We start from the raw sequence: 139,704 nt of genomic DNA, 5'->3' as shown, positions 1-139,704 counted from the left end.
GGCAGATCGGCTGAGGACCTCAGGGCCCATGGAACAGCACGTGGTGAATTCCCTGGGTTATGTCTTTGCCTCATAGATCCCAGATGTGGAGATGAAGAAGCTAGCAAGTCTGAAACACCGATGGGCACAGACAAAAAAAAAAAACCCAGCAAAAGCCTGCTCTCTCCAGCTGACAAAACCAGGAAAGGAACACTTAAGACAATAACTTCTCTACTCTGGCCAACCCCAGCAGAAACAAATCTGTGGCCCACCCTCACTTATGCTAGCAAAGGCTGAGTGGGGAATCTAGACTTCCCACCAGGTTGTAACAAGGTACCCAATATCCCCCAAGACCCCTGGCTAGGCTGGTGTCAGAGAAGGTCAAAGATGTAGCCGGGACTTTCATCCCTAGCAGGTGGTAGTGAGGTGCCCACCCCTGCTGTGTCAGTGGAGATCATGTGCCTGGGCTTCCACCCCCACCTGGAAGTAAGGAGGCACCCCTCTCCCTTGGGCTGATGTCAACGGAGGCCTAGTGGAGAGTCGGGACTTTCAATACCACCCAGTGGTAATGAGGCTGCACTTCCTGTGGTGTTCATGTGAGTCAGGTAGGGAGCGGTAGCAAGGAACTCCTAACCCTCCTGGCCAGGGCGGTATCAGCAGAGGCCTAGTGGAACCAGAACTCCCATTCCACCCAGCAGTAAGAAGGAACCTCCTTTACCCTCAAGCGTCAATGGAGATCAAGTGGGGAACCTGGACTTCTACACTCTATGGTAGTAATGAGGTGGTACCATGCCCCCTTCCCTGGCCGGAGTGATGTCAGAAAATGTCACCTAGAAGAGGTTTAAACAAGATCCAGAGTTCTATGGCATAATACCCCAAATGTTCAGGTTTCAACTGAAAATCACTTGTCATACCAAGAATCAGGAAAATCTCAATGTGACTAAGAAAACTCAATAGATACCCAAGAGGGAAGAGATATGGGAACATACGCATATGTATAACTGTTCACTTTGTTATAAAGCAGAAACCAACACACCATTGTAAAGCAATTATACTCCAATCAAAATGTTAAAAAAAATCAATAGATACCAATGCCAAAATGGCACATGTGTTAGAATGATCTGACCAATATTTTAAAGCAGCCATCATAAAAATGTTTCAATGAGTAATTAAGAACACATTTGAAGAATATGTGAAGAACACTGGAAGGAAGCAAGGGTGTCCGCTCTTACAACTCTTATTCAACATAGCACTAGAAGTTCTAACCAGTGCAATAAGTCAATAAAAGGGACATAGATCAGAAAGGAAGAAAGAAAACTGTCCCTTTTTGCAGATGACTGTGTAAAAATTCCCACGGAATCTAAAAAACAATTCATGAACTAATAGGTAAGTACAGTGAGATCACAGGATATAAGATGAACATACAAATCAGTTATATTTCTATATACTATCAACGAACACATGAACTCTGAAATTAAAAATACAATTTACAACTATTACTTTTAAAAAAAGGAATATTTAGGTGCAAATCTAACAAAACATGTGCAGGACTTAGGTACTAAAAACTACAAAATGCTGATGCAAAAATTCAGAGAAGGTCTAGATAAATTGAGAACCCTACCATGTTCATGGATTGGAAGACTCAGCAGTGTAGAGATGTCGATTCTTCCCAAACTGGTGTGCAGACTTAATGCGATTCCTGGGATCAAAATCCCAGTAAGATTTTTTTGTAGATATAGATAATTCTAAAATGTATGTGGAAAGGCAAAGATATTAGAACTAGAATATCTAAAACAATTTTGAAAAGAAGAATAAAGTGGGGTAAATCAGTCTAACCAATTTCAAAACATTATGTAGCTACAATAATCAAGACTGTGTGGTATTCACAGAGAAAGAGATACAAAGACCAAGAGAACAACCAACCAACCAACAACAAACAAACAACCAAGAGATGGACCCGCACAAATATGCCCAACTGGATTTTTAAAAATTATTTATTTGGCTGTGTGCGGGCCCTTGGTTGCAGCATGCGGGATCTAGTTCCCTGACCAGGGATCAAACCTGGGTCCCCTGCACTGGGAGCGTGGAGTCTTAACCGCTGGACCACCAGGGAAGTCCCTGCCCAACTGAATTTTGACAAATGAACAAAAGCAATTCAATGGAGGAAGAATAGCCTTTTCAATAAATGGTGCTGGAGAATTGGATATGCACATGCAAAAAATGACCCTAGGCTTAAACCTCATACTTTATATAAAGTATAAAGTACTTTATACTTTAACTCAAAATGGATCACAAACTTAAGTGTAAAATGTAAAATTATAAAACATAGAGGAAAATCTTTGGGATCTAAGAGCTAGGCAAAGGATTTTGAGACTTGACACTACGAGCATGGTCCATAAAAGGGAAAACTGATAAATTGGACACCTTCAAAATTAACGATTTCTGCTCTTTAAAGGACTCTGTTAAGTCAATGAAAAGGCAAGGTACAGCCTAGGAGAAAATATTTACAACCACATATTTGACGAAGGACTACTATCTAGAATACATAAAGAATTCTCAAAACTCAACATTAAAAAGAAAACCCAATTAGAAAATGGGCAAAAGACATGAACAGATATTTCACCAAAGAGGATATACAGATGACAAGTGAGCACATGGAAAGATGCTCAACATCGTTTACCATTAGGGAAGTACAAATTAAAACCACAATGATATAGCAATACACAAGTATCAGAATGGCTAAAATAAAAAACTCTGACAACATCAGCTGCTGGAAAGGACACAGAGAAACTGAATCACTCATGCGTTGCTGATGGGAATATAAAGTGGTTCAGCCACCTTGGAAAATAATTTGGCGGTTTCTTCAAAAACTAAGCATGCAACTACCGTATAAGCCAGCAATTGTACTCCTGGGCATTTACCCCAGGGAAATGAAAACTAACACACAAACCTGTACTTGAATGTTCATAACAGCTTTACTCATCATAGCCCCAGACTGGAAGAAAACCCAGATGTCTTTCAATAGGTAAGTGGTTAAACGCATGGTGGTATATCCGTTCCCTGGAATACTAGTCAGCAATAAAAAGGAATGAACTGTTAATCCACTCAACAACCTGAATATATCTCTGGCAAAGTTGCTGAGTGAAAAAGGCCAGTCCCAAAAGGTTAGTATATAATGTGTGATTCCATTATAAAAACTCTTTGGGGCTTCCCTGATGGCGCAGTGGTTGAGAGTCCGCCTGCCGATGCAGGGGACACGGGTTCGTGCCCCGGTCCGGGAAGATCCCACATGCCGCGGGGTGGCTGGGCCCGTGAGCCATGGCTGCTGAGCCTGCACGTCCGAAGCCTGGGCTCCGCAACGGGAGAGGCCACAACAGAGAGAGGCCCGCATACCACAAAAAAACAAACAAACAAACAAACAAAATCTCTTTGAAAGGACAAAATTATTGAAAAGAGAACAGAACAACAGTTGCTGGGGGTTAAAGATAGGGTACGTTGGGATGGGGAGGAAGAGGGGGAGGGAGGGGAAGTGGATGTGGTTATAAAAGGCACTATGAGGGATCCTTGTGGTGATGGAAATATTCCCTATCTCGACTGTATCAATGTCAATATCCTAGTTGGATGCTGTGCTATAGTTTTACTCTGTTACCACTGGGGGGAACTGGGTAAAGGGCACATAAGATCTCTCTGTATTATTTCTTACAACTGCATATGAATCCACAATTAAAATATTCAATTTTAAAAATTAACAGTTTTTTTTTTTTTTTGGCTGCATAACTTGCAGGATCTTATTTCCCTGAGCAGGCATTGAACCAGGCCCTTGGCAGTGAAAGTGCGGAGTCCTAACTGGACTGCCAGGGAATTCCCAACACATCTTTAGATGTCTGGATAATGGCTACCTTTATCGAGCAATGATTAGAAGAGGGCATGCTGGTGATGTTCTGTTTCCTGATGTGAGTATATTAAGTTTATGAAAATTCACTGAGCTGTAAAATTATGATATACTCAACTTTCTGTATATATAACAGAACTCTATAACAAAATATACCACAAATAAAGTTAAAGGACTACCTATAGATTAAGAAAAAATATTTGCGGTGCTTATAATCCATAAGAGATTTGGACCAAGTACATAAAGAACGACTACAAATCATTAAGAAAAAGACAAACTCGATAGAAAAATGTCTAGAAGCTATGAACAGGCAATTAATAGCATAGGAAATTTAAATGACCAACAAGCAAGTTAAAAGATACTCAACCTTACCAATAATTAAGAAATGCAAATTAAAATACCAAGAAGAGGACTTCCGCTTTGGGTTATGATGTAAAAGAATGTAAAAGACTTTCAATCCTATAGTAACAATGAGAAAAAAATGTACAAAATAAATATACTTGTCCATGGGGCTAGTGGAGAGCAATAGACAAAAGAAAACTTGATGAACTGATTCCAGAGAGAAACAAGGCCTTCATGGGGGGGAGCAGAGAGATGCAGCCGTTTCCAGATCTGGGCTGGCTGCCTGGCCTGGAGTGGGCAAGTGGAGGAACAAGCCAGCCGTGGAAGAGAGAGTCTGTGGCACCGGGAGAAATCAGCTGAGCTTATACGATACGTAGGATGGCAAAACACATCAAAATCTGGAAGGGCCCATTCCAAAACCAGACCAAACAAAACCGGATTCTGGCAAATTTGCTTAAGAATGGAACAGTAGAGAAAACAGTACAGCTGAGAGAAAACCCAGACTCCTGCATGTTTACATGGTCTTTGCATTCCGGCAGCCCTGCCAGAGTTGAATTCAAAAATGAACAACAATGGGCTTCCCTGGTGGCGCAGTGGTTGAGAGTCCACCTGCCGACCCAGGGGACACGGGTTCGTGCCCCGGTCCGCGAAGATCCCACATGCCGCGGAGCGGCTGGGCCCGTGAGCCATGGCCGCTGAGCCTGCGCGTCCGGAGCCTCTACTCCGCAATGGGAGAGACCACGGCAGTGAGAGGCCCGCGTACCGCAAAAAAACAAAAACAAAAACAACAACAACAAAAATGAACAACAACAAAAATCAAACAAACAAACAAAAAAACTGAACTGCAGTCCAATCTCCTCCCAGGTCAAATACTAACAAGCTCAAAATGGTAGTACAGGAGGCTGGGCTTGGGGTGAACTCAGTGTAATTAAAGCTTTGGTCCAACCCATGTTCCCAGTGCATATAAAAGTTATGTTTACACTATACTGTAGTCTATTAAGTGTGCAATAGCATCGTGTCTTTTTAAAAATGTACATATCTTAATTAAAAAATACTTCATTGCTAAAAAAAGCTAACCATCATCTGAGCCTTCAGTGAGTTGTAGTAGTAACATCAAAGATTGCTGATCACAGATCATCATAACAAATATAATAATCATGAAACAGTTTGAAATATTGTGAGAATTACCAAAGCATGACACAGACACGAAGGGAGCAAATTCTGTTGCAAAAATGGCACCAATAGGCTTTGTTGATGCAGGGTTGCCACAAACCTTCAATTTGTAAAAGACATAATATCTGTAAACTGCAATAACGCAAAACACAATAAAATGATGTATGCCTGTATACACACGCACACATACACATATGTGGGTGTGGGTGTGGGTGTGTGTAATTTTTTGGTCTTCACTGCTTTTTATACACAATGACCAGAATGGAATATAAAAAATAGAAGACATGCAATAATAAAGCAGAAAAATTTTAATGCGTGATCAAGAGGAAAAACTCTATATTTTGTTATAGAGTTCTGTTATATATACATAACTCATAAATGACCCAATTATTGGAATTATTAAAGACTTTAAACAGATATTATAAATGTGTTAAAGAATTTACATGCAAAGTGAGAGAGTGGCATGGACATATATCCACTACCAAACGCAAAATAGATAGCTAGTGGGAAGCAGGCGCATAGCACAGGGAGAACAGCTCCGTGCTTTGTGACCACCTAGAGGGGTGGGATAGGGAGGGTGGGAGGGAGGGATACACAAGAGGGAAGAGATATGGGAACATATGTATATGTATAACTGATTCACTTTGTTATAATGCAGAAACTAACACACCATTGTAAAGCAATTATACTCCAATAAAGATGAAAAAAAAAAGAATTTACATGAAAAGGTGGATATAATGAGTAAATATATTTAATTATTTAAATATATTTAATCAGTATAATGAGTTATTGCAGAAAAGACACTGAAAGTCTAAAACAGAACCAAAATAGAAAAATGTAGAGCTGAAAATTATAGTATCTGAAATTAAAAATTCATAGGATGAGCTCAACAGGGGATTGGACATTGTAGAAATAAGGATAGTAATGTTAGTCAAAGGGTACAAATTTCCAGTTATAAGAGGAATGAGTTTTGAGGATCTAATGTACACCAGGGTGACTATACTGTATGATAGGCTTGAAAGTTGCTCAGAGTAGACCTTAAGTGTTCTCAAGTAGATCTTAAGTGTTCTCACCATAACAACAACAAAATGGTAGTTATGTGAGGTGAAGGATGTGTTAGCTAACCTTATTGTGGTAAACATTTTACAATATATATATGTGTATCAAATCATCACATTGTCCACCTTAAATCATACAATGTTTTATGCCAATTATATCTCAATAAAGCTGGAAAAAAATTTAAGATAATAAATTTGAAGACAGGTCAGTAGAAATTATTCAATCTGAATTAGAGAAGAAAAAATTTAGAAGAACAGAATCTCAGTGCCCTATGGGATAATATCAAGCAACCTAACGTACATGTAACTGGAATCCCAGAAGGAGACGGGAGCCATTAGGACAGAAAATAGTTTTCAAAAAAATGATGGCTGAAAAATTTCCAAATTTGACTAAATTATCAAGTCACAGATCCAAGAAGCTCAATTAATTCCAAGCAGAATAAATACAAAACACACACACACACACACACACACACACACACACACACACACACACACAAAGGCAAACAAACTATAGTCAAATTTCTGAAAACCAGAGGAGTCTTAAAAACAGACAAGGGAGGGACTTCCCTGGTGGCGCAGTGGATAAGACTCCGTGCTCCCAATGCAGGGAGCCTGGGTTCGATCCCTGGTCAGGGAACTAGATCCCGCATGCATGCCGCAACTAAGAGTTCACATGCCACAACTGAGGAGCCCGCACACCACAACTAAGGAGCCCTGGTGCCGCAACTAAGGAGCTCGGCTGCTGCAACTAAGATCCGGTGCAACCAAATAAATAAATAAATATTTAAAAAAAAAAAAACAGACAAGGGAAAAAGACACATACAGGTGTGTGCGTGTATGTGTATGTGTAACTGCCGGGGTGGTGGTGGGGAGACAGTGTAAAGGACAGCTGACTTCTCATCAGAGACAATGCAAGCCTAAAGACAAAGGGACATCATCTTTTAAGAATTTTAAAGGAAAGTTCTTCAGGTAGAAGGAAACTTATACCAGAAGGAGATTCAGACCTATAAGAAGGGATAAAGAGTGGAGTAAATTTGAAATACTTTCTTCCATATCTTAATTTTAAAAAACAAACAGTTAACTATGTAAAGTGAACATAATGGGAATGTATTGTAGGGCTGGGACTTCCCTGGCGGTCCAGTGGCTAAGACTCCACGCTTCCACTGCAGGGGGTGAGGGTTCGATCACTAGTCAGGGAGCTAAGATCCCATGTGCCAGGTGGTGTGGCCAAAAAGTAAAAAAACAAAAACAACAACAAAAAAAACCTACATTGTAAAAAAAATAACCGAACGTATTGTAGGGTTTATAATATATTTACAAGTAAAATATACGACAAAAATAGCAGCACGAAAGATGGGAGGGGAGTAAACAGAGCATGCTGTTCTAGGGCTCTTATGTTGTACACAAAGTGGTATAATATTGAGTCAAGGTAGATGGTGATAAGTTAAGGATGCATATTGTAATTCCCTAGAGCAGTGGTTCTTTTTTTTTTTTTTTAATAAATTTATTTATTTATTTTTTGGCTGCGTTGGGTCTTCGTTGCTTTCCCTAGTTGTGGCGAGCCGGGGCTACACTTTGATGGCATGCGCAGGCTTCTCTTGTTGTGGAGCACCTGCTCTAGGCATGGGCTTCAGTATTTGTGGCACGTGGGCTCAGTAGTTGTGGCTCACGGGGTCTAGAGCGCAGGCTCAGTAGTTGTGGCACTCGGGCTTAGTTGCTCCAAAGCATGTGGAATCTTCCTGGACCAGAGATGGAAACCGTGTCCCCTGCATTGGCAGGCAGATTTTTAACCACTGCACCACCAGGGAAGTCCCAAAGCAGTGGTTCTTGATGTGTGGTCCAAGTATTCCTCAAGGTCCCCAACTCTCAGGGGTACACAAAGTCCTCCCCTTTCAACAACATATCTTTGTGAGGCTAGATTTTCTTCCTACTCTGCAGGCAAAACAACGTATCACAACAGATTGAATACAGAAAATTTGAGAAGCTGAATGTTTTCTATTAAGCCAGACATTGAAGAGCCTCACAAAAAATGTAAAACAACCACCACTCATCTCAGTAAATTTGGGGGAGGAAGAAAATAGTTATAGTTCATAAAAATATGTTATTTATGCTTCCATGTAATGAGTACGTGATTGCTTTTTAAATGAATTAATAAATAAGTATTTTTTAAATTTATCATTTAAAATTTCTAATGTGGTAAATATTGATAAGCCGCATAAACAAAAGTTATTACAGTCCACAATGATTTTTAAGTTGTAAAGGGATCCTGAGGTCAAATTTTGAAAACTACTGTTCTAAAGTAGTGAAATATTTAAAGCTAATCCAAAACAATAAAGAAATACAAGTTCAAATCCATCAGATTGGAGAAAATATTTTAAATCAGGCAAATACCAAGTGTTTGCGAGAATGTGGAGAAATGATAGTGGTGCTGATGGGAGTGTAAATTGGATAAACTTTTGGAGAGAAATTTGGCATATTAAAACCATCGATTACTGTTTCATACACATTAGACTGGCAAAAATCTAAAAGTCCAAGTTTTAGCAACAATGTGCTAAAATGGAAACTCCTCCTCTGCCAGTAGAAGGCACTTTGAAGAACCACCTGGCAGTATTTAGTAAGTTGAATGTGCATATACTCTACACCCAGCAATTCTATCCTAGATCTACACCCTAGGTAGATACCCTACATATGTACTCGGCAATATACATACAAGGATGTTCATCTGTAACTGTTAATATTTTTATGGAAGTAATCCGCAGCACACACTGTTGGTGGTCCATCCTTATCCCTTGGGCATTTGCCACTCCTGTGCGTGCAAATCACAGGGCTTTCCTCTGCCAGCACCTGCAGTTCTTTACCTGAAGTCTTCTTCTAGCCCTTGGTGTGCTCAGCCAGTGCTTGGAGTAGATCTGAAGTACCAGGGAGTTAACTGCCCTCCCCCCAACAGCATAAAACCAATGATGACTGAAGTTTATGGATAAATCCTCCAGCTCTTTCATCACTCAGTTGGAGTAAGTCTGCGGTATGTTCTACACTGTCTCATAGGAATCCCCGGTGGGATGGAGCCCCACCTGCTCACAGCAATAACCTGTCAATAATGCACTTTTTATTGGTTTCTCTCCCTTAGCTGTCTCACTTCCCCACTTCCCGGCCGATGCTTACTGGAATCACCTTCCAGATAAACGATCTGCTCTCACATCCTTATCTCAGGGTCTGCTTCTGGAGGAAACCAATATAAGACACAACCTAAGTGCCTTTCACAAGGCAGATAGATAAATAACTTGTGGTATATAATGGAACTCATACAGTAGTTAAAATGTATCCAGAGCTACATGCACCAACATGGATAAATACTGAAAGTATAATTTTGTGAGATAAAAGCAGGGTGCAGAATATAACAGTATAATGCCACTTATGTAACTTTTATTCCTAGCCACTCGGGCAGCTAGGGGTGTCCATGTGACACAATTTGGGTCGATAAGATAAAAGCATAAAACCGCTAAGGAGGGTAGGTTCCTGGGAAGTGTTTATTCTTTTGATTTGAGAGAGAGATGGCTTGAGTCTGCCCTCCCCCCTGTTTCCCATCTTGATCATGACATGAAGGCTGAAGATGTAGCAGCCACTTGGTGTCCATCAGGAGAATGTGAAGGCAATCACAGAGACACTAGCTCTGACATTGTTGAACCGCTGCACCAGCCCCACAGAAGCTTTGTTACATGAGGAAAAGAAATACAATTTTTTAAAGGTACTATTAGTTGGGTTTCCTGTTACTTGTAGCTAAATGCATTTCTAATCAATATCTGCCTTGATAAAACAGATGGATGGGTCCTGTTAACTGAAGTGCTCTTTGTTTTGTTGAGGTGGGAGTGGGTATGTAAGTTTATGGCCAGGAGCTGGAACACAGTGGAACACTGTGCATGCAAGAGTGAAAGGTTTGAAATTGGTGGAAAGGAGTCAGTACAGAGACAAAGAAGGCAAAGAAGATGGGTGCTGCATGAGAGGAAGGTCAGAGGCCATGCATGCCTGCCCCAGAGGTGGTGTAGCCAGGAAGGGCATTAGAAGGAACAGAAATATATAATGAAATAGGGAATAGAAAATTCTAAAATATTTGCCATGGCGTGTGCAATGTAAGCTACCTCCCCTAATTCCCACAAAAAGCTTCGGTAAAGTCTGCATTGCTCACTCCTGCTTTGTGCAAGTGGAAATCCAAAGAGGTGCTGAGTTCTATAACCAGGTTATTGGTGCAGAGCGATGCAGAAGTTCAGAGTGCAGTTGACATTTGCATTATCAAGTCAACTTCACGTGGTTGTTGAAGGAGGCAAGGAAACACAGTTAGACACAACATGGGCCATGGAGTCCAACAAGCTCTGCCCCTAACAGATGCTATGGTCTTGAGCAAGTAACAGCCTCCCTGAGCTTCAGTTTCCCCATCGGTAAAGTGGACATAAGAGTAGTATCTATTTCAAAGAATTGTGGTAAGGATTCGATGAGATATACAAGTAAAGTAACAAGCCCAGGGCCTGGCACATGGTAAGTGCTCACTGATTGTTTATTATCATTATCATTATTTAAGTAAAGGAGTGGGGAGGGAGGGATGGACAAAGGGAAGGAAGGAAGGCAGCAAGCAAGCAGGAAGTTAGTTCTGGGTTTATTGGATTGGGTGGGACCACTCACCGCTCTCTTCCCTTTGGCAGTCCATGCCCCTTGTAATTTTGATTCTGCAATGAGAAAAGGAAAGTGATGTAATTTTATGCATATCTACCTGCTTCCCAAATCAACTTAATGTAGATATTAAAATGCTCAAACTCTCAGACTCAATACTGCCCAGATGCTATGACATGAAGGTTCAGCCTGGCCAATTTCTTATTAGTCAACATGTGCCTAGTAACTTGGTCCTTGAAATGAACCTCCAAGAATCCAAGGGTCCACCTCACTGTAGGCTTACTCCACAGGCATGACCAGTATAGTGAACGTCCGGTTTTCAATGCTCTAAAAGTCCAACCATGAACCCCAGTTTGAGGGCTGAACTCAGCAGGCTCTGTGAGAAGGATGTGGACCTACTCTAACCTTGAATGTTTGATTAGACCCATGATCCAGGAGGAGCTGGGTCAAAGACTCAGAGCAATGTTAATTCCTTCTACCCAAAATGGACCTTCCAAATCCTCAAAGGGTGGTAGGTATTATTCTCCTCCAACTATGTCCAAAACAGTTTCGACCTCAGTCCTGATAAGACTAATCCCTAAGGCAGATATGAAAAAAGAACTAGAAATTGGTCCGATGCAGGATGACCTTTGCACCTTGGACAGACGTGCCATCTGTATTAGTTTTCTACTGCTGCACTGCATAACAAATTACCACAAACTTAGTGGCTTAAAACAGTGCAAATCTATATCTCACAGTTTCCTTGGACCAGGGATCTGGGCACATCTTAGCTGGATCCTCTGCTCAGGTCTTGCAGGCTGCAATCAAGGTGATGGCTGGAGTTGTGTTTCTCCTCTGGGGCTTGGGGTTCTCTTCCAAGATCATCCAGATTGTTGGCAGAATTGTTACTTGGGGTTGTAGGACTGAGGTCCCTGTTTACTTGCTACTCATTGGCTGGGACTGCTCTCAGCTCCTAGAGGCCACTTGCAGTTCCTTTTGAAGTGGCCCCCATAGGCAGTTCACAACATAGATGTTGCTTTTCTTCCAGGCCAACAGGAGCATGTCCTTCTGATTTCCAACCCTCCCCCCACTCCAAGTCAGCTATGGCAGAGTCTTATATAATGTATTGTAATCATGGTAATAACTATCCCATCAAATTCAGAGGCCCCACTGACACTCAAGGGAGGGCATTATACAAGGTGTGTACACTGAGGATGGGAATCTTGGGGGCCACCTTAGAATTCTGCCTACCACACAATCCTACCCCTCAAAACGCCAGTGGAAGGGGATAGAGCCCCTCTAATTCCTCCAGAACTAGTCAAGTGTCCTAATCTTTTTTCATAATATCTTTTCTATTCTCATATGTTTATGTATGTTTATTCAGTTGCTCCAGAGTCTTTGCTTGAAAAACCTTCCCTTTCCTCACTGAATTGCCTTGCCTCTTCTGTCAAAATTCAATTAACTATGTATATGTAGGTCTGTCTCTAGACTTTATTTTGTTCTGTTGACTTATTTGTTTACCCTTATGTCACTACCACACTGTCTTAATTACCATAGCTTTCTAGTAAATCTTTGAAATCAGGGAGCATAAGTCAAACTTATTTTTTTTCAAGATCGTCTTCGCAATTTGAGGTCCTTTGGACTTCAGTATAAATGTTAGGATCAGACTTCCCTGGTGGTGCAGTGGTTAAGAATCTGCCTGCCAATGCAGGGGGCATGGGTTCAAGCCCTGGTCCAGGAAGATCCCACATGCCGCGGAGCGGCTGGGCCCAAGTGCCACAACTACTGAAACCCGTGCGCCTAGAGCCCATGCTCTGCAACAAGAGAAGCCACCGCAGTGAGAAGCCCTCACACCACAATGAAGAGTAGCCCCCGCTCGCTACAAACTAGAGAAAGCCCCCGTGCAGCAATGAAGACCCAACGCAGCCCAAAATTAATTAATTAATTTTTAAAAATGTTAGGATCAGTTGGCTATTCTATCAAAAAAAGTATGTTGGGTTTTTTATTGGGATTGTATTGAATGTACAGATCATTTTGGGAAGAAGTGACACCATAAACTATTGAGTTCATCATTCCATGAATATGGTCTATCTCTATTAATTTAAGTCTTCAATTTCTTTCCACAATGTCTTCTAGTTTTCAGTATAGAAGTCTTGAACGTTTTTAATTAGATTTATTCATAGGTATTTGATTTTGTGATGCTATTGTAAATTTTTAATTTTCCAATTATTTGATAATAGTATATTGTGGTAAACAAAACGATGCTCCCTCAAAATGTGTCCATGTCCTCAGGCTTCCCTGGTGGCGCAGTGGTTAAGAATTCGCCTGCCAATGCAGGGGACACAGGTTCCAAGCCCTGGTCCAGGAAGATCCCACGTGCCGCAGAGCAGAGCAACTAAGCCCGTGCGCCACTACTACTGAAGCCGACACGCCTAGAGCCCATGCTCTGCAACAAGAAAAGCCACGGCAATGAGAAACCCGCGCACCGCAACGAAGAGTAGACCCCGCTTGCAAAAGCTCGCGCGCAGCAACGAAGATCCAGCGCAGCCAAGAATAAATAAATTAATTAATTTAATTTAAAAAAAAATTTTTTTTAATGTGTCCATGTTCTAATCCCTAGAACCTGTGAATGTGTTACATTACATGGCAAAGGGAAATTAAGGTTGTAGATGGAATTAAGGTTTGGAATCAACTGACTTTAAAACAAAGAGATTATCCTGAAGTACACAGGTGGGCCCAATGTAATCACTCATTTTAATGCTCTGGGAGGGAAATAAAGAAATTTATTTCTTTAGGTACCATTCATCAGAGGTGCAACACGGGATAAGAAGCAGGTTGGGGTGGGAGAGCTGGATTCTAGAGTAATTCATTCCTCTCTCTGGGTCTATTCCTCTCTCTGGGTCTAATCTTTCCCACTTCTGAAATGGGGGAGTTGGCCTGTGCACTCCTAGAGGGCAGGGGCTTGTCAGATTCACCTCTGTGCCCCCATTGGCCAGCACTGGGGTCGCCTGGGAAAAAAACACATTAGCGTTTCGGGGGTGGATGGATGGAGGGATGGATGAGCGAGTCACAAGAGGGCGCGGGGTGAAAAGATCTCTAAGAGCTTTTCCAGGTCAGGAAATCCGAAATTCTGAGCTTTCCCGGGGGTCACAGAAATCGCTGAGTACAGTTTAGAATCCTAGAGTTTCATAAATTTCCCGCCAGCAAACTGGGTTTCTTGGACTCTCGCAGGAACTCCGGCGTTGCGCGGCATGCCGGGACTTGTAGTTTTTTCTCTGAACTCGTCATTTTCTTCCCATTCTAACCGGAATCCCTCCACGAGGACCCCACAACTTCTGAATCCCTCCGCGATTTCCCTCCCTCTCTGGGATGATGGAACATCTGGATCAAGGGGCACCCCTACCTTCTGTCGCGACATGATACGATTCCCCAGGGCCCGACCCAAACCGTCACCAAGTCGCGCTCGAGCGTTTGCGTCCCGTTGCCAAGGCGACGGAGGGAAGGATCTGCAGCTCTGATTGGTTGAGGCAAGGACACGCCGTTTGGCGCAGCTCGCAGTCTCGAGCTGATTGAAGCCCTTGCGTGTCATTGCGGCCCGGACCCCTCTACTCCCCTCTACTTTCTCTCCCAGCCCCACGCCTCCGCGACCCTGGGGCACACCGGGCCAGAGACCGGCTGCTAGCCGCGGGCACTCACTGCCTAGCGTCTCCTCCGGCTGCACTTCGGCTGAACTAAATAGCGCTGCGTCTGAAAAGTTGTCAGTTTTTGGTCAATGCGATGGTTCTAAGTTTCCTTACTCGGTCCCTCACTGAGTTACCTGGTCAGTTGGTCACCTGGCCAATCGGTCACTTCTGATCTCTCCCAGTCACTCTAATTCTTAGGCACCAACTATGCTAGGACTCGCCTCAATGCCTGCAGTAGCCTCCTGTCTAGTTGTGCCCACTTTGCCCTATCCATTCCAATTCATTCTCTGCACTGCAGGGCAAAGAGCCCTTTAAAACACAAATCTGATCTTGTCTCTCCCCTGCGTATAACCTGAAGTGGCAATTTATTCGTCATTGCACCCTGTATTGGCTCCCTGTCCTTCCACTGCCCTGGAATCTCTATACCTATATCTATATAGCTGACTAGAAACTATTAAAAAAATTTTGTTGTTGTTGTTGTTTTATACCAACAAAACGTAAGTTATGTAGGAATGTATTTAACAAAACATATGCAAGACATTCATTAAACAACAAATTATTATTAAGCATCTACTCTATGTCTTGCCCCATTCTTGACTCTGAGGATACAGCAGTGAACAAAACTAGTAAGGATTGTGGAGTTAATATTCTCATAGAGAAAATTACAAAACATTATTGAAGGACATTAAAGAAGGCCTGAATAAGTGGAGGGATATACCATGCACGTGGATGGGAAGACTCAATATCATAAAGACATGTATTTTCCCAAATCCAATCAGGATTTTTGAGAGCAAAAACAACCAAAACAACAAAGTGTATTTGTTGGGGAAAGGAGATATTTCTCTGCCTATTAAGTCACATTATGGTGCAGGGAGAGGTAAATATTAATGGAGATCCTAGAAACAGACACAGGTGTGTGTGTGTGTGTGTGTGTGTGTGTGTATGTGTGTGTGTGTGTGAACTTGATGTACCATAGAGGTGGCATCATAAATCAGAAGGGAAAGGATGGAGAACTCAGTAAATGGCACTGAGAAACTGGCATTCCATAGGAATAAAAAATAAGATACCTAATTCAAATGGATTAAAGAATAAATATGGCAAACAAATATTTCGGACTACAGCTGACCCTTGAACAATGCGGAAGTTAGGGGTGCCAACCCCAAGAAGTTGAAAAACCACCTATAGCTTTACAGCTGGCCTTCCCTATAGACGGTTCCGCATCCTTGGGTTCAACCAACCTCCGATTGTATAGTACTGTAGTACATATTTATTGAAAAAAATCTGCATATACGTGGACCTGCTTAGTTCAAAATCATGTTGTTCAAGGGTCAACTGTATATACATACGTACATATATACATAATTTTATGACTTAATGGTGAAGAAGGATTTCTTAATAAAGCATAACTCATAAGGGAAAAGTTGATCTGTGACTCTCTCAAAACTTAAACTGCCATGTAACAGAAGATATTGCAAATTGGATTAAAAGACAAGCAATAGACTAGGAGTAAAATTCTGCAACCTATAAAACAAAGGGCAAGCATTCAAAGAACTCCTGAAAACCATTAAGAAAGACTCTCCCCCACAATCTGCAAAAGAAAAGTGAACAAAATATATAAATAGGGAATTTTCAGCGGAAAAAAACTTGAATTGCCAATAGGCAACTGAGATACATAAATCAAAATAATTATAAGAGATGATTTTAAATACATCAACTAGACAAAATTAAAACACATATGCATGCCAAGTGTCTGTGAGCATGTTGGGGAACAGGAATCTTTATATGATTACATTCACACTTTGGAAGGCAATTTGGCAATGTCTCATAAAGTTGAAAAGGCACACACCTTACAACTCGTCGATTCAACTACTGGATATACAGCCCATAGGCTCTCTGAATACAGCTGCACAACCCATGGACTACCTTTTGTTTTACAGCTAATGTGCAAGATGACAACCTTCCCTAAAGAAATTTGAACACTTGTGCATAGGTTGTATGTATAAGGATGTTCTTTGCGTATAATATAAAGCATTCTTTATATTAGTGGAAAATATTAGAAATGATTTAAATGTCCATTGGTAGGGTGATGGATGAATAAAAGGGGATATACCCTAATAAAAAAATACTATACAGTGATTAAAATGAATGATCCAGCTCTATATCAACATGGAGATATCCCCCAAACCTATTGTTGGATCAATAAAAGAAAGTTGTAGAATGATAAATATTTTTAAAGGTTACATTTGTGTTAATTATAAACACACATACAAAAGCATATTCTATATATTTATGGGCATATAGGTATTACAAGTTTAAAAACACAGACTGGAAAGATGCACACCCAATTCATGATAGCGTTGCCGGTGGGGAGAGAATTAAGGAGGAGGAGAGAGGAGAGGAAACTTCAACTATGTCAAGTTTATTTGAAATGGTTTTTTTTTAAAGAACCCAGTTGAAGCAAATAGGTCAAAATATTCTTATCTGGATTTGTTTTTCTTTTTTTTCTAAATGAAAAACAAGCCATAGTAATAAAAGAAAATCACTACTATGATAGAGGAAGTTTAGGATGTTTTGGGAATGCATAACAGTGAGGTCTAACCAATTCTAATTGGGGTCAGCAGAGACTTCCAGGAGGAAATAGGAGTTCATCTGGTAAAGGGGATGGGAAGGGCATGCCAGGCAGAGGGAACAGCATGTACAAAATTGGAAGACAGAGTGAAGCATGTTTGAGGAAGTGAATGCAGATCAGTGACCAGGAAAGAGTGAAGAGAGGAAAGATGAGACGGCCAAACCTGTATGTTTTTGTTTGTTTCCTTTTTTACAGATGCAGAAACAGAGTCCTAGCGAGGGGAGTAGAACCCAGGCCTCCTAACTCCCTGTCAATTGCTCCGTGATAATAATAATGACAACAAAAATGATGATGATGATGATGTGCTGTGTGCAGTCTCTCTAGTAGGTACTTTAAATATGTCCTTGCATTTAATCTCACTACAGACCTAGAGGGGTTTTTTTCCTCCCCATTTTACAGATGGTAAAACTGAGGCCCATAGAAGTTAAGAAATTTGCTCAGAGTCACAGTGGCAGAAGCCCAGTCCCACAAGGCTTTGTGTGCCGTACTTAGCAGGCTGGACTTTTCCCCAAGGGCACTGGTGAGTGTATTAGGTTCCTATTGCTGCTGTAATTACTGTAAACTGAATGACTTAAAACAGTACAAATGTATTAGCATATAGTTCCTGATGTCAGGAGTCTGAATCGGGTCTCACTAAGCTAAAATGAAAGTGTTGGCAGGGCCGAGTTCCTTCTGGAAGCTCTATGAGAGAGTCTGTTTCTTTGTTTTGCCTTCCTCATGGCCTCCTTCCATCCTCGAAGCCAGAAATCATAGCACTGTGACCTCTGCTGCTGTCATCACATCCCCTCTGACTCTTATACTCCTGCTTTCTCTTTCACTTATAAGGATTCTTGTGATTACACTGGACCTTCCCAAACAATCCAGGATAATCTCCCCAACTCACGGTCAGCTGATTAGCAACTTCAATTCCATCTGCGGCCTTAATTTCCTCTTGCCATGTAACATAACACGATCCCAATTTCCAAGAATTAGAGAATGGACATCTTCGGGGAGACCATTAATTTGCCTACTATGGTGAACCACTGAATGGTTTTAAGCAAGGAAACCCAAGGTGAGAACTGCATCTTAGCATCTTCATATTACTGGTTTTAAAAAACTGTCACTTCCCGTGACTCATTTAAGGCTTGGGCTTTGTAACAACTAACACGTTCAAAGGCTGAACAGTATATAGATATTAAATGTGTTAAATCTAATAACTACATTTTTTTCCAGGGTTTTTAACCTGATAGAGTTCTTTCCTACCTGTGCTTTGATTATTCCCCCAAAAATCAAGTAGAGGTACATAGGGCTATGTGGTAATTGCCCCTAGATGGATGAGGAAACAGACCCGGGGCATTTGGTCACCTGCCCAGGTTCACGGAGCTGCAAAGGCCAGGGTCATGATGAGGAACTGGTCTTCAGGCCGCCTTCTCGGCATTTCTTTATGCCATCCATAGGGTGGGGCCTTCTGGAAAACTCAAGTCAGACAGTACATCTTTGGTGCAATATTTCATGTATAACCTGGGGCCCAATAATTATTTGTTGAATGGATTACTAACCCTGATTTTATTTCTGAGGCACAGATAGCGATTTTCAAGGCAGGAAAACTGGGAGTCATCCTAGAATTCCTTCCTTTTCCCCACATATAATCTATCTACAAGTCGGTTATGCTGCCAAAATACTAATATATGCTGCATCTCTCCCCTTCTTTCCAGCCTCTCCACTCCCTCTTTGTCCCAGGGCGCCTCATCTCTTGCCATCTCTCACCATCTCTCCTCAAAGCCTCCCTTCTTTGCCTCTCTAATCTATACTCCAGTTAGGGGCCAATATGATCCATGTAAATCAGATGACATGGCCACTCTGTTTAAATTTTCCTACTGGCTTTCCATCATACTGAGAAGGAAACTCTAAACCCCCAATCATGGCCATACATGGTCCTTCATGCTTGGCCTCTTCTCCTCTTTAGCCTCAATCTTACCACCTCCCCTTGGCCTCCTCCCCTCCACTCCTACTGGCTCTTCCCAAAGACCAAGCTTTCCCACCGCAGGGCCTTTGCTCGTGCTGTTCCTTCTGCTGGAAATCTCTCCACTCTTTAAACAGCTGTGTCCTTCTTACATGTCAGGTCTTATCCAAATGTCTCCTATTTACAGAGGTTCTTCCTGTCCCCCAGTTTGTTTCCTCCATAGAAAATTGTGACTGTTTGTAAATGCTTTGTCTATTTTGTTTGCCTTCCCTCCTAGCCCTGATGTCCAGTATGGAGCTACCAGCCACATATGGCGATTAAGCATTTGACATGTGGCTAAACTGAATTGAGATGTGCTCTAAGTATAAAATACACACTGGATTTTAAAGACTTAATACAATTAAAAGAATGTAAAATGTGTCATTAATAATGTTTAAATATTGACTACACATTGAAATGATAATATTTTGGCTATACTGGGTCAAATAAAACCATTAATAACAACCTGCTTCTTTCTACTTTTTTAATGTGTCTACTAGAGAATTGATGATTACCCATGTGGCTCACATTGTATTCCTACTGGGCAATGCTGGTCTAGACCGTTAGCCAACAAAGGTAGGAACCACTGCCACCTTATCTGTTAGGGACACCCCTAATGCCTACTATATAGTGGGTACTCAGTAAGTATTTGTTGAATAATTTGGTTTATATGAGAACCTTGGACACAGAGCTGAGACAGGCAGCCCCATGTACACTGTGAATTTGAGGAAGAAAGACATACCAAAGAAACAGTTTTATTTTCCTGCAGTCACTGCATTTCAAACAGGTTCCTCCGACCCTGTCCTTCTCTGTACCCACATTCCTCCCACAGTCACTTACCACTACAGATGGAGGGGGGCAGGTGACGGCTAGAGGAGTAAAGCTGGTTCAGCTGCTTCTATTTCAGTCCCACAGGAGGTGTGTGCTCTCAGTTATTTCACATTCTCCATCTTCGGTCCTAGTAGCAGCACACTAGACATACCGTTTGGGTAGCTGGGAGCCCAAATGGATTTGCCCAAGGTCACTGAGCAGGTCAGAGGTGAATGAATAGGGCCTGGAACCCTGGTCTCCAGACTCACCTTCTGAGACTCTTGCCTCTAACTACATCCTGTCGTAGTCTCCTTTACTCCAAGGAACCCAGGTGACTGTAACCCTCACTCATCTCCCTCTCCTCACATGCACCTCTGATTTACTGGGGCCCCTAAGCAGAGTTATGCCTGGTCCCAGCAGAGCTGACCCAGATGGCACTACCCTCAGAGGCCAAAGTATATGTGGGAGGAAGAGATGGGAGGATGGCTGGATGAGTGACCAGACAGACGGAACAGTGAATGGATGGAGTGGAGGATGGGAGGACAGACTGGCTGCAAGAGTGGGGGAGGAGGATGGCTGGCTGGTAAGATGCCTGCATGGGGGGCGGAGCAGGGAGATGTACAAAGGGAAGGAATTACCCACTTTTCTCGTCTCAAACAGAATCTGAAGATCCAAGTCCAGCCCCCATCACGTTTCCGCTAGAAAACCGAGGCCGAAGGAGCTAGGCGTTTCGCCCCAGGGCCCGCAGGGAGGGCCGGGCAGAGCTGGAGCTGGGATCCGGAGTCTCTGAGCCCGCGGCTGGGGGCTCTCTCCGCCCCCGCCCCGCCCGCGCCTGACGGTGCCAGGGTGGGGGGAGCGCCCCGCCCCCACCTCCGGAGGTGGACGCCCCTCGCGGCCCCAACAAGCTGCCGTTGTCCCGCGGGCCCCGGGCCCGGCACACTGGGGCTTTGTCCAGCCCCCCGCCGCGACCCACGGGTGGGGGGGCGGCCCACATGACCAAGGGGGTAGGAGGAGCCTGCAGCGGCGGTGGCGGCGGCGGCGGCAGCGGCGGCTCCAGCATTTCCCTCCCTGGCCGGGGGTCGGCGGGCGGTGGCGGCGGCAGCGGCGGCGGCGGCAGCTGGGCAGGGCTGGACCGAGCTGCGCACGCCAGGCCCCCCGATCCCCGCCAGGCTGCGGACACCAGGCCCCCCGATCCCCGCCAGGCTGCAGGCGCCGGGCCCGGGCCGTCAGGGCAGCTGTGACCCTTGCGCTCAGCGGGTGGCGAGCTGGGGGTGCGCCCGGATCCCCGCCCCCGGTATCATGGGGAATGGCATGACCAAGGTAGGGGGCCGGGATGGCGCGGCCCGCACCTGGCCGGCCCCAGCGCCGGCCGGGCGCCCGCCTCTGACCTTCTGGCTCTGGCGGTCTGTGTGTCTATTTCTCTGTCTCCCTGGGACCCTGAGATCGTACGTCTCTGTCTGTCTCTCTGGGGCGGTATCTCTCTCTGACTCTGCCTCTCTGTGTCTCTGTCTCTGACAGCTTCCGTGACTCTGTATTTCTTGCTGTGTCTTTCTGTGGCACTCTTGTCACCCCCAGACTATTTCTTCCTGAGTCTCTTTCTCTGTCTCCATGTGTCTCTGTCTCCCTGGACTCTCTCTAATGCTGTTTCTCTATCCTTCCCCATCCCCCACCCCAAGGCACGACCCCCATCTGTCCCTGCCTTCCCACCCCTTCTCAGAATTCCCCATCACCCACCTTAGCAAGTCCACCTCTCCCTTTGCCACCCCCCCTGTGCTCCTCCCACCCTCTTTCCCTAGGTCTTTGTGCCCCTCTTTCCTCTTTCCTCTCCCCCTACCCAGGCTGGCCTCCCTTGATGCCCCCCTGCTGCCCTCCCCAGACATCATTCATAGAGCATCCAGGCCCACAAGACGGGGGTGATCGCTCCCTGAGTCCTGAGGGCCAGACGCCCTTCATAGGACTGAGAGGGGCTGCATGCACCCCTACCTGGCTGACCCCAGCCTGTCTCTCCTGTAGGTACTTCCTGGACTCTACCTCGGAAACTTCATTGGTGAGTACCGCCCACTCTGTCCCAAGGCCATGGCACACTCCCTGTCCCAGGCCTGTGTCCACCATTCATGCTCTGGCCCACACACCCTGGACACGCTCAGGAATGGGGCCGGGGGCAGGGAAGCGATGCCAGGCTGGGAGGAGGAAAGAACTCATGAAGACTAAGGGGGACGTGGGTGGAGGAGCGTCCCCAGTACAGAGGGCTCAGAACACTGGACACTGGGCAAGGCTGTACCTGCTCTGAGCCTCAGCCTCTCGCACAGCACAAGGCCCACCCCCGCCTCTAAGGATTTTGCCAGCCCTGAGGTTCTGGGTTGAGGTCTGTTTGGAGGTGTTGCTTCTAGCTGGGAAGCTGGGAAGGCTTCCTGGCACAACCTCCTCCTCAGAGGAGAGGTCTCTAGAGACTGGACTCTACATCAGAAACTTCACCGGTGAGCACTGCCCGCTCCGTCCCAAGGCCACAGCACTCCGCCTGTCCCAGGCCTGGGCTAAGAGAAAGGCCGGTCCGGAGCTTGGGAGACCCAAGGCAGGAAAAGTCACTTCCATCTGTGGAGTCAGAGAAAGCTTTAGGGAGGGAGGGGCATCGGCACTGGGGCAGAGCTTTCCCCATCCACTCCTGTCTCACTCTGGGCTTAGGGGCCCCACTTTCCTAAACCCTGGTGCCTTCCTCCCCGGGAGCTCCCTCAGCAGCTCACACCACACCGACTTCTGAATATTTGGTAAGTAAGGTCTGAATCCCCTTTAAGTGTGTAGGCCCATGAGGGCAGGAGCCATGAACTTGATCCCACAATGCCATGCCCAGCCAAGGCTGCACATGGTAAACACTCAGTAAATGTGGTGAACGAGGAAGTGGGCATGTGGAGATCGAGTGTTATTTACTTCGATTATAAAAGGTCTGCATGCACTGGAAATCCAGCCCCTAGAGATGACTACTGATAGCTGTGGGAGGTATATCCCTGGGTTGTTTTCATGTATCTTTGTACATATAGATATAATATTTAAAACAAAAATGGGGGCCTATTCTGCATGCTGTTCTGTAACCTGTGTTTCCCATTTAATAATATATTGTGGGCTTCCTTGCATATCAGCACACAGAGATCTTGTTAGTGGCTGCACAGTATTCAAGTATGAATATACCATTATTTATCCAGTCCCCTTGTGGTTTGTTCCTTTTTTTTTTTTTTTTGGCTGCATTGGGTCTTCATTGCTACATGCAGGCTTTTCTCTAGTTGCGGCGAGCGGGAGCCACTCTTCATTGTGGTGCGCAGGCTTCTCATGGCCGTGGCTCCTCTTGTTGTGGAGCACGGGCTCTAGGCGCACGGGCTTCAGTAGTTGTAGCACGCGAGCTCAGTAGTTGTGGCTCGCAGGCTCTAGAGCGCAGCCTCAGTAGTTGTGGCACACGGGCTTAGTTGCTCCATGGCATGCAGAATCTTCCCGGACTAGGGCTCGAACCCGTGTCCCCTGCATTGGCAGGCGGATCCTTAACCACTGCACCACCAGGGAAGCCCAGTTCCCATTTTTAACTGTTTCTGATGTGTTGACAGTCATAAGCAGCAGTGCAGAGAACCATCTTCTACACACAGCTTTCTGTGTGAGTTAACCCTTCTGTAGTCAAGATTCCTAGAAGAATTGCCTGGTGAAGGATATGCCACAGAAGGGTGTTTGCAATGGAAAGAACAGCAGGGGCAAGGCTGGGGAGGTGCTGGGCTGTTACCTGTGGGTGCCCCAGTGGAGAGACTGAAGCTTAGGGGTGTGACAGGACCTGTCATGCTGGGAGCAAGAGGTGGTGAAGGAGCAGGGAGCCGGCAGAGGGTGGGCCAAGGTGGAGAGGGCGGGCTGAGTAGGAGAGTGGGGCAGTGAGCTCCCGCCTCACTTGGCCATCGGAATATATAGGTCACACCTGCCATATTGGCTCAAGCATCCTTGTTTCTTTCAGACGCCAAAGACACGGATCAGCTAGGCCGGAATAAGATCACACACATCATCTCCATCCACGAGTCACCCCAGCCTCTGCTGCAGGTAAGCCTTACCCGCATCCCAGAGCTGCACATGGGTGGGAAGGGGGGTTTCAGACCCCCACAGCACCCATTTATCAAGTACCTACAACGTGCCAGATCCTCTACTGGCACACAGGCCTTCCTGACCCATATGCTAACTCATTTGCTTAAAAACTGGCCTGTTTTACATTAGCATCCCTATTTGCTCCCTCTTTGGCAACTGAGGACCAGAGAGGTAAAGTAACCTGCCTGAGGTCACACATCCAGGAAGCTAAGGAGCTGGAATTTGAACACAGGCCATCCCGCTCCAGAGGCCTCACACTAAACCTTAAAAAGTCTCCCACAGGGGCTTCCCGTTGTCCAACTGAATAGATGACTCCACATAGATGTTTCTGGGCTCTGTGTCTCGCTTGTGACCTGGGGCTATGATTTCACCTGTCTGGGCCTCTGATCCCTCAGCCCTATCTGCCCCCAGGGGACTGTGATATGGTAAAGATGCTTTGCACACTGTACAGCTGGCCCCCACGGGGAGGGTTGGAGCTGGTATTATCGAATCCTGGAAAAGACGGGGTGAGGCTGTTATGACCTAGAGTAGGGAAGTAGGAAATCCAGACCACATGTGCTGGAGTCAGGAGCTCTGAGTTCACATCTTCACCACATTCTGTCTGTAACCTTGGGCACAGGACTTCACTTCTCTAGACCTCAGTTGCCTGATCCGTAAAAGGGGAATTTTATAACAGTACCTACCTCACTGGGTTGTTGAGAGCCACAAAATAGGCGCTCAACAAATTATAGCTGACATAATAACAAAGTTAATCATATTCTCAATCGATAAACAGAGCCCCTTCCTCTTTATCTGTTAGAGTCTGGCTCACCCATCGACGGGAGAGAACTGTGGGTGGGAAGGGACTCTGGAGATCTGAGATCCAGACCGGGTTCTGTCACAGCTTTGCTGTGTGCCCTTGGGCAGGGTCCTCGCCCTCTCTGGGCCTTAGTTTCCCCTTGTGTCGGATTTGATGGTCTCTAAGAGCTACCTCCAATAATCTGTGGTTCTCAGTGTCACAGAGACACTAGAAGAAATTTCCAGGTCAATGGAGTCTGATTTTGCTTTATAGAGCAGGCTTGTTTTGGAGTATTTGGAGTATGCAAGTCACTAGAGTGCCTGGGGAAGGTTGTCTAGGCATGACTATATTTACTAATGAAATGACTACTGGCAAAATGAGTCCCTGCTCCGGCAGCCCTGCCCTCTTCTGCCTCCCCATCCATCAGTGAATTTACCAGTCAGGGTTTGATAATGCCCTGCAAATCCAAGGCCAAATGTGTTGCAAAGCGAATTTGCGAACCTTGCAAAAGATGCAGGCTTGCAAAAGATGCAGGCTCATGTGACCTTGGGGAGAGTGAGTTACAGAGAAGGGCTGGAATCTCACACAAAGCCACTAACAGATGAGGACCTAGCCAGGCGGTCACTTAGTCACTGGCTGGAGGTGCGCCAGTCCCTTGAAAAGAGCCATTTGAATATCAAAGGACTGAGAGAGGTCCCTGAGAAAAGTGATTCTTGGAATGTGGGCAGGACTCATCTTTAAGATCTTGTGTGAAGGTTAGGCATGGAGTGAAAGCTGTGGTAGCAAGTTTGTTGGAGAAATTCCTGACAATTCATTCCTTGATTATTTTAATAATTAGCACAGAGTTTTATAACCACAATTCATGAACTAAAACTAATCTTCATATTTCTTGTTTCTTTTCAAGAGAATAAAATCTGCTTTACCCTTCTTACTGTGTAATTTTGTAATCCTTTTATGGAGGGGAGTCAAGTTAAGTGGCCCTTTCCCAGCTCTTAAATAAAAGGTCCCTGAATCCTTTTTGGCAAGTCTTTGTGCCCAAGTCAGCTATGGGGTTAGGATACCATCTTCTCAGAAGGTTCTGGAACCACAGATAGTCAGACCTGGGAGGCCCTCAGAGGAGGTGTCTACCCTCTTTGGACAGAGACAATAACAGTGGCCCAGAGAGGGGCAGGAACTGGCCTAAGGTTGCGAGGTGCTTGGGAGGCCCAGGCTGGGGTTGGGGTGCAGGCTGCCCATGTGTGTTTTGTACTTGCAGGACATAACCTACCTTCGCATCTCAGTGGCCGACGCCCCTGAGGTACCCATGTAAGTTCCTCTGGATGGGCTGACAGATGGACAGACAGCTGCTTCATGTGGTGGGAAGAGGGAGGGTGGGAGGTGGTCTGAGGGAGGACAGAGAGGACTCAGGCCACAAAGCTGTCCTGGAGACCCCAGCACAGGTGTTCTCCCAGACCACCTGGACTCTGTCTCAGCCACACCCTTGCCTATGCCGCTGGCCAAGCCCTAACCTCCCAGAGCTCAGTCTCTTTGGCTATGAAATGGAGAAAACACCCTGTCCCTCAGGCTCAGACGCCCCAGTGGATTTGAAAGGGTCAGGCTCAGCCTGTTCCTGGCCTTGGAGTTAAGGCATCTGGGTTCAGGCCAGGCTCTGCCATTTACTTGCTGTTTGACCTTGGACAAATCACTTCCCCTCTCTGAGAGAGAAAATGGGTGTGTGAGGGGTTGGGGCCATCAGCACCAAGGAGGCTGTCAAAGATCAGATAGCACAGGTTGAGGATCTAGGACAGGGCCTGGCGTGTAATGAGGGCTCAGAAAGCAGGATTTTGGTTTATGTTATTAGCAGTAGCACACCCCAGCCTGGGAGGGACCCAGCCAGACACTCCTGCCCCTTGGGACTCTTGCTCCCAACCCTGTTGTTGACCATTATTGTCCCCAGGTGCTCTGTTTGCAGACCCCAGAGGGGTGGGACTCCTCACACCCATTTCCTTGAAAGGTCAAGATAAACCCTCCATGAAAATAGGATCCACAGGACCCATTGAAGAGGTGCTCCTGCCTCTGTGGTGGGATTTGCCATCATTGGCCTCTCTCACCTCCTGAAACGCCACCATTATTGCTTCACACACACCTCCACCAGTACTACAGTATCAGCCCCTAGTCACTGCACGTGCTGGCTGACCTGAGGATCCAGGGCTCTGTTTCTTGCCATCCCAGAAGTGGGGAGGGGGACAACTCCTAGAAGACCTGTCCCCCCCGCCAGTGCTCTGTACCTTATTGCTTTCTTCTCTAGCAAAAAGCACTTCAAAGAATGTATCAACTTCATCCACTGTTGCCGCCTCAATGGGGGAAACTGCCTTGTGCACTGGTGAGTTAAGAGGGGAGTGGGGGGAGGGGAAGTGAGTGGCCTTCCTCCATCCTGAACATGCCCTCATCCTGTGGGGAATGCAGAGCCTGCGATGGATCTTCTCCAGCCTGTCACAATGCCTGACAGTCCACCATTCGTCTGACAGGCTGATGGAGGACTCAGATCAAGGCTCTGTCTATTACCAGCTGTATGGCCATGGCCAGATAGCTATTTCTCCCTGAGACTCAATTTTCTCATCTGTAAAATGGGAAAAAAGAATGTTGACCTGGCGAGCTATTGGGAGGAATAGGTGAGGTCAGGCAGGTAGCCCAGCATCCTTCAGTAGTTCCAGCTCCTTCTCCTCCCCTCTAGCCTTTGAGGCAGTAGTACAGGGCAGTGAGGAGCCCCAGGCGGGGAGATGGGACCCCTGAGTTTTCCCAGGGGCCCCTGGTCCTGTTGATTTCATTCATTCCATAACTTCTCACTACGCCTGGCTCAGGGTAGCTCTGCCTGAGCCCCAGCCATAGGGACGGCTCCTCCAGCCTGCCTCTCCCCTTCTCTTCCTCCTTTCCTTGCTCCAGCTGTGCTGGCCATCTCCTCATTCTTCAAGTCCACCAGGATCCCACCCACATGGTCTTTGTACACTGCCCAGAACATTCTTGACAATCCTTACCCGTCTTTCAGGATTCAGCTTGACGTCACTTCCTTGCGAACCCCTTCCCTAATCCTCCGCGTCCCTTCCACTAGGTTAATACCTCTTCTTATACAATCTCCTAGCCACTGGGCTCATCTTCGAAGCAGTTACCACCACCTGAAATTGTTTCCCTTGTTAGTGTCTGTCTCTCCCAACCACATTGTAAGCCCCAGGACGGCAGAGACCACGTCTGTTTTATTCGCCACTATATCCCCAGTACCTGAAAAATCACAGATGATCAGGAAACGTGTACTGAATGATTGAGTGAAGTGATGTTTCACTCAGGCCTTTGATATGGGTGAATGCCAGGCAGAGGGAACAGCATAGACAAAGGCCTGATGTGGGAAGACAGGTCCTGGCAGTTTCCTTGTGGTTGGAGCTCAGGAGGCAAGGGTGGGAGAGCTGAAGTGGGGATGGGGTGCCTGGAGGACACGGAGGAGATTGGGCCTTACCTGAAGCCTTGGGGTGGGATGTCCCAGCTTTGCAGGCGTCTCCCGAAGCACCACCATCGTGACGGCATATGTGATGACTGTGACAGGACTGAGCTGGCGGGACGTGCTTGAAGCCATCAAGGCCACGCGGCCCATCGCCAACCCCAACCCAGGCTTTAGGCAGCAGCTTGAAGAGTTTGGCTGGGGCAGTTCCCTGAAGGTAGGGGCAGGGGCAGGGGTGGGAAACTCTTCTTACTTGAGCTGAGCACTGATTGGATAGAATTTAGCCTGTGCTTCAGACCTGGCAGAAGATTTTTCTGGGGTCTTGAACTCGTGGCTCTTGAGCTAACCTAGCCCCTAGGTTGGACGGCCAGGTGTTTTCTTTTCCTTTTTAACTTAGGATTTGAATGCCCGTGGGCCTGATTATGGACCCTTCAATCTGGCTAGGTTCCAGCATTGCCTGCTCTGCCTACCTGGAGCCTGAAGGCATTTGAACATTTGGCTCCCCTGGGGAGACATGTCCAGTCCTTATTCCACCCCTGGGTCCTTGATGAGGCCAAAGCAGTTCCTTCTCTTATGCCCACTGGGCAGATGGCACATGGAGATGTCGGGGACTGAGCCGCACCCTCCCCCACCCGCAAACAAGAGATGAGAGAGAGAAGCAGTCAGTGCAGGAAGGCAGGCTGCTGCCCAGAGACTTGTCTGCAAGGCTGCATTAGGAAAGAGGCAGGCAGGCAAGAGGGCCTGCTTGAGTAGAGTTGTTGGGCAGTGTGGGGAGGGGTTAATGTGGTCCCCACTGTGCAGGTGGGGGGCTCACTTTAGTAGGTCTGGAAGATGGAGTGTCAAAGGGGAAGGGGATTCAGGGAGAGGGGAGGGATTCGGAGGGAGAGGGGCTCAGTTAGGGGGATGGGGACGCAAAAGGGACGCTAAGAGGATGGCCAGGACGGGAGGGGCTTAGCGAGGTGTGGGAAGCTCGAAGAAGAGCGGAAGCTCTGAGGATCGGGGAGGGGACCGAGCCGGCGGCCCGGCACCGACCCCGACTCCACCCCACCCCAGCTTCGCCGGCAGCTGGAGGAGCGCTTCGGGGAGAGCCCTTTCCGCGACGAGGAGGAGGTGCGCGCGCTGCTGCCGATGTGCGCGCGCTGCCGGCAGGGCTCTGCGAGCGCGGCCTCTTCCCCCGCGCCCAGTTCCTCGGCCTCGGAGGGGACCTTGCAGCGCCTGGTGCCGCGGTCGCCCCGGGAAGCCCACCGGCCGCTGCCGCTGCTGGCGCGCGTCAAGCAGACTTTCTCTTGCCTCCCGCGGTGTCTGTCCCGCAAAGGCAGCAAGTGAGGATCCTGCCCCGCCGTGGCGCCCCTCGGCCTCTCGACCGGTCCCGTTCGGGGATTGTCTGCGCCTCCCACGGCCTTCAGGACGGGCCCAGAGCCTGTGGGAGCCCCGCGGCGGCCTGATCCCCGCCCCTGCCCCTCTTCGCGCCTTGCTTGTCTGCGTCCGCGGTCAGTGTGTCCTCCATCTGTGTGTGTGGCTCTGTGTCTGGGCCGGCCTGCTGCAGCTACCTGGTGCCTTAGTTCTTGGGCTGGGGGAGGGTGCCCCCGGCCCCCCGCTCCCATTAAAGGCGGTGGGAGTGGGAGTGGGTGGGTGGGGTAGTTGGATGGGCCCGGAGGATATTAAAGAGCCACAGAAGCTGCCTGTCTGATCGCCTCCCAGTCGTTCCTTCATTGAGAAAAGGCAGGGCTGCAGGACTCTGCCAGGGGCTGGAGCCTGCCGGAAAAAAGAATGGGAGGGGGTTTGCATCCCCTAGAGCCTGAGGAGCCTGCCACCCTCCATGAACTGCAGTCTGCAGGGCTGAGTTCCACTTCCCTGACCCTCACCCCTATCTCTCCCTGGAACCCTGGTCTCCTGAAAAGGCCGCCAGCTCCTCCTCTCTGAACCTCTTTCCCCCTGGCTGAGCTCCTGTCCTCCCTGAGCACTGCCCGCCCCCACCCCCGCCTCCTCCCCAGCTCCTTTCCTTTCCCTATCCACAAATCTTAGCTAGTAAATGTATAGTAGTAGTACCTGCATCATGCCTGACTTTTGACTTGAATGAGTTCACTTACTCCTCGGGGAGGAAAGTGAGGCTCAGAGTGGTCATGCAGCTTGCCCAAGGACACACAGCTAGAGTAGGAGAGGCTGGGTTTGAAGCTAGACACTCCGTGTCCCATGATGGTTGTTAAGAAGCAGCTCCTTCTGGTCTTGAAGGTTATTGGCAAGGAGGATCCACCCCCAGCTAGTGGGAATGGCCCTCCCCACCTAGAGTTTAAAGGCCAGGGGAGCCACTGTGGAGGGAGGGTCTCAGGGCAGCCCATAAAGCAGCAAACTGACCCTGAGGATGAACAGGGGTCACTCGAGCTGATTTTTCCTAAACTAAAATTAACTTAGAGTTAAGAGAGATCCGAAATCTCTGTAATCTAATAAACACCTGTATGGGGGTTCTTATTATGCACCAAGCACTGTGTCCAGGGCTGTGGGGGAGGCCCAGATTCCAGTATTCGGGGTGGGAGGGTGGATGAAATAACCTTCACCTGCTACCCAACCTCCTCCTCTGCATTCATGCAACATGAGTTCATTGAGTACCTACTGTGGGAAAGTAGGTAGATTCTGGTGGGAAAGACACTAGATAAACAGATAAACAAAAGAAAAAATATGTCCGGGGGACTTCCCTGGTGGCGCAGTAGTTAAGACTCTGCGCTCCCAATGCAAGGGGCCCGGGTTCCATCCCTGGTCGGGGAACTAGATCCCACATGCATGCCGCAACTAAGAGTTCTAATGCCTCAACTAAGGAGCCAGCCTGCCGCAACTAAGACCCAGTGAAACCAAATAAATAAATATTTTTTTAAAAAATGGGGGGCTTCCCTGGTGGCACAGTGGTTAAGAATCCACCTGCCAGTGGACACGGGTTTGATCCCTGGTCTGGGAAGATCCCACATGCCACGGAGCAGCTAAGCCGCACGCCAAAACTACTGAAGCCCCCGCGCGTACAGTCCGTGCTCTGCAACAAGAGAATCCACCTCAGTGAGAAGCCCGCACACCGTAACGAAGAGTAGCCCCCGCTCGCAGCAACTAGAGAAAGCCCATGTGCGGCAACGAAGACCCAACTCAGCCAAAAAAAAAACCACTCCATTCCTATCATCTCTAGGACAAACAAAACCCCTTGATCTGATGTTCCAGGTCCTTCATATGCTCCCCGCCCCCTTCCATTGCTGCTTTTACCACACTCTGGCTCAACAACAGCAATAATACCACTCATTTACTGAGCACTCACTATGGGCCAGGCAATGTGCCAAACACTTTACCTGCATCTCATTGAATCCCCAAGCAGCCCTGTGAAGTGGCTGGTCAGCTAGCAAGTGGTGGGGCTGGGATTTGAATCCAGGCAGTCTGGCTGTGGACCCCATCCTTGTCATTACTATGACTCTGCCCACCCCCCCCCAGAAAAAAATGAAGAGATTGCCTGACACAATCAATACTCCTGCTTAGATGTAATTATTACTCTTGCATTTATTTTTTAATTTTATTTTTAAATTTTTTATTTTATTTTTGGTTGCGCTCGATCTTCGCTGCTACACTCAGGGTTTCTCTAGTTGTGGCAAGCGGAGGCTACTCTTCGTTGTGGTGTGCGGGTTTCTCATTGCAGTGGCTTCTCTTGTTGCGGAGCACAGGCTCTAAGCGCATGGGCTTCAGTAGTTGTGGCATGTGGGCTCAGTAGTTGTGGCACATGGGCTTAGTTGCTCCGTGACATGTGGGATCTTCCTGGACCAGGGATCGAACCCGTGTCCCCTACATTGGCAGGTGGATCCTTAACCATTGCACCACCAGGGAAGTCCCATACTCGTGTATTTAATCATATGAAATTTTTTGTGCTCCGTCAGAGTCCTACAGCTCTGATTTTGAATCCTGGCTGTGCCTGTAGAAATGTCAGAACTGGGTGGCTGCTGCCATATGAGGACAGAAGGTGGGGATCATGGAGCAAGGCCCCTGACAGGTACACATGAGGGACAGTGCTCCCAGCCTCTGGGCAACACTGGCTGGCCATCCAGCTCGGTGCTCCCTGCAGTGAGGGGTGGTTTCTCCCTCTCAGAGCCTCAGTTTCCCCAGGTACACAGCCAGGGTGGAGCAGTCTGAGCTACTTGACCACTTTCACATCACAACCCCCCTTTGACAATTTAATGAAAGATACAAACCCTAGAAGAATGCGTAGAGATGAAAAACTTGCATAAACTTTGGGCGGGTCACGGACCCCACCCAGAATCCATAAACTCCAGGTGCAGCTGTCGGGAGGCAGTGTGGGGCACTGTTCAGGCCCCTGGGCTCTGGGGGCAGAGAGTCCTGGGTTCAGATTCTGGCTCCCCCAGGCACTAGCTCTGTGACCTCAGTCCTCTTAACAAAGTAGGTAATTACACTCATCTCACGTGCTGTTGTGAGAACCAACTGAGACACTGCAGAAAAGGCTTCAGCCAGGCCCAGCACCATGGTGAGCAATCAGAAAGGGACTCCCAATATTTAAGGAAATATTTCTCCAAGGGTGACCCATGGACCACCCGGATCAGAATCCCATGGCGGGACTTGTTTAAAATGCACGTTCCTGGACTTCTTGCCCAGAAAATCTGATTCTTCAGGTCTGGGATGGCGGCTAGGAGTATGCATTTTAAACCAGTCTCTGCCTCCCAATTCTACTGGGAGTTAGTCTGAGAAGCACCATGCTTTTCCCACCTCTACAGTCCAGGTCCTGGAAAGAGACTAAGTTTCCGGTAGGCTGGGAAGAGCAGAAAACAGGTGCAGGGATGGTGCAAGGGACGCCTCTGAGCCCCCTCGGGGGCCCCCCTCCAGGGATGAGCAGAACGCGGGCTACCCCACCCCGTACCCTTCAGTGGGTCTTGGTGGTGCCTCTAGCTGCCCCCGACGTGAGGACCGACGCCCTCCAGGCCAGGCGACACGGGGAGGGGCGACAGGGCCTCTGGGGAGCAGAAAGGAAAGTGAAACCTCCTGCCCAGCCTTTCGCTTTCGCCGCCTCCACTCGCCGTCCAGGTGGCCCCCGCGATCCCCTGTCGCGCTGGGGTCTGGCCGCCGCGCTCCCCAGACCCGGTCCCCGGAGCACTGTGTCCCCGATGGCCGGCGACCAATGGCGGAGGGACGAAGGGAGGGTCCCCGACAGCAGGCGACTCATGGCGGGGGCCGGGGGTCCCCTGCGTCTCCGCGACTGGCTGGTGGCGCAGATCGAGAGCGGGCGCTACGCTGGGCTGCGCTGGGAGGACGCGGGCAAGACCCTCTTCCGCATCCCCTGGAAGCACGCAGCCAAGCAGGGCTACCAGGCGCAGCAGGACGCGGCGCTCTTCAGGGTAAGGATGCGCCGGCCGGGGGTCGCCAGCCCGGCCCGGGAGGGCTCTGCGCTCACACGTTCGCAGAGTCCGGAACCGACCCGACACGCTGTCACCTCGGGCCACAGGTTCACCCCTTAACCTCAGTTGTCTCTAGGTTGAGGGTAGTGTTCTCTGTACGTGGGAAACCCTCCCACACCCTCTTAAAAGAGAATCAGACAAGGGCTGCATAACCTGCACCATCCCCACGCCTCAGGGGACCTCTCCTCCCTCTCCTTGAGGAAATTAGATGCCACCGCCACCATGGAAATTCCCTCCGCTTCCCACCCGTAAACTGTTAACCCCAGCAGCTTCGGGGACATTTTCTGTGCTTTCCAACACCAGCCCTTCTCAGGGACCTCCTCCAGGGATGCCCTCCCTTTCCTTAGACACCATTAACTTCCTCCAAACTGGCTCTTTCCCACCAAGACTGAAACTGGAATCTCTCCCGTGAGCAAAAAGCAACCAACTGCATCCCAGGCCACCGCCACCATCCCAAACACCACGTCTCCAGCTCCTGCTTCTCTGGCCTCCCCTCTCCTTTCACAGGGTGAAGCACCTAGAAAGGGTCTTCTGGACATCAACGCCCTCACTCATAACCCCCCTCCCCAACCCCCACCCACAGTGTGGTTCCTCTCCCTCCTGCTAACGTCTCTAATTTTGCCAAATCCAAGGATGCCATTACTATCATCTTCTTGGAGCCCTGGGTGGGTTTGTGTCTAGTGGACCCTCCCTTCTTGAAACAGTCTCACTTGGTTTCCAGGATCTGTGTCCCCTCCCCACTCCAACCCTGACCTGTTTTCCTCCTACCTTCCTGGACCCCGCTTCTCAGCCTCCATCCCTTCTTCTCTTTTGGGGCTCTCAGCACTCTCTCCTGGACCTCCCTCCTCACGTCCCACTCTCCCCTTCCACAGCCTCAGTGTGGAGCCCAGCGTTTCCCAGCCTCCCAGCCAAGCCCCAAGCCTGCTGGTCTGACAGCCCAGACCTCTCAGACTCAGCACCTCCTTAATAGCACGGTCATCAGCTCCCTCCTACAAACGTCTGTGTTTCCCAAAATGGAAGATGGCACCGATCACCACCTAGACCCGGGAGCTGGGCACCTGAACCCTGGCCGCTCCCCTCTCCTGCAATCTCATTCTAATCCATTTCCAAGGCCTTCGGCTCTCACTGCAGAGCTGCTCTTTCATCCGTCTACATGGACCCGTTCCCACCATCTCTCACCAGGATAACTGAATGCCCTGCTTTCCCATCCCTCAGCTCTCCCCTCAGTCCTCCAGAGGGATATTTCTAAATGTAAATCTTGCCTTGGCACTCCCCTACTTAGAGTCCTTCCATGGCTCCCCATTGCTCTTGTGATAAAGTCCCAACTCCTTACCAAGACCTCAAAGCCCTGCATGAACTGCTCCTCCCTGGCCTCTGTCCGTCTCTCTCCACTCCTTCCCCAACTTTAGACCCAGCCAGACAGTTCTTTCAGTCTCCAAATGCTTCCTGTCTCTCTCACCGTGAGAACTTTGTACATTCTGTTCCCCCTGCCTGGAACACCCTTTCTTCTTCACCTTCACTGGCCAACTCCCATCATGCTCGGCTTAAACATCTCTTACTAAAGACAAGCCTTCCCTGATGCATTCATTTGCTTAATGCATTTATGAAGCTCTCAGTGCTTCTCCCAAGTCGTCCCTGATTCCTTCTGCTTCCTCCATGGAACAGCTTTCCCTATGAATTATAAGTGCCTTGTATGGGTCTGCCTCCTCCAGCTGCCCGTGGGTGGTGACCTTGAGCACAGTGCCTGGCCCACAGAGGACTGGTTCAGTAAGTGTTGAACAGGTGGTTACCTGGCCTGCCCCTTAAGGCTATGTGCCGTTCAGAAGTGGGAGATTCTGGGGACTGGCCCTCCCTGTCCCTCTTTGGCACTGCTTTAACCCACCCCTCAACCCACCACTGATACACACATGTGACTCCCTGGCTTCAGGCCCTCCTGGTGCCTCAAAGTCCACGGGATAAAGCTTGGCCTTCGAGGACATTCATGATCCAGCTTCAACCTGTCTTCTTCCTTAATTCCTCTTCCCCTTCCCCCCACCACATACAGTTGATCCTCATTATTCACAGATTCCATATTTACAAATTCTCTTACTCGCTAAAATTATATGTAATCTCAAAATTGATATTCAAGGCACTTTTGCAGCCATTCACAGACATGCACAGGATGGCAAAAAAAAATTGTCACCAACATGCATGTTCCCAGCTGAGGTCGAGCAAGGTGACAACTCTAGTTTCAGCTCTTCTACTGTAAACAGGCGTCCTTTCGCAGACAATATTTAGTCCACGTTTTTAATATTTTTGTGCTTTTTGTTGGTGATTTCCCTGTTTAAAATGACCCCCAAGCTTACACAGTGTTGAAGCGCTGTCAGTATTCCTGAGCACAGGAAGGCTGTGACGTCTGTAAGCTTCTTTCAGACGTGAGTTACAGTGTTGTTGGCCGTGAGTTTACTGTTAATGAATGAACAGCTTCTATTAAATAAGGTGTCCTTCAACAGAAACACTCACAGAACAAGGTTATGTATTGACCGGTTGATGAAAATGGGGTGACCAGAGGCGCGCAGGAACCTAGCCTTGTGTTTCCCTTAGGAGTGATGGTTCAGTGTTTGCTAACTCAGTGGTTGTGTAAATTTTATAGAACACAACTACCATGAATAACAAGAATCAACAGTACACGTACCCTCAGACACGCACATCAGCTCCAGTCACACCAGGCTGCCCACTGTCCCCTGCGGGCATCACGCGCTTCCATGCCTTTGCGCGAGCTGTTCCCCCTGCCGGAACGTCACTCCACCTGGCAACTTCCTATTGATCCTTCGAGGCCCAATTTGATTCATTCAACAAATATTTATTGAGCATCTCCTGTGTGCCAGGCACCACTTTAAATGCTTAGGGGCACGGCAGTGTCCCCAGAGATCCCCCTCTCATCATGGTGATAACTCCCTGTGCCTTGAGCCCAGGTTACCTGTGAGTTAGAGCATCCTTAACATAATGAATAAGTACTGCGATAAATAAGCAGCGTGTGCCAGGTGCTGCGCTAAGCACATTACATAGACCGCTCATCTTACACGTGCCACAACCAGGTGAGGTGAGGTATAACTGGCACAGTTTACAGACAGCAGAATCAAGCCTTAAAGGTCTCACCACTGGCAAGAGACACCAACAAAGGAACTGTGGCTTTTCAGTCTGGTGTCCCACTAAGCCTGGGATCTCCGAGAGCAATGACTGAGTGTGATTTATCAGTTAAATCCCCCGCCCCCCATCCCTGAAAGTGAGCAATGCGAACAAGACATCTCCTACTGTCCTCCCCTTTGACTACTGTGCTCCAGCCTCACTGGCCTTCCTTGAATCTCTCCTACCCCAGGACCTCTGCACTCGCTGTTCCTTCTACCTAGTACAGCCTTCCCCCAGATCTTTGTCCGACTCCATCCTTCTTTTCAATCAGGCTTCAGCCCAAATACTGCTTCCTCCGCGAGGCCTTTTCTGATCACCCTCTCTAAAGCAGTCCCTCATATTTATTTAGTCCCTCTACCACAACAGTCATTCTAATGTGTTTAATGAGTATCTTTGGTTTGTGTGTTTTCTTGCAAAGTGGGCATTGCTGTTTCGTGTGTATTCTTACCTTATATACATCATAATTGTGTCATAGATCTAATTCTGTGTCTTACTTTTATTTCACTCAAGGTCACGCTCTGAAGATCTATTCTTGTTCTCTGTCCATCTAATTTGTTTCTAGATGCCGCATAGAACTCTACAGTGGGCATCTATTACACGCACTCCCCCACCTACTTTCCCAGGGATGGACACAAGGTTGCTTTCCAGACCACAAATAACGCTGCAGTGGATCTGCTTGCCCTGGTCCCCTCTTGAGCCTATGTGAGAATTCCTTTGGAATTGGAATTTCTGCTCACAGGGTATGCTTATACTTAATTGGACTAGGCATGCCTGATTGCCCTCCAGAGACTCTGCTCCCATTCCATGCCCACCAACTGTGTCCACATCCCAACCAACTACTGGCTTATCCAACTGGCTAAATTCTGTAAGCTTACAGGTGATATCTCATACTTTTATTTGCATTTCTCTGGCACTAATGAGTTTCAGTACCTTCTCCTATGCTCATGGGATTCTGGTTTCCTCTTCTGTAAACCACCCATCCTTGTCCTTTGATAAGAATGCTTCTTTAGGGGATGCTTTCTGTTTCTTACTGATTTGCAGAAGTTCCTGTATGTTCTAGATCTTAGCCCCCTGCTGATTTCAGACATCGCAATGTTTTTGCCTTATGGTTCATGCCTTTACAATTTTGGTTAAGAAGGATTCTCTGCCCCAGAAGATTTTCTTCTACATTCTTTCCTATTAAGTTTATAGTCTTACCTCTTACTTTTGGTTTTTTAATCATCTGAAGTCCACTTTGTTTGTGGCAATAGGTAAGGATTCAGTTTTATGGCTCTCCAGACAGCAAGTCACTGCCAGCATTTTATATCCCATCGTATTATTTTTTTTATTTATCACAATCCATAATTTGGAATATAGTTATTTCCTTTCAGCTGTTTGCGGCTGCTTCTCCCATTAGACTTGAGTTCCTTAAGAACAGGGACCATGTATGTCTTGTTGTTCCCCATTTAGTCCTTAACTTGGGCCTGGCACACAGCAGGAGCTCAAGGAATATATGTTGGATGGAGGGGGGGAGGAAGAGGAGGAAGGAGGGAGGGGCCGAGGGACAGAGGGAGAGAGAGAAAAGGGTGGGAGGCAAGGCAGCCCTCATCCCTTTGCATGGCACCAACCCCATCTCCCACGCTATTCCTCCCCCAATGCCCCTGCTCACCCCCAGGCCTGGGCCATATACAAGGGCAAGCACCTAGAGGGCGTTGACAAGGAGGACCCCTCCACCTGGAAGACGCGGCTCCGCTGTGCCCTCAACAAGAGCACTGACTTCTGTGAGGTGCGCTCGCTCAACCAGCTGGACATCTCCAACCCCTATAAAGTCTACCGGCTCCTGTCTGACGGTGCCCACAACCCAGGTACCATCCTGTCCCTGGAGGTGGCAGCTGAGGATGGCTCTCTGGGCAATAAGGACCTCACATTGCCCATCTGTAAAATGGGAAATGGTGGGCTTATTGAGCTTAAATAAGCTCATGGGCTGGTAAACCTAGAAGGACCTTACAGTTTATCTCCCCATTCGAAAAGGAGGAAACTGAGCCCAGAGAGGGGTGGGCCTTGCCTGAGACCATGCAGTGAGCTGGGTTACTCTGGTCTGGGCTCACCTCAGACAAGGTTGGGGGGTTCCCCTTGGGGCCCAGGAAACCACAGACTATTTCTTCCTTCATCCAGTTACCAGGGCTTGTGCCCCCTGTAAAGAGGAGGGCATTCTTCATAGCCAGCAGGTGCCCCCTGGAGAAGTGACAGAGCCGGCCTGCAAGACAGAAGAGCAGGTCAGTGAGTCCTTCCCGCCCCTATAGCCTTGCTAGCCCGGGCACCTCGCACCCATACCACCCCCTATATAATCTCCAGCGCATTCATCTCATCCTCTCCATCAGCTCCTGCCCATCTCTGTTCCCATCCATCAGCTCTACTTCCTGCCTCTACTCCATCTCTGCCATCATTTTCATCTCCTTCATTCTATTCTCCTTGACTCCATCATTTCTGTCCCATCGTCTCCACCATCTTCACCTCCATCGCTCTGTCTGCACCAGCCCTATTTTCTCCCATTTCAGCCCCTCTTCCCTGTCATCATGGGATCAATCACTCTGTCCCCACTCATCCCATCAGATCCAGCTCCATCACTGTATTCCCTTCACCTGCATCACCTCTAGCTCTCATTGTTGCCATCACCCCTGTCATCTCTATCTCCATCACTGTCTGTATCACTCTTACTCCACCCCATCACCTCTCCCCCGTCATCTGCGGTTCGTTCCTCTGTTCCCATCTCCCCATTGTCCCAAGTGCCCCCACTCCATTGCTCTATCACCCCATTTCTATCACCCCATCTCCTCATTCACTGCTAGCACTTTTCTCTCCCTATCACAATGAGCTTCACCTCCAAAAACCCCATCAACTCTCTCTTTAACTCTACGGGGTAAACTTCCAAGTCCCTATCAAGCCCGGCTGGCTTTCAGTCTGTCCAGACCTCCCCCTGCCCCAGTTTAGACTGTCTGGGAGCTCCTGTGGCCCACAGGTCTCCTCTTCCACCCTCACGACCCTTTCTCCCAATGCTCAGGTTGGCTCCAGATTAGCCACAGAGGATAAAGACAAGAAGCGGCCCCCCAGGCTGGCCTCCCTGCCCCCCGGCCCTTTGGCTGGCCACAGTAAGGACTGGGTCTCCTCACCCACCCCTGCCTCCTCCCCGGCCTCTTCCAGGACCTTGATCTAGGGGTCGAGGGACCTAGGGTGAGGCGATGCCTTACTGCTTCCCCTCCTTCTCCAGGGTACCAGGCTCAGGATCCTGCGCGCCCCTGGGGCCCCTCGCCTTCTGAGGACTTCGGCAACCGCGGTAAGGAATCCGAAGGCCCTCTCCCCTGACCGCTGTGCAGAACTGGGGGGGACCTAGGGTTGGTGCCGAATAGCCTCTGTCTCCCACCCAAAGCACCCAGCCCAGACTCCAGATAACAACAGCTAACATTTGTTGAGGGCTTAGCTTATACCAGGCATCCTTCTAAGTCTCCCCACAGTCCTGTGAGATAGATACTGCCATTCTCCCCATTTTACAGATGCAGAAACCAGACACAGAGGTTAAGAACCCTGCCCAAGGTCACACAGTTAGTAACCCTGGGAAAGTTACTATCAGATCACAGCTCCTAAGGGGCAGTGAGAGATTAGAACCCAAGGGCCTGGCTGCAGAGCCCACGGCCCTAACCACTGAGCATACCGCTAGCTCTTCATATGGGAGGCTGCTGTTTTGTTGTTGTTGTTGCTATTATTATTATGATTATGATTTCTACCGGCATTAAAAATATTTGCCGGGAAGAAACTCCTAGAATCCCAGAAATTCGGGCTGGGAGGGCGTCAGTGTCATGCCCCCATTGTACTGATGGCCCCAGACCCTATGCTTTTGAAGCTCAACTACCAGTTTGTTTATACTGGAAGCTGCTATTATTTACTACCACCACTACTACTAGAATCACTATTATTACTTATCGGGAGGGAGTGTCAAAAATTCCCGAGGTGGCGGCCGGGTGACCTCTGGGTTCCCTGCCCTGTTGTGAGGGGAGGGGGAGCCGGCGCCGCCAACGCCGGGCGCGCGTCCCCTCCCTTTCCCGCAGAGTTTTGGCTGCACGTGCGACTCTTCTATGGCGCGGAGCTGGTGCGCGAAGCCACAGCGCGCGCGGCCGAGGGCTGCAGCCTGAGTCCGCGCGCAGACGCCGCTGCCGCCGAGCTCCTGCTGGGGTCGCCGCCGCGCGTCGCGCAGGTTCGTTTCCCGGAGCCGCCGCCCGGCGCCCGCGTCCTGCGGCGCCTGCTGCCCCACCTGGAGCGCGGAGTGCTGCTCTGGGTGGCGCCCGAGGGCGTCTTCGCCAAGCGCCTGTGCCAGGGCCGTGTGTACTGGCGCGGCCCGCTCGCCCCGCACCGCGCGCGGCCCAACAAACTGGAGCGAGAGCGCACCTGCCAGCTCCTCGACACGCGCAGCTTCCTCGCGGGTAAGAGCGCGACAGCGGGGCCGCTGGCGGCGCGGGGCGGAGTGGCCGGGCACTGGGGTCGGCAAAGGAACTCGGACAGAGGAGAGTGGGCACACGAGATGTGGGCGCGGGGCGATGGACTTGACGATGCTGGGCTAGAGTGGGAATGGAAACAAAGGACATGACGCAGAAGCACCGGGGGTGGGAACGAATATGGGCATCGGGAGGGCTGGGCACAGATTAGACATAGGCGTATGGGAGGTGTAGGCACGAGGCAGGCTGGGGCACTGGGTGTGGGACATAAGCATAGGACTTGGGCACGTGTTGTCATAGGGCGTTATGCACAGGGTGGGCATCGGGGGCACTGGGCACAAGATAGGCATGTGAGTGGCAGTGGGCATGGGGTGGGCATAAAGGCATGATAGTGAGCATAGGGCACGAGGCACGGGGCATGAAACCTAGAAGTGGGAGCAGATGTGGGACATGAGGCAGGTGTGGGGACGTGGAAGTGGGCATAGGGCATGGGCACACAATGGGGATGTGGGCTTACGGGACGTGTGCATAGGATGTGAGCACAAGGTGGGCACCAGGTGGGACGCCCCATCTTGGCCCAGACCCCACAGTCTCGGTGCCCGTAGAACTGAGAGCCCACCTGCATCATGGTCGCCAGGAGCCCGAGTACCAGATCCGGCTGTGCTTTGGCGAGGAGTACCCGGGGCCCCCGGACCAGCCTGAGGAGCGTCTCATTATGGCCCATGTGAGTCACCTCCCACTCCAGCGGAGAACCACACCCTCCAGCCTCCCCGAACGGCCTCTCACTGCTCCTTCCAGTCCCAGCTCCGCCCCGGACCTGCCTTATCTGATCTGGAAGACCTTGCGTGTAAAATGCCTGTGGAGAGGAGCTGTCACTCCCGCCCCCCCACCCCAACAAAGGGTGTGGGTAAAGGAGAAGGTTGGCTCATTGCCCCACCCCCACCCCGCAGGTGGAGCCAGTCTTCGCGCGGGAGCTCGTCCTACACTCGAAGCTCCACGGCCAGGTGCCTCGGTGGCGCGTTCCCAGCCCCGCATCCCCGACAGCCTCACTCACCTGTTGACACAGCTGAGTCAGCCCTGAGCGGTTGTTTCCCCCTCCCGTACCCTCTAAAGCAGTCCCCACAGGGTGCAGATCCCACCCCAGCCCTGCCCCAGCTGAGCCTGGGGACTTTAGGTCTCGCCTCACTCATCGCCCAGGTAGGTTGAGACAGCGGAAGCCAGTCACGGCCTTCAACCTCTCAGCCAATGAGATGGAGCCCCGGGAACCCAGGAAGGAGGCGCGTAAGCGGACAGCCGGGCAGCTGGGCCTGAGGCGTCAGGCTTGGGAACTAAACTCGACCTTGAGGTTCCAGAAATAGCAATTAGGTCAGAAACAAGACTTCATCTTTTTGTGAAGAGCCGGACATGCCCATAGCGGTTTACCTAAAGCAGACCTTACCTGCAATTGATCCATTATAAGGTTTGCTTAAAGCTGAGTTTACTGGGAGTTCCCTGGTGGTTAGGACTCTGTGCTTCCACTGCTGGGGGCCCAGGTTCGAGGGATCCCTCGTGGGGGAACTAAGATCCCACAAGCCCCCAGGTGCAGCCAAAAAGAAAAGGGGCTGAGTTTACCAATAATAAGATCCTCCGCATAGATTAGACTGAAGCCCAACCAGTAACAGAATTGCCCCACCTCTGAGGGGCTGTGAGTTTCCAGACCCTCCTTTCACCTGCCACAAGTCTCTCTTCTTTGGGGATTGTGAGGGGAGGGGGTCCCAAAACAGAGGACTTAGCCTGAACCTGGGGCTTTAAATGCTAACCACTGGACCACCGCCAGTAGATACTGTCTTTGGAGAAACTGAGGCAGGCCTAGGACAGAAGCCAAAGTGGGAGCCAGGAGTCCAGCCCCTGCCCAAGCCCCCCCCAATCTTTGCAAACTGTAAGTTGTAGGGAGTCCTTGAGAATTGGGAGGGAGCCCTCTCCACCATGAAAGTGGTGACCCTGCCTTGTCAGTAAAGTCACTGTTTTCTACCCCAGATATCAGACCTTTTACCTTTTCTGATTTCTGACTTTATTTATAGGAATTCTCTTACAGATGGCAACATAATAAATCTTTTAGTGATACATTAATAAGCCACTTTTATGGGGGGAAACCTGTATGATTCAATAAAGGGCAGAATCAGTCTTAAAATTCATTCAACGACTGTTTATTGAGCACCTACTCTGTTCCAGGCAGATACTGGACACTTGGGATAGAGCAAAGCATGGTTCCCTATTCCCTTGGGGGTCATAGCCAGTTTTCCAGTGGGGGCCCAGTGACAGTCCTCTACCCCTGCCCCTCACGGAATGAGTTGTTAAGGAGTTACGGAATTCTGGGTTGAAATCACAGCTTTGTCACTGACTAGCTGTGCCACCTCAGGCAAGTCACTTAACTTCTCTGAACCTCGCATTCCTCATCTACTCAAGAGAAGCTGTTAAGGCCTCCGGAGCAGAGTTGGTCTGAGAAGTAAATGTCGAGAGGGGAGGGGAGCTGGCCTGGCATGGAGAGTGGCACACAGTAGGGGCCCGATGACTTGGTGACTTGTGGGTGGGAGAGTGTGGAGGAGGTTGCCCCATCCTTCAGAAGGCTTGACTGTTCTGGGCTTCGCTGTACCCTCGGCCCAAGGCTGCAGCTATCGGGGAGCCTCAGCTCAGGGTGACAGTCCTCGTCATGCCCAAGCCCCTACTCTGTACCAGGCTCTCAAAGGGCACTGGATTCAGTGTAAGGGAGCCCGTTGCCTCTCCACCACAGCCCGGACAGCTGCAGAGTCTTCAGTCCATTTTAGAGATGGGAAATGAAGGCTCAGCCAGGGTCTTGGTTGAGAGCCTCTTGGGAGGGTGGATGGCTCTGTCCAGATGTCTGTCCTCCCCACACTAGTCACTAGAGGGCGCCAGGGCTCAGCAAACGGGGTTGGGCCGGCCCTCGTCCCCACCCTAGGCGCCCCACCCCTCGTAGACCCCAGAGCTAGGAGGGCAGGGAATAGTGTGACCTCGAGTGCTCTGCACTGTGGGGAGAAGAAAGTAGACCCCAGGCCTGGGAGGAGGAAGAGAAAAGAAAGGGGGAACCAGAGGTGGGGACTCGAGAGGCCCCAGAGGCTTTTCTCACAGGAACTCCCTGTTCTCCAGTTCAGACACAGATGCTACCTCTCTCCTCTCTCATTAATGTGTGTGTGTGTGTGTGTGTGTGTGTGTGTGTGTGTGTATCCCTCTTCCTCTCTATCTTTGTGGATTCCTTTCTTTCTCTCATTCAGTGATTCTTTTTCTGTACTGTGTGCACGTGTGCACGTGCGTGGGGCTGGCTCTCTGTGTGTCTCCCTGTTTTCTGTCTCTTTCTGCTCTTTGTCTCTCTTTAAGTCTCTGCCTCTGTCTTCTCTGTATGTTCCTGTCTCCCTCTTATTATGCCCTTACCTCTCTTTGTCTCTGTCTCTCTGTCTCTTTTCACTCTCTCTTTCCATCTCGGCCTCGATCTCTCTTTGTTTCGTCTCAGTCTCGCTCAGTTTCACATCCTGTCCCTCCTCAGCCACCACCAGCCAGCACATGTGGGCTAAGGGTCTCAGTCCCTTCCCTCCTGTCTCCTCACCCCCGGCAGCTGCTCACGGCTTCCCAATCCTGGCCTCTCCTGCCCGCCCCTCTTGGGCCTTGTGGGAGGGGGGCGAGGGAAGAAGGGAGGGCAGCCTGGCGGGCCCACCCCTTTTTGCCTTTCCAGGCTGGGAGGCTGGGCCAGTGGGCCTTTTAACCAGCCTGGGCAGGCTGTGCCGGACACCAGCCCTGGACACCGTGCCTGGCCCCCGTGGTTCCGGCAGCCGCCAGCCTGGCCAGCCCAGTCAGCATGCAGCAGCAGCCCCCACCCGGGCCCCTGGCCCCTGCGGCCGAGCCGACCAAGCCCCCCTACAGCTACATCGCCCTGATTGCCATGGCCATCCAGAGCTCACCGGGGCAGCGGGCCACGCTCAGTGGCATCTACCGCTACATCATGGGCCGCTTCGCCTTCTACCGCCACAACCGGCCCGGCTGGCAGAACAGCATCCGCCACAACCTGTCCCTCAACGAGTGCTTTGTCAAGGTGCCCCGTGATGATCGCAAACCGGGCAAGGGCAGCTACTGGACGCTGGACCCCGACTGCCATGACATGTTCGAGCACGGCAGCTTCCTGCGCCGACGCCGGCGCTTCACCCGACGGGCAGCCGCTGAGGGAGCCAAGGGCCCCAGCAAGGTGCGCCGCAGACCCCTCCGAACCACCAGCCAGGACCTAGGAGCCCCCGACGCTGCGACCGGCATGCAATGCCCGTTCCCACTGGAGCCGCCAGAGCCCAAGGGCCTAAGCTTTGGGGGTCTGGTGGGGGCCTTGCCAGCCAGTGTGTGCCCGGCCACCACCAATGCCAGGCCTCGGCCACCCTCGGAGCCCAAGGAGATGCCCACGCCCAAGCCTGCAGGTCCAGGGGAGCTCCCCGTGGCCACCTCATCTTCCCCGAGCCCCGCATTTGGCTTTCCTGCCAGCTTCTCTGAGGCTGAGGGGTTTAGCAAGGCCCCTGCCCCCATCTTGACCTCCGAGGCCACCATCGGGGGCAGCTACCAGTGCCGGCTGCAGGCGCTGAATTTCTGCATGGGGACTGATCCTGGCCTTGAGCACCTCTTGGCCTCAGCAGCCCCCTCCCCTGCACCACCCACCCCTCCAGCCTCTCTCCGGGCCCCGCTGCCCCTGCCAGCAGACCCCAAGGAACCCTGGGTTGCAGGCAGCTTCCCTGTCCAGGGAAGCTCCGGCTACCCACTGGGGCTGACCTCCTGCCTATACCGGACGCCAGGAATGTTCTTCTTTGAGTGAAGCCAGCCGGCCTCAGGCAGTCCCTGCAGAGACTCTGCCAGCTACGCCCTCCAGGTTGAGCCTGACTCTAGGATCTGGGGAGCTCTCAAAGGACGCAGGCCTGGCAAGCCCACAACAGCCGGGACAGGAAGCCAAGATTGGCGTGGTGAACGCTCAGCCAGCGCCCAGGGTCTCTGGACAGACTTGGGGGTGAGGGGAAGCAGGGCTCCCTTGGGATTTACTCTATGGCTCTCAGGGCCAATAAAGCCAGTGTGACGATGAGGGTCAGTTTGCTGGATGGTTGGGGACTGAGGGCCAGGACACCTGGCTCCGTGGGGGGCATATGGTTGTGGGGTGGTATGGCAGGGACGGGGGACCCCAGATAGGAATGTCCCACATGAGGCTTTCTCCTGCTGGGGACCTTCTCAAGGAGTTTCCCAGGAAGGCCGAGGAAGTGGGAGCAGGGAGTGGGAGAGAGAGAGGAGGGATGCAACCAGGAGAGACACCAGGCGGGAGTGAGGCTGGGCTGGACCAAGGGGCTGATTCTCCAGCCCCAGACTCTGTGACTCAGCACCTCACGTTACGAGCAGCCACAATACCTGTGACCATTTGTGGCAGTTATCCTGTCCTGGACTCGTGTATATCCTTTCACCGAATCCTGGGTGGTACGGAATGTTATCTCCATTTAACAGTGGTGGAAACCGAGACTCAAAGAAGTTGGGGCTCACTAGCTCCGGCTCCAAATGACCAATGAGTGGCAGAGAGGAAATCAAAACCAGGTCTGTGTGGCTCTACCCCCCTGCCCCTACCTGCAGTTTGCGTGAGGATGCAGCGTGGCCCACAGGGTGACCCACCCCCCCAGAGGGAGGCGGGCTTTTTTTGAATCCTGGCATGCCAGGGTTAAAAAGCCACCCCTCACCCCTTGCACAGACAGGGAACCCAAGGTTCAAAAGGCAGGCACGCTTCCCTTGTCTGGATTTCCGGCGTGACTGGGAGAACTCCCCGAGCCCCCAGCTCTCTGAGGTCTCCTGGTGACTCTGAGAAAGCATTTCCCTCCTGGGGGGAGGCGGTGGCTACCCTGGGTACAGATTAGAAGAGACTGAGCCTTGACCTTTGGCCTTCTGTAGCTGCCCCCTTGGGTAGAAGCAGGAGAAGTGGGTATAGTCGTGGCCCCCATCAGAGGAACAACTTAGGGACCTGAAACCTCACTGTCCCCATACCCTCCAACACCAGACTTGCTAAGGCAGATGGCTTTCTTCCGGAACTTCAGTCCCCCCACCTGGATCATGGGTATAGGGAGAGAAGAGGGGCCAAGGATACTTTCTGGTCTTTGCTGGAGGGTCTTATGTCCCATGAGGTGATGCTCAGGAGGCTGGAGACCCCTTTGCTGGGCAGGCAGCCCTGTCCCCTCCAAAACACCCCCCTCGGGCAGGCGGCCACGCTGGCTTCAGTCTCTGTGGCTCCCTCCTCCCTCCGCAGGTCCCCTGGGGCCTGGGAGGAAGTGAGCCCGGCTGGACAGCCCCAACTGTCTGGTTCCCACAGACTCCAGAGCCGGGGTGGAGGGGGCACCTGCAGGGTGCGGGCTCAGTGCGGCCAGAAGGGGGTGGAAGAATGCCCAGCCAGCTGTGCGGACCCTCCCTAGCGTGTGTGCCGGACCCCAGCCTGGAACTCATGGAGCAATGGGGGGAGGGAAAGAGGGTCTGTCCTGTCGCATTCAGGCAGCCTCGTGGCTGAAAGGGGAGGGGACAGAGGCCTGCGCGTGCGGGGCACGGGTGAGGAGAGGTTCGCACCACCGTGTGTGCCTGAGTGGGTCAGTGCGTCTCCGTGTGTACGTGAGTGAGTGTGCGTCTCCGTGTGTACGTGAGTGTGTGTGTGTGTGTGTGTGATGTGCAGAGACAGTTACGGAGACAAGGACAGATTCGCGGGGGCGGGGGTTCTTTCTCAGCTGGATCAGGGAAAGAGGCCTCCGCCGGGCACTGTTCCCTGTGGTGCATTCCTGTGGAGACCTGGTGACCCCAGTCCCTTCCCAGCCTGTGTCCTGAGCTCGTAGGAGGATGGGGAGGCTGGCCCGACTCGGGGATCCCAGGCTTCTGCATCCTGCCCCGCCCACCCCCCCCCCATGAGGTTGAGCATCTAACTGGGGTGGGAGCCTTGGGGGAAGAAAACTGCCCATGCTCTGAGGTGGGGGAACATGTAGAGGGGTCAAGTGCACACAGAGGCACAGACTTAGCTCTGGGCATGAGCCCCCTCCATGTCCCTCTCTGGTCCCTCCAGAGAGTCAAGAAGTGAAGACAGTCCCCTCAGCCCCAGTCCCTAAGCAGGGCCCTGGGCTCAGAGCCTGCCTTGGACTTGCTGTGTGAGCCTGGACCAGTGCCCATCTCTCTGGGCCCTGATTTCACTCCCTTTGTCCAGTGAGGGGGTTGCAGGGTGAGGGAAAAGGGCAGCCTGACTCTTTGAATCCGGATCCCAGGGAGGGTCTCACCTGGGGGACAGCCTGGAAGGGATCCCATCCCCAGAAATACTGGACCAGGAGGCCCAGACACCATGATCTCATGTTGCCCTCTGCTTGCTGCCCAGCCTGGGGACCCCACCCACTGGGCCTCCTGCCCTCACATTCTTTCCATGACCCACAGACACCCCCTGCCTCTGGCCTGGCCACCCATGCCTAAGCTGGGCCGACCCAGAGAAAGCTCCTTGGCACAGATGGAGAGACCAAGGCCAGAGAAGGTAAGTGACATGCCCAAGGTCACACAGCAGGGCAGGTACCCCTCTGCTGCCTTAACTGTAGAGCTCTAGGGGACAGGGGCCACCCCATCTGACTCTCCTCACTGGAGGCTGGTCTGTCTCCAGGAGGGGATCCCAGCCCCCACTCCTCCTCAGCAGGTCGGAGCGAAAGAGGGTGCAGAGGGGCCTTGTAGAGTTAGGCTAAATCGAAATCTAAAATTGTAGGATCAGTGGTATTTCAGAATATTCCAGAGTTTTTAATCACAGCAGCTCAGATTCTTGGAATATCAGAATTAAAAGGGCGTCTCCTGCCTGATTTCTGAACCCCCTCTACACCAAGCAGTTCATATCAGGTGGGAGGGGCAGGTTCCAGGAAAGGGGAGCCTGCTGCGTTCAGAGCCGGCCCCTTCCCGACCAAGTTTGGCAGCTCTGAAGGGCAGTCAGGAAGTTCTTCACCTGCTGGTCCTTTGGTCTCTGCTCTCTCTGCCTCCAGGGAGGCTACCCCCACCCACAGGGCTGGGCCTTCCTCAGCCTCTCCTCCACCCTCCACATCTTATCTCCCTGCGCCTCTCCGCCCACCAGCTTCCTTCCCTGGTTTATGGCATTCCACTGCCCTGAGTTCCAAGCTCCTTCCCACACCCCAGACAGCGCCTGGGCCAGGGTGGGGAGACGCTCTCCCTTGGCGGGGCGGGCACTCTGAGGCCACCACAGAAATGAGGAAGACGGTGGGGGGAGGTTGTGTCGGCCAGCCTGGCATGTCTGCCTACTGGGAGTGTACAAACCCAGGAATCCAGGCCTCAGCCGAAATGTCTCCTCCCATCACCCCTGAAAGGCCAGGCTCCCAGAGGCAGTAGGTACAGCAGCTAAGAGCAGGGGCTCTGGACTCCAACTGACTGGCTTCAGATCCCAGCTGTCACTTCCTAGCTGTGTGACCTTGAGCAAGTTGCTTCCCCTCTCTGGGTTTCCCTCATCTAAAAAATGTGGACACTAACAGTACTATATCCATGGGATTGTTGTCGGGATTACATGAATTAATACTTGCAAAGTGCTTCGAACAGGGTCTGACACATGGAAACAGCAATTTAAGTGTTTAAGTAAAATAAATATTTCAGCCCTGGGGGCTTGTCTTCTTAACCTGATTTACCCACCAGGAAGGTCTAGCTGCTGTAGAGGTGGGAAGATGCAGGGGGAGGGAAGGTTGTTATATACACAAAGCTTTGGATTCAATTCCTGGCATCTTTACTTCCTTGCTGTGTGACCTCGAGCAGGTAGATTCACTTCTCTGAGTACTAGTTTCTTCATCTGTAAAATGGGGCAATGAATTCAGCCCCCAGGACTGGCATGCGGGAAACCTCACCTTGCACAATATGTGTACAATTCAGTCAACACGAATGAAATGGGACATCTGAAATTAATATGATAATGTACATCAACTACTGGAACGTGAAACAGCCCCACTGGAGGGCCTTGTACCCTCAGCCCAGTCATCTCTGCCCATTTGTTGCACACGGCAAAACCTCCTTCCCCACAGGTCCAGACCCCCAGGTGTCTAATCCCCTGTTCCTGCCCTGCTGGTAATTGGGTGGTGACTCAGGGAGGCAGCTGGTGGGGCTGAAGGAAGTGGTTCCAGGCTAAAAACAGACCAGAGTCCCATTTAGTCCCACAGTCCGCCAGCACCCTGCCTGTGGCCCCTGGAAAGGCCAGGGCTGCCTCCGCCAGACCACAGTCCTCCGGTGCCCTGATCTCTCCGGGAGACAAACAGGAGGCCCACCCTCGTGAGCTGAGTTAAGGCAGCTGGCTCCTCTGTGAGTGTTTCCACCTCTAGGCCTTTGCACTGGCTGTTCCCTCGGCCTGGAATGCTCACTCCCCACTAGCTGACTTCTCAGCCTCCAGAGCCCAAGTTAAACATCACCTCCTCCGAGAAGCCACCCCTCACCTCCTTATCTGATTGGATGCCTCTAGATTTTTCTCCACCTCTGCATCCTATTTGTTTCCTCCACCTGGCACCTGTTGCAATGTGGAATTCTGCATCTCTGTGTGCATTCCCTTCTGCTTGTCTCTGCCTTTGTGTCATAAGCCTCTGGGGGCAGGGGCTGGGTCTGCCTTACTCACTTTATCCACTTCCCTAACCCACTGGCTGGCATATAGCAGGCCCTCAATAAAGATTTGCTGAGTGGATAAATGGATAAATCCATTTGCCATGGATTAAATCTCAGAGAACCCCCCCAGGGGCTTCCTGGCTCACTCAGAGCCAAAGGCCAAGTCCTTACAGGCCTGTGTGATCTGGTTTCAGCTGCTCTTGCCCTCCCCGCCCCCACTCCAAGCAGCCTTTGCATTTGCTAGTCCTTCTGCCTGGACTGATCTTCACTCCCTCATGCCTTTCAGTCTCTGTTCTGAGACTCGCTGACCACCGCATCCCCCATCCACCCCACCAACACGCTCTAAGTTCATTATTGCTGTCCAGGGTCTGTCTCCCAACAGAAGGAAGCTCCACCGGGCCAGGGGTTTTTGTCTATTGGTTGCTTGTCCCCAGCACTTAGAACAGTGTCTGGAACCAAGTAGAGGCTGGAGAAATAGTTGTGGAACAAGCATAAGCTCAGCAGCCTGGCCAGGTGCTAGATCTGCACATCTCATGTCACTTTTGCATTGACCCTGGGAGGCAAGTACTATTATCCCATTTTACAGACAGGAAACTGAGGCTCAGAGAGGGCAAATAAGTAGATGTGAACCCCATTCTGCCTGACCCGCACCCAGTCTCTCTGTCATCAGCCTGTCTCCCTGGCGGTGTATGAGGTCTGCAGCTCCCAACCTCCTGTCCCCACAATCCTCACAGCCCCTCAGGCAGACACGGCCCAACCTCCCTCTGGCCTCCCTGCCTCCAGTCTCTCCCTCACTGACATCCCTGGCTGCAGGGATCCTTCTAAACCACAGATCTGATCATGTCCCTCCTTCGTTCAGAACCCTTCCACGGCCCCCTATGGCCCCAATTCAGCCTGGCATTTGAGACTCCCACCAAATTCTCCAGACTTACTTCTTGCTTCCTCATGTGCAAAAGCCCCCTGGGATGCTCCAAGACAAGGTTGTTCTCAGCTCCAAGTCTTTGGAGCTGCCTGGAACACCCCCTCCCCCCAGCACACACTCTATTTGGAAGAGGCCTTCTCCTTCTTTGCTCTCAGCTTGACTGTCACTCCCACTGGAGAGGAGAGAATAGAAGCTAGTGTCTTCTTCCACACCCTTCCAGCTTCACCATGATCCCCAACCTCCCAACCCTGGGGTTCCAGATGCTGTGAACTCCCTGAAGACCGAGACCATGACTAATTCATCTCCAGGCTCTGGGTTAGGGCCAGGCCCAGAAAAGGGGCTCAAGAAATAGCTGTGAAGTAATTGGATGAGTCTGAAGTCCGGCCACCTGCTTTGCATCCTGACCCCACTATTTACTAGCTGGGACCCCATGGACTTGTCCATCACCTCCCTGTGCCTCAGTTTCCTCATCTGTGAACTGCTGATAAGGAAATACCCACTCATGGGGGGAAACGAAATGACTGCGTACATGGGAATCACTTGGCACTGTGCCTGGTGCTCAGTAAATAACACCCATTAGAGTGAAGGCAGGAACAGGTGTGTGGGCAGCTGCATGAGCGGGCGCTTGGTCCAGGTGGGCACATCCTTCAGGACAGCCCTGGCTGCTTCACACCCTCGGGGCAGCCCTGTCACTGGCTGAATCTTTTCCCACAGCTGCCCTGCTGGGTCCAAGGTGGCCAGTGGAATTCGAGGCCACTGGACGCCGACAGGAAAAGGCAACGTCACCAGCCCCGGTGTAATCCAAACCAGATGCGGCCTCAGACCCATGGGGGTGGTCACTGTGGGCCTGGCCAAGGCCCAGAGGCAGGAAATAGTCTTGGAGGAACGCTCTCTGGGCTGGGACCCGTGGGGAGGAGCTGTCCTGTTGAGGGTGTTAACCCTTCTGAGCCCACAAGGGGAGCCCAGGACAGTGTGCAGGAGCAGCTCGTGGTCCTGGCCCCATGGGGCACAGAGCCCCCTGCAGGGAAGGTTACAGCATCGGCATTGTGATGGGCGCTGGTCAAGGGGAGCCCACAACACAGGCATGGGGTGGGCAGGGCACACCAAGGAAGGGGAATGGGATTCTTGCTGCTGGCTGCCCGGGACTGGCAGAACCCCAGACCCAGACCTGGAGCTTTGGTCCTGGCTCTGGCTCCAGTTGGCAGGCCCAAATGAGCATGGATCCACTCCCTCTCTTGGGTGGCTCAGAGGCTGCTGGGAATGGAAGTGCTAGTGCAGGTCATGGGGCTGGGCCCCAGCCTACAGAAAGACTGAGACTCAGTCCCACCCCAGGGGCTGCCACACCAGCTTTCTCCTAGGTGTGCTCTGTGGCCCTGGGGGAGCAAATTCTCTCTGAATTCCCATCATTTCCCATCCATATTGTTGAGTTCATATCCTTTACTTCCAGGGACTAGGGGAGGCCCAAAGGAGGCACCTGATGAATCAAAAAGAGCTTTCTAAGATGTGCTCCCAGGACCAGATAGGGATAGAGGCAGTGGTCAGCCCTGTTCCATGGTTCTGGGTGGGCTTCCTTCCCAGGACATGTTAATTTGCTGTGTGGCCTTGGGCAGCTCACTTTCCCTCTCTGAACCTGTTTCCTCACCTGTGAAATAGGGCGAATGAGCACCCTATCCCATCTCTGGATTGTTACAACGGCCCTCAGAGTGGCAGAGGACAGTGGAGCTGAGGCTGTCATTTGCATTTTATAGAGGACAGTGGACCTGAGGTTGTCATTTGCATTTTATAGAGGAGGAAATTGAGGCCTGCGCTGGGAGGCAGGAGTCCTGGGTTCTAGTCCCAGCTGTTGCTGTCTCTGCTGAGGAGCCTTCTCATTTTGGCCTCGGTTTCCCTAGCTGGATCAAGGCCCTGGATCTCTGTGCTGGCTGGACCTCATTTCCTTACCCCTCCACTATGGCGGTGACTCATCCCTCATCATCACGCTGTGTGGCCGAGGCTCAGCCTGGGCGGGGGCCAGCAAGGCTGAGAGAACTCAGAGGAAACCACAGGCCTGGCCCAGCTAGCAGGTGGCGGGCGGACAGGCAGGCAGGGATCAACAGCCCTAGAGGCCTTGCCCATAAGCACGTCTCCCACCAAGAGACTAAGCCAGGCTCCCCAGGCCCCCCAAGCCCCAAGTGCAAGCCCCAGCAGGCTCAGATTCCAAAGTCCCCCATACCCTGCCCCATGTGGCACCTGCTGTAGGGGGACTCCGCAGCCATCTGCTGGAACAGGGCAGGGGTAGGGGTGAGGACCTGGCCAATATTGGCCCTCCAGGCCAATATTCATGGAAACAGGGGGTGGAAGGATGAACGGTCAAGGTCTCCGTCCAAGATTTCTCAGAGGCAGATAGTGTGGTGGTTAAGAGCAGGGGCTCTGGGCCCAGACTGTCTGGGTACAAATCCTGGCTCTGCCATTGACTAGCTGTGTGACCCTGAGCAAATGGCTTAGCCTCCCTGAGGCTTGGCTGCCCCGTCGGAGAAATGGACATAACATTGCCCACTGTGCAGGATCACTGGAAGCAGTCACGTGAACATGCAGAGCTGGGCCAGGGCTGCACCCTGCAAGCACTCAGTGCACGTGAGCTGTTGTTACTGCCATTCCTGCTGGAACCAATAAGCCCCCAGCAGGCAGACCAGCTGCCCCACTTAAGCCAGTCCCACTTCTGAGTCAGCTGTCCTCACAGCCAGAAAGGCTGTACCCTATTGGGGTTAAACTCTCTTGCCCTCTGGGCTGCCCCCTCCAGCAGATGGAGCCCCTCCCCTGCCTTGCAGGCCTGGGGTGAGGTGGGCTGGGGCCCATAGGAGGGACCGGAGAACAGCCGTCTCCCCCAGGCCTCCTGGAGGACCCCCACCACTGCAGGCCCAAACCTCTGGCTCCACCTGGAGACTCTGCTTTCTGCTTACACCTTGTTCGGTGAGAAGCGGAGTGGGCTTGCCGGCAGAGCCTTGCTATGGGAGGTAGAAGAGTCCAGTTCAAGCCCCAGCTTCTGACTTGTTGAAAGGCCTTCAAGCTCCTTCCCCTCTCTAAGCCTCAGTTTCCCCCTCTGTAAAAGAGGAATAATAATAATATCTACCTCATGACCTCATAAATGAGTTAATAGACATACAAGCACTTAAATAGAGCCTGACACACAGTAATGTCACCCCTAAATGTTGGCTGGTGCTGTGCCCTCCCTCTCACAGATGAGCAGACTGAGGCACAAAGCGGGCTGCCACTTGCCTAGATCACACACTGGGTAGTCTGGCTCCTGAGGCTGCTGAAGTGCCTGGCCCGCAGCAATGGTCCGTGAACGGTGGCCAGCTGAGACCTCACCCGGGTGCACACACACTGTGAAAGGAGGCCACTTCCAACCTGTACATTTATTTACAAGGCACGAGCTGAGAGCAGGATGGGGGCTGCCGACGGCCTTCCCACGCCTCCTGGGCCTGCTGACGCCATCATCCGAGGCCGTGGGTGACCCTTGGAATGGGGGCCGGAGTGGCTGGGTTGGGCCGGCTTGGCCTTCAGGAAAGCTCGGGGGTGGTCTCCCCTGTCCTCCAGGCCTCTCCCCTCCCCCTCCACCAGGCCCGGGCTGGGTGTCCTCTCTCTCACACAGAGTTCCTGTGTGTTGGTGGTCGCAAGGAAGGTGGGTGGGGGCCGGGCCAGACCAGATGGTGTGTCAGGCCTTATCTGCTGGGAGTGGGGAGGCGGGTGGGGGCATGGAGGTCCTCCCTCACAAAGCCTGCTCTGTCTCCCCTGGCAGCTGTGCCTTAGGAATCGCCGTCTGCCTTCCTGCCCCACCGAGGACCTCCCACCCCCAACTGCGGAAACCCATATGCCAGGAGCCCCAGCCCTCCTGCTCTAGCTAGGAGCAAGCCCAGGCCAGGGATGCCCCAGGTGAGGCCAAGCAGGGGTCACCAGAGCAGCAGTTCCAAGAAGGTGAGCCGGGCGGCGTCTCAGCAGGGCCCGTGGCATCTGGGCTGTGGCTGATGGGCTGGAGCCCTGTCTGGGGAGGCATTAGCAGGATGGAGTCAGGCCATATCCGAGGCAGCTCACGTCGGGGAAGCAGTCACTGCGCGGGGGCATGGGAGCCCCGAGCCTCCCAGCCTGGTGCAGCCTTGTCCTGGCCAGTCAGCCCCGGCACTCTGGCCCGTCTGCTCCAGCCTTCTGGGCTGTGTGGCCTCAGCCCCGGCCACTGTGCGGCTGCGTCCAGGCCTCAGCTGCTCCTGGGGCTCAGACCCCCAGAGCCATCAGTGACCCTGAGCTGCTGATCTTCTTGAAGCGGTTGGCAGCACTGACAGCAATGAAGTTTTTCTGAGAGATGAGGGAGAGGGGTCCCAGTCAGCAGCAGAGCAGGGGGAAAGTTGTAGGACAGCTGAGTGTCTCCCAAGGTCACCTTCATTCCAGGAGGGCTCCATGCCAGGGAGGGCGCAGTGCCCAAAATGGCCGCAGGGGGCGCCATGACACTGCAGCCTCCAGGACTCCCTCCCTCATTCAACCTGAGTACCCCTCTGCTCAAGGCAGTACAGTGGTTCCTATTTCACTCCAAGTAAAAACCCCTCATCATGGCCAAGTCCCTCCACGCCCTGCCTCCCGATCCTCTTGGACATCTCCCTTACCCCTTGCTTCTTCCACTCCAGCCGTGCTGGCTTCCTACCTGTTCCTCACACTTGACCACCATGCTTCTGCCTCAGGGCCTTTGCACTAGCTGTTCCCTCTGCCTGGCACACTCCTCCTCCCATACCAGCCTGGCTCAGCCCTCACCTCCTTCAGGTTTTTGTTCACATGTTCCTTCTCAGTGTGCCCTCCCTGGCCACCCTACTAAGAAGTGCAGCCTCTCCCCAGAACTCCTGACCATCCTTATTTTCTTCTAGAGCCCTTCCTTAACTCCTTTTAGCAACTCTCCATCCTCTACCAAAAGCAAGTCCACAAAGCCTGAAATCCTTGTCTCTTTGTCCACTGCTGTATCCCCAGTGCCTAGAGGTAGTGTACGCTCAAGAAATATTTGTGAAATGAGGGGAGGAAGCCTGTGATGGGTTCAGAGACCTTTTCCTGAGCCCGAGCCACAAATGGACACCCCTCCCTACGGTGGAGATGGGTGGGTGGAGGGCCACTACCCAGGGCAGTAGCCAGCCCAGGACAAGAAGAGAAAAGCCAATTCTGTTTTCCAGACCGAACCGGCTGACACAGGGCTAGTGGGGCCAGGACTCTTCCTGCCCTGTATCCCCCGCTCCGCCCCACCCTCAGTTCTGTGGTACCTTCCAGCGCCTCTTCATGAGGTATTTCTTAAGCAAGATCTGGGACTTGAGGCGTCGGTTACAGCGCTTGGCTTTCTCTGCCAGATTGTTGAGCCAGGGGTGGGCGAGGCACTGGGCAGCGTTCATCCGGGCTCTGGGGGGGGGTGGGGCAGTGCGGTGAGGGTGGGTGGCAGGCCAGGGAGGTACCACCCCACTGGCCTCCTGGCCCAGTTACCGCCCAGCTGGCACACACACACACATACACACACACACACACACACACACACACACACACTGGGCTTGCACACACGGGGTTCGTGTCCTGGGGTGAGCCTCACCTCTGGTCCTTGACGATGAGGTTGGAGACAAAGTCTTTGGCCTCGTCTGACACGGCCTCAAAGGTCTCCTCATCAAAGTACCAGTTGCCCGATAGAACGTTGTTCAGGGTCTCAGTGTCGTCGTCTCCCAGGAAGGGGGAGAGGCCACTCAGCCTAGAGGGAGGGGTTGGCAGGGAACAGGGAGGTGAGATTGGGTCAGTGATGGGGACAGAGCCTAGGAAGCAGCACCGTGCACTGAAAAGACCCCCAGCCTCTCATATGGGACAGACCTGGGTTTGAATCTGGCTGGGTGACCTTGGGCAAGTCACTTCCCCTCTCTGAGCCTCACTCTTCTCATCTGTAAAATGGGCATAATCATCCCAGCTTCCCAGGGTTAGAGTGAAGAAGAGGAATGATGAGTGCACTGGGTCATCAAAGCTCTGCTGCCCAGAGCCCTGGGCTGGGACACTATGCCTTTGGGGGCCTTGGTTTCTCCATCTATAAAATGGGTACAGAGTTCCCTTTCCTGGTTCACCCTAGCACGCCCAATGCCCCACAAACCCCTGACTGAGGGAGTGGGGAGGTGGAAGCAATCTAGGCCTCAGCTGCCCACCCATGTGCCCCAACCCCATAAACAACAGGCACCCTCAGGACTCACAGCATGTAGGTGATGACCCCCAGGCTCCACATGTCTGTCTTATCAGAGATTTGGTCATAATTCACCACTTCAGGTGACAGGAATTCTGGGGTCCCAAAATTCACTTTCAGCTTCTCGTTGGGGTTATACCTGGAGGTGAGGCCAAGAGCTCAGAGCACAACTCCCAGGCCATTCCCAGACACCCTCCAACCTTCCCCCAGCCCTGCCCACCTCGAGGCTGGCCCTGCCATGCCACCCACCCAGGTGGTACCTCCGTGCCAGGCCGAAGTCAATGATCTTCACCAAATGGCCCGTGGTGTTGACACACAGGATGTTCTCTGGCTGAGGAGAAGGGGGTGGCCTGGATTGACCTCTGACCTGGCTCACCCTCCCTCCCCGCCCAGGTCCATCCAAGTCCCAGGCTCCCGGGACTAGAGGCCCAGGCTGCCAGAGTGGACAGCCCATCAGAGACCCTCAGACCTGCCTGCTCCAGGCAAAGAGGAGGATCCTGACGCCCGAGAGGGGCTCTTCCAGGGCAGGAACCACCTTCTCCAGGCCTCCTTGCTCCCCACCCTCAGCGTCTAACAAAGCGCCCAGCAGACACTCAACCAAGGCTCCCAGAAATCCTGTGCCCCAAGCACAGGTGAATATGTGAGTCACATGCAAGGCTAGTCCCTCCCACTCTGGGCCTCCATTTCCTCTTCATGTAACACAAGGACAGAGGACTAACCTGAGGTTGCAGGGCAGAAACATTGTAAGTAGTTAACAATGGTTAAAAGGCAGATTTTGCGCAAAAACCCTGATTTCCAGCACCTCCTGAAACACTGGAAGCCCCAGCCGCATGGCTACACACGGCTGCGGGGGAGTTGCCCCTGAGCCCTGTGATGGGCAGAAGTCCTCCACTCCCCCGGGGCCTCCACCTCGTTTAATGGGGTTCTGTTCTTCGTCTGGGCTTCGTGTGCATCTGACTTGAGGCCCCAGATGACAGGTTTTCTGAAGGTCCTTTCACACTGCTGCACTCATTCAGAGCCGGATGCAGCCCAACCCAGTGCTCCCCGAAACAGGGAAAGGAAAGAAAGGCCCCAGGACACAATTGGTAGAGGAAATGAGACAGATTCAGACCTCCTTTTGGAGGACAGGGGACTTCCTGAAAAGCCCTGCAGCCAGAGCCCTGGGAAGTGCCTTCAGGCTATGGTTCACCCAAGTTACTTCATGTGAAACCCTTTATTGATGAAAACCTTACTGCTTTCCTGAAAAAAACACACTTTAGGATACAGACTTAAGGTTGACCTTCTTCCCAGGACACTGCATTTTAATTGGAGACCCTGCCCTACCCCAAAGAAAATGGCTTTCACGGGAGAAGGGCAGGCTCCGATGCCACCACGCAGGCACCCACTCTGTCCAGAAACTCAGGAGTCACCCACACTCCTTCCTTTCCCTCTGTCCTCCCCCATCCAAACCATCAGAAACCCGGCTGGCTCTATTTTCAGAATGCATCCATCATCTGACCACTTCCCATCCCTCCCCCACTGCCACTGGTTCCAGCCCCATCATCTCTCTCCTGGCTTATTATGACCGCCTCCTAAATGCCCTGCTGCCACGGTGGCCCCACTGAAACTCATCTCTTTACCCTCCTCGCTCCCTCGCTTGTCAGTGGGGATGATAACAGCACACCTGACCCAACGGGCTGTCACACACTCTGAACACACCCTGAGCAGCTCTGACCCCTAGTAAGCACGGTGCAGGTGTTAGCCCACAGCAGCGGGAGCATCTCCTGCTTTGGACCTCGAATGCTCCAGCCCTTGCCTGCTTCTCCAGTTACGCCTTGTATGTTTCCCCATTACTCTCACATACTTTTTCATAACGCTTTTAATGGTTTAAAATGATCTCTTCATTGGGTTATTACTGTATGAGTGTCTGTTTCCCCCACTGACCTGTAGGCTCCGTGGGACAGGGGCGTGTCCTCATCATCTTGATGGCGATGCCCATGCCCCGCACTGTACACAGTAGCACAGGAGCAGGTACTTGGTACGTATCTACCAAGTGAATGAATGAAAGGACCATCCACTTTGCTAACCCACATCAGTGTTCAGAATTCATCTTCTCCACTAGCCTTGCCACTGATCCCACGAACATTAACACCTGCCATAAGGATGGGGCCACCCACTACTCATGGGGCTCCTGCCCACTCCACGCCACGGCCATGTCTCTCAGCTCCAGACTGCCACTGCCAGCTGATCAGAGGTGGTGGGACGCGTAAAATCTATTTGCTCTCCCTGAACTGCTACATGCAGGGTACTAATGAGCAAGGTCAGAAGAGAGACCTAATCTTTCACTACACATTTCGTTAGCACCTGCCACGTGTGTATTGCTGCACTGACACTACACTTAACTGATGTGTTTTTCTGACTCCCCTTCTAGAATGTAAGCTCCATGAGGGCAGGCGTTTTTATCTATTTTGTTCACCACTGGATCTCCACCACCTAGAACACTGCCTGGCATCTAGTAGGCCCTCAACAGATATTTTTGGAATAAATGAACAAACATTCGCAGTGCCTGTCAGAGGCCTGCACTGAGGCAGGCGCTTTTGCAACGCTTATCAGCAAGTTTCACGTGTGAGACACTGAGTGTGGGGCAAGAGACCCTTTCAGCAAGTACTTAGTACCAGACTAGGAGCTCCTGAGAGCTGGGACCAAGTTTTTTTTTGCTCTCTGATGTGTCCCCTGGCTCCTGGTACTTACTAAATGCTCGATAAACCCTTTTTTTTTTTTTTTTTTTTGCGGTACGCAGGCCTCTCACTGCTGTGGCCTCTCCCGTTGCGGAGCACAGGCTCCGGACGCGCAGGCTCAGCGGCCATGGCTCACGGGCCCCACCGCTCCGCGGCATGTGGGATCTTCCCGGACCGGGGCACGAACCCGCGTCCCCTGCATCGGCAGGTAGACTCTCAACCACTGCGCCACCAGGGAAGCCTTCAATATACCCTTTTTGTATCTACAGATGGAAGGCTGGATGGAGGAGGAGGAGGGGCTGGGGGATGGAGGGATGGCTGGCTGCGACGCTGGTCTCAGGTGGTTGGGGGCCGCTCCCGACCCCTCCCGGGAGCCCCCCCCAGTACCTTGAGGTCCAGGTGCAGAACCCTCATCTTGTGCATAAAGAGGATCCCGTCGCAGATCTGCCGGACAAACACCATGGTGTCCACCTCAGTCAGCTGGTAGTCCTCGTCCACAATCCTCTCGAAGAGCTCGCCGCCCTCGATGCTGTGTGCACAGACCCCTCTGCAGGCTTGCTTCAGGGCCCACTGCCCCCTCCCCAGGCCCCACCCCACTGACGGCACTCACTACTCCATGAAGAGGACGATTTCGTGTGAGGTCTCAATGGCTGCATAGAGCTGGATCAGGTTGCGGTGGTTCAGCTGGTTCATAACCTCGATCTCAAGCATCACCATTTCCTGGGGACCAGGGAAGTCAGGGGTACCATCCGAGCATCATTACTCCCTACCCTCCACCCGCCACACCTTCGCCCTTGACCAGACCTGTTGGGCCTTGCCTGGACCACTGCCCACCTCCTCCTCGCTGGTCTCCTCGCCTCCCACCTCTCCCCACCCTCAAGCCTGTGTCCTCACCACACAGTCACTCCTGCTGGGACACCTTTCCTTTGCTGGTTCTTCTCTATACTCTCCACCCAGGCGTTCTCCTCAAGTACCAGGACTTGAAATTCCATCCAAATGTGATTGATTTCCAAATCCATATCTCCACCCCCGAGTGCTCCTTTAAACTCCAGACACCAATCTCTCCAACTGCCTACCTTCCCTCCCCTTTAATGTCTGACTAACAGGTATCTCAAATCTCTCATGTCCAAAATTAAACTCTTGATACCACCCCTTCCCCACAATTGAATTGCCCCCAGCTTGCCCATCAGCAAAAGACCATCACTCTTCACCTGGGTGTGCAGGACAAAAAGTTAGGAGCTTTCCCAGATTCCTGTCTTATTCTCACTTCCTCACACCCTTCATCCAACCCATCAGTAAATCCTCTGACTCTACCCTTAAGCTAGATTACAAATCCAATAATTTCTCACCTCCCCCATCACTGCCTTCCTAGTCTCAGCTGCCATTATTTGTCACTTTCAGAAAGTTTGCAAACCAGTGGTCACATCTGTGAAATCAACAATGGTAGGAATATTTACACCAGGGAAATTGGCAAATGCTACAGATCAGGTCTCTTCCCAGAACTATGCCCCCAGAGCATTGGATCACTACCTGGACTGCTCCGTTTTTCCCGTTATTCCATTCCTTGGTTGATATCTCACCTTCCGTGCCACTTCCTCAGAGAGGCCTAACCTCACTTGACCCTATCTGAACAGCCCCCATCGACCCTGTTCCTACTTGGCTTTACTTTTCTTCCTAACACTTCTCAGTTCCTGACACCATGCTTTTTGTTTTACTTTGGTTTTAGCCATCTGTCCCCGCTCTCTAGCACGTCAGGACTTGTTTACTACCATTTTCCTAGCACCTGGCAAATTGAACAGCACAGAAAAAGTGCCCAATAATTAATTAATCAACAGCTGACTCCAATTAATTTACACAGTACCTATGTCTTGAGCATCTATGCTGAGCCAGGTCCATGATAGAGGCCTTGGACCCAGCAGTCAATAACATGGATCCAGGCCCCGTCAAGTGGAAGTGACAGAGAAAGACAGAGTCACATAGAAAATCCATGCTGTTCATATGTGCTCAGAGCCACGGTGAGGAATTCAGGGCTGCAGCACTTCCTCCGGAGCTGCTTCTCCTGCTTCTCCAGGCTTCTGCTGTCTGCTCCCCTGGCCTTGACCTTGACTCAAGCGTTCCCAGCAGGTACCTGCCATTTCTGGCCCTCAGGCCTTTCTTTCCACAGTCGTCTCTGTTTGAAACTCTCTCCCCTGCCTTCCCCACTGGAAAACAGCTCCTCCTTCTTCAAAGTCTTCATTCAGGAGAAGCTTCCCTGAACCCACAGGTGAGTCAGGAGCCTCCTTTGTGACCCCCCCACCCCCACCCCCCACCCTAGCTTTCCTGAATTACAGCTCCCACCACGCCAGCCTGCTAGGTCACCATCACCTCCTCACACACCCGACTGCCTCACTCCACATGAGCCTCTGCCTCATTCATTCAGCCATTCATTCACTCCTTGAACAAACACTGCTCTGAAGCGGGCCTGGGCTGGGTGTTAGAGGCAGAGCCCTTGAGGCCTGTTTACCCTGGTGCTCTCTGAGGGCAGGGATCAACTGACTTCCCTCTGAGACCTCCAGCACCAGCACAGGGCCTGGCCCAGAGCCTGCGCTTATTGGCAGTTATTGACTTGAACCGAACAGAGGGCATGAAGGGGCTAAGTCCCCAGGATAAATTCACTAACCGCGGGGTCAAGTTTATGGTCAGGGGCATCAGGCCCCTGTGGCAGGGCTACCTGTCTGTCTGTCTGTCTATCTGTGTGATATCTTCAGTGCATTAAGCTTCGTACACCAGGCCCCTGGTGCAGATGGGTGGGTGGAGGGAGGTGAGAGGCACCCACTCCAAGGATCCCCTCCCCCTCCCACACAGCCAGACCCCCACTACCTTGTCTTTGGGTGTCTGTTTCTTGATGACCTTGGCTGCTAACTTGAGGCCTGTGGCTTTCTCTGTGCAGGTACAGACTGCTCCAAACTTGCCACTGGAGAGAGAAGAGGCTGGGAATGAGGGAGTTCTAAGGGCCATGGGGTGAGGGGCTGTGCTCTGTTCCCTGTGAGATGGGGGCGCACATCCCAGACAGCTCCGATTCCCTCCAGAAACTGTGAGCTCTACTGCAGGGACAATGGCTGAACCACATAGACCTCAGGCCCAGGAAGGGTAGGCTCATCAGAGGATGGCCGCTGATGTACAGCTCGCTGACTGTGGCAGGGAGGGGCCCTGGGCCCTGGGGGAGGGCACCTTCAGGACTTTTAACAAAGCAGGAGTCGCCTTGAGCGGGTCAGTGTGGTGCCTGCAACTGAGACACACAGGAAAATAGTATATGCTTCCTATGGGAGACACTGAATGACCAGTGGTGTGTTTGTGTGACAGTGACACACCAGCCATGTGACAGGCTGCACACAAGTGTGACCATGTGGAACGAATTTTGTCCACATGGCTCATGTCCAGTCGGAGTGTCTGGGCCTCTCATGGGGAAGATGTAAGGCCTTGGGGGCTCGATGCTTTCCTGCTGGTGGGCTAGGGGCTTGAGGCCCCAGCTCTCACCCGCCCAGTGCCTCCTTGGAGTTCAGGCTGAACTGACTGCTGATGTTCCCAGTCCTCAGCTCCACGATGCGGTGGGGGAACGGGGCCGGGGGTGGCGGGCAATCATCTGTAGAGCAGAGCAAAGCCATCACAGTCAGTGCCGGGGCTGCTGAGGACCCACCCTGGCACCACACCCTCCTGCCTGGCCTGAGCCCCATCCAGGGAAGTTCAGCGAGTGATACCTGGGGGACAGCTGGCTCCAGGATAGGGGCTAGGGGCTAGGGGCCTAGTTTCCAATTTCAGCTCTGCTACCAACACACACCCTCCTTGGGAGGCCTCTGCCTCTGTCAGAGGGGGCCTCAGCTTCTCCCGGCACAACAGTGGGGACAGCTGATTGGACTTCTCGGACCCTCCCACATTATAAGGTATGAAGACTCCATCCCAAGCTATCTGCATTTCCATTAAAGAAAAAAAAAAAAAGGCGTCTATAATGGTGGAGTGCCCGATAGGGGTTACTATGTCTGTTGCGGTAGGGGATGGGACCTGCCTACCATCCCCTCTAATAACACTGCAAGCTCTCACCATTTGTGGAATGGGTGTCCTACCTGGACCTGGCCCAGAGGCAGAGTTGGGGGTGGGGTGGGGTGGGGGTGGGCCAGGGATGGAGATGTTGGTAGGGAGAGGCTGCCACCTAGTGACATCATGGGGAACAGCACGGGGAACAGCATGTGGACAGACAGGCTGAGTCATGGGGAATGGAAACCTCTTTATAAATAGCAAGAGGCCGCAGGGAAGCCGGTGATAAATCAGGCGGCCCTTGGAGGTTGTTCAGGTCCGTCACTCGAGGATGTGATTGCAGGGTGGAGTGGGCCCGGAGGTCTGGGCCGCTGCTCAGGGGAGGAGGCAGGGCTCCTGGCTGCCGCCCAGCCGCCTAGGCCCTCCCACCCTGTCTGGGTGGCACTGTGCCGCTCACCAGGCAGGTTGGCGGGTCTCCCAGGGCACCTCAGCCTGGAGAAGGGGGGTTGTCAGGACACTCTGGGCTCTCCTGACCCCATCTCAACCCACCCCCAGCCCTGCCACACTCCTGCCCAGGCCCTTTTCCTATTCACCTGCTCGCCAAGCTCACTCTGCTCAGTGGCTCCCTGCTGCCCGCTGAATAAACCGTCGTCACTTAAGGCCATTCCACAGTCCTGCCCCATCTCACGTGCCCAGCTACCTTGGTCACCCTCCCCCCACCACACACACACACCTGTGCTCTTCAGCTCAAGAACCCTCTATGGCTCCCAGGAGCCTCCCCACCCGCCCAGGATGCAGTTTAACTACCAAAGCCCGAAACTTGAGCCCTTCTACGGATTGACTTCAAATCCCACTGTCCAGAGAATTGGTGTTGCTCCAATAACGTGCCTGATTTTTTTTTTAAAGCCCCATTTTAGTCAAAGTAGAAGAAAGTAAAAAGTGAGCTCTGGAGTCAGGCTGTCCTGACAGGTTCATATCCTGTTCTAGCTATGGGTTTGGGGTGCCCCACTTCCCTTTTTTTAGCCCTCGTTTCCCCATCTCTCAAAGGGGACCAGGAACTCGTACTTCCTGGGGTTGGGTGACAGATGGATCAGGCTGGATGAGGCAGCTCAGAGGGGTTGAGTCCTCTAAGTGGGGAGACATGGGGAGCCCGCTCCCTCTTACCTCAGCCCCAGGGCAGCCCCGGCCTACCCAAAATCTGGAAGCAGTCCTCCTCCCTGGCTGTGGGACTGAGGGCCTGTCCCACCTCCGATCTCTCTGAGGGAACAGCCTGGAACTCGATCCCCCTCGAGGTGTCCCCTTGCACTTCAGCCTGGTCAGCCTGGCCTGGAACCTTCTCTTCTGCTTCCTTCTGGCTGCCTTCCGGGAGGTTCTTCTCTCCTTCTGCTACCTTGGCTGGCTCAGGATCCGTGGGGCCTGGGGTCACGGGCACCCCTTCAAAGATGAGTTCTGATGCCTCATCTGGGGGCTTCTCAGCCAGCGGCTTCTCAGGGCTAGAAGTGAGAACACAGAGGTGACGCCCTCAGCAGCCACAGCCCCGCCAGCAGGCAGGTCTCCCAGGGCCCCATCTGCAATCTGGAGCTAATATGACCCCACCCCCACCCCACACGCGTGGGGTGATGCATCTGAATTCACTTCATACAAAATCAAGGGATGTTAATAATACCATAAATGTCTATGGGTTTTTTTTTTTTCCTGGCCACGCCACATGGCATGCGAGATCTTAGTTCCCCGACCAGGGATTAACCTGTGCCCCCTGCAGTGGACGCACGGAGCCCTAACCACTGGACCAACAGGGAATTCCCATGTCTGTGGTTGTTATCTTGAATATCAATGCACTAATAGATCATTAATAACTGTTAACAGGATTGTTGATTTGGTTAGTCATTATGTGGCAACAATTAGGAAGGTTATGTAGCTCTTGATTCATAAAACTGTGGTGATGCAATTGATAATGTATTAATGATATTAATTTATATTACCACATAATTCAAACTGATATGGTAAGTGTTATTACTGTGGCTTACGATAAATACATCATTAATAACCTCATTAATACGACTGGCATTCAGGTAAGGATAACGGATTGCACCATGAGACTGGTGCCATAGTGTGGTTCTCAGAGTATTGGTAATGATCTATCGGTCTGGTTATTAGTCATCTTTCCATATTATACCAATAATTCTATTAAGCAGACGGGTTATCTTTTCCTCCTGACATCTCAGTCCTGCCCTTGGTGAGACCCAAGTTCATGGGGTAAGGGGAACTCTGGACTCCAGATGCCTGGAGAAGAGGTCTTTGAGGCCCTCTCCTGCCTGACATTCCAGGCTTCTGTGAACTATCACAAAATCCTGGTTTCTGCAGGGAGACAAAGTGGTCAGGCCGATGCCCAGGACAGAGGGAGGTGAACATCAGAACTACCCCATCTAGCACTGAGTGTGATGACGGTGCCCAAGACAGAGGAACTGCAGGGCCCCTCCCCGCTCCCGGCCAGGGGCCATTCACCTCGAGATGGCGGCAGGGCAGCTGGGGCTGTGCAGAAAGGCGGGTGAGCCCCTCCTGGCTGCTGCTTGGCCCTCTGCTGCCTTCTTGTGCAGCTTGGGTTCTCCGAGGTCCTGGCTGCCTGGGGTCCCCTGCTTGGCCTCGGGCTTCTTGACACTGACCTCGGCTGTCGCGGTCTCCTGGGGCAGGGCGGCCGGCTGCCCAGCACTGCCCTCCGCAGGCCCCCCACCCAGGTGTCCTTCTCCCTTGGGGTCCTGGCTGCTGGTTGAGGGTTGGGCCAAGGCACTACCCCCTTTCTCTGGGGCTGGGGCTTCAGCATCTTTCTTCATGGTGGGTGGATGAGGTTCTTCCTTTGGGTCTGGGGGACCAATTTCTTTCTCTGGGTCTAGGGGACCAAGTTCTTTCTCTGGGTTTGGGGGATCAGGGTCTTTCTCTGCAGCTGGGGGTCCTTCACCTGCTGCACCTTTAGGTGCCTTGTCTGCAAAGGAGGTGAAACACCAGTCAGGATCCACCCTCCTACACCTCCTTCCCCAGCTAGGCTGGCCGGAGACCAGCTCCAGGCCCAGGTCCCCACCCAGGCCACAATTTGCAAGGGCTTGTCCCACTGAGCCTCTGGGGCCACTCCATGGGCTCTAGAGACGGGCTGCCAAGACCTCGGCGGCCCTGTGTAGGAGGCTCTGGTCTCCTGGTGGGCCTTGATGCCCCTGCCATCCCTCGCCCTGAGTGTTCAGGCGCCAACAATGGGGACTTCATGGTTTCCCAGTCTCTCTGGGGTAGGCTTCATGTTGGCCCTTGATCCAGCCCCACTGTACCAGAGATAACCCTGATTTCTTGGTCCTCCATGCACCATAAAGGAGGCCTCAGGCACAGAATTCCCCCTGAGGAACAGGCCCAACTCTGGATTCAAACACCCCTTCCCAAGCTCCTCCCTCCATCTCCTGCCCCAGCTTGGCACCTGTTGATGGGCTCTGGACTCCCAGTTCCACTGCTCCGTTTTCTGTCGCCATGAGGTAGGGAGGCGTGTGCTTCTGCTTGTCTAACTCAAGTCTTTCTAGCTGCAGAAAGAAGAGAAAGGTGTGTCGGACTGCAGGATTCCTCCTCCTGTCTGGCTGAGAGGAGGCCAGGGCCAGCTGACTGAGGGGAGAGAGGCACCTGGAGTAGAGAGAGGCAATCTGGTGTGTCTGTCTGTCTCTCAGCGGCTGCCCAGGAGCAGTCCTGGGGCAGTTGTAAGGGATTGGGCCGGGTGGGCAGAGGCGGAGGCAGGGGCACAGGCAGGCAGGCGGGGGCGGAGGAGAGGATCTCTTACACCAGGGGCCATGCAGCTCAGACTGCCACCACCTGTCACTCTTGGCCCCCATTCAGAGGACACGGCATTCTTCCCATGAACTGACTGGGGGGAGAGTGGTGTTGGAACAAGCAGGAAGAGAAAGAGGGAGGGGGCACCTGGGGCCCTGGGGGAGCAGCCTTCTCCCAGGCTTTGCCTGGTATCTCTGGCTTAGACAAGATGTGGGGGGGCTTGAAGAAGAGGGGCTCTCAGGCAGGGCTGAAGGGCAAGACTATGCCCAGGCCAGGCTCTGGCTCTGCCTGCATCTCCTGGGGTTCCCCAGAGCCTGGTTAGAACCACACAGGCCCACAGGTAATCACCCTGACCCCAGCGCCCAGCTCGGTGTCCACAAGCCCTGCTCCTGGTCTCTGGATCTGCTTGGAGCATCTTTGGGTAAAAAATGGTCTCGGGGCACTTGCTCAACACGCCCATGGGCCTGAAAGCGCTTTCTTTTGAAAATGTCTTCTTCCTGGGCCCCTGGGGAGACGGAGGCTGTCCCAACAGCTGCCCCAAGATGGTCAGTGCTCTCACGCCCCTCCCCTGAGCTGATCCAAGTCTTTTCAATGGCCCGCCTGGAAGGATCCTAGAAGGATCCTAGGATCCTCCACCACAATGGTGACCCAGGGGCCACTCCAGCCCGAGGTGTTCCAAGTGGAGATAGGATGCAGAGAGGTATGATCCAAAGGGCCTTCCATTACCCAGGGGCTATCTGCCCAGAGCCTTTCTCTGTGGGGTGCTTGAGAACTAGCCCCAAGCTGAGTGCATTGGAAATAGATCTGGAGTGGATGTCTGGGTTCAGGTCCTGACTGTGGTGACCCATCCAGTCACTCCAACCCCACTCCACGGTCCAGCTCCTCTAATTATCAAATGGAGAGATCAACTCCTGCCCCCTGTTGAGAGGAGTGGGGAAATGGCTTGAGAATGTAGCACATCTGAACAGTGGGAAATTGTGTAACTGTAAAAAATATGGAGGAAGCTGTGAATGAACTGACATGAAGCAACCTACAAAGTGGGAGCAGAAAAAGCAAGGTGCAGAATAGCATGTAGATGATGCTATCATTTGTGCAAAAGGGGTTAAGATTTATAATAGAGAACATAATATATCTAATATATAAAATTTCCCTTTACACACATAAGGGTTTCTTTGGCAGAATAAGAAACTGGGGACCAGAGGTGGGAGAAAGATATCGCTGCATACATTTTTACTTTTTTATTTGAACCCAAAACTATGTGAACAGATTACTGTTCAAAATGAGTGATGTTTTCTTAAGTGAGCAAATGCTCGGGTTGTCTGTCCAAGGCTAGCAAAAACCAGAGTGGGAGCCCCTTCCGCAGTCTTGCTGCCTTGTGTCTGCCTGTCCTCCTCTTCTGACCTGGCCCTCCTCTCTTCCATTTCTCTCCTTCAGCATCTAGTTGACAGCCTGCCTCTTATAGGAAGCAAAAATACTAATGCCTATACAGTACTCATCACACGTGCAGGGCCTCTAAGTGCTCCTGTGTAGGTTCACTCACGTGATCTTCAGAACAACCGGATGAGGTAGATACGATTACAGATGGGGAAACTGAAGCTCAGAGAGGTTAAGTAACTGACCCAGGGCCATCGGGCTTGTAAGGGACTGAGCGGGGATCTGAACCCAGGCTCTCTGAAAGGAGGGGAGCTCCCATTTTTTGAGTGCCTCCTATTATTAGCTTTATCCATATTGTCTTAAAACATCATCTTGATAATAACTCTGTGAGGAGATTTCATCCCATTTTCTAGATGAAGACAGGAGGATCAAAAGAGTAACTTGCCAAAAGTCACTCCACAAGGAAGAGAGTTGGGCCAGAAATGTGCTTCTTTACAGCCCCAAAGTCTTCTTTCTTGCCTAAAATTTCCCAGCCTGTGTCTCACCCCATCTCCCTGCTGGGTACTGGCTTTATGGGTCTCATAGCATTCTGAAGGTTGAAATGCTTCCTGCCTGTGCCTATGATCTGGAACCCCAGTCTTCTATTTGGTTGTCCCCACAGGACATTCTGGTTTAGCTTGAAATGTTGGACCCTCTCTTCTGAGCTCCTTCAGCTCCAGGCTGATCTCACCGTTACCACTGTCCGGGAGCCCTTCGAGGGCAGGGGCTGTTATGATGCTCACGTGTCCCCAGCACAAAGTGTCCTTGCCAATCAGTGTCCGATGAATATCCAACTGACTAGCAAGGCTCTGGACCGGGTTCTACCGTGATGGCCCTTGCTGATGTCCTCTCGCTGACTGTGGTTATCAGTACTGATCATTTATTGAGTGAGTGCCCATGAAGGGCCACTAAGGGCTCTGCCAAGGGTTTTGCCCAGCTCATTGGATCTTCACAAAGGACTCTAGGGGCCAAGTTCTAGACCATGTTAAAGATTCGGAAAAGCTCGATGCTGAGAGAGGGTAAGAGGCTTGTCCCTAGAGTCACACAGCTATTGAATAACTTCAAACTACCCAGATTCATATCCAGAGCCACCTCCCAATGAGACCAAAATCCAGGCTGGGACAATATAAGGGGTTTTAATTGCTGCACTTGTTACTGTTATGATTCCCAAATAATAACTAGCATTTCTTGAACTCTCATTAAATGGACCAGGCCCCGTCCTCACACTCCATACTTACCACAGTCCTGCTGAGCAGTGGTTGAGGAACTCTGACAGTGAAGCTCTCAGACTAATGACCGTGAGGCTTGGGCAAATGCTTTCTCTAGTCTCCTCATCTGTAGGACGAGCACCTTCTTCACAGGGGGAGATATGTAAAGCATTTAGAACAGTGCATGGGTACTCAGTGAGTGCTGTATAAATGTCAGCTATATCATCCCCATTTCACAGATATGAAGGGAAAACTGAGTCACAGGGCAAAGTCACAGAGTTGGGTTTGAACCATCTGACACAACGCTCAGCTCATAACTGCTCTGCCCCACTGCTCTCTCCCGGAATGGCTGGGAGCATTTAGTGAGAACATGTATGTAGAGTGCTTGGCACGGTACCTGCAGCACTGTGTGTGAGGTCTCCATAATGTGGACACCCAGAGGGCTCAGCTGTCCCTGCAGGCTACTCCACAGTCCCTCACGCTGAGATGAGAGCCTGGCCTGGTTCCGGATCCACAGGATTACCTGCAGCTTACTCGCCCGCCCGCTGGGGCTGAGCTTAGCTCAGCCAGCTGCTCCCTGGGAGTCCCCAAGCTTCTTCTCAGAGCTCCCTTGGAGGTGCGGGGTGGGGGGAGGGGGGCACAGGGAAACCTCCCCCACCCAGCTGCGGGCTGCCAGAGCCCCTGCCCACCCTTAAGAAGGGGCTTTCCCGCCCTGCACCAGCTGTGCAGCCACCCTCCTTGCCTCTACAGGGGCAGGGCAGGAAGTGGGACAGTGCCAGGACCAATTAAACCCGCCAGGGGAATTAAGGTCAGCAGGATGCAGTTATGCCTGCTGGGTTTAACAAGGCAAGAGGGGAGGTTTCTCCAGCCAGAGTTCACGGCTCCTTAGGCCTCTTGCCCTGGAAGGCTCTGCATTCCAGAAGCCTGGGCTCCCAGGCTCACCCATCCCTGGGAGAATTCCTGGGGCGTGGAGGGGTTAACTCCACTCGGGCACTGCTTCCCTGGCTCCTGGAGGAAACAGACCCAGCCAAGAGGCTTTAAAAGGACCGGCTCAGAGGAGACATTTCCTGGCCTGACCCTCTCCCTGCTCGGCTGTGATGGAAAATCCAAGGAGTTGAGCAATGACCTTTCTGACTCCAAAGAAAGCAGCCAACTCCCCTCACGACTTTCCCTTCAGTCCTGATATGGGAGCCACTCAGGGCTGCTTTCTCCTGCTCTCTCCCACCTTGGGCCCCTGAGCCTGGGGCTTTGGCAGTACCAGCCCCCGGGGAAGCCCTGGTAAGGCTGCTGTCCTTACTGCGTACCCTGTCCTTCCCTCCAAGGCTGGTAAGCAGAGATGTATGGACATTCTGTGTGGCCAATTGGATGTAGATTTCTCTGGAAGTTCGAATGACACTGTTCCAGCCCAGGATTTGTAGAGTTTTATCGCTAAGATTATTACTCAGTGCTCTACTCTGTGGCAAGGAATAAACTGGTCACTTTGGGGACACAGAGATGAAACTGGGGAAAAGCTATAGAATCACCATGCAGTGCATTTTAGGTGAAAAAAGACTGTAAAATCATTCATGAAGTGGGTCCTTTTTTGTTGCTAAAAATATTTGTAGAGAAAATATCTGGAGACATATATATGTATACACACACACACACACATACAGGTGTGGGAGTAGAGATGATTTTGATGCTTTGTCTGGATTTTGCAAATTTTTTTTTAATGACTATTTGTAACTGTTAGGAGATAAATATTAACTCAAGACATAGTAATATGGATACAGATTTCTACAATTCAAGACAGAAAATAAGAGCTACATATGAGATATGAAACACTGTAGGGTCTCATAGGCAGTCTTTGGGACTGATGATCAGGGGTGACTTCTCAGCTGAAGGCATGGCTGCAGCAGGCTTTCTCAGTGCCTAGGCCCCAGAGTTTAAAATGAAGCCTCCTGCAAGTAGGGCCCCAGGAATCTGTCCTTATAACCAGCATTTCAGGTGGTTTTCATGCACACCCCAAATCTGAGAACCCACGAGTCAGAGGGCCAGCTTTGAGGCAGTCCTGAGGCAGCTGGCAGGGTACTTCCAGGACACATATCCTTCTAGTCTGGGCTGTGTTCTCAACCCTGATGCACGTGGGAAATGTCTAGAGAGTTTTCACAACTTCTGAAGTCTGAGCCGCTCCTGGGCTCAGATCATGAAATCAGCGCATTTGGAGTGGGGTCCAGAAAGTTATTTTTCAAACCTGCCCAGAAGATTCTGATGTGCAGTCAGCGTTGAGAGCCACTGCTCTGAGGTTCTCCCAGGGCAGGAACTTCACCTGTTTCCCTGGAATGCACCTGCAAGTTAAGGTAAAGTGGTGCACATGGCAGGTATCCCCTTCTGACTTGTATTGACTGTGTGTATTGTCCCAGTACCTGGGGCCCTGGGGATCAGGTGCCAGCTCAGAACAGACGGGGACCAAGTCAGTAGACCTCATGTCCCAAGGACCTGGTACAAAAAGTGGTGCTTCTGATGTTAATAATAACAGCTGCTAGTATTTACTGTGCGTTTACCATGCGCCAGGCAAAGATATTAACTCCTTTAATCTTTATAGCAACATTATGAGGCAGACACTATTATCAGTCCCGTTTCCAAAAGGAAAGTGAGGCACAGAGGAGTAACTTGCCCAAGGTTTCAAAGGTAGGATTCCAGTGGGACCAGAATTTACACCCAAGCTCAGAGCCCTAACTCTTGATTACTATTCCATACCAAAGTAAATGCCTGCTGAAAAATGAATTCATGGGTGAGTGAAGAATACTTAGATTATGTCACAACTTGGTAGCCCCAGGGCCTGACATTCAGTAGGTGCTCTGTAAATGTTGAAGAATAAACGTTCCTACTTTGGTAGGGTACTGGGACAATGAGAAACCAAGACCGGCCCCTCCTTCACTCTTTCTCCCTCTCCCCCATCGCAGCCCAACTTCTCTGCAGCATAAACAGCGAAGCCAAAAATAGCTATCTAATGACGTCAGAGGAACAAGGTCATCTGAAAATTGCCCATGGCCACTGGACACCTCCCTATAGGATCAAGTAGCAGGAGGGTACCCCAGGATGGTGCAGCTGTTCCAAGAACAGGAAACGTCCCAGGAGCAGACTTGGAAGCACCATCTCATGAAGGCAGGGCCCGTGGGGGCAGGGGACAAACGCAAACACAGAAAGAAGCAAAACCCAAGTGCAGAGTGCAGACCCTGGAGAGGAGAGTAACTGGAGTTTATCTGCACTAGAAGTCACTCCCAGCACACGATCCTAGGAAATGGCTCAAAAAGGGGGGAATGCATGTTCTATCCTGGTAGGCTTCCTGGCCTCCATTGTGCTATTTATAACACTCGTCTGCAGAACTGGGTTACCATATAAGCCAGGGAGCATTTCAGGTGGTTTTCATGCACACCCCAAATCTGAGAACCCACGAGTCAGAGGGCCAGCTTTGAGGCAGTCCTGAGGCAGCTGGCAGGGTACTTCCAGGCTCGTCTGCAGAACTGGGTTACCATATAAGCCAGGGAGTGTATGGCAAGCTCTGAGAGCCTGCTGGGAGAAGAGGGCCCTGTCTGGGATGGTGAGGGGGGTCCAAACAAAGGATGAGGAATGGGCCGGGGCAAAGCACTTCTGGCTGCAGTCACGTGGCACTGTGACCACCTCGGCTATCATTCAGGCCTGCCGAGGCTCGTGACTTAATAATTGACTGACAGCTGCCACATCCCTGATAGGAACGCAAGCATCCAGCAAGGACCCAGACGGCTGCTGGGTGAAACTGAGGAGAGAGAACCTGCTCCCAGCCTCTGGGAAGCGTAGCTGGAGGTTCCCACAGAAATGTCAAGAGTTCAATGAGGGCTACAGCCCAAACTTGCTCCAAAGTCCTGAGTTGTTGGCCCTGGTGGGTGACGGAAACAATCTCTTCTTCACCCATGGGGCTCTTTGATCAAGTGTCACTCAATTCCCAAAAGAGCTAGGCCCTATCCTCCAGGAGCTCCTAAGAATGTCCATCCATCCTCTCAAGGGATGCAACTGGCGTGGTGGAAAGGGCACTTGAGGGCACAGACTTGGGTCCAAATTCTGACTCTGCCACTTACCAGCAGTGTGACTTTGGGAAAGTAACTTAAACTCTGAGCCTCAGTTTCCTCATCTGTCATATGACTTGTTGGAAGGACATATGGAAAAGCATTCTTCCTTCCATCTTTATTTTGGTAATAGAGTCTTGGCTGAGGAGATAAACACTTACTCAACAAATTCAGCAGCTCTCCTGGGTAACACGAACAGGCTGCATAAATGTGACTCCCCAGGGAGCTCAGAGGAGAGGTATGCTCTTGCCCTCCACAGGGCTCTAGTTTGGCCTGCGTGCTGAGGCTCACAGGAGAGAACAGCTGCAGGCTCCCTGGTCCATACATAGGGACCTTTGAGTTGAGAGACCTGCTCTCCACCAGGACATCTCCTGACACAGTGGTCCTCACACTTGGGGGTGCATCACAGACCCCTGCAGGGCTTGTTAAAACACATTGCTGGGCCCCAGGTCCATGGTGTCTGATTCAAGAGGTCTGGAGAATTTGCATTTCTAGTCCCAGTGATGCTGATCTTCTGGTCTGCAGGACACTCTGAGGACCACCGCCCTAGAGAAAAGTCCCCCAGCCCAAGTTGCTGAGCTTCCTAGCCTGCCAATTCCTACCCATTTTCCTGGGTCCTCTGGGTAGGAGGAGTGTTTTGGTATGTATGTGAGGAAAACACAAACACTCAGACCCAGTAGTGGTCAGTACAGCTAATGTTTCAAGGAGAGGGAGAGGCTCAAAAAGTTGTTTAGTGAAGGTGGGCAGATACTGACAGCCCCTCCCAACTCCTACCTGCCTGCCGTGTTGCTTCGCATATTAGTTTTCTATTATGCGAAGTGGTAACAAATTACCACAAGAGAGAGAAAACGGCTAATGGGCAAATAAGAATCAGGGAGGCTACAGTGTAGACATCAACCTCCAGCCCAGTAAGAATGAGATTTCTAAAAGCTCAACTCAAATCCCTCGCCTCTCTTGCTTGCACCAACTCCCACGAGCCTCCTTCCTGAGGAGCGTCCCTGCTCCTCTCGCTGATGGCTGACTAGCAGCTGCTGGCCCTGTCTTGTCAGTTTTGTTAGCTTTGGATAAACAGCAGGGGCTTCTGGCAACCCCTGATGACACATACCCACTGACAATTAATATAGTGAATATACGACTCAAGCAGGATCACACTGAGTCACGCTGGCCAACAAGGATGAATAACTGCCCAATGTGACAGTCACCGTGGCTGTCAAGACTTGCTTTTGGGTCATTTTAAAGCTAGGAGCAAATTCTCATCCATGGAGCCAGAGGAAAGATCCTTTCTAGAAACATCATTTTAAACTTCTAAGATAAAGAAATTGAGACTCACGAAATGCAAATGACATGCTCAAGCTACTCTCCCAATCCCCAATCTAGGGTTCATTCCACTAAATAATTTTGTGCCCCTCAGAACCCTGTGACAATTATCTCAAATCAACCCAAGTCCTTTTGACCACAAACATTATAAAAACTGAACTGCAGCAGAGAGAAACAGAAGAGCTGCAAGGTAAGGTGACATCCTGAAAATGCCAACAATTAAAGAACGGATACTAGCAACCTTACATCTTGGAAAAGCCAAGGATGGGAGGGACTTCCTTGCTGTAGTCTGTTAGAATTCACTGAGCATTCTGTGCCGCTTTTAAGTTCCAAGGTCAAGAGAAACATCAGAAAGTATGTGCGTGTGTCAGAGGACATTATTCAGAGGTTAGTCCCCTGGAGTGATCTGGGCTAGATTTCTGCTTCCAGAACAACCCTTGGAAAGTCCTCCTCAACGAGCTAGCACACTGGCCTCCAACATACTTCACTGACGTTCAAATGGAAATCTAGGAGCAGGGAGCTTGCTAGAGGTACCCTCTTGCAGTGACTGAGCAGCTGACTATAGAAAAATATAACTGTTAAAGTAGGGCTAATGTGGTTAGAACAAATTGCCTAGAAAAAGAATCTGAAAATATTCAAGCTGGAAAGAGCCTTATTTATCTTTCTAATTCAATCTCCTCTTTGACGATGTGGAAACTGAGGTCCAGAAAAGGGGAGTGCCTTGCTAAAGGTCACCCCGTGTGCCAGTGCCAGGAAAGAGATTATATTTCCTGCCTCTACTCTTCCCAAAAGACACATCACAGCTCAGCTAGAGTTAAGAAAGACAAAGGGCATTCCCTTTCAAATGTGGTCTGAAGGCTTTGAGACATCTACTGTGTAAGCCTGTCTTAAGATGTAGAATTCTAAGACTTTAACATAACTAGAATTCTCTCCAGAAAGGCTTTGCTAAATGCCAATAAACTTTTCGCTGGGCACCAATCCTAGTAACATTAGCATTATGTCAGCCAAAAGGAGGTTCCCAATTTGCAAATGCGTATGCCAGGATGATGTCATTAACTACGCTTTTGGGAGGGAATTATATTTTCTTTTAATACTTTAATTACAAATATTGACTAAGTGGTTTGAAACAACCATTTAAAGTTTAGAGACAGACATAATACATTAGGGGGACAAAGAAAACTGTCTTATAAATAGCCTAGGAAAATCCTTTGCAAAACAAACATTTTCAATGGGGAGAAACAAACTCTGGACGATGGAACAGTATGCTGCTATTAAAATTGGTATTTACAGAGTATGCAGTAATATAGGAAAAATATTTGAGCAACTACTCTAAGTTTAAAAAAAAGCAGAATACAAAAAACATATATACATAAACAGAAAACCCCTACAATGTAGAAAAACAGACTAAAGTTCTATATAAGAAAATATTATACAGAGAAACACCAGTGTTCAAGGTGGGTGATGGGACCACAGATTTTTTTCTCCTTCCTCCTATTACCAGGTATTTTCTGAATTGTATATAATTAACAATAAATCCCAATTTTATAAACAAAAACATTGCAAAACCCTGTTGAGATTTTCATATAGAGCAAATTCAAAGTCACTTTCTAGTCCCTTAGTCTGTGTAAGAGAGTGTGCCTGTACGCCGTGAGTAGAGGATGTCAGTGCCAGGCCAGAGATTTTTTCATCGTTCCTTACCACCAAGCTTGACAATGCTGCCCTAAACTGCTTTTCAAATTACAATTTACAACCACTGACTATTTAGTATTTGACCCACTGAAAAATACCTCTCCCACCCTTGCTCCTGAAAGAAGCCCTGAGAATACCATCAGTGCCGAAATAAGCTAGGCAACAATTCTTAACCCGTTCACACACCTGCCTGTGAGGTTCTGGGATACCAGTCCCATGGGTTTTGGCAGATCATGCAGGCCAGGTTTTTACTTCCCTTCTGTTTAATAAAATTTTAAGAAAAAGAGAGAAGACAGTTGACGCCTTCAGGTTAGGCTTAGTCTGGTGAAATAATTCCTGATAAAACCTAGTATTTCCCTAAGCCCCTCCAACTATGGTTTCTCCAAGTACAATGTTAGCATTTGTGAAGCCCTTTCAGGAATCTGATACCTTCAGCACATAAGAGCCACGCTTTGACCGCAGCCCAGCCTCATATTCTCTTGCAAGGAGGAGAAGAGCAAACACCATCAGACATTTCTGTTAGGTCAGTAACCTTCACTACAGCACTAGAAAATAGAGTGGGTATGCAGGAAGACAAAAACAAGGAAAAAGCATGTTTTTGTCCCCAGGCTTTTCTGTAGCAACTACAATGGCTTAAGCTGGATAACAAATTGTCCTCGAATTCTTGGCATTGGAGCAAACATGTCAGCTCCCTGGTTATGCCTTCGTCACTGCTCAAAGTACCACACACTTTAACCTTCCTGCTCTTTCCATAGGCCTCGGTTTGTTCCGTATCCAGGAAACTTTATATGTTGTCTAAACTGAGCACCCCAGCAGGCTGCAAGGCAGATGGCAGCTCAGGATTCAGAATGTTGACCAATTCCTACCTGGATCCACACCACCAAGCTGTACTCAGCCTGCCTGTGCAGAAATAGGAGCTCAGCCTCGTGGCTGACAGCTTTTTTAACTGCTACTCTCAGCAATGAGGAACTTCCCCAGCAGACAAGATTCAGAAGGGAACTGAAAAGGAAGCATATCAAGAGTGACCTAAGGGGATACACAGGTTTAACCAGATACTCAAGCCAATGAACCCCCAAGGCTCAGCTAAGCCAGGAGGAATTAAAAGAGCAGGCTTTGCTGACCTGACCTCGAGCCTTTGGGACCTGAGGTCACCAGGCCAGGACATCTAGACCCCACACCAGGTCTGCCTCCATGTCACTAGATTCTCATAAGAGGCTTCATACTTCAGCCAGGGAGAAAGCTAGTACATGCCTAAGGTAGTGCCTGAACCACATTATTCAATGCAGAACACATATGAAAAGAACAAGCTACAGAGTGTAAATTATGACACTATTTGTTGAAAAATAAGAGGGAGCAGGTACGAATACATATAGGCTGATGCCATCTCTGCAAGGGAACACACCTGGCAGCACCAACTATCTCTAAACCCCTTTGTAGCTTTTGAATTTTGAAAGACATGATATATAACCTTCAAAGAACAAATTAAAATTAAAGGCAAATGCGTAATGCTATAATCTTATTGTTATAAAAAATGCTCTATAAATCTGTGTGTGTACATAAAAAACATTCTGGAAGAATACACAACTGGTAATACTGGGTTACTCCTGGGAAATGGGAGTAGGGGAAGTAAGAGACTTTCGTGTTTTGTTTTATACAGTCTGTACTGTTTTGTTTCCAAAAGGCAGTACAGTCAGCCCTCTGTATCTACAGGTTCCATATCTATAGATTCAACCAACATGGATCAAAAATATTTGAAACAAAAACGTCCAGAAAGTTCCAAAAAACAAAACTTAAATTTGCTGTACATGTGCAACTATTTATGTATAATTTACATTGTCTTTACAATGATTTACATTGTATTAGGTATTATAAGTAATCTAGAGATGACTTAAAGTATACGGGAGGATGTGCATAGGTTATATGCAAATACACCATTTTAAATGTGACTCGAGCATCCGTGGAGTTTGGTATCCACAGGGGGTCCTGGAACCAATCCCCTGTGGATACTGAGGGATGACTATCATAATTTTTACATAAAAAAAGAAACATCTTTAAGAACTGCAATCTCACCTCCAACAAGAACCTCTAAACTCCTCCTGCAGCATTTTTTCTGTCTCATGTTACTCAATCACATCTTATCCTGTGTTACAATTGTTTGTGTATAAGACTTATCTATTAAATGCTGGAGCAACTGCCACTGCAGTGTGTCCACCACTCAAGCTCCACTTTCCAAGGACAAAATTCTGTGGAAAAGAACTGTTAAAGCATAAAACAGCAGTCAAAACGGGAACAAAGCAATTACACAAGAACAAAATGATCAACCAAATTAAGAGTGAAAGGTAATCTTGTATTAATTAGCACAAACTGTTAGCAATGGGGAATCATGACCAAGTCAAAATAACACTGAAAACAGTCCTTCCCAGCAAGTGTGGGAATTCTAACAATCTGAATGTGCACATGTGCTAGGAGTTTTGCAAAACTGCCAAGCAGATTGTGGCAGCCAGATTTCTCAGTAGAATTCAGTAAATCCTATTAGAGGACATGTTCTTTGTTTAGGAAAATTCCAGGGTGACCTCTGAGTGTTGAAAGAGAAGCTCTCTCTTGGACAAGGCCTGAGGGATAAAGAACCTGAATTTCTCTGTAAAATAAAAGCACAGTTTGAGTTTCAGGGGAAACGGGAGGCTGTCCTAGAAAAATGAAGGTCATGTGAGGTGGTCCGGAAAGAAAGGGCTCAATACTAGACAGGTTGTGCTGAGGAGGAGACCACCAGGAAATTGGGAAATTCTGGGAAGCAAGGGCATCTTAATTTTAAAAGCTGTTTGCTCTGAAATAATATAATCCCTCTCTGTTGCCGTAACAGACTGCCAAACAATATCACCCTGATGTGGGTGTGTCCAGAGGGGGCAATCCAGAATGGAGCAAATGGGGTGGAAGGATCCCACAGGTCCATAATTCTCAATACGTAACACTCTTTCTAAAACCCTCAACCTGAGGGCCAGATTTATTCTTCTACCTGAAACAAACAAAACGAAAAATGAATAAAATATATGAGAAAATGATACTAGATGGCAATATATGAATGACAGTGAACTATTAGAGAACTGCTGATACATGGGAGAGAGAAAAGCTACAGAGGAAAGACACAGAGAGGGGATCAAGAGATGAACAGAGAAAAACCAAAGCAAAAGGTGTTCAGAAAAGGAAGTTGTCCCACCCCCACCCAGAGAATCCACAAGAGATATGAGGACTGGAGTAGAACTGGATTTTTCACAGCACAAGGGATGGAGAACTCTATTTCTGTTTGAGGCTGATATCTAAATACCATCCTTATCTACCCCCCGCCCCCGCCTCTCTCTCTCCCCCCGCGTCCAATCTGTTAGCAAGTCTTGTCAGTTACAGCTTCAAAATCCATTCAGAATCCAACCATTTCTCATCACCTCCACTTCTACCACCCTAGCCCAGGCCACTATCAGCTCTTACCTGGACAACATCAAGAACCTCCTCACTTTCCTGTTTCCAATCTTACATGCCCCCAAGTCCCCATCCTACTCTATTTTCCACACAGTCAGAGAAACATTTATCACCTGACAGAAGAGGACAGTTACTTGTTTATTGTCTGTCTCCCCTTCTAAAAGGTAACCTCCATGAAGTCAAGGTCTTCTATTTCTGTTCATTGCTATATGCCCAGAGACTAGAACAGTGCCAACGTATATATAGTTAGTACTGAATCAATATTTGTTAAATGAACTACACAAGTTGTTATGGAACTGTACATCACATATCTCTAGGAAATGAATAAAGGAACTGCACTTTGTATCACTCTGTGGGCCTTCAGGAGGCCCAGGGATCTGCAAATCACATCTTGCTTTGTTGCCCGTCACTAAATCTACAATGGCTTGTACATAATGGTCACTGAATGAATAAACAAAGGAATATAACATAGGTCTAATATCATATATAGTGCCTAGGCCTAGCCTGGGCAGAAGATGGATGCTTTTATATCTCGTGGCACAGGAAGAGATGACTGGTACAGAGTAGAGTTCATAAACAATATCAAGTCTAAAAGAAAATACACTATTGATAACATGGACCTAGCAAATTCTGTGCCAACTATGAGAAATACAGATATGATTAACATAATTTTTATCTTCAAGGACTAACATAATTTTAGTTATCTTCATCGCTACTAGCTTGTAGACAAGTACAAGTAACTCAGTGGTATAACTGTTCTACTAGAGATATACATAAGAAACATTTGGGAGGCACAAAGAAGGAAATCTTACCTTACCTGAGGAGGTCAAATGGTCAAGGAAAGATTTATGAAAAAGATTTTACTAGAGCTGAGTCTCATAAAGAAGAGTTTACCAGATGAGAAAAAACACGTTTAGAGAAGAAGGCACAGTCTGTTTTGAAGGCATAACAGGCTTCCAGAGTGGTTCCTAGGAGGGAGTTAACAAAATATGGAAGGATATTTTGACATAAGACAGAAAAGTCACAAAGCTCTTTCCTTTAAGGACAGAGCCTATGCTTTTAAAAGTTCCTAGACCCTCTTCTCAAAGTACCCACTTCTCCAATAAGATGTGACCTCCAAAGGGGAACAGATTTAAAAACATCAAATAACAAAATCAGGGAGGGAAGACAAACATATTTATTCCAGTCTAGGTCACTGGAGGACTTAAAACGTGTACTACTCAGCGCCCCCTATTATCATCAGCACCAACAAGGTAAGAACGTGCCTGAACAGCAGGCTCTACCCGAGGCCAGCCGATGGCTGCTGTGAGGTTCCCGTCAGTCAAGTCTCTTCCTCGTCACGCAGTTAATGAGGCTTCCCCCCTCGTAGCGAAGGGCTCCTTAACTCTAAATTCATTTTGCAAAGAGAAGAGGAAAGAATCTGACATACTACTGATGGTTCCTCTTTTAATTCATGACTTAAATCCTATCTCAGTATTTAACTATCTTTATTTTCTGATTAAAACAGGAAAAAAAGGGGGGCGGGGGGTAAGGGCAACAGAAATTACACTGTACTGATACAGAGACTTTAAATTCTAGTCAGAGTTAAGACCCATATTAAAGGTCAACTGATGGTTCCAAGGAAATAACTACAGGGAGTCTGGTTGAGACATACATGAGTTGAGTCTCATTATTAGCCACAATAATGTAGGAAAACAGCTCTCAATGAAATTGGAGTCCACACTTGTCAGGCATGGGTAGGAAAAAGCCTGGAGAAATAGGTTCTCTCCATGCCCCTGTGACAAAGAAGGCTCCTGGTTTAATGGGAAGAGTAGCTCCGGTTCCCAGACGGTGTCCACAGCTCAAAGCCGAGTTTAGCAGTGGAATCGAGTGGAGAACTTAGGCGATACAGGCACGGTCAAGGGCTGGTCACTTGACTTGACTTCCACACCCTGGTACCTACGTACTGGATTTGCCTTGTGTACCTGCAGAGTGAGAAAAATAAAGTTACCATTGATAAGGATGTTAGAGAACTACACTTATGGGTGTTTTTGCTCCTCTTCTTGAGAACATTTTTGTATAGTTTTGCAAATCCCAGTCACTAATTTGGGGGTTGGTGGGAGGCAACACAGTCTAGCAGCAAAGCACAAGAGCTCTGGAGCTCAAGTAGGTTTCTATTCAGGTCTTGCTGGATCCCTCAGCTTGCACCTATCTCCAGTTTGACTGTTCAGTACCAGGGTATAACGGGGCTGTACTCAATTGCAGCAGAAAGGAGATACATGTTAAGAATTTGCCAGAGTACAGTCTTAAGATTACTGAGTCTTAATATTCACCAAAAGCATGGACAAAAATAAGTAAATAAAATAAAATAACCAAGAAAGGTTGCCAGGAGAAGGCATGGTCCCATCCATCCTTCTTACAGTCTAAAATCAACCCTGAATCAAGCCAGATTAGTAGAGAGTTCTATGATACAGACAATCACAAGAGGCAGGATTCAAGTGCTGAAGAAAAGTCAAAACACTTGAGGCTGGTTTTGTGAGTACATCCAATCAGCATACGGTAGCTTGGATTTTGTCAGGAAGCTAGTCCCTTTAATAGTTTGTCCCTAGAGCCCTCCTGTGGCCAGTCACCTCTACCAACAGCTGTATCAGCTGCTGGCTTAGCACTTTTAGACAAAACCTCAACAACTTACATATTGCTATATTCATCCTTTTACTAAGCATATGAAATTCTATCTAAAACTGTGTTCTTCCTTATTAATGCAGTTAATGTGGCTTGCTGCCCTCCTAGTGAAAGGGTCCTTAATGTGAATTAAGCTTTCTTTTTGGATAACTAAAATTTAAATCATTATCTAGTGTTAACATGGAAGGTCACCTGGACTGATATGCACTATAACTCCAAGGAATTTGAGTCAAGTATTAAGAGGAAAATGAAAATATAGTTGTCACACAATTCCCATGTCCTTCCCTACCTATGTATTCTAATTGTAAAACACATTGGTTTCCTTAAGCCTTAAGGCAATAATAAAAAGTTAAATAAAGAGTCCTACAAATATATCACTGTGCACTGGTATAGCACCTGATGTCCTCCTTATTTAGACCCCTGGAAGAAATTCTGACTGAATTCAGGATCAAAGATAAATGTATTTGTTAAATAACTAGCTTGTTTATATCACTTAGCAGATCCATGGATCACAATGTATACATCTTTAGCCTCGTTCACTCCTCAACTTTGTCACCACCCCTGGTTTGTCTGACTTCTCATTTTCACTCAACTTTGATGTATCCTTGGAGGCCACCTTAGATCCTTTCTGGAACAAGGCAAGGTACAGATAAAACAAAACAGACGCAACCATGGGTTAGTCAGTGCTCATGCTGCCCAGTTACCAGTTCTTTCCGTAGTCTGGCCAGCTCCTCCTTCTGTTGCTCTTCCTCCTGTTGCCTGGCCTCCTCCAACTGCTGGGCTTTCTGGGCTTCCACCTCAGCCATTCTCTTCTCCAGCTCCTGCCGCTCCTTGGCTCTCTTCTCAGTGGCCAGCTGAAAAGTTTCTTGAACTAGAGAACCAGAAAGGCCCTCTGAGTACAGAAACAGAGAGAATATTGGTGCACAAGCAAGACTTGCATAAACCTAGCCCCACAGATCTAGCAAGTGATAGATATGCATGGCAACAGAAAGGTGGAGCTCTAAGGAAGCCTAGTTGGGAGAAAGGTGGAGTAAACCACATACAAAAAGTCCTAAAATTTTAAGGACCCCTATAAATCATTGGAAGGGCCCTTATAAATCATCTAATTAGGAGAAAAGCAAGACCTACACAGGTGAAGTAGCTTGCTCAAAACTACACAGTGATTGTGAGACAGATTTAGGAAAAGAATCCCCTTTTCTGAAACGCTGCCCAGTGCTTAAGGAATCAAATGTTTTCTATCTAAGGTTTGCTTTAGGGTGAACTCCAGAAAGAAGTCCTGGCTCTCCCTCACTTACTTGCTACTATCTGGGTGGGGAAAGTAAAATTGTTGTTGAAATGCCAGGTGCTTGTTCTATGAATCTGACCCCAACACACTCTACAGATCAACATAGCTGCTGGATTCAATAAAGAGCTAGGGGAGAAAAAATTAGATCCCCTACAGGCAGATGCTTCTGGTTGACACAGCATTGTACCGACACAACTGAGTCCCAGGAAGTCTAACCATTCTGCCCCAATCCCCCAAGAATACATAAAATACTACCAGTAAGGGATTTTTTCTCTCTCTTAGGAACAAAGGGCTCCTGGGAGATGACGGTGTTTGGACGAGCCTTGAAGCAAGCTGCTTCTTTCTGCTGTTTTAGTTCTTCCTCCAGCTATTAGAAAGAAAATCTGTCAGATAAGCAGCCACACTACTTTCCATAACTACCATCTCAATGACTCAAGTTCGAATGTTTCTGAACAGTTTCATCTACAAAGACAGCAGGTGATTTAATCTAAACTCAATTAAAATCCCTTTTACATTAAGTAGATCAGACTAACAACATCTGAACCCACTGAGAACTAGAAAATACCTTTAAGATACTTTTAAGGCCTACTTAACATCACAAAAAATAAACAAGTAGACATTAATATACCCCTGGATGTGATCACCTGTAAAGTATTCTCCCTCCCAACCCCCAAAAGAATCTAACCAGAATTTAGTCAAGCCTCTGGATCTGACTATTCATTTATAGGAAATACAGGAGATAGAGGAACATATTAATCAACACGTTGGGAATACAATGAGCAAAATCCAGATTGTAAAACCTATAGGAAAACTCTCGCCACTATTACTCAACATAGTTTTGGAAGTCCTAGCCAAGGCAATCAGAGAAGAAAAAAATAATAAAAGGAATACAGACTGGAAAAGAAGAAGTAAAACTGTCACTGTTTGCAGATAACATGATACTATACATAGAGAATCCTAAAGATGCCACCAGAAAACTACTAGAGCTAATCAATAAATTTGGTAAAGTTGCAGGATACAAAATTGATGCACAAAATCTCTTGCATTCCTATACACTAATGATGAAAAATCTGAAAGAGAAATTAAGGAAACACTCCCATTTACCACTGCAACAAAAAGAACAAAATACCTAGGAATAAATCTACCTAGGGAGACAAAAGACCTGTATGCAGAAACTATAAGACACCGATGTAAAGATGATACAAACAGATGGAGAGATATACCATGTTCTTGGATTGGAAGAATCAACATTGTGAAAATGACTATACTACCCAAAGCAATCTACAGATTAAATGCAATCTCTATCAAATTACCAATGGCATTTTTTACAGAACTAGAACAAAAAGTCTTAAAATTTGTATGGAGACACAAAAGACACCGAACAGCCAAAGCATTCTTGAGGGAAAAAAACAGAGCTGGAGGGCTTCCCTGGTGGCACAGTGGTTGAGAGTCAGCCTGCCGATGCAGGGGACGTGGGTTCATGCCCCGGTCTGGGAAGATCCCACATGCCACGGAGCGGCTGGGCCCATGAGCCATGGTCGCTGAGCCTGTGCGTCCGGAGCCTGTGCTCCACAACAGGAGAGGCCACAACAGTGAGAGGCTTGTGTACTGCACACAAAAAAAACAAAAAACAAAAAACAGAGCTGGAGGAATCAGACTCCCTGACTTCACACTATACTACAAAGCTACAGTAATCAAGACAATATGGGGCTTCCCTGGTGGCGCAGTGGTTGAGAGTCCGCCTGCCAATGCAAGGGATGCGGGTTCGTGCCCTGGTCCGGGAAGATCCCACATGCCGCAGAGCGAATGGGCCCATGAGCCATGGCCGCTGAGCCTGCGTGTCCGGAGCCTGTGCTCCACAATGGGAGAGGCCAAAACAGTGAGAGGCCCGCGTACCGCAAAAAAAAAAAAAAAAAAAAGACAATATGGTACTGGGACCAAAACAGAAATATAGATCAATGGAACAGGACAGAAAGTCCAGAGATAAACCCACGCACCTATGGTCAACTAATCTATGACAAAGGAGGCAAGGCTATACAATGGAGAAAAGACAGTCTCTTCAATAAGTGGTGCTAGGAAAACTGGACAGCTACATGTAAAAGAATGGAATTAGAACACTCCCTAATACCATACACAAAAATAAACTCATAATGGATTAGAGACCTAAATGTAAGACCGGACACTATAAAACTCTTAGAGGAAAACATAGGAAGAACACTCTTTGACATAAATCACAGCAAGATCTTTTTTGATCCACCTCCTAGAATAATGGAAATAAAAACAAAAATAAACAAATGGGATCTGATGAAACTTAAAAGCTTTTGCAAAGCAAAGGAAACTACAAACAAGACGAAAAGACAACCCTCAGAATGGGAGAAAATATTTGCAAACGGACAAAGGATTAATCTCCAAAATATATAAACAGCTCATGCAGCTCAATATTAAAAAAACAAACAACCCAATCCAAAAATGGCCAGAAGACCTAAACAGACATTTCTCCAAAGAAGACATACAGATGGCCAAGAAGCACATGAAAAGCTGCCCAACATTACTAAGTATTAGAGAAATGCAAATCAAAACTACAATGAGGTATCACCTCACAGCAGTCAGAATGGACATCAAAAGAAAATCCACAAACAACAAATGCTGGAGAGGGTGTGGAGAAAAGGGAATCCTCTTTTTTTTTTTTTTGAAGAGGGAACCCTCTTGCACTGCTGGTGGGAATGTAAATTGATACAGCCACTATGGAGAACAGTATGGAGGTTCCTTAAAAAACTAAAAATAGAATTACCATATGACCCAGCAATCCCACTCCTGGGCATATACCCAGAGAAAACCATAATTCAAAAAGACACATGCACCCCAATGTTCATTGCAGCCCTGTTTACAATAGCCAGGTCATGGAAGCAACCTAAATGCCCATCAACAGACGAATGGATAAAGAAGATGTGGTACATGTTTGCAATGGAATATTACTCAGCCATAAAAAGGAACAAAACTGGTTCATTTGTAGAGACATGGATGGATCTAGAGACTGCCATACAGAGTGAACTAAGTCAGAAAGAGAAAAACAAATATCGTATATTAACACATATATGTGGAACCTAGAAAAATGGTACAGATGAACCGGTTTGCAGGGCAGAAAGAGAGACACAGATATAGAGAACAAATGTATGGACACCAAGGGGGGAAGGTGGTGGCGGGTGGTGGTGGTGGTGGTGGTGGTGTGATGCACTGGGAGATTGAGACTGACATGTATACACTAATATGTATAAAATGGATAACTAATAAGCGCCTGCTGTATAAAAAAATAAAATTCAAAAAAAAATGGATGAAAATTAAAAATGAAATTCTATAAGGTCACCTATAACCCTACCATAAATAACTATTATTAACATTTTAGTGTATAACCCCTTTCATATCATATACATGTAAACACATATACTTTTAAAATAAATGGTCATATTATTTATATAAAAAAAGCCTATAGGAAAATCAATCCAGTTTATTCAACATATAAAATGCAAGTAGAGCAGCCTTTAGATTAAAAGGGATTTAGAGATTTATCAAACAAATATAAAATGTGGACCTTTTCTGGATCCTGATTTGAACAATTTAACTGTTTAAAAAATGAGAGATTAGGGGATATATGAATGCTGACTATTTGTCACTATTAAGGAATTACTGTTAATCTTTTTAAGTGTGATAAGAGTATTGTGGTTATGAAATTCTTTTAATCCTTATATTTTAAAGTTACACATTGAAGTAGTTTTGGATGAAATGAGATGACACCTAGGATTTGCTTCAAAGTAATCTTGTATAGGCAGAAGTATCCAGTATAGAGATGAGTAGGTAGAAGTGAGATGAAATAAGATTTTCCATGTTTTGATCCCTAGAAAACCAGGTGACAGTTCATGGAAGTTCATTATACTATTCTACTTTTATGTATGACTAAAAAACTTTAAAAAATCTTTTTGTTATGGAAAATATCCCACATACAGACATTCTATGTCATGGTCCTTGAACGAGAGATTCACTACTGCTTCCAAAGCAACTGTCCTAAGTTCTCCTAGAGAACAGTACCAACAGGGAGCCTACATTTAGTTACTTAAGCAATCATATCTCTTGGGCTTCAAGAGGGATGACTTTCTACAAACAAAGATTAGGCCAGAGCCCCTTTTGGACAGAGTCCAGAATAAGAGACAATATCAATACTGACAAATTTAGGGATTCAGGAGATTTTTTTCCAGACAGGGCAGAATTAGATCCAATTAAACCAGCCAACAACCAATTGACTGTTTTAAATCACCTGTCATCTATAAAGAGCAAATAGCACACTATGTTGCAAAAACAACATACCATATTAAGAATCTATTCTCACCTCTCAGTTTCTTATCAAAGCACCAACAGAAAGGAGCGAACATTTAATGAACAAGTCTAATAACTGGAATAGATGAGATCTTTAAGAATCTCCTGACACAAAAAAAGCCTAACAGTTCTCACATTCCCCAGGTGATCACTTACAGCAGAGATCAGCAAACTTAAGCTGCAAGCCAAATCCAGTTTGCAACCTTGTTTTGTATAGCCCTTGAGCTAAAAATGGTTTTTATATTTTTAAAGGGTTGAAACACACATACACAGAGAACATGTGACAGAGACCACCTGCACAGCCTAAAATAATATATAGCAAACTTTTTTATAGAAAAAGTTTGCTGACCCCTGATTACAGTGACAGCCCCTAAAATAATCCAGTATGTTAGTTCCCAGAAGTTCAGTGTAGTGGGTCTACCTATTGTAACAAATGAACAATCAAACAATTCACATTTTAGCTGCTCTCCCCAGCCCCACCTGGTGCTTCCAAGTCTGTGCCTTCAGAGCACCTCTTCTGTCAGTCTCAAAGCAGAAAGGCTCAACCTGGGTTGTATTCTTCACCTTCTTCTCCGGCAGGTTAATGGTGTCAAAATGAGGCAAAGGAAGGGCCTTGAATTTGGGCATCTAATAGAAAAGAAAATGTAAGATTTAAGATAAGGCCTTTCTAGCCAGAAAGCAACAACTACTCCAGAATATTTGGATGAATCTAAAAAATAGGAAAGGCCAGTTTTCAAAGCAGCATGGTGTAGCAGAAAGAGTACTGGGTTCAAAAGGAAATCAAGGTTTTCCTCCCAATATTGCCAATGACCAGCAGCATGATCATGGGCAAGTCACTTAAGCTCCTTGTGCCAGAATGGCACTTAAATAGTCTTATGAAGTATAAATAGGGCAAGTAATTTAATGGCACTTTAAATTACTTGCCCTATTTATACTTCATAAGGCTCTTAGAGGGATCAAAGGAAGTCAGTGATTTATAGTTAAAAGTGCAACATAAAAGATTACCTTTGAGGCATCAAAGAATAGTACTATGCTACTTGGAGGAATGGAAACACCTACCTCCCCTTTCTGCAGTTCTTTTATTTTCTTCTCCTTCTGTAACTGACGTTCTTTGTCTCGAGAATCAAAAGAGAAAGGGCATATTTCCACAGTTCTCCCCACTGGGATTTGGGGCTTAAAAGGCATTCCAAAATATGGCACAGGTTGAGCTCTTATCACTACTGGCTCCTCCTCTTCCTAAAGAAAAAAATGCAGTTTAGAAACAAGATTCCTCGCTCTCTCTCACCTCCTCTGAATGTGGAGTCAGAAGACATTATATGAGAGAAGTCATTAATTAAGGCAAGTCACTCAACCTCTCAGGTGTCTTAGCTTCCTTTTCTATCGAAGAGGGGTATCTACCAACTCGCAGGGGTGAAACCAGTGTGAAAGCATTTGATAAACTAACACAATTACTCTTAAAGGATCTAAAATTTTTCACAGGAAGGTTGTAAAAACTAAATGAGATCAAACAGTTTGAATAAAATGAAGAACAGAAGAAAAGTACTAACCAAGCATATACCTTGGCCTCTTCTTTGACCCAGACTTCAGACTCCACTAAAACATGTGACTGGGAGTATTCCCAGTTGCCAAACCCAGAATAGGACCAAGTAAGTTGATTGGATTCAAGCTGGTAACATAAGATTACTGTGTATTTTAGTTTCAAATGAACCTATAAAAAGGCTTATGCCTGAGATCTGCTGTAAAATTACCCTAACTCTGGATATTTATAGATAAAATGGGGGATGTAACAAGAAACTAGCCTGATCAATGACAGTTTATATATTCCAACTTCATGAACCATCACCACACAGTCACCTTTGCAACCCTTGGATTAATGGAGATAGTTAAGGACAGGGTGGATGTAACTGCTTAGTATGAATTTTAAAAGTCCCTCACTGAATGGTGACAATAGCTGGGGCAAAATAGAGTATAGGTCTTGGGAACTTTTGATCCACGTTACAACAGGGTGATTTCCAATGCAACAGAAACAAAATAGCTCCAATAAGTTACAACCAGTTACCACTGAAAGCCAAAAGATTCATACCCTTACTAACTACTTTGTTCTTGGAAGAGCAAAAACAGATGATCAATCATTCATACCCATTGTTAAGACAACTCCAGACAAGAGTGATGGCCTTTGTATTCCACCAAGTTTAAGAAAGAATAATACTTAGATTGATTATGTAGAAGGAGTAGAAACCCCCATCCCAGGGAAATCACCTCATCTTCTTTGGTGGGCATTCTGATTCTGTTCTTCAGAGCAAAGGCCGGTGACTTGGGGACAGTGATTGGAAGTACTTTCTTTTCAGGAACACCCTGGAAGGAGTAAGCAACTCAATTAGATATCCTAGAACAATCTCTACTAGGCTGTGTGATGAGATCAATCCCTTTCTTAGAAGTTCACATATCAGGAATCAAAAAAAGCTAGTTATTTCAGTATGTTGTTAACTTATCCAACTAAGACTGGTATGTGTTAATGCTCCAAAGGTGGATTAACATGACAGAAGAACAGCAAATAACAAAAACATAGTTTGAGTTACATATTCAACAAAAACAGGATTCATCAAAATCTTTTTTGGTATTTATGAAAAACACTACAAAATAAACTGTCAATATTTTATTGTTTCTCTCCCATTTTATACCCCAATCCCTTAAAAACAAAATCAAAAAGGACTTCCAAATGTTATCTAGGAACAGAATAGATACTGTCCATTCTCTTAAACCTATTCCACATACATCTCTAAAATAAGAACTTATATTTAAAAATATTAACCTCAAAAGGCAAATGGAAAAAAGTACGGGGCAAGGGTTAGCTTAATTTCCTTTTGCCAAATAACTGGACAAAGAACAAGCAGTTTACAAAGATATACAAGAGGCTCAATCTCAATAATTTTTAAAAATATAAAGTAAAATAAAGTATTTTTCACCTACAAGACTGAGTAATAATTAAAAGACTGGTTAATACCAGTGTTGACAGGTGAAGAGAAATGGGCACTCCTATACAGTTGGGTAAGGTACAGAGCACAAATTGGTACAACCTTTAGGAATTAGCTACTAAATCTTTAAATGGTCATACTCTTTCACCCAATATTACATCTCTAGTATTTGATCTCTAGTTTAGTTTTTAGGTATATTTCAATACAGCATTTTTAAATTTAAATGAATAAAAAAATTGCAAATAACCCTATTATCTATCAAAAAAGAACTGGCTAAATCCTTTCTTAAATTGTGGTACATAACTAACTGTGGTACATGACTAATAAGAACCTACTGTATAGCACAGGGAACTCTGCTCAGTACTCTGTAATGACCTATATGGGAAAAGAATCTAAAAAAAGAGTGGCTATATGTATAACTGATTCTCTTTGCTGTATAGCAGAAACTAACACAACACTGTAAATCAACTATACTCCAATAAAAAATAATTTTAAAAAATTGTGGTACATCCACACAATAGAATACTATAGTCATCAAAAAGAAGAAAATAAATCTTTATTACTGACAGAACAGTATTCATAATGTTGAGGGGGGAGGGACAAGTTGCTGAAACAAAAAATACTATTATTAAATATTATTTCTGTGTGTTTTTAAGATGTCTTTTAAGAAAAACAAATATATGATATCACATATGTGGGATCTAATTTTTTTTTAATTATATAAACGAACTTGTTTACAAAACAGAAACAGACTCACAGATCTTGAAAACAAATTTATGGTTATCAAAGGGTGGTGGGGACAGGGATAAATTAGGAGCTGGGGATTAACACACACACACTACTATATATAACATTAATAATCAACAAGGACCTACTGTATAGCACAGGGAACTCTAAATATTCTGTTAATAACCTATATAGGAAAAGAATCTGAAAAAGAATGAGCCTGTGTATATGTATAACAGAATCACTTTGCTGTACACCTGAAACTAACACAACACTGTAAATCAACTATACTCCAAAAAAATTTATTTAAATAAATTAACTGAATTGAATTAAATGTTTAAAAGATACTTGTGCTTATACTAAAAAAATAAAATAAAATGTATATATAATTAATCTAAGCATAGAAAATGAAATATGGAAAGAACACCAAGCTGTTAACTCTCACATCTCTTTGAGGGTAGATTAAAAGAGGGATTTAATTTCTATATTCCTTAATTCTAATATATTCAACTTCTCCAAAGATTTTTTCCCCCTTTGTGATTTCAAAACACTGCCAACATCTCAAATCTTTTCAGACTGAATTATGTATACCATACTATGCACATCATCCAAAACTAACATAATTCTAACTCTCATAGAGTTTACACTATAATGAATCTGGCAATTAACCCTAACTGCAAAATGGTATCTCTAGGGCTACCGTCCTGCATGAAGTGTATGACCAGATCAATTTTTAAAAATCGGGCTTCCCTGGTGGCGCAGTAGTTGGGGGTCCACCTGCCGATGCGGGGTACGTGGGTTCGTGCCCCGGTCCGGGAGGATCCCACATGCCGCGGAGTGGCTGGGCCCATGAGCCATGGCTGCTGAGCCTGCGTGTCCGGAGCCTGTGCTCCGCAACGGGAGAGGTTGCAGCAGTGAGGGGCCCGCGTACCGCAAAAAGAAAAAAAAAAAAAAAATCAAAGCAACCTTGGGACATCCTCAGTAACTCCTTATTTCTTATACCCACATCCATATGCTGGCCCCATCAGCTCTCTATTCTGCTTCCTCTCTAACTCTTCACTGTCATGACACAGGCCACATCATCTATTGCCTGTACCATTCCACTAGCCTTCTAACAGTCCTTCAGCTTCTCTCATTCCACCAGTCCATCTTCTTATACAGTCAGAAGATTTGATGTTACTTCCTGACTTAAAATTCTTTAATGGCTCCTACTGCCTACCTACAAGAGTATAACATATTCCTTGGCATGAAGTACAAGGTGTTTCATAATTTGGAACCGTGCCTGACTTTCCAGGCATACCTCTTGCCCCTCTTTAGGCATCACCCTCCATCCACAATGAACTACTAACAGCTACCAAAATTTAACACTGGTTCTCATCACAATGCAATACCTTTGCTTATGCTCTCTCAGAATGCTCTGGCTGCTTGGAAGCATCTAACCCTTCTTTTCAAGCCTCCACTAAAGCATCTCCTCTCTGATAAAACCCTTCAATAGATCGCTCCACTCCTCCAGACCTACTGACCCCACTCTCCCCTGTATATAGTCTATCGTGGTACATATGAAACTTCATTGCACTTGTTTATTTAGGTATTCATCTCCTCCTGCTAACCTATGAGTGCTTTGAGAGTAGGGACTGTTATTCCATCAACCCCTAATACCCAACACAGACCTCGGCAAGCATAAGGCATTCAGGAAATGTTTGTTGAATGAATACAGTAAGCATGAATAACAGAATTTATACCTTGGACTTGAAGACTCTTGGACTCTAATTTATACCCTGGGAGACTTCTTAATCGCAACAATGCTGCAACTGCTCCAAACATGTTTGGAATATCTTTCTTGGAGTGGCCTTCAAAGCCAGTTTTAGGGCCATGCAAGGCAATTGCTCAACCTTTACTTTTAATTAAGCAAAATTGTTTCCAGCTCTATTATTTTAGACTACTCAGAAGTTTTAGTTCCCAATGACTTTAGACCAGCCCCTAAGAGCAAATTAATCTTTAAAATATGAAGACTTGTCATCGTTGAAGAGATCCAAAAGACTGTGCCACAGGATCCAAGACCAGTGGCTTTTCCAAAATGCTTTCTATAATATCCATCTTTGGAAAGAATTAATAAACTCTCAAGGTGACCACTGTAATGGGAATGCTCATTCTGCTGTGAAAGTTCTCATACATTTTCTAAAGAAAACCAGAATCACTAGTATAGTAAAATTTAATACAGCAGAACTTGTAATCAGAATGACAAAAGTCTATGAAATGGGTTTTCAAATAATGCTCGCCAGAAAACGACAACAAAAATCTGTTGTTCTACAACATCCTGGACACCAGCCTGTAGCTCGATTCTACAACATCCTGGACACCAGCCTGTAGCTCGAACACAGTCAAGGATACGCGGTAATAGGAAGTACACTGAGCAAGGAGTCAAGAGGTCTGTTTTAGCCCGGCTCTGATTCCAGTCTGTACAACCTGTATAACATGAGATAGCCTTTTAGTCCTTGATTTTTTTCCTTTCATAAAATATAGTAATTGAAATAAATATCTGAGGACTCAGTTTTAAAATAATGTCACTTTTCCTATTTTTCCCCTCTCTCTGCATCCTCCCAACAGAGAGATGTGCATTTTAAAAGAAATCTCTAATAAGTAAGCCATGAAAGAGATATTTACGAGTAGAATCAATCCTCATAATTACTTGGGGGAGAAGGAAAGGTGATTTATGAAAATCAACCTTGCAGCAACTATTTATCCACACCCCATCTCCACTGCAATCAAAGCCAATAGGGGGCTCAATCAGAAATAAAGAAAAAGACATTGGGTTTCTAGGGACAGAGAAGGCTTCTTGTTTTATTATTTTAAGGTTTTTTAGTTATAAGCTCCTTGAGGGCAGCGATATTGCCAATTGCATTCCTTTGCATTCTCCACAGCACCTACAAGAAGTAGTAATTGTTCAATGAACGCATGTTGATTAGCATTACTGTCCTTATTTGTTTATATGTCAATCTGTTCTCCCAGACTGTGAAAGCTTTGAGGACAAAGGCTGTGCCTAATTCCATTCGAATTCCCAGTGTCTAACACAGGCTGGTGCACTTCAGCTTGTACTGCTGCTCATGCAGTTATCCAATATAGCAATGCCCATGCTGTGATGCTTAGGTGCTGGGGAAACAGGAGTGAACAGTACAGATATACATGGTCCCTGCTATCAGTGAGCTCACATTCTAGTGGAGGAAAGAGACAATGAAAAAGTAACAAATCAAGTATTTCCTGATTTTCACAAGTGCTCTGAAGAAACCCAACAGAATGTGGAGCTGAAGGATAATGGGGGAAACTCTGAAAGGAAGCTGAGGGCAAGTATCTCTAAAGAGGTGATACATGGTTAGAAGTGGGCATTGTGGGTGGACAGATGACACATTTTGGAAAAGCAGCCCAGGATGGGGGATGGGATGTTAGGGGTGAGCACTTCTCCCTAAGGCAGGGTATGCCCCCAAGTGCCCTGGGACAAGTTCTCAGGCCTGTCCCAGAGCAATTAGGAGATTACCATGAAGCAATGTTATATCTCAGGGAGTATGAAAAAAAAAATTTTTTTTTAAAGCCTGCTGGTCTCCCCAAGTCCCTAAAATGTTGCTGCTAAAATTACTCACTGGAGAGCACAAGAAACACCATAAGGACGCATGGAAAGAGAGCTTCAGCACCAGGGGACACGGATGGAGACAACAGTGTCAGACAGATAGCTGCATTCCGACTCTGGGAGGCAGGCTCTTCTGCTGCCTGAGGGTCCAACACTAGAAGTTAAGACACCTAACCTCAGTTCTGCCACCAACTTTTAAAAACGTTTCTATGGGCAAGCCACATTCTTCTTTCAAAGCCTCCCGTTCTAAAAAATGAAGAAGAGTGGAAGGGAATAAATACATCTTTGCCTCCTTTTCTGGTTTGCTTCTCTAGAATCCAAAAGTTGAAGTGATGTCACTGGAAATTTCAGTAGGGAGACAGCTGCAAAGAGCCAGCATCAAACGCAGATACTGCATTTGCCAAAATAAACAATGATAACAGCATTGTGGGGTAGAATAAGTGTTTAAGGAGATGACAGGTTCAAATCCTGGTTCTGCATACTAGACACCTCTCAGCATCTCTTTCCTCATCTGAAAAGTAGGGTTAAAAATAGAACATTGTATAACTGATTCACTTTGTTATAAAGCAGAAACTAACACACCATTGTAAAGCAATTATACTCCAATTAAGCTGTTAAAAAAAAAATTATCTCTAGTCGTTATGAGAAATAAATAAGATAATCTGCACAAAACAGTCAGTACAACGTAAGCATGCAATAGTTATTACTATTAACAGCACGACTGCTTACTGTGTGTCAGACACTAAGGTCTTCATCAGGGCTCTCTCTAATCTATGCTGCACCTAACAAAGCAAAACTCCAGGAGTGGAGCCCGGGAATCTGTTTATACAATAAAATCCAACAGGATTCTGAGAACCAGTTGGATTTGGCAATCACTTCCCTACCATTCAGTAGCATCTAACATACTTACCTAGTGTTTTGCTCATCTGTTTATCCAGAATTCTCAACAAGGCCTTACCTGGTACAATGCTACTCTAAGATCTCACTTAACTCCTAATGAACTCTAGTCACCCTTCCCCACTTACCACTTCACCCCAACGTTTCCAAAGTACAACAAACTGCCAAACCAATTTCCTAAACCAGTGTTTCTAAAAATGGAGTTCAGGTAATACCGGTGATATGGAAAAGGATGTAGACCATGTTTTTTTAAAAAATAATCACATATTTTCCTAAGAACCTTTTAGTTTAAAAGGTACCTTCTATTTTAACACAAGAGCATGGACCCTGGAAGCATATTCAGATCCCAGCTCTGCCACTGGCTAGTTTGTGATCTTGGGCAAGTTATCTGACCTCTACAAAACAGACTGATAATAGTATCTACAGTGTTTACTTCATAGGGTTGTTATGAGAATTAGGTAAGTTATCATATAAAGAGCTTAGAATAAAACTTGGCACATAAGCTTTATAGGAGTATTAGCTATTATTGTTATTCATGGCAAAAAGTACTGATTTTCCATTTACATAATGATTTAAATGTTCCCCTTTAAATTACTTTTAAAATGAGTTGATGATTTTAAGACTATATAAAGTCAATTAAAGTCAATATTGGTATAGGAGGTACAAAGAATACAGTAAAAATCGAGAGGGTGATAGGTAAATTAAATAAAAAACAAAAAACTTGTAGCAGGGGGAAAAGCCAGGAGCTTGGAGAAAAAGATGTTATTAAAAGTAAGGTGCCAAATGCACGTTACAGAAGCCTCATGGAAGTTATTTCTCTTTTCTGGGCCTTGGGTTTCTGATGTGTAAAACGAAAACACTGAGCCCTTCTGGGTCTAGGATTCTGAGGTCTGCATACAAACTACAGTTCCCTTGTTGTATTCAGAACAATTTCCTCACCAGGTAATGACAAAGAAGGCACAGCTCTTGGAGACTAATCACTTGAGTGGGCAGAGGTTTCTTAAAAAGTTTGCGTAACAGGGCTTCCCTGGTGGCGCAGTGGCTGGGGGTCTGCCTGCCGATGCAGGGGACGCGGGTTCGTGCCCCAGTCCGGGAGGATCCCACATGCCACGGAGCGGCTGGGCCCATGAGCCACGGCCTCTGAGCCTGCGCGTCCAGAGCCTGTGCTCCGCAGCGGGAGAGGCCACAGCAGTGAGAGGCCCGCATACCGCAAAAAAAAAAAAAAGTTTCTGTAACAGAGTCTAGCCTATCATACGTATGCATCACAGAAAAAAAGAAAGAAAAAGAGAAAAAGAAAAGCGTTGTGAATAGAAAAGAGGTCTCATGTGCAGAAAGCTCTCAAATTGAAAGAAGATATCGGTGAGGGAAGAGAGGAAGAACCATTTGTAAGCATCACCATGCTTTTTTTAAAGCCTGGAAAATATAACTTCAGATTGCTTCTGACTTAGTGCTAAGAAAATAAACAAAACTAAATAGCCAGTCAAAGGTAATACAGTTGTCCCTCAGTATCCTGAGGGAATTGGTTCCAGGACCCCCAAAGATACCAAAATTCGAAGATGCTCAAGTCCTTACATTGGTGTAGTATTTACATATAACCTATGCACATCCTCCTGTATACTTTAAGTCATCTCTAGATTACTTATAATACCTAATACAATGTAAATGTTATGTAAATAGCTGCCTGAGAACAGCAAATTCAAGTTTTGCTTTTTGGAACTTTCTAGTTTTTTTCCTGAATATTTTCAATCCATGGTTAGTTAAATCTGCAGATACATAACCTATGGATAAGGAGGGCCAACCGTATATTGGTGCACACTTTCACTTAAAACTGTGGGGACCCTAAAGGATAAGCAAAAAGAAAGAGGACGGGAAAACAGTTCTTAGTACCTGGACATAAGGTGATCCAAACTGGGAGGAGGATGATTCCCCATCTGCCCAGAAATATACCTGAAAACCATCTTTGCACTTATGCAGGTGCTGAACTCCATTACTTCTTCTCTGACTGTGGCATCTCCTCTTGATTGTATATTTTCTCTAAAATCATGACTGTGAGCCCATCATCAAACTACAACCCACTTCTCTAATCTAGGTTCCAGGTGCTCCTCTTGATATACTTCTTTTCTCCAGCATAAATGACCCATTTACAGTTCCCAGTAGCCACCCCATGCCTTCCACCTTTGGACTTTTATTTATGTTACTCCCACTGCCTGGAATGCTTGGCCAGTCCATTTCATTTGCATTTCTACAAGTCCAAATTCCACCATAGAGTGGAGAGGCAATATAATGAAGTGTAAGGTCACAAACTCTGGAGCCAGAGTGCCTGAATTCTTATACTTGTTCCACTACTTACCAGCTGAGTACCCTAGGAATGCTACTTAACCTCTCTGTGCCTCATCTGAAACTGGTGAGAATTAGAGTACACAACCTGAAGGGATTCTGATCAAAATGAATGGGTTAATACACAGAAAGGGCTTGGAGCAGTGCCTGGCACATAGTGAAAGTGTCAGCTATTATGACAGTAACGACAGGAAGATGACGATGATGAGGACGACTATTATACATTGCCAAGGCTCAGATCAAATGCTTTCTCCTCCACAAAGCATTCCCTGAACCTTCTATCTGGAAGAAATCATTATTTCCTTTGAATACTTATAGCACTTTTAACTGTCACCTCTCTTAGAGCACTTCTGTCACTCTTTATATTATTTATACCTATACTGTATCCCTTACTGGACTTTAAGTTTCCTGAGAGCAAAATCCACCTCTGACATGTCTCTTTATCACCCACAGCTCCTAATATGATGCCCTGATCACGTATCTACTCAAACATTTGTGAATGGGTGGATCTGTGGTCATGAGCAGGGCACTTCTGCCAGCTCGCCGAGCCTCCCCACTCTTACCACAACATCTTCCAAGATCTTAGTAGGGCAGGGCCTAGAATGAAATTCAAAGTGTTCATCCTCTAATTTCTTCTTTGACTCTCGCTCCTGGATCCTCTTCTCAATTTCCAAATCAAAGCCAATAGGCTGAGTGGATGGCTTCACAGGTGGTTTCTTAGGCAAGATGGGCCCACCTTCAAGAATTCTGTGATCAAGTTCCTGTGCTTTGAATTTGTATCTGTAAGGTGAGGGTTTAAGTGACAACCACAAAAAATATTTTTTTAATAAAATGAAAACTACATAAACAACAAAGTAAGCCAAAACCAGAAAAATAATACTCATTAAGATTACCCATCATGCACAACAAAATTTCAACTCTCTTCATAGCCACTGTCTCTACCTCTAGAGCAAAGAATAAATGAGACAGTCTAATATTCCCACCACTTTAAAGATTGCGGTCTCTCTGCAAGAGGAAACTCCCCCTTCTAAAAAGAAGTAAAAGAAGGGGACTTCCCTGGTGGTCCAGTGGTTAAGACTCTGAGCTCCCAATGCAGGGGGTCCAGGTTCGATCCCTGATCAGGGAACTAGATCCCACATGCCACAACTAAAAGAACCCTCATGCTGCAACTAAGACGTGGCGCAGCCAAATAAATAAATAAATAAATTTTTTTTTTAGAAAAAGAAAGTGCAAGAAGGAAGAAAGAAGAATACAGGAGACAAACTCTAGCACTAATCACATTAAGTTCCAGTTCCCTTGGGTAGCCATAAAAGGGTGAGATCTACCTAAATTAACCTCAGAGGACACTCCTTATTGGAATCATAAGTAAGTTCTCCCACTGCAACCTCCACAATAGTGTTTTGCCAGTTTACACTTCAGGACAGCTCCATATTCCCACTTTCAATCCTTTCATCACAGTGGCAAGGCAGAGCCTGTAGCTCAAATGCCATAATTCCCAAGGCAAGAAAAATAGTGAACTGTCCCCCTTACAGAACTGAAAAGAAAGTAGGCACGTTCTTGGAACGCCTCCTCCAACACTGGCAGTGAAACTTACTGCTGCAGTTTCTCGAGCTCCTCAGCCTCCTGTTCTGCTGTGCTTTTGTAGGTCACAGGTCTTGCACGCTGTTTGGTTTGCAGCACAGGAGTCTGTGGGTCTCTGCATATCTTGGCCACAGATTTGGAGGGTAACAGAGCTGTAAACCAAGATCACAGACATTCATTTAGCTCTCCAAGACCCTGTTTACCTGTAGGTGCTGACTCAGCTAGGCAGCCCAGAGATGCCAAACCACAGAGTGGCTGGCCCTCTACACTCAGCTCAGCTCATGTCAGTCAGTCTGATAAACATTCAATCCTTTCTCCCCTATCACTCTTTACTGAAGGGTATGATGAAGGCAGCCCTTGGGTAAACTCTGCTATCATCTTCTGAATCTGAAATCCATTTATGTCTGATGGATTCCTTTTCACTGCACAGGCCTGTACTGACTTTCTATTGACAGTGCCAACTATTTTGCTTGTTATTGACAAATAAGATTTTCACTTATTCCAGCTTTAAAATAAGGCCTTTCTAAAGACCAAGTAATAACTCCCAATATTATGAATTCCCTAAAAGTGTCTACATCAAAACATTAAGACCACCTCTCACAGAAAGTCAAATGGAAAAAGTAAGAAAAAACTATGTCAAAGCATCAATATTAAGATCATCACCACCACTCATAGAAAATAATGATTTATCTGGCCAGGAGCAACCCTGTCAATTTTCATAATTACATAGAATGAATCCTCTAATTTAGACCTTATTACCTAACAGTGGGAGATGGAAACCAAATCTACTTATTTTAGAAATAAGCCAGCCTTCAAGTATACATATAACTATTTTTGAGCTATAACGGTACAAAGTTTTAAATAAAAATTGCAGAAAATAATTTTTCTATTTGCCAGGACCAAGATTCTAAGAGCAATGTATATATAAGACTCTTAACAGTCATGTATTATTTGGAAAGTCATGGTTAATATTTACATTTCCATTAGAATAAAGAAAGATATTTCATTATTTTCATAATATAAAATCTGACAAATGGTTACTAGAACATAATAACAATATTAGGAAATGCTGTCCTTAAAGGAATTCATCTGGCTACCTAACATAGCACTAAACAGTGCCCATGCAAAGGCAGAAAAAATTTAGAAACCTTCAAAGTCAAAACAAATGGATTCTGCTTTATCCAGAATACTACCCTATACTCTTGACAACTATTGTATACCACACCTCCACTCCTGAAACTTCTTTACCTTCTTTTCGTAGGAATTATTTTCATAAAGATAGATGCTATTAGATTAGATTACTCTTATCTGTTCACCACCAAATCTACAAACTCAACAGCACAAAAATATACAATGGAGAAAAGACAGCCTCTTCATGGTACTGGCACAAAAACAGAAATATAGATCAAACTCAGCAGCACCTGCACCCACTGCTCTCTTCCACCCTCCTTTCAAAGAACAATCACTCACTCCGCTTGTGCTGAGTATCCCTCTCCTACCTGCCTGCACAGGGACTTGATCATCGGTTATCTCTTTTCTCTCCTCTATCTTCATCTTCTTTCCCTGCTAAGGACTTCTCAGCATACAGACGTGCTCTCCCTATCTCACACCTCCCTTGATTCTTACATCTCCCGCCACATGCACAGCACGTACCATAATTTGTAATGATCTATTTGTTTATCTGTCTCACTGAATTAGAAACTTGATATTGAGTAGCACCAAGTCCGTTTTGCTCACTTCTATACTCCCTACACCACACAGAGTGTCTGCTTTGTAGTGGTAAAACATTTATTGAATTGCTGAACAAAAAGCACACAACCTTAAGTGAATGGAATGCTTTCATTTTCTGTAGGTGAGTAAATGCACACTGACACATGGTAAAGACAGCCTTGATGTGTAATGACATCTCAGGTTAACTTAATTCCCCTTGGCCAATTATTGATCAGGAGGATCAAGGTGGTTGATGGGTATAAGTGGACAGATAGCTGGGTGGTTTGAGAAATGCTCAACTATGTATACATTTGTTGTCTGCATACAGGCACATGCCATGCTTTAGTTCAAAAGTGAGGATTTCAACTAAAGGCAAATTTGCACCTAAGATGTAAGGAAAGGGAATTCTAGGGGAGGCTCCAGCCAGGTATGATACTGGAAAGAAACTTACTAATATCATCCTTCTTGCTCCTCAAGTGATATCTGTTAGGGGTTCGTTTATGGAAGGCTTCGACCTGCTGTGCAAGGGGCACATACGTAGAAGCCGTCTCACCAAATGTTCTTTTCTTTCCCTGGGACAGGTTGAAAGGCATAACAATGGTGCATCCCTTAGTCACTCGGGCCTGAAAAGAAAGAAGTTGTTCCCCAAATGAAGTGTTATGGAAGAGCTCAGATCTACTACAAGCCACAGACTCAGTACAGAGGATCAAAAGAAAAAGGGTCGGGGCTTCCCTGGTGGCGCAGTGGTTGAGAGTCCGCCTGCCGATGCAGGGGACACGGGTTCATACCCCGGTCCGGGAAGATCCCACATGCCGCGGAGCGGCTAGGTCCGTGAGCCATAGCCGCTGAGCCTGCGCGTCCAGAGCCTGTGCTCCACAACGGGAGAGGCCACAACAGTGAGAGGCCCGTGTACCGCAAAAAAAAAAAGAAAGAAAGAAAGAAAGAAAAAGGGCCTGTGTAAAGCCAAGATTATTCTTCTTATGTTGTCAGTCCTTGAGCAAGGGTTATAAACAGTCTATTCCCATCTTTTAAAAAGGGGGAGGGGGAATTCCCTGACGGCCCGGTGGTTAGGACTCTGTGCTTCCACTGCAGGAGCCGCAGGTTCAATACCTGGTTGGGGAACTAAGATCCCACAAGCCACACAGCATGGCCAAAAAAATTAAAAAATAAAAATAAAATGAAAAGGGGGAGAAAGCATCTAGCACTTAACAAATTATCTGTTCTGTAAGAGTACATAAGGTGATTTTTCCCAAGCATGTTAATGTTTTGAAGCAATCAAGAGCAAGTTTTCTTAGAAGCAAAAAAAGCTGCAAAGGTATCCCATCCCCAGTCCCATTTAAAAATTTTTAATTGGGCTTCTGGACCTGAATCAGGTCAGGCAGCTGCCTGAATCAAATTCTCTCCACACATCCTACCAAAAACTGACTGATGAAGAAGCCTACTCTTTGGGTCATTAATTTTGATAAAATTGGTCTCTGATTGGAAACAAAGCTCTTCAAGGACTTACATCCCAAAGGAAGAAGCACAACCCCAAGATTTAAGACTGCAAAGGACTGACTTCAACAAGTCATGATGGTGACTGCAAATGCAAGGAGAAATTCTTAGTGCTAGGATTTTTATTTAGGATTGTTACTGTTTTTGTTAGTGCTCTGATAACAAAACTGGATTTGAGTGGTCTGCCCCAATCCCATTTTCCCCATAAACCCTGTTATATTTTGCACACAACTTTGCAGACACAAGATTTTTTCAAAAATTTTGTTATAGCACAAGCTATAACAAGCCTGTACCTACAATTTGCCACACACAATTCTATGTGTTTTGTGTACATTCTCAATTCAGTTTTCACAGCAACTTGATAAGATGCTTCCCAGAGACACAGAGTGATTTATCCAAGATTACACAGCTAACAGGGGCAAAGTGAGGATTCAGACCTATCTTAACTCAAAAACATATGCTCCTCTCAATTATATTATTTTAACTAAGTGACCACAAATATTACACCAGAATCCTCACTGAATTATTAACAAGAATATTAATTTAGTCTATCAACTTACAGGAGATGGAGGATGCTTTCGCAGTTCAGATGTAAAGTTCACTTCCTTATACTCCTCCTGGTTCTTAGGATGTTGTTTGATTCGCTCATCTGTGAGGAAGTGGAAGTCAACTGATTTGGTTACCTGGCTCACTGATTTCTTCACAGGGAGCCCTGAGTGAGGAGCAGAGTAAAACACACAGATAACACTAAGAATAGAGAACATAAAGTAAGTCCCCTTTTATCCAGTCTTTTTGGTATTTCTATTACCATGGATCTAACTTTGTTTACTCTCTACATATAAGCCAACACTTGAAACAGTCCTCAGGGACACCAATATATGTGCCTTATTCATTTAGTACTATTAGGTTTGAGGCCTTTCAGTCAGAGGCAAACTGTTATAAGGTAGCACAGGGGAGAAGAATCCCACCTCCCAGTTGTGGTCATAGCTCTGGAGACAGAGAAACTGGAATACTTTTGATAGGAAAAGCTATGAATTGACTTTAAAAGCACACTTAACTAAGCATTTCTAAGAGGGATACCCTATAAACTCCAGAGATGCTTTTCAACCCAGTAAGCAGAGCTTCACAGCTTTGACTCCACCAATGATAATTATGCCAAAGCAAAGCAGAACTCTGATCCCTTCAGCTCTCTCAGTTATACTTTCCTCCATAACTACAACTGGATTCACTCAGCTGTCTTTTCCTCTGACTAGGATAAAATGGGAAGACAATAACAGAAAGCTGGTCTGCCCAATTGCTCTATCTTCTGTCTCAATCCTAGTTCCTTCTTATTCTAATACAAAGAAAAAGAATTAGGAGAAAAAAGGAGGGAGGAATTAACTCCACTTAGAGAAAGGAGGTAAGGACTCATGGAAAAAGGCCTCAAAAGATGGGTGTGACTTCTTCAGTTAGAGATGGAGAGGAACAGCATGCTCTAAGAAAGGACCAACATATGTAAAATGTTCTAGGGAATGATCACTGGGATGTGAATGGTACCCATGTCCAGGTTTCTAAATAAACACATCTTTTTATGCTGACTACTGACCAAGAAAGACTTTTGTGCTTTAGAGACTTCAAAAACCCTACCAAGATTATGAGAAGCACCCCCTCATAAATCAGACTCAATCAGAACCAAGCTGACCTGCTCCTGCAAGAGCAAATTTTTTGAATTCTTCATTCTTTTTCCGCATCTCTACCACCTCTTGCTGCATTTTCATTCTCTTCTCCAACTCTTGCTCCTCAGTACTTTTTAGAATCTTCTGCCTAAAAGGCAAATCAGTAAAGGAGATGAGAGAGGAGAGGAGAGGAGAAAGTGACTCAGTGGTTAAAAAAATTTAAAGGCATTATATAGATTAGATTTTTAACCTGTGATAAAATAACCATCAAAACCAAAAAGTATTACCTAATAAATTGATATTAACTTAGATAACACTATGAAAAAAAGATACAAAATTTATTCTAAAATATTGAAAAAGTTTCCGAAAAAACAGCTAAAATAGACTATAGAAGATATTATAAAATATCCACAAATTTGACTATATAATGATTAACTTTTATGCCACAAGAAAAACTAAAACTAAAATACCAGTAGTAATATTTTCAACAAACATGGCAAGAGGTTAATATACATAAAATATATACTGTGATAGAGAGAACAGACTTAGGAGTAAAGCCATCCAGAATTCAAATCCCAACCCTGTTGTTTCATTTTCTGCCTATGTGATCTTGAGAAAACTATTTAACCTCTGTGAGCCTCAGTTTTCTCCAATGTAAAATGGATAATATGAATACTTGTTCTCACAGAATACTTGTGACTATTAAATAAGATAATGTTTCTGAAATACTGGACACATAGCAAAAGTTCAATTTAAAGTAGCCATTCTTAAAAAACCAATAACAATAAAATAAAGTAGCCATTCTTAGTAATGAGAACATCACTAAGACCACTTACAGATAAATAGGAAAGGAAAACAGATGATTCACCCAAGAGGAACTTTGGAAAAGATGCTTACAATAACAGTTACACAATCTTGTCAGCAAACATAAAAATTAAAATAATCTGATGCCATCAACATATCAGTTAAATTTGAAACAATTTTTAAAGTAAAAAAAATTCAATGCCGATGAGACTACAAGGAAATAAAAATATTCATTCAAAGTTGATGGCACTGTAAATTCACACATTCATTTTGGAAATAAAATTAGCAATAAATATCAATAGCCAGAAAACAGACCATAATCTTAGATCAAGGAATTCCTCTTTCCTTATCCTGAGGAGACTAGTCAAAGAAAAGGATCTGCCTGTAAAGATGTTCATTGATTCCTTATAATAGTGAAAAATCGGAAACAGCATTTTCAACAGGAAATAGTTAAATATAATCTGATAGAATGCTAACAATCTATCAAAAAAAGGGTAAATGTGAAGATTTTGTAGCAGTACAGAAAATAAAATAGTCTCATAGCGAGTGAATAAAGCAGAACCCAAAGATTGCTTATACACTGATTGTAAAAATATGTATTTTACTTGAGTAAAGTCCAGAAGGGAGCTTGGCAAAATAAAAACTGTTCAATTTAGGTAGTAAGAACCTTCACTAACTTTTTCCTTCTATATTTCTTTTACGTTTGTTTTAATAGTTAATTTTTTTTCAATCTGTAACACTCAAGCACCCACAAGGACATAAAACAATTTACCTTACCATGGTTACGGCTTTCAGAGTTTCCCAAGCTCCATATGCATCAAACAGACTGTAGATGTACCCATTTGTAATTTTTTTTGTGTGTGTGTGGTACGCGGGCCTCTCACTGTTGTGGCCTCTCCCGTTGCAGAGCACAGGCTCCGGACGCGCAGGCTCAGCAGCCATGGCTCACGGGCCCAGCCGCTCCGCGGCATGTGGGATCTTCCTGGACCGGGGCACGAACCCGTGCGCCCTGCATCGGCAGGCAGACTCTCAACCACTGTGCCACCAGGGAAGCCCCCCGATTTGTAATTTTACTCTACTGACTCTAAAGCTGAAATTCAGTATAGAATCATACCTTACAGGTGGGATACAAGGCACAGTATGTCTGCCCTTGGCTTTCTCTGGGGAAGACTCATTCTTTTCAGAAGTATCTTGATGAGCACTGCCCTCTTCCTCTTCCTCTGGCTTCTTTTTATTGTGAGAACTTGAGTTGAAAAGGACAAAAAATAACCTCTCAATTCCCTACAGCATATCCTGCTCTACCCTCCTCCCCAGATCTACCACACATGGCTTAAATTTTCTCATTCTTTAGGACAAAAACCATGTTTCAACAGGAAGATTCTTCCAATAGTATCATCAGATCATATATACCAATGGGTAAACTTTGAGAATGCCAATAGAAGTCAGGGTAAGAGCTGTCTGGTGATGGTTCAGGAGGGTAGGAAGAGATTCCAACTGCTCATCACCAAATGAACAAATGCCAGACAGCTAGTTGTCTTCTCAATATTTAATTCTACTTTCTTATTAACAGAACGCCAATTTTGCTTGGGGCAGCAATGTATGAAGGCAGAAGTATTGTACTTGCTTCAACGGTCTCTACTGCAACTAGAGGGGATCTAATTTACAGTTCAGTCAACTGAGGCATAACATAAGCGTTTCTGGAAAATACTTTGCTTTCCTGATATGGGTGCTGCCCCTCTTTCTTTGCCAGACCCTTCTTCTTCCTCTCTCAAACATGGATATGATACCTAGAGATATAGTAGCTATCTTCAGATAATGAGGCAACAAGCACTAAGAAGAAGCTAAGAAACACATAGCAGCCATCTTGAGCAACAAGTATGAAAAAAAACCCTAAGACTCAAAGAGATGTCATTGAATCAAAGCAAACTACTTTCAGACTTCTGTGAAGCAAATAAATCACTATTCTTTAAACCTCTATAGTTAAATAGAGAGGTCTTATTACCTTCAGCAAAATACATTCCTAACTGATAAAAATAAGAACAAGCACCACGTATTCTGCTTGCTATTACCATAGGAGCAAACGGAGTAAAATCTATGTCAACAGACAGAAGCTGTGGCTACTTACACTCTCATTTTTTTGGAGGGTGGAATTTCATTGACGATAACAGGAGTAGCACATCTCTTGGCTTTCATTTGTACATGATGTTTTTCTTTCTGTTCCAAATTCTTCTGAGCAGAGAGTCTAAGAGATCTTCTATGGTAGAAGAATTGACAAAACTTATTTGTAATAAATACATCTACTATATATGCAAATACTCCTCAGAAATGTGAAAATATGTCAAACTACAAAGGGCTATAAAAAGTGGTATTATTTCTGCTCTAAAAAAAAAAGTGGCATTATTTCTGCTCTAAAAATCTAATACCTTCTTGTCTTACTGATAGTTTTTGAAAATTCACCCTAAAATGTTGGTACTTAAGTGCATTGGTGTTTGTAAATTAGACCTCAATAGAGCTGATTTAATTTTGTAAAAAAGCACTGGCAATCACCTAGTACAACTCCCTCCTTTTGGAAGTATGAGTAAAAGTAAAAAAAGATGAGGTGACTTGACCCTGTAACACAGCTGATTGCTGTCAGACTTAAAATTAGAAATCAGATCTCCTGGAAATTTACTACCAAGTGTTTATTTTCTCCACTTTCTTTTAGCCATGGCCCCCTATTTTTGTTAAAATATATAACACATAACAAAAAGTACACAAAACAAAAATTAAGTTAGGTGATTACAAAGTGAAGACTCATGAAATCACCACACAGACTAAGAAACGAAACACTGGCAGCAGATGCTATCTTGACTTTTACAGTAATGATTGCTTTATCATTTTACCATACAAACATGCATTCCATAAACATGGTCTGTTAGCTTGGAAAGGAAACAAAAAACGTTATGTAATAGTCAGACTACTGCGAGCATTTTTTCTGTCTTGGTTTATTTTACTCAACATTATGCTTGTGAGATTCAACCACACTGACTCACGTAGTTCGAATTCACTGACTTTCAATGCTGTGTAACATTCATTGTAGGAACATACCATTATTTATCCAGCTTACTGTTGATTCTCACATAATGTCTCTTGATGCACACATTGCTGTTGGGTATGTTAAGGTGTAAGATTGCTAGGTCACTGATAGACATTGGTTTATCAACTAAAGTTATTTTCCAAGGTGCTTGTACCAATTTATGCTTACACTGACAAATTTACAAAGTCTACACTGCTCTACATTCTCCAAAACAGTTAGTATTGTCGGATGACTTAATTTTAATCATATAAATTGGTATAGAGTAGAAACTCATTGTGGTTTTAATTTGCTTTTCCCAGTGAGACTGAGCACCTTTTCACGTGTTTACTGGCCATTTGGCCATCCTCTTTCATAAAGTGCTAGTTAAGTCTCCTGGTTGTTTTCTACTGCATTGTCAATCCTTTTCTAATTGATTAGTAGGAATTCTTTATATTCTGTGAATATGAGGCCCTTTGTAGGTTTTTAGTGTTACAAATATCTCCTCCCAATCTGAGGCTTGGCTTTTCACTCTCCTTATGGTATCATCTGATTAGACAAATATGCTCAAATACAACAACCTCCTTCCCTAAAAGCATGTCAGTGTTTTTCTGTGTGGATTCTATTTAAGAAATCTTGCCCTATTCCAAGGTCATGAAGATATTCTCCTATATTTCCTTACATGAGCTTCAGCTTTCACATTTAGATCTACAATCCACCTTGTACTGTCTGTTTTCTATGGAGTGAGGTAGGGGCTAATTCTCATTTTGTTTTATGTGGCTATCCATTGTCCAATCATTATTTATTGAAGGGGGAAAAATAAAAACACCCTCTCCCCAAAGTCTGCAGTACCACATTTGTCGTATATTGTGTCCATATATGAGAGAGTAAGCTTTTATTTGATTCCATTGGTCTCATTTATCCTTGGGTAATACCACAAAGTCTTAATTACTGTAGCTTTATAATATTGCTATCTACTAGACACTTCAAAAGTATTTTGACTATTCTTGGACCTTTGCATTTCTGTATAAATTTTAGCATCAATTTATCAATGTCCAAAATGAAAATCTTTGGGATTTTTGTAGAGATTGCATTGAATCTATACATCAGATAAGGAGATTTGATATATTTACATTACTGAGTCTCTCAAACCATGAACATGGTTATGTCCTGCCAGTTATTTAGATCTTGTTTAATTTCTCTCAAGTCTTAAGATGTATTAGCATATATTCAAATTTTTATTAGATTGCATAGAGTACCTAATTTTAAAATCTTTATCATAAAGAATTTAAAACTTAGTAAAAAGTGAAGAGAATAATATAATGAACCACCAGGTACTACTCATCATTCAGCTTTAAAAATTTCAACTTATAGCCAATCACACTGTCAATTTTCCCTCCATCCACACCCGCCTAGCTTTTGAAGCAAATCCCAAATTTCAGATCTTTCATCTGCAAATAGTTTCATATCAATCTCTAAAAGTACTCATAAAAACAATTACATGGAGTAATGCAGAGTGCATTTATCATGCAAATCTTCTTGCATATTATTACAAAATGTACACAATATATAAAAATATGACTACTTGAAGGCACTGAAAAGTGACCAAAAGCAGGCAGAAAAAAGAGAAACATTTATCCATGAAAAGTAACTACAAAGGTTAAGAGTTATGAGTTAGTAGCTTTTTTGCCTGAGGGCACACCCCAAATGCGGCAGCTCCAGCAGCAGAAAACTCTAATCGCACTGGCCGTAGATAACGAAAGATAGAATTCAGGCCAGTACAGCTGCTGGAAACAGGAGGAAAGTCCCGGTAGTGAAAGAGCTACAGAAAAGGTATCACCCAAAGTCTGAGCCAAAACTCTGCACAAATTCCTATGTATTACTATATATGTTAACTATGCATGTTTAGAGGAGACTGGGGGGCCCAGTGAAAAAGCAGAAACTGGTGAGGTGTCCATCCTTAAAAGACATAAATGCACTAGGTAAGACACTGGTGAGTTCACTGGTTTTTATTTGAATTAGTGCATTCCCCAATGTGTATATAGTAGAATGGCACACAGCTAAAGTCTTACTAGCTTTAGGTATCAGAAGACAAACACTAGGGCTGGCAAAACAACTGGAAATTTAGAGGCAAAATGAGAAGCAAGAGAACCAGAGAGGATGAACACTTAAGCCTGAGTATAAACTCTACACGGTCCTGGCTGACCACTAACATTTTCAGGCACAGGGGAGACTCCAGGGAGCCAGACTAAAAAAACAACTGTATATGCAGATATATGAATGGCCAGTAATCAAATGAAAATGTGATCAACATCATCAGTCATCAGAAAAATACAAATTAAAAACACAATGAGGGACTTCCCTGGTGGTTCAGTGGTTAAGAATCTGCCTGCCAATGCAGGGGACACGGGTTCCAGCCTTGGTCCGGGAAGATCCCACATGCCGCAGAGCAACTAAGCCCATGTGCCACAACTACTGAGCCTGTGCTCTAGAGCCTACGAGCCACAACTACTGAGCCCACGCACCTAGAGCCCGTGCTCCACAACAAGAGAAGCCACCGCAATGAGAAGCCATGCACCACAACGAAGAATAGCCCCCGCTCACTGCAGCTACAGAAAGCCTGAGCACAGCAATGAAGACCCAAAAAATAAATAAATTAATTTTTTAAAAAATACAATGAAATATCATTAAAGAGACTGACAATACCAAGTGTTGGCCAGGATATGGAGCAACTGATACTCTCATATACTGCTAATGGGAATGTAAAATGGTACAGTCACTTTGGAAAAATTCTGTTTCTTATAAACATACACTTAGCAGTATGGTCCAGCAATTTCACTCCTAGGTATTCACCCAAGAGGAACACGTCTTCACAAAAATCTATAGGCAAACTACTCATAGCAGCTTTATTTATAATAACCCCAAACTGGAAACGACTCAAATGTCCTCAACTGGTTAATGGATAAACTGTGGTATATCCATCCAACTGAATTTATTATCAGCAATAAAAAGGAACAAAATATTAATATATGCAATGACATGAATGAATCTCAAAAGCACATGCTAAGTGAAAGAACTCAGATATAAAAGAGTACATACTATACAATTCCATTTATAAAAATATCTAGAACAGGCAAAGTTAATCTATGGTGACAGAAATCAGAACAGTGGCTGCCTCTGGGTGGGAGGCGGGAAAGTGAGAAGGCAGAAAGAACAGTAAAAGTTGAATTTAAAGGGAGAGGAATAAGGGAATGTTCTGAGGTGATGGAATCTGTTCTATATTGGTATCATGGTTGCATTATAGACTTGTCAAAACTAATCAGACTGTGCCCTCAAGAGCTGTACATTTTACTATATGTAAATTATACCCCAATAAAATTAGTTAATTTTTTTTAAATGGACAGGGTTTCATTAAAAATTAGAAGGAAAGAAGGCAACATACATGAAGACATGGCCATTTTGGACCACTACTTAAATTCAATATACAATGATATTATAAAGTCAAGAGAAGAATTGCTGAATGTCTTTAGGGAGAAGTTGCTAAGAGATGAGACTATAAAAATTAAAACATATATGTGGGGCTTCCCTGATGGCGCAGTGGTTAAGAATCTGCCTGTCAATGCAGGAGACACGGGTTCAAGCCCTGGTCCGGGAAGATCCCACATGCTGCGGAGCAACTAAGCCCGTGCACCACAACTACTAAGCCTGCACTCTAGAGCCTTCGAGCCACAGGTACTGAAGCCCGCACACTTAGAGCCCGTGCTCCGCAACAAGAGAAGCCACCACAATGAGAAGCCCGTGCACTGCAACAAAGAGTAGCCCCGCTCGCCACAACTAGAGAAAGCCCACGCACAGCAACAAAGACCCAACACAGCCAAAAATAAATAAATAAATAAATTTATTTAAAAAATATATGTGGTAAAGCAACACCTGCATGGAAAAATTATTATTATAGACTAAGGCCTTATTTACTTTTAACTATTCTGAGTCAAAGGAGTTTTGGCCATCTTTCAGCTTATCCATCAAAATCATGTGAGAAGAAAATAGTAGGAAATTTGTATGATTATCTATTCCTTCCTATTCCATCTGCTCTTCTTTTCTAGATTAGGCATCCCTAGACTAAGATAAATATGAGATCTAAGATAAATGGCACTAATGTTTTACCTCGTTATGCATTTTCATAATGCAGTCTCATTTACAAACTACTACCACATGTTATCCTATTTGGCCATTTCTTGCAATAAACCTGAGAGAGACGGTTATTCTCAGTAAACTAAGGTTTTGAGTAGTAGAGATACCTGCCTTTAAAACAAACGAAACAAAAACAATTCAGATCTTCTGATTCTGTGAACAGCTGGCTTTCTGTCATACCATCATTTCCAAAAAGCATTCAAAACTTCATTCAGAATGTGGGGCAATTTTAGTAATATACATATTCAAAATGCAGAAGCCAAGACACTAGCACTATCTTGGACTCTGAAGGAATCTATAGGATACTGGGTCCCTTTTCCATAGGGACTTAACAATCTAAACGTGGAACAGAAACCATAGAATCAACCTGTAGCAATCTCTTAAATTTCCTGTGATAGCTGGTTGAATCTCACAGAAATTTTCAATTAAAAGGGGCTTCTTCACCAGAAAAGATTAAAATAAGCATGTATGATACCAAATTCAAAAGGTGATCCCCTTATACCAGCATGAGGGTTTGTAAAGGGTAATTTCATTACTTCTGAGCAATAGTATTATAAATACTCTGCCATTCCTCAATATTGTTGACATCAAAGTATAAAGCATTAAATAGTTCTGGAATTTATTTATTTATTTTTAAATATGTATTTGTTTATTTGGCTGCACCGGGTCTTAGTTGTGGCACTTGGGATCTTCATTGCAGCATACAGTTCTTTTAGTTGTGGCATATGGAATCTTTAGTTGTGGCATACGAACCCTTAGTTGCAGCATGTGGGATCTAGTTCCTTGGCCAGGGAACCAACCCGGGACCTCTGCATAGAGAGCGTGGAATCTTAGCCACTGGACCACCAAGGAAGTCCCCAGTCCTGGAATTGAAACTCTATGGGTGAGTGGTAATTATTAGATGGTGAAAGTTTTTTTTTTTTTTTGGCCATGTTGTGCGGCTTGTGGAATCTAAGTTCCCCAACCAGGGATTGAACCCAGGCCATGGCAGTGAAAGTGCTGAGTCCTAACCACTGGACCACCAGGAACTCCCAAGTGAAAGTTTTAAAAAATCTAATTCAAATAATCTTTTGATTAGTGCCATCTGAAGGCAACTAATATTAAGATTAACAGCTTTGTTTTGGTTAAAAAGATGATACTGATATAAAGTGCAGCATTCAAAGACATTGGATTTTCAGAGGTTCCTAGTGCCAAGAGTACAGCTTACCCCACCCATCCATCCACCCCTTCACTCAAGACTTTATTCAGCTTTGCTCCTGCAAGACACTGTTAGGTACTAGGGATACATGACACTTGCCCTTATGAAGTTTATTTACAACCTATACACAGGAAAAAAAAAAAAACCTGCCACATATCCATACAAATAAATGGCAACCCATGTTGAACCCTTGCAAATAGCAAGGACTTTGGAACCAAAGTGATCAGTCTGAATCCTATCTCTGAAATAAATCTGCCTTGGGCAAGCAACTTAGTACATCTGAGCCCTTGTCTATAAATTAAGCATGTTACCTACAACTCATAAATGTTATGAAGATTAAATAAGGTAACATGAAGAGTCTAATGTAGTAATGGAACACATAGTAGGTGCTCCAGGAACTCTTCTTTGAACGTTATTAATATAACCACCACTTCTGAACACCAAAACAGTCTTACCTCTGAGGCTGAGCTAGAATATTTCTTGATGTGGTTCCTTTGACTTTCAGAGAAGAACAAGCATTTGTTGGAATGGACTCTTCCACCAGGTTTTCTTTTTCTGCCTCTTTGTTATAAGTGTTGTCAACTGCAAGAGAGCAAAAACTAGTCAGTCCTCAAATCCCAAGGAAATGAGTTGGAGATGAGAGATACATGTGTATATATATGACTTAATACAGAATTCTAGATTGTAAATTGTGTGTGTATGTGTGTGTGTATCCCTCCTAAGCAGTGAAATCTTATGCAGAAGAGCGATTTATAAAAGCTACTTTGGTTGAAGCAGAAATGAAGTATCCAGGGCCCTGCTTATTTGTCAGCCTAAGGCATCACCTCAGAAAAAAGTATCCCAAACACATTCTTATGACATTTTTTTTAACATCTTCTCATGACATTTTAAAAAGATAAAATTCTGAAAGCTTCCATAGAGAAAAAGAAGTCACCTAAGGAAGGAAAATAGGATAGCTGAATTCCTCATCAGTAACACAGGACGATAAAAGATAACAGAATAATGCCTTCAGAGAAGTCAAGAAAAAAATCTTTTAATCTGCAATTCTATATTAAAAGTAGCAAGGAAAAAGCAACAAGTTACATACAAGGAAATTCCCATAAGGCTATCAGCTGACTTTTCAGCAGAAACTGCAGGCCAGAAGGAAGTAGCACAATATATTTAAAGTGATGAAAGGGAAAAACCTACAACCAAGAATACTTTACCCAGCAAGGCTCTCATTCAGATTTGATGGACACATCAAAAGTTTTACAGACAAGCAAAAGCTAAAAGAATTCAGCACTACCAAAGGCAGCTTTATAAGAAATGTTAAAGGGACTTCACTAAGTGACAAAGAAAAGACCACAACTAGAAACATGAACATTACAAAAGGAAATATCTTATTGGTAAAGGCAAATATACAGTAAAAGTAGTAAATCAACCACATACAAAGCTAATAGGAAGGTTAAAAGACAAAAGTAGTAAAATCATCTGTATCTACAATAAGCAGTTAAGGGATACACGAAACAATTAGATGTAAAATATGATGTCAAAACAGTAATCATAAGGGGAGGAGAGTACAAATGCAGGGTTGTTAAAATGCATTTGAAATTATGAGATCAGCAACTTAAAATAATCAAAGAGATATACAGATTGATAAATATAAACCTCACGGTAATCACAAACCAAAAATCTATAATAGATACACACACACACAAAAAGAGAAGGAATCCAAATATAACACTAAAGACAGTCATCAAACCACAAGGGAAGAGCACAAAAAAAGAACAAAGGAACAAAACCTGACATACAAAAACAACCCCAAAACAATTAACAAAATGGCAATAAGTAGATACATATCAATAATTACTTTACATGCAGATGGACTAAATGTTCCAATCAAAAGACACAAAGTGGCTGAATGGATACAAAAACAAGACCCATATATATGCTGCCTACAAGAGACTCACTTCAGATCTAAAGATACACTCAGACTGAAGGTGAGGGGATGGAAAAGAGTATTCCATGCAAATAGAAATCAAAAGAAAACGGGGTGTCAATAATTATATCAGACAAAATAGACTTTAAAACAAAGAATGTTACAAGAGACAAAGAAGTACACTACATAATGATCAAGGAATCAATCCAAGAAGAAGATATAGCAATTATAAATATATATGCACCCAACAGAGAACCACCTAGATACATACAGCAAATATTTACAGACAGAAAGGGAGAAATTGACAGTAACACAATAACAGTAGGGGACTTTTAACACCCCACTTATATCAATGAACAGATCATCCAGACAGAAAACCAGTAAGGAAACACTGGCCTTAAATGACACATTAGACCATATATATAGAGAGAAAACATTCTATCCAAAAGCAGCAAAATACATATTCTTTCCAAGTGCACATGGAACATTCTCCAGGATAGATCACATGCTAGGCCACAAAACAAGTCTTGGTAACTTTAAGAAAACTGAAATCATATTAAGCATCTTTTCTGACCATAACACTATGAGACTAGAAGTCAGCTATAAGAAAAAAACTGCAAGAAACAAAAACACATGGAGTCTAAACAATATGCTACTAAACAACCAATGGATCACTGAGGAAATCAAAGAAGAAATCAAAATATACCTGGAAACAAATGAAAACAAAAACACAACAATCCAAAAATCTATGGGATGCAGGAAAAGCGGTTCTAAAAGGGAAGTTTATTGCAATAGAAGCTTACCTCAGGAAACAAGAAAAATCTCAAACAACCTAAGCTTACACCTAAAGGAACTAGAAAAAGAAGAACAAACAAAACACAAAGTTAGTAGAAGGAAAGAAATCATAAAGATCAGAGCAGAAAGAAATGAATAAATGGAAATAAGTGAAATAGAGACTAAAAAAATAGAAAAGATCAATGAAACTAAGAGCTGGTTCTTAGAGAAGATAAATAAAATTGATAAACCTTTAGCCAGACTCTTCAAGAAAAAAAGAGAGGGCCAAAATCAATAAAATCAGAAATGAAAAAGGAGAAGTTACAACTCACACCACAGAAATACAAAGGATCATAGGAGATTACTACAACCATCTATATGTCAATAAAATGGACAACCTAGAAGAAATGGACAAATTCCTAGAAATGTAAAATCTCCTAAGACTGAACAAGGAAGAAACAGAAAATACAAAGAAACCAATTACTAGCAATGAAATTGAATCCGTAATTTTAAAAAAACTCCCAACAAACAAAACTCCAGAACCAGATGGCTTCACAGGTGAATTCTGCCAAACATTTAGAAGAGGTAACACCTATCCTTCTCAAGCTATTCCAAAAAACTGCAGAGGAAGGAATGCTTCCAAACTCATTCTATGAGGCCAGCATCACCCTGGTACCAAAACCAGACAAAGATACCATAAAAAAGGCCAGTATCACTGATGAACATAGATGCAAAAATCCTCAACAAAATGTTAGCAAACCAAATCCAACAATATATTAAAAGGATCATACACCATGATCAAGTGGGATACCATATCTTCTTTATCCATACCACATACCACTATAAGGAGAAATAAACAAATCCACAATTATAGTCTAAAATTTCAATACCTCTCTCTCTAATTGATAGAACAAGTTGACAGAAAAATCAGTAAGATTATAACAGCCACAAATAATATATAAGCAAATGAGCATGGCTGTATTCCAATAAGACTTCATTTACAAAAATACATTGTGGTCAAATTATCATGAAGATGTAACAATTACAAACATATACATACCTAACAACAGAGACCCAGATACCCGAAGCAAAAACTGATGAAACTCAAGGGAGAAATAGCCAATTCGGCAATAATAGTTGAAGACTTCAATATCCCTACTTTCAATAATGGACAGAGCCATCAGATAGATGATCAATAAGGAAACAGAAGACTTGAGCAACACTATCAACCAACTTGACCCAACTGACATTTATGTAACTCTCCACCCAATGACGGCAGAATACACATTTTTTTTTTAAGTACACCCAAGTACATTTACCAAGACAGACCATATTCTGGGCCATGAAACAAGTCTCAATACATTTAAAAGAGTTCAAGTCATACAAGTATGTCCTTTCACCACAGTGGATATCCCCCAAGAAATCAATAAAAGATAAGATTTTTGGACCACCCCCACCCCAAATATTTGGAAATTAAATAACACACAGGTAACTAGCAACTAGTAGATAAAGTAAGTCCTGGAGATCTAAATGCATAGCATAAATGTTATAATCAACAATACTGTATTATGAACTTCAAAGTTGATGAGACTAGATCTTAATTGTTCTCATCACAAAAGAAATGATAATTATGTGATATGATAGAGGTATTAATTACATTGCACTATATAAATGCATCAAATCAACACTCTGTACACCTTAAACTTACACGATGTTATAAGTCAATTATATTGCAATTAAAAAAAACACATAGGTCGGGACTTCCCTGGTGGTCCAGTGGTTAAGAATCCGCCTTCCAATGCAGTGGACGTGGGTTTGATCCCTGGTCTGGGAACTAAGATCCCACATGCCACTGGGCAACTAAGCCCACACGCTGCAACTACTGAGCCCACATGCTCTGGAGCCCATGCAGCACAACTAGAGAGCCTGTGCACCACAACTAGAGAAGCCCGTGCAGCCAAAATAAAAAAACAAACAAAAAAACCACAGGTCAAAGATCTCAAAAGGGAAATTAAAAGTATTTTGAATGGAATGAAAATAAAAACATAGCATTTCAAATTTATGGGATGTGGCTAAAGCGGTACTTAGGGGATATTTACAGCAGTAAACACATTAACAAAGAAGAAAGATTTCAAATCAATGGCTTCAGCTGACACCTTAAGAAACTTTATATATATATATTGAACCCCAAAGTAAATAGAAGGGAAATAATAAAGAACAGAATGGAAATCAATGAAATAAAAACCAGAAAAACAATAGGAAAACAAAACAAAACCAATGAAGCCAAAAGCTGGTTCTTTGAGAAGATTATTAACTGATAAATCTTTAGCCAGACTGATTAGGAAAATAGAGAGAGATGACACAAATTACCAATATCAGAAGTGAAAGAGGTGATATCACTACAGAATTTATAAGTATCAAAAGGATAATAAGGAAACATTATGAACAACATTTTGCCTATAAATTCAACAACTTGGATGACACAGACAAATTACTTGAAAGACAAACTACCAAAGCTCATTCAAGAAAAAACAGATAATTGATATCTGTTAAAGAAATTGAATTTTTAGTTAAAAACCTTCCTGCAAAGAAAACTCCAGACCCAGATGGCTTCACTGGTGAATTCTACCAAACATTTAAGAAAGATGTAATATCTATTTTACACAAATTCTTCCAGAGAAATGAAGAGAAGGGAATATTTATAGAGTAAGGCCAACATTATTCTATCAAAATCAAACAAACATATCATAAGAAAGGAAAACTACAGATCATTATTCCTCATGAACATAGGTGAAAAAATTTTTAACAAAAAAATGTAGCAAACTGAACTTAAAATATATATAAGAAGAAAAATACCATCCTGACCAATTGGGGGTTCATCCCAGAAATGAAAGGTTGGCTTAAAATTGGAAAATCAGCATAACTGAGCATAGTTAAAGAATAAAAGAAAAAACAAAAAAATCATGTAAACTTCTTAATAAATGCAGAAAAAGCATTTGAGAAAATCCAGCTTCCATTACTATAAAAATTATCAGCAAAATAGGAATAGAAGGGAAATTCCTCAGCCTGATAAAGGGCATCTATGAAAAAACTACAGTTAACATCATACTTAATGGTGAAAGCCTGAATGTTTTTGCCGTAAGATCAGGAATAAAACAAGCATGTCTACTTCTCTACTCCTATTCAGCATCCTACTAAAGGTGCAGTATGCAAGAAAGAAAAAGAAACAAAAGGCAGATAACAATCACCTTTGTAGAAATCTGATGGAATCTACAAAAAAGATACAAACACTACTGAGTTTAGAAGATTGTAGGATATAAGATCGACATAGAAAAATTAATTGTATTTCTTTGTACTAGCAACACAATAGAAAGTTGAAATCAAAATAGAGGTCTGAAAAGTGCTTTGAGAACACAGATAAGGGGAATCAATTAGAGAAAAAAAGATATTTGAGCTGGAACTTGAATGATAAGTAAGGACTTCTCAGTTAGATTAAAGGTATTCAAGGCAGAGGGAATAGCACTGAGGTAAGAATGTGTGCTAAAAAAAAAAAAAAAGAATGTGTGCTAACAAAGAACAAAAAGACTGCGGGGCCCAAGAGGTATACATGCACGGAAGCAGTGTACATGGCCTTTGCCACATGATGGGCCATGCAGAGGTCTCTTGCTCTGGGGTTTACTGCTGATATAACAGTCTTAAACTGAAAGTGGTCCAGACAAACTAGGTACATCACATCCTCTTTCAATTCAAAAAGAGCACAAAGACCATCAAAGCAACAGAAAATCTGCCACACTTCTAAGCACCTCAAGTGAAACGTGCACATAGTTCTAACCTCTTATGCGAGAAAGATAGATGTAAAAGTTCAGGATCCTTGTCCAGATCCCAAATTCAATAGATATCACCTGTACTCATGAATGAACTATTTAAAAGTCAGCCTAGGGGGCTTCCCTGGTGGTGCAGTGGTTGAGAATCTGCCTGCTAATGCAGGGGACACAGGTTCGAGCCCTGGTCTGGGAGGATCCCACATGCCACGGAGCAACTAGGCCCGTGAGCCACAACTACTGAGCCTGCGTGTCTGGAGCCTGTGCTCTGCAACAAGAGAGGCTGCAACGGTGAGAGGCCCGCGCACTGCGATGAAGAGTGGTCCCCGCTTGCCACAACTAGAGAAAGCCCTCACAAAGAAACGAAGACCCAACATAGCAAAAATAAATTGCTTAATTAATAAACTCCTACCCCCAACAACAACAACAAAAAGAGTACATGTGAATTCCAGAGTTTACTTATGAGGAGGTTCTATAAAAAAAAAAAAAAGTCAGCCTAGCAACTCAGACTCTGCAAACTACACAAGTTCACTGAAAACAGCTATTTTCTGATATGGCCCTCTAGTTATTGGTGTGACTGAGGCTAGTTTCAGATTTACCCATAAGATTAATTTTCAAATGTTCTAAATTGATTGTGGTGATGACTGCACAACTATGCTGTGAATATATGAAAAAACATTGAAATGTACATTTTAAGCAGGTGAATTGTATGATATATGAATTATATCTAAATATAGCTACTATTTCAAAATAAGAATCATTTTTGAGGATTTAAAGAATACTTTTGTTTTAATCAAATAGACAGTATCTTGCAGATTTAGTAACTACTAGTTTAAGTGTCAATCATCTTTTAAAATCAGATACATGACTCAAAGAATTCTTGTACAGTTAGCAAGCAGTACATTCTTCCCTCCTGCTGTTTTGTTTCCCAGCCAGACCGAGGTTAGGTTACATTAAATCTAGTCATAAAAAGAAAATAGTTATATATCTGGCAATAAAATTCTATGTTAGCTTAATTTCCAACAGACTGGAAAAAAAAAAAGAATGCAGCACATCATTAGTTTCACGTTCACCATGAAATGAATAAATGAATTAGCACATTTCACCAATTAAAATCCAAGGGATACATCATTTAGGTAATTTCCCCAGACCCCTCAGGTTCCTAATATACTGTTCGACCATTCTGCCAAGCAGCTTTTTTTCTAAGATGTTCTTTCTTACCTGGTCTCAAAGGTGTGACATCTTGCTGAAGATTAGCTGTTCTCAGAGGAGTTTTGTCCTGAAAAAGCCCTCCTGTACCATTCTTCCCAGGAAACTTATTCTCCAAATTCGCCTTCTCTTCTGTGAAAAGGTAAAATCACCATCGTGTAGACAATCAGCAAAGAAAGCAAAATAAATTAGTGCCATACACTTAAATGGGGCCTAAATAAAGCCTCCTACCAGTATACTTCTAACTCATTTGCAAGTACCAGCAAAGTTCTAGTGATCAAAAAGGAATAAGTACATATTATATGTCAGAGATAGCGACTGCAAAAACTATCACCAAAACACTGGCAACACTGAACAATGTATTATAGAAAAGAAGTGCAGACTCTGCATTCTGAATAGCTCCCTATCTTTGCTTGATACACATTCAGGACCATACAAGCATAAACTGGTCTTATCTACCACCTAAATACAGCATGTTCCTCTTAAAGAAAACTGTATCCAGCAAGACTTGCAAGGCTTACAAGGGACATCTGATAGTCTAATTGTGTTGAGGTTCTTCCTCAACTAGGAGAGTGTGGGGTGTATGAGTATGACAGAGTCAGGCTCTCTTAAGGAATTTTATCTTAGGTTCTGCTGTGCCCAAAAGCCAGTGCAAAACAGTGAAAAGTGTGTTCTACCAACAGCCTACTGATAGAAATTTTAGGAATGTGGCGAGCCCCAGCAATAACTCTGTGAATGTACACTCTGATTGCAAAACTGTGTAAAAAGATTTGATTATTTGGAAGAAAATTAGAAAGTAATATATTAGAACTAAGGTGATTTTGAAAAAAATAGTGGGATTCATTTTTTCTTCTAAACTGTATCTAATAGTATTGCTATATTAATATTTCCTTTCTTGTTTTCAAGAAAAACTTGGAAAAAGAGATAGACAACTCAGCTATTGCCTCAGGGTTTCTGTGGGCCAAGGGCATGGGGAAGACTTCTGTATGGCAGCTGGCCGTCTTATCCACCCTTCCTCCTACACCACGCCCAAAAGACCCCTCCTCTCAGGATACCCACTGGATTTTATTAGAATCCTTTTCCAAGAGAATGGCATATGCCATCACATTTGGACACTGCATTATAAGTGTTAAGTACAGCTGCAGTGGACTAATTTCTATCCCCCATCACATACTGATTTCTCTTAATGAGGAGGATAAGGACATGAAATAGAAGAAAATGAAGGAGCCCCAGCAAATACTAGCCTCACATATCACTGGGCTCAGATATTATTCCAATGTAATATAAAAACAAAACCACATCCTTATTTGTTGACCTGGTGTCAAAGTTTGTGTCATATCACCTGCCCCAACATCAGGCAATCCTATCTCTATTTGGAGATTGGGCTCTGAGTAGCATAATCCCTCCATTTAAAAATGAACTGGGGGAAATTTCCTAGAGGTCCCGTGGTTAGGACTCCCTGCTTCCACTGCAGGGGGCACAGGTTCGATCCCTGGTCAGGGAACTAAGATCCCTCAAGCTGTGTGGTGGGGCCAAAAACTTAAAAAGAAGAACTGGGGAGAAGCAGCAAGAGGGAGATGAGTATAGTTATAAAAGGGCAACACAGGATCCTTGTGATGTTAGAACTGTTTGATATCTTGACTGTGGCAGATCAACAAACCTACACAGGTGATAAAATTGCATAGAATTTAATACACATAAATAAAAATAAATACAAATCAAACTGAGGAAATCTGAGTAAGACTGTCAACATCCCAGTTCAGTTGTAATATTATACTCTATGCCCAGTGACAGTAGGAGCAAGTTTTTATGTGACTGCCATCACTACAGACATGTCCTAGAACTTCACTCAACTTTGTTTCATCTAGATTTTACCATATGTCCCTAAAGCTTAAATATTTGTCATTCTTAACTGGAAAACATTGATTTCTACTGATAGTCCATTCCCAAAATACTGGGCGTCTCGATTATTTCTATCATATCATGGATGACAAAGTATCTTGGTGCAGAAAAGAATTTATATTTTTTTAATTTATTTATTTTTATAAATTAATTTATTTATTTTTGGCTGCGTTGGTTCTTCGTTGTTCTGCGCAGGCTTTCTCTAGTTGCGGCAAGCAGGGGCTACTCTTCGTTGCAGTGTGCAGGCTTCTCAATGCAGTGGCTTCTCTTGTTGCGGAGCACGGCCTCTAGGCACACAGGCTTCAGTAACTGTGGCACGCAGGCTCAGTAGTTGTGGCTCACGGGCTCTAGAGTGCAGGCTCAGTAGTTGTGGCGCACAGGCTTAGTTGCTCCACAGCATGTGGGATCTTCCCAGACCAGGGCTAAAACCCATGTCCCCTGCATTGGCAGGCGGATTCTTAACCACTGCACCACCAGGAAAGCACAGGAATTTATATTTTGGTTATCTACAATCCCTTCTATTTTTGAAAGGTCTCCAGCACAAAGCAAGTCACTAACCCTTAAAACAACCAGAGAAAGCAGATACTTACCAAACCAGGAATCTATGTTTTGGGTATCTTCCTCATCATTCAAAGATGTAAAATTGATGAAGTCTGTTGGAGCATCATAGGAATAGGAGGTTGTAACTTGTGACATTTTTCCCACCCTTGGTGCAGAACAGCAGGTTTGCCCAGTGTTTGTTTCTCAATAGGTCACCTCCTAAGGAAAGAAATAGTTCAGAAACTTGGTGGCACATTTATCTTAAGGTACTGATTGCCTAACAATTACTTTGCTTTTATGATCACATTTGCAATTCTGAAAATCACCTGGGCAGTATGCCTTACTTTTCAAATCACACTAATAGTTAACTTCGCTTTTTCAGTAACTTGAAGACACTCCTTGAGGTAAATATATTGGAATTAGAAAGAGGTCAAATTTGATGAATACCTACAACATGCCATGTACTGTGCTAGGTGTTTTACATTCATTATCTTATTTTCCTCAATTTACCGTTTTCTCATTTCCAGTCTCCTCCACATCCAGTGTGCTTTCTCTCTGCCCTGAATAACCCAATTTCTGAAACACACCATTAAATTTTATACCTACCGACCAAAATCTTACTCATTATTCAAATCCAGTCCAATTCTCTGTAAAATCTTTCCCAGTTTCCACCTATCATACCTAATTGTTGCCTCTCCAAAGCCATAGTGCTTTTATACCATCTAATTTTATATTAGTTAACTATGCAAATGTCTCTCCTAGTAGATGCTAAGTTCCTGTAGATAAGGATGAATTTTACTCACTTGTGTATACCTCATCCATCAAGGTGCTTAGAACAGTATCTCATACATAGTAAAAGCTCAATATAGTTTTGCCAAGTACAGGTTTTTTCTTTAGAAATACTTTCATAAAAATACTATTCCTGGGCATGAAGAGAAAGACGTCAAAAAATACATAAAAGAGGGCTTCCCTGGTGGCGCAGTGGTTGGGAGTCTGCCTGCCGATGTAGGGGACGCGGGTTCGTGCCCCGGTCCGGGAGGATCCCGCGTGCCGGGGAGCGGCTGGTCCCGTGAACCATGGCCGCTGGGCCTGCGCATCCGGAGCCTGTGCTCCGCAGCGGGAGAGGCCACAGCAGTGAGAGGCCTGCGTACCGCAAAAACAAAACAAAACAAAAAAACCCGCAAAAACACAAAACATAAATAAATAATAAAAAAAAGAATTTGTCTTAAGGGAAGAATTAAGAATATGTACAGAAATTTAGCTACATGGTTATTCTTCTAGTAGTATCTTTAAAGTGAAAATATTGGGAAAATCCTAAAATGAGGGATAAGTAAATTGTGGTTGTTGATATATCTATATTTATTGACAAGGAATATGCTCACGATATGTGAAGCAGATTCAAAATGTCAATGATCCCATTTGAAAAAACAAAATGTGTGCGTGTGTGTGTGTGTGGAGAGAGAGAGAGAGATTGAGATCTAGTCTCAGACACAAAGGAATTAAAACCTAGACAGGAGTCCTATCAGACTCAATAAATAAGACAGTATAAATATTTAAATTATATAGTATAAACCATAAGTATAAAGAAAATTAGAGGGACTTCTCTGATGGTGCAGTGGTTAAGAATCTGCCTGCCAATGCAGGGGGACACAGGTTCTAGCCCTGGTCTGGGAAGATCCCACTGCCGTGGAGCAACTAAGCCCATGCGCCACAACTACTGAGCCTGGGTGCCGCAACTACTGAAGCCTGCGTGCCTAGAGCCTGTGCTCCACAACAAGAGAAGCTACAGCAATGAGAAGCCTGTGCACCACAACGAAGAGTAGCCCCCTCTCACTACAACTAGAGAAAACCCATGTGCAGCAATGAAGACCCAACACAGCCAAAAATAAATAAATTAGTTTTAAAAAAAAAAAGGATGAAAATTAGAGATGACGTGGCTTAAGTCAAGTTATGATTAAATACTTTTCATTGAACAGCATCAAAACAGTAACAAGTGCACTGTAACAGAAGTCACCTCCTTGATTGCCAAGTTTCCAAGCTTGGAGTAGCCATGGGACAGTTCTGGCCAATGAGAATGATGAGAATCTGCTGAGGGATTCATAGGAAAACTCGTACTTACCTGATACAGCAACAGCCCTTGCTCCTGTCCTCTTCCTTCAGCTTTCTTCTTGCCTTGAAGGCAGATGTAATGGCTAGAGCTATAGCAGCCATCATATACACAGGAGTAAATGATCAAGAGAATAACATACAATGGCCCTGATATCACTGAGCTATTGATCACTGATGATCAAATATCAGCAACCACCTACCTCTAGACAATAAAACTCTTTTCATATAGGCTGTTAAAGTCACATTTTCTTTCACTTAAAGCCAAAAACAATCCCAACATAGAAATCCAGAATTCTAGCCCTCTCCCTGGCATTACTTGATGTATATGATAATGGGCAAGTCACTCCACCTTTCTGCCTACCTACTTCCCGTAAACAAGTGAGAAGGTATTTTGAGTGCTATGAAATACACTACCGTATGATATTATCACTGCCTTTTGACCTACTGATACCTTTCCTCTCCTTTACCACATTTCTATTCAAAGGACATTGTTGAAAGATTCTCCAGCAATTGACAGTGGTTAAAATTCCCCTGCTGCAAGGAGGACGTTTTCCAGTTCTTGTGAACAAACATGCTGGAAGACATGGGAAAATCTTGGATTCCCATGATCTTAATGCCTAACCCAGGTCACTGGGAAGACTTCCCAGGCAGGAATGTAATGAAGACAACAAAAGCTGGGGGAGGGAAGAGGCAGGAATGTAATATGCAGCAACCCCACTTAGCCTCCTAAAAACTATGATTCCACCAAAGCATGCTGCTGAAAACCACCTGGAAAGTATTCAAATTTAAACCCTCACATCCTTTTTTCCTTTTTTTAATTATGGAGCTACACTGCTAGCCCCTGTGGAGGGCAATTTACATTTTTCTTTTTGATACATCTTGCCAAACGTAGAAATTTATCTTACAGATATGTATTTATACATATGTAAATATAAGAAAATTCACATAGCAGTGTTCATAAAAGCCAAAAAACTGAAAACCCCAATTCCACCAATAGATTAGTTGAATAAATTATGGCACAACCATATATTGAAATATTAAGTAACTTTAATATTAGATAACTTTACATATGTGATTTGTACAAAATGAGCTCCAAGAGCTACTAAGTGAGAAAAGCAAAATGCACAAGTGTGTGCTCCCATTCGGGTTATAAAAGAGGGAAAGGGACAGGGTTTCCCTGGTGGCACAGTGGTTAAGAATCCACCTGCCAATGCAGGGGACAGGGGTTCGATCCCTGGTCCGAGAAGATCCCACGTGCCACGGAGCAACTAAGCCCATGTGCCACAACTACTGAGCCTGCGCGTCCGGAGCCTGTGCTGCGCAACAAGAGAGGCCGCAATAGTGAGAGGCCCACACACCGCGATGAAGAGTGGCCCCCACGTGCCACAACTGGAGAAAGCCCTCGCACAGAAACAAAGACCCAACACAGCCATAAATAAATAAATAAATAAATATAAATATAAAAATAAAATGTTCCTGTGTATTGACCTAAAAAAATAATAGCTATTAATTACTGAGTCCTTATGACAAGCCGAACAGTGTTTTCATATATTAACTCACTAAATCCTCACAATAATCCTATAAAGTAGGTACTGTTATTATCTTAATTTTACAGATGAGGAAAATGAGGCACAGAAAGATTTACTATTTGTTCATGGTCATGAAGCTAAGAAGTAGCAGAGCCAGGATTCAAACCCAGACAGGCCCTAAAGGAAGTGTCCTTATCCACTGCCTCTCATATTTATTTAAAAATAGATATTTATGTAGATCAATATCAAATGTCAAGGAGCAAGAGACAAAACCATTTACAGATAATAACTTCCAAATACTGATTGTCTACCTCAGGCCAAGCACTTTACGAGGCACTTCACATAAATCATCTCATTTAAACCGCATTAACAATGTATAAGGTAGATATAGTCATCACCATCTTACAAATAAGGAACTGGCTCAACTACTCCAGGATCCTGGTGATCCAGGATCACCAACTAGTATGTAGCAATATTGAGTTTTAAGACCAGGTTAATAGGATTCCAAAATCTGGGGTCACTATAATATACAGGGTTTTCCTATAAGTATTCCTTCAAAAATGAGGCAAGTAGGGACTTCCCTGGCAGGCCAGTGGTTAAGACTCTGTGCTTCCACTGCAGGTGGCACGGGTTCCATCCCTAGTCGGGGAACTAAGATCCCACATGCTGCACAGTGCAGCCAAGAAAAATGAGGTGCGCGACCAAATCTTACTAACCTGTGAGACAAATACAGAAACAAACTCTGCTCCATAGAAAAATTAAGTATTCCTGACAAGTTGTGCAAAAAGAACACTTTGGTAAATTAAAAACCCTATTCTAAGTATACCAGGAAAACTCTGAGCTGAATCTTCTCATAAACTAAAATATCACCCCTTAATTTCTCTTTTTCTAAGTTTGTACTCTTGCATATAAATTTTTGCTGTAAACAAGATGGAGGTTAGTCTGAACCTCTCAGTGGATATTCCAGAGTAGACTATTCACGCATCTGGAGGGATGTCCTCTGAGGTCTAGGACTGCATTTGATCGGTGGGGGTTAAAAGGCAAAGGGGGCTGAAACCTAAATATACCTTATCTTTATTTAGATGAAATTTTAAAACCAAAATACTATTTTTTAAAACAACCTCTTGCTGGAGAGGGTATGAGGAAAGGGAACCCTCCTGCACTGTTGGTGGGAAGGTAAATAGATACAGCCACTATGGAGAATAGTATGGAGCTTCCTTAAAAAACGAAAAATAGAACTACCATATGACCCAGCAATCCCATTGCTGGGCATATACCCTGAGAAAACCATAATTCAAAAAGAGTCATGGGGCTTCCCTGGTGGCGCAGTGTTTGAGAGTCCGCCTGCCGATGCTAGGGGACACGGGTTCGTGCCCCGGTCCGGGAAGATCCCATGTGCCGCGGAGCGGCTGGGCCCGTGAGCCATGGCCGCTGAGCCTGCGCGTCCGGAGCCTGTGCTCCGCAACGGGAGAGGCCACAACAGTGAGAGGCCCACGTACCGCAAAAAAACAAACAACAGGGCTTCCCTGGTGGCGCAGTGGTTGAGAGTCCGCCTGCCGATGCAGGGGACGCGGGTTCATGCCCCGGTCCGGGAAGATCCCACATGCCGCGGAGCGGCTGGGCCCGTGAGCCATGGCCGCTGGGCCTGCGCGTCCGGAGCCTGTGCTCCACGGCGGGAGAGGCCACAGCATTGAGAGGCCCGCGTAACGCAAAAAAAAAAAAAAAAAAAAAAAAAAAAAAACAAACAACAACAAAAAAAAGAGTCATGTACCACAATGTTCATTGCAGCACTATTTACAATAGCCAGGACATGAAAGTGTCCATCGACAGATGAATGGATAAAGAAGATGTGGCACATATATACAATGGAATATTACTCAGCCGTAAAAAGAAATGAAATTGAGTTATTTGTAGTGAGGTGGATGTACCTAGAGTCTATCATACAGAGTGAAGTAAGTCAGAAAGAGAAAAACAAATACCGTACGCTAGCGCCCTTATATGGAATCTAAAAAAAACAGTACAGATGAACCTAGTGGCAGGGCAGGAATAAAGATGCAGATGTAGAGAACGGACTTGAGGACACAGGCTGGGAAGGGGAAGCTGGGACGAAGTGAGAGAGCAGCACTGACATATACACACTACCAAAATGTAAAATGGATGGCTAGTGGGAAGCTGCTCCATAGCACAGGGAGATCAGCTCGGTGCTTTGTGACGACCTAGAGGGGTGGGATAGGGGTGGTGGGAGGGAGGCTCAAGAGGGAGGGGATAAGGGGATATATGTATACTTAGAGCTGATTCACTTTGTTGTACAAGAAACTAACATAATATTGTAAAGCAATTATACTCCAATAAAGATATTAAAAAATAAACGACCTCTTTTTCAAAAAGCTTCTTTTGAGCTATCTTTTGGTCTAATACAGCCCCTTGCCCCCACCCCCCCACCAAAACAGGGGAACAAACAGATAAATACATATCCATTGAGAAGTCTGATTCTCCTCAAAAAAGAGTGATGGCACAAGTACATGAACAAAACCAAAAGTAACTACTGGGTTATGCTAGCATCACTACGCTGCCTCTCCCACAAATAATAAATATTAGGATGTGAAACCTTCAAAGATTAAAGGACTGGCCTTCCCTGGTGGTGCAGTGGTTGAGAGCCCGCCTGCCGATGCAGGGGACATGGCTTTGTGCCCCAGTCCGGGAAGATCCCATGTGCCGTGGAGCGGCTGGGCCCGTGAGCCATGGCTGCTGAGCCTGCGTGTCCAGAACCTGTGCTCCGCAACGGGAGAGGCCACAACCGTGAGAGGCCCGCATACCGCAAAAAAAAAAAAAAAAAAAATTAAAGGACCAGTGGGAAATGGAACAGGCCAAGGCCAAAGCTAACTGTTTAAATGAGAGCCCCAAGCAAGGTGGAACTGGATGCCTTCCTGCACCGCTTAATCAAGATTGAATTTCTGTCAACAGGTTTCACTGAAAAAAAAAAAAAAAAAGGCACATGCGTCAACCACATTCCCCCACACAAATCAAGCTGCCAAGCAAGAGAATCGGCTTCACATTTCAAAATTATCTGAATCCACCGCAACTTCAGACTCTTGCAAAACTAGAAACATTCTGAGTGAAGAAACAGCTCTTCCTGACAAATAATCCTATGATAGACAGGTAAAGGTTTCTCCCATATGTTATGAACTAGTTAGGTTCCTTTTAAAACTGCTTATCAAGTGCCATCCATCACATCACGTGGCTAATTTTTGTTTCCAAAAAACAAAGATTGAAAAGATATATATAATCCTTTCCCTTAAGGAACTCACAGTAATTTTGACACAGGGTGATCTTTGCTGTGGAAGTGCAGAGAGGGGGAGTAGATGAAGGAGGGTCAGAGAAGGCTTCCTGGTGGAAGTGATACATAAAAGATACAGACAGACCTGCAGAGTTCTACAGGCTAAAGATGAATATTGACTTTTTCTAGGGGAAGAAATAAATGGAAAGGGAAAACAAACAGGGGGAAGTACACAATTAAGGAAGATTGCAAAAGAAGCAAAGTAACCTATTTCCACATTCATCTGAAATTAACCTCCAAGGGTCCCTGTCTCTCTTCACTATCAAACCAAAAATATCCAGCCGTGACAAGCTCTGTAAATCAAAAGGTGCAGGTTCAGAGCAGGTGGAGGAAAGCTGTAAAAGGCTGCATTCTAAGTAAGGTTGAAAGAGACTAGCAGCTCCTGAGCAAAACAAAGACTTTGGTGTGATAAATGATCTCAAGTACCTCACTATACAAGCTTGTGAACTGTGTATTGCCTAATTCTATTGGAGGAAAAATCATGAGTTAAATAAATGGTAATGTAATAGAATAAACAGAGTAAGGCAAGATCTCATTAGAAGTGTAGTTAGTTAAAATGGTCCCATCCCAGGCAGTGCCATTTCCCCAGGGACACCCTCTCCTATTTTCACAAGGGATAAGAGATCCTGTTACACTACCACAAGTTAGAGTTGAGTTATTGTCATCTTAACCAGGGAGAAAACACCTACATTTCTTTTTCTTGTACATAAGGGTTAGCAGGAGACAGTAAATGGCAACATAATACAGACAGCAATTTTAAATGTTCATCAAAGTCACAAACTAAGTCTGAAGGAAGTTAATGGACTTTGTGTTTCCACATTTGTTTGCTAACTTCTATGATGAAATCGGATCTATTTACAGAAACAGATCTATGAAGCTTCCAAAATTGGGTCATTTTAAAATCCAGTGACAATCTCTCACTGTCCAAGCACTTAGAAGTCAGCACAGGACACATGGACACTTGTTCTAATTCATCACTGTCCAGAAATCTCAAGCAAATACATTTTTCTACCATTTTCCTTCCAAACTTGTGAGTTTCTTATCACTGTTTTTGAAGGATTACAAATTCAGTTCCGCTTTTTTTATTCATCCACAGAACTCTATAAACCATAATCCACTCTTACATGACTAACAGGACCTGGATAGAAATCAAAGATGCCATTTACCTCTAGGCCAAATAACAACACAGATCTTTTTAATACCAAAGTTTTCTATGTTCCAAAAGTAAGAAGCTGAAAGAATTTGTAAGGGTTGACAGTGGGGCTACAGGAGATCACAATCCTAGTCAAATCTCAATCATTCAGTCTTGTAGAGATTTATATCCCTCAAAAGGTATCTGATTTGGAAAGGAGACAGACAGAGACACACCCACATACACACACACCCTAAAAAAGTGATAATCAATGAGGTGGCAGGGAGTGAGGTAGACAATGAGAGGGTTGGAAGGTTTTTAACTATAAACCTTTTTATATTATTTTGATTTTTGCACCACTTGAATCTATAATATATTTTAAAAATAAAAAATTGTGCCTGTGTGAACATACCCTGCTGGTGGATGTGTAAATCAGCACAATTTTCCTATAAAGCAATTTGGTGCTACGTACCAAAGTCTTAAAAATACACATTCTTTGGGACTTCCCTGGCAGTCCAGCGGTTAAGACTCCGCGCTTCCAATGCAGGAGGCACGGGTTCAATCCCTGGTTGGGGAACTAAGATCTCACATGTCACACGGCCATAAATAAATAAATTTTAAAAATTAAGAAAATAAAAATATGCATTCTAAAAAAAAAAAAAAATATATATATATATATATATATGCATTCTTTTTGACCAATGGTTCCACTGGGTAAAATACTATGGTAGAACGATATAATGGAATAATATATAACCATTAAAATTATGTTATACAAAATTTTAATGAAATGAAAAACTTTTCATAACCTATTAAATGAAAAAAAAAAATGAAGGTTATTAGAGTATGGTTTCTTAAAACCAAATATAGATACCCTCCAAAATTTGGAAAGAAATCTATCAAAATTCTAGCCATAGTTTATCTGAGAGGTAGGATATTGGGTGACATTATTTTCTTTTGCTTTTACATATTAAATAAATTTTCTTCCAAAATAAGTGTTACTTTCTAAAGATAAGCTAGTTATTTAAAGAATTTTGAAGCTAATATATTAATGTCCCCCTTATTCCTTTTTAATGTAATACTGTGGATACAGCTTTACCTGTGGTTTAATCCGTCTGTCAGTCCACCTGTCTACAGGCTTGACTCAAAGTTGCAATATACTCTTTCACCTCTCCTGAAATCTTGAAGTCTAGAAAGTACTTCTTATCAAGAACCTGGAAGAAGCAGAAAGGTGATGAAACAGGTTCAAGTTCTTTGTAGTAAAAAAGATTAACAGAGAACAGAAGGAGCTATAAAACCCCAACCCCCCAACCCGGGGTCCCCAACCCCCGGGCCATGTACCAGTACCAGTCCGCACAGCAGGAGGTGAGCGGCAGGCGAGCGATTGAAACTTCATTTGCCGCTCCCTGTCGCTTGCATTACCAACTGAACCATGCCTCCCATCCCCGTCCAAACCTGTCCGTGGAAAAACTGTCTTCCACAAAACCAGGCCCTGGTGCCAAAAAGGTTGGGGACCGCTGCTATAAAATACCAAGGATATCCACTCTTAAAACCAAAGAGTGCTTCTGAAAGCTAAGGTCTAAATAGCATGGATCCCCCCAAATGCCAGACTTCTTAAAAGATTGTTGTTTCATTAGTGTAAAAATGTTCTTCAAGTTTTTTAGTGTACATGTGCTGTTTCCCAGTATCTTTGTGGTTACATACTCCCACTTTAAAGCAACCTTTCTGAAACCTGCAACTTAGGAACACTGACATCAAGGGGTTGCAGTGCGCACTTCTATCCTATTCAAACATCAGGACAAAGAGTAGGCACACTCAAAATATGAAAAAACTTCTACTACCCTTTTAAATTTAATAAAGTAGAAATAGGGATTTCCCTGGTGGTCCAGTGTGTAAGACTCCACGCTCCCAATGCAGGGGGCTGGGGTTTGGAACTAAATCCCGCATGTGTGCCACACCTAAGAAGTCCACATGCCACAACTAAGACCCAGCACAGCCAAAATAAATAAATAATAAATATTTTTTTTAAACTTAGCTTTAAAAAAATTAATTAAAAAGTAGAAATAGCATTTTATAAACATTTTCTAAAGTATGCTCCTACATACAATTTTATACCTTTCTCACTAATCTTTAATTTCCCCCTATAATCAAGTTTCTCTATGCAAACAAACAAAAACAGAACCCCTCCCAGTTATCTGTACTTTTTTCACAAAGTACCCTAGCTGCTGATCTGTCTCAGACACAGATCTATTCACAAAATTGATTGGCCTGTTCCCTGGTGACGCAGCGGTTAAGGATCTGCCTGCCAATGCAGGGGACATGGGTTCGAGCCCTGTTCCAGGAAGATCCCACATGCCGTGGAGCAACTAAGCCCGAGCGCCACAACTACTGAGCCTGCACTCTAGAACCCAGGAGCCACAACTATGGAAGCCCGTGCGCCTAGAGCCCGTGCTCTGCAACGAGAGAAGCCACCGCAATGAGAAGCCAGCGCACCGCAACGAAGAGTCATCCCCCGCTCTCCGCAACTAGAGAAAAGCCTGTGCGCAGCAACAAAGACCCAGCGCAGACAAAAATAAATAAATAAATTTATAAAAAAAGAATTGATTGGCCTGTTCAATCTCCCTGTAGTAAATTCTGCTTCCTACCTTTACCCATATGGCAAAGAAAATTCAGTTTGCCAAAGGACATTTAAATCTCTCCTCCTCCTTTCTTCCCAAGCAATTCAAAAAGAATTAGGGGGCTTCCTTGGTGGTGCAGTGGTTGAGAATCTGCCTGCTAATGCAGGGGACACGGGTTCGAGCCCTGGTCTGGGAAGATCTCACATGCCACGGAGCCACTAGGCCCGTGAGCCACAACTACTGAGCCTGCGCGTCTGGAGCCTGTGCTCCACAACAAGAGATGCCGTGACAGTGAGAGGCCCACGCACCGCGATGAAGAGGGGCCCCCGCTCGCCGCAAGTAGAGGAAGCCCTCTCACAGAAACGAAGACCCAACACACCCCAAAACAAAAATAAACCCAACCAAATATTAAAAAAAAAAAAAAAAAAAGAATTAGGGAAGAGACCCAGGAAAGGCTGAGGAAAAAATACATATAGGAAATAATATAGGTGGATTCTGAACCTCTCCTGATACCTGAACAAGAAATGAAGGACCTTCCCACATAATCCTGTCTCCTGTTGAAGCTTAATTGCAGCTGCAGGATAAACTAACTTTATTAAGGTTGGAATACACAAACTTAAGCATAAGGTGGGCCAAAATAACTATTTTCTTTAAATGATTTGAAAGTTTAAACAAATTTACCAATCTAATTCAATATATCCAGTTTTTCATACCTGAAATTTTGTAGTCAATTTAGATAATGCCTTCTTGTCTTTCCAATTCAACAGATATTGAATGGGTGATTTCCATGCCCCAAGACTGTTCGGGTTCCTGTCTAACTAAACTCTGCTTATCAAGAACGGTTTCTGTCCCACCTGCTTCACAAAGCCACCCTTGCCTGTTTTAAGCCTCACTGATCTCCCTCACCTCTAAACTGCCAGGGCGCTTACAATACAAAACAATAGAGCACTCAGATGCTTTCTTGTCTTGTTCTAATTGTCACTTGTCAATTTGAATCAGACTTTTGGCCTCAAGCATACCAGAAACCATTCATCTGTATACACACAGTATCTAATACTGAGCACACAGTACAACCTCAAAGGTCAATTAATTAGCTAAGTGAGCTGGGAGCCACAATAATTTTGATCCCAAGAGTGCCAACTTAATACTGAATTGACAAACCCACAGTACAACTCCAAAACAACGTAAGTTTGATTTAGAGGTGGCTTGACAGGAGGTGATACACTGAGGCCACAACACAAAAATATCCTTAGTATTGCAGCAAACAGTTTGAATTTTGACATCTGATGAGTGAGACAAATTGAAAGGCCATAGAATGTCAAGACAAGGTAAGGCTGAACCAGGGAGAACTCCAAGTGATGGTCTTAAAGCAAAATCAGCAGAGCACTCAGATGCTGTCTTGTCCTAAGCAGGACTGATAGGGAGGAAGTCCTTGGTACCTAAGTACTAGGAAACTGTAGGTGAGAAAAAGAAACCATGTATCAAGAAACCAGGGAAAAAAACAATCCTACAATATTACAGCCTGGTTCACTTTTCCTTCCCTCTCCGATCTATAAGTGTTTTAGGACAGGAAATTAGAAAAGCAGTAATACCTAGTGATACCACACAAAGGGGAAGGGCTGGGCAGATAGGGATAAAACAGAATGAATTTTAAATCCCCAAATAGAAAGACAACTCCAAGTGGAATTAAACTTGTCCTCAATTATGTTCTCACCTCATTTACCTTTCTATCTTGCACAACAGTTTTGAAATGTAGTTGTTTGTGGCCACATCTTTTTCCTCCACCAAATGCCACACGTCTTGAGGGCGGGTGGGACTGCTGTATCACCCATTTCGAGAAATGTATCTAGATTACGGGCTTCAGTTTCCCTCCCATAAAGGAGGGCTAAGACTAGCACCGACTTCACTGGATTGGGGCGAAAATTAAATGAGAAAACGCAGAGTGCTTGGTCCGGTAAACGCTTATTTCATGTGTGCTGGGTAATAATATAATTGTCGTTACCGTTATCCTTAGCCCACAGCCTCCCCCCACTCCTCCTTCCACCTATTTCCCACGCCGGCCTCCGCCTCTACCTGTAGACACAGCCCGCTAGTCCCGGTCCGGCCGGGGAAATCCTGTCATGAAGGGAAGGGTGGGCGGAAGCCCGGCTCCAGCTCTGCG

General features: G+C 45.9%; 5 protein-coding genes across 7 annotated transcripts; 3 read left to right on the top strand and 2 right to left on the bottom strand.

The window, feature by feature from the left end:
• The first annotated feature begins 21,183 nt into the window (after positions 1-21,183).
• DUSP15 (dual specificity phosphatase 15) lies at positions 21,184-29,871 on the top strand. Of its 2 annotated transcripts, none has more exons than XM_065893065.1 (7): positions 21,184-21,195; positions 22,205-22,238; positions 24,174-24,256; positions 26,332-26,381; positions 27,364-27,438; positions 28,591-28,762; positions 29,599-29,871. In XM_065893065.1, the coding sequence occupies exons 1-7, from the start codon at positions 21,184-21,186 to the stop codon at positions 29,869-29,871; spliced, it is 699 nt and encodes a 232-aa protein (XP_065749137.1). The 2 variants fall into 2 exon arrangements, with proteins under 2 accessions (XP_065749137.1, XP_065749136.1); XM_065893064.1 differs by lacking the exon at positions 21,184-21,195 and adding an exon at positions 21,491-21,511.
• Positions 29,872-33,740: 3,869 nt separating this feature from the next.
• LOC136135399 (interferon regulatory factor 4-like) lies at positions 33,741-42,669 on the top strand. Its single transcript, XM_065893280.1, has 8 exons — positions 33,741-33,914; positions 38,797-39,073; positions 39,297-39,397; positions 40,183-40,270; positions 40,390-40,455; positions 41,225-41,596; positions 42,214-42,332; positions 42,559-42,669. Exons 1-8 carry the CDS (start codon positions 33,741-33,743, stop codon positions 42,667-42,669), a joined length of 1,308 nt encoding a protein of 435 aa, XP_065749352.1.
• Positions 42,670-45,408: 2,739 nt separating this feature from the next.
• FOXS1 (forkhead box S1) lies at positions 45,409-46,710 on the top strand. The gene has a single exon (XM_065892759.1). It carries the CDS (start codon positions 45,456-45,458, stop codon positions 46,446-46,448), a length of 993 nt encoding a protein of 330 aa, XP_065748831.1. The 5' UTR covers positions 45,409-45,455; the 3' UTR covers positions 46,449-46,710.
• Positions 46,711-56,420: 9,710 nt separating this feature from the next.
• MYLK2 (myosin light chain kinase 2) lies at positions 56,421-68,626 on the bottom strand. Its single transcript, XM_065892744.1, has 12 exons — positions 68,575-68,626; positions 67,623-68,097; positions 66,309-66,610; positions 64,623-64,728; positions 63,966-64,059; positions 61,717-61,826; positions 61,494-61,635; positions 58,650-58,720; positions 58,400-58,528; positions 57,763-57,915; positions 57,446-57,578; positions 56,421-56,501 (listed from the first exon to the last, which is right to left on the bottom strand). The coding sequence occupies exons 1-12, from the start codon at positions 68,624-68,626 to the stop codon at positions 56,421-56,423; spliced, it is 1,848 nt and encodes a 615-aa protein (XP_065748816.1).
• A 14,626-nt stretch (positions 68,627-83,252) lies between these two features.
• Positions 83,253-136,138, bottom strand: TPX2 (TPX2 microtubule nucleation factor). Of its 2 annotated transcripts, none has more exons than XM_065892219.1 (16): positions 126,869-126,974; positions 124,389-124,508; positions 117,110-117,236; positions 110,339-110,467; positions 109,328-109,456; positions 107,436-107,557; positions 106,315-106,466; positions 104,712-104,883; positions 102,564-102,702; positions 101,533-101,749; positions 92,672-92,767; positions 91,472-91,648; positions 90,893-91,039; positions 86,300-86,411; positions 85,464-85,651; positions 83,253-84,062 (listed from the first exon to the last, which is right to left on the bottom strand). In XM_065892219.1, exons 1-16 carry the CDS (start codon positions 126,972-126,974, stop codon positions 83,952-83,954), a joined length of 2,244 nt encoding a protein of 747 aa, XP_065748291.1. In that variant the 3' UTR covers positions 83,253-83,951. The 2 variants fall into 2 exon arrangements, with proteins under 2 accessions (XP_065748291.1, XP_065748292.1); XM_065892220.1 differs by lacking the exon at positions 109,328-109,456 and adding an exon at positions 136,025-136,138 and having other exon boundaries at positions 83,569-84,062; positions 126,869-126,984.
• Positions 136,139-139,704: the final 3,566 nt, after the last annotated feature.

This window comes from Phocoena phocoena, chromosome 15 (assembly GCF_963924675.1).
Source record: "Phocoena phocoena chromosome 15, mPhoPho1.1, whole genome shotgun sequence".
Taxonomy (NCBI): Eukaryota; Metazoa; Chordata; class Mammalia; order Artiodactyla; family Phocoenidae; genus Phocoena; species Phocoena phocoena.
This window is presented reverse-complemented; position numbering and strand designations above follow the sequence as displayed.

What these genes read in the sequence shown, in the direction of transcription:
- FOXS1 (XM_065892759.1), top strand. Translation starts at nt 45,456, where the DNA reads ATGCAGCAGCAGCCCCCACCCGGGCCCCTGGCCCCTGCGGCCGAGCCG.
- TPX2 (XM_065892219.1), bottom strand. Translation starts at nt 126,974, where the DNA reads ATGTCACAAGTTACAACCTCCTATTCCTATGATGCTCCAACAGACTTC. An exon ending in TGTCACACCTTTGAGACCAG is followed by an intron (nt 117,237 to 124,388) that starts GTAAGAAAGAAC and finishes GCTCTCTTGCAG; the next exon opens with TTGACAACACTTATAACAAA. An exon ending in CCTTGTATCCCACCTGTAAG is followed by an intron (nt 107,558 to 109,327) that starts GTATGATTCTAT and finishes TTTGCCTTTTAG; the next exon opens with GCAGAAGATTCTAAAAAGTA.
- MYLK2 (XM_065892744.1), bottom strand. Translation starts at nt 68,626, where the DNA reads ATGGCGACAGAAAACGGAGCAGTGGAACTGGGAGTCCAGAGCCCATCA. An exon ending in TGCCCTGCCGCCATCTCGAG is followed by an intron (nt 66,611 to 67,622) that starts GTGAATGGCCCC and finishes TCTCACTTCTAG; the next exon opens with CCCTGAGAAGCCGCTGGCTG. An exon ending in TCCAAGGAGGCACTGGGCGG is followed by an intron (nt 64,060 to 64,622) that starts GTGAGAGCTGGG and finishes TTCTCTCTCCAG; the next exon opens with TGGCAAGTTTGGAGCAGTCT.
- LOC136135399 (XM_065893280.1), top strand. Translation starts at nt 33,741, where the DNA reads ATGGCGGGGGCCGGGGGTCCCCTGCGTCTCCGCGACTGGCTGGTGGCG. An exon ending in AGGACGCGGCGCTCTTCAGG is followed by an intron (nt 33,915 to 38,796) that starts GTAAGGATGCGC and finishes GCTCACCCCCAG; the next exon opens with GCCTGGGCCATATACAAGGG. An exon ending in CGGCCCTTTGGCTGGCCACA is followed by an intron (nt 40,271 to 40,389) that starts GTAAGGACTGGG and finishes CTCCTTCTCCAG; the next exon opens with GGTACCAGGCTCAGGATCCT.
- DUSP15 (XM_065893064.1), top strand. Translation starts at nt 21,491, where the DNA reads ATGGGGAATGGCATGACCAAG. An exon ending in CACCCCAGCCTCTGCTGCAG is followed by an intron (nt 24,257 to 26,331) that starts GTAAGCCTTACC and finishes TTGTACTTGCAG; the next exon opens with GACATAACCTACCTTCGCAT. An exon ending in GACGCCCCTGAGGTACCCAT is followed by an intron (nt 26,382 to 27,363) that starts GTAAGTTCCTCT and finishes TTTCTTCTCTAG; the next exon opens with CAAAAAGCACTTCAAAGAAT.